At 38.7% G+C, this 144179-nt stretch overlaps 2 protein-coding genes across 2 annotated transcripts; one reads left to right on the top strand and one right to left on the bottom strand.

Moving 5' to 3' along the window:
- Positions 1 to 51193: 51193 nt before the first annotated feature.
- Tra2b (transformer 2 beta homolog) lies at positions 51194 to 71339 on the bottom strand. Its single transcript, XM_046462511.2, has 9 exons — positions 71132 to 71339; positions 60011 to 60144; positions 58859 to 59021; positions 57036 to 57224; positions 55499 to 55614; positions 54410 to 54493; positions 52950 to 53009; positions 52213 to 52286; positions 51194 to 51599 (listed from the first exon to the last, which is right to left on the bottom strand). Exons 1-9 carry the CDS (start codon positions 71165 to 71167, stop codon positions 51589 to 51591), a joined length of 867 nt encoding a protein of 288 aa, XP_046318467.1. The 5' UTR covers positions 71168 to 71339; the 3' UTR covers positions 51194 to 51588.
- A 22667-nt stretch (positions 71340 to 94006) lies between these two features.
- On the top strand, positions 94007 to 125773 carry LOC124105372 (nmrA-like family domain-containing protein 1). Its single transcript, XM_046462510.2, has 5 exons — positions 94007 to 94186; positions 117086 to 117324; positions 119675 to 119924; positions 120973 to 121163; positions 124914 to 125773. The coding sequence occupies exons 1-5, from the start codon at positions 94147 to 94149 to the stop codon at positions 125091 to 125093; spliced, it is 900 nt and encodes a 299-aa protein (XP_046318466.1). The 5' UTR covers positions 94007 to 94146; the 3' UTR covers positions 125094 to 125773.
- The last annotated feature ends 18406 nt before the right edge of the window (positions 125774 to 144179 follow it).

The following is a 144179-nucleotide window of genomic DNA, read 5'->3' as shown; positions in this document are numbered from 1 at the left end:
TAAAGCACCCTTCGGTTCAGTCCCCAGCACCAAAAATAAATACATACATAAATAAAATTTTTAAAAATCTTAAGATTAAGAACTAACTAGCACATGGATATTCATTATGTATTTTCACTACTCCCCTTTATATGCTTGAAATATTGCTAAAAATAAGAAAAAAAAATAAGGGTGAATAGGGAGGTGAGGAAGAAGGCAAAGCTCTTGGCTCTGAAGTCCAAGAAAGAGGAAGGTAGCTAGAAAAGGAAGAAGGTCCAAGACTCCTAAATAGAACCACATTTTTGAAATGCTGACAGGTCAAAGGTCACGCCATGCCTTTTCACTCTCATTATCCCTCTCCAGTGTGACAAATAATGCTTGGCAAATAAGTAAGCGCTCTGTGAGTTTTGTAAATGGATGAATGGAATTAATAGCCAGAATTGCTTCCACAGAAACAGTTGGCATCAACAAGACATATAGTTGAACATTCCTTTTTAACAAAGTTGCTCAGAATTTCCTGAATAGATTCCTTGGAGACAATTCCTCTCCTCTCTCTCTCTCTTTTTTTTTTTTTTAAGCCATATCCTCTGCTTAAATGGAGATTTGTGCCAGGCTTGCTATCTCTGATTATAAATCAGCATCCTTTTTTATTACAACTCTGATTAGGTATCTATTTAAAAGTAATCTGCATACAATAAAATCTAACCATTGTAAGTGATTCAATAATTTGAATTACTTTGTAACTTTAACTGATACATAAAATTATACATATTTATGGGGTACTATGTTTCAGTACATACATATTGTGTAATGTTCAAATAAAAAAAACCATATATCTCCTCAAAAATTCATCATATCTGTAAGGTGGAAACATTCAAAATCCTTTCTTCTAGCTTTAAAATATATGTGTGTGTGTGTGTGTGTGTGTGTGTGTATAGACACATACGGTATACTATTGTTATACTGTATAGTTACCCTGCTGTGTAATAGCACAACAAAACTTTTGCTTTTATTTAACTTAGTTCCCCATCTCTTCCTCCCCACCACTCTCCCCAGCTTTGGTAACCACCATTCCACCCTCAGTTTTGATAAGATCAACTCTTTTATATTCTGCTTATTAGTGAGATCATACAGTACTTGCCTTCCTCTGCCTGGTTTGTTTCGATTGACATAATGATTTCCAGTTCCATCCATGTCATCCCAAATGACAGAATTTCAATGTTTTTATAGCTGAACAGTATTCTATTTTGTGTATGTACCATATTTTCTTTTTCAACTGACAGTCACCCAGGTCGTTTCTACTTCTTGCCTATTGTGAATAGAGCTGAAGTGAACGTGGGAGGGCAGAAGTCTCTTTGATAGACGAATTTCATCTCCTTTGAAAATCTCCCAGGTAGTGGGATTGCTGGGTCACATGATAATTTCATTTTTAATTTTTTGAGGAACTTCACACTGTTTTCCACAGCGACTCTCCTAAAGGATTTACATTCCTACCAACGGTACAAGTGTTCTCTTTTGTCCCCACCCTCTACAGCATTTCTTCTTCTCTTTCATCTTTTTGGTAATAACTATTCTAACTGAAGTAAGTTGACATCTCATGGTGGTTCTGATTTGCACTTCCCTGATGATTAGTGATGCTGAACATTTTTTTCATATACCCGATGTCCATTTGTATGTATTCCTCTGGAAAAAAAATGTCTTTTTAGATCACTTGCCCACTTTTAAATGGGGTTGTTTGGGGGATTTTTGTTTGTTTGTTTGTTTTGCTATTGAGTTTTTTTTTAGTTTGTTGTATATTTTGGTTACTAACCCCTTGTCAGTTGTACAGTTCGCAAATTTTCTCCCATCCTGTGGGCTGTCTATTAGTTGATTGTTTCTGTTGCTGTATGAAAGATTTTAGTTCAATGTAATCTTATTTGTCTGCTTTTGCTTTTGTTTCTTATACTTTGGGGTCTTGTCCAAAAAATCTCTTTGTCCATTCTAATGCCCTGTATCATTTCCCCTGTGTTTTCTTCTAGTATTTTCATAGTTTTACATCTTACATTCAATGGTTTTTCAATATATGCATAATATTGTTATGACTATCATCATGGTCCAGTTTAGAACCTTCACATCACTTCAAAAAGTAACCTCACATCTATTTGCAGATAGTCCTTCTCAGCATCCCAACCCCTGGCTAACACCCAACCACTTATTTGCTATCTGTTTCTAAACAGATATCTGGATACTTCATATAAACGGAATCCTATAAAATGTGCTTATGCCAGGATTCTTTCACTTAGCAGAATGTTTTTGTTTGGTTGGTTGGTAGGGGGTGTTTTTGTTTGTTTGTTTGTTTGGGACCAGGAACTAAACTACTGAGCCACATCCCCAGTCCTTTTTTATTTATCTAATTTTTAAAAAAAAATTTTTAAATTGTAGTTGGACACAATACCATTATTTTACTTATTTATTTATATGTGGTGCTGAGGATCCAACCCAGGTCCCTACATGTGCTAGGCAAGCAATCTACTGCTGAGCCACAACCCCAGCCCCTATCTAGTTTTTCTTTTTGAGACAGGATCTCTCTTAAGTTGCTTAAGGCCTCACTAAGTTGATTGCGTGAATATATTGTATTTTATTTATCCACTCCTCACATTATGGAACTTTCGGTTGTTTCTAGTTTGGGGCTATTATGAAGAATGTGGCTATGAACACCGGATTACATGTCTTTTTTGGCATCTGTTTTTGTTTCCCTTGTCTAGGTTCCTAGGAGTGAATGGCTGGGTTGTTTTTGAGTTGCTGGACCATGTTACATTCCTGCTAGCAACACTATCAGGTTCCACTTTCTCACCAACACTTGTTATTTTCTGTCTTTATAAAGACATTCTAGTTGGTTTGAAGCGATAACATAATTTTAATTTGTATTTCTATAATGACTAATGATGCTGAACATATTTTCATGGGTTTTTGGTGAAACGTCTATTTGAGTCTCTTGCTGTTTTTCAAATTGAGTGTTTTCTTCTCATCAAAGTGTAAGCACTTTAGATATTCTAGATAGAAATCCTTTATCAGATATATGATTTGTGATTTTTTTTTGGAAGTCAATCATTTGTTTTCCATTCAATGGTGTTTTGTTTTGTGGTATTAGAAATTGACCCCAAGCCTCATACATGCTGGACACATGCTCTGCCCCTGAGCTGAACCTCCAGCCCCTAGACATAGTATTCTGTCTTAAGGAATTTACATATATGGATATACCAGAATCACTGTGTAGAAAAGAATTAGCTTAGATGCCTGTCTTACATAATATAATGTAAAAAACCCAAGTGAATCTTACTTATTCATTCTATTCTGGTTATTTATTAGTATAAAGCATATCACCCCAAAACTTTGTGGTATAGAATAACAATAATTTATTTTGCTTAAGAATATGCAACTTGATTGGTGCAACCATTCTGGAGAGCAGTATAGAGATTCCTCAGAAAACCTGGAATGGAACCACCATTTGACCAGCTATCCCACTCTTATGTTTATACCCAAGGGACTTAGAATCAGCATACTATACTGAGGAGGTGGCCACAGCAATGTTTATAGCAGATCAATTCACAATAGCTAAGCTATGGAACCATCCTAGATGCCCTTCAACAGATGAATGGATTAAGAAAATGTAGTATACAATGGAATTATTAGTCAGAAAGAAGAATGAAATTTGGGTCTTTGCCAGTAAATGGATGGAACTGGAGAATTTCATGCTAAGTGAAATAAATCAATCCCCCCAAAACAAAGGCTAAATGTTCTCTCTGATAGGCAGATACTAACACGCAATAAGTGTGAGGGGGGGACCATAGAAATTCATTAGATTAGACAAAGGGGAATGAAGGGAAGAGAGAGGGATAGGAACAGGAAAGACAGGAGAATGAATTGGACATAACTTCCCTATGTTCATATATGAATTAATATCTCAGAAAGGACCAATGAATGTGAGTAGGAGAAGAATGGAAGTGTTCAGGAAAAGCTATAGAACAGGCAACAGAAAATCAAGTCTGGTGTCCAGAGAGCAACAAATTTGGATGGTCCAGGGGAAAGTACTACTAGATCTTGTTGATGAAGAGAGTGGGAAGTAGAAAAGAGAAAGAAGGCCATTGTCTAAAAATAAGTGGCCAGGAAGACAATATGGGGCAGAGGAACAGGAAGAGAGAAGACCCCAAACCACAGGTATTTTTTTCTTGTTTAACTCAGAGGAATATTTAAGTGTCCATATTTTCCAGTGTATTAAGATCAGTTTTGACTTTTGAAGTAGAGGATATGGAAGACATGGTGGACCACGATGAATATATAAACCAGAAAAGAAAAAAATGCCTTCTGGTGAATTAAGTGTGCCCTGCTCTTTGCAGTCTTTCCTGTTCCATTGCGAATGGGCCAAGACCCCACTAGGACAATGCCATGGTCCCAGGACATTATACTGAGAAAAATTTCCTCCTTGCTCCTCTCCAGAAATCAATTCTAGTTTCCTTCCTTCAGCTCATTTTTAACAAAAAGTTAACTCCTATGTCCGTTATCCTCCTGGACACTGAGGTGCTTAGATCATTTGCAAAATTCAAAAAATGAAAAATCCCCTAACTTCAAAAAATGAAAAATCCCCTATTTAAGAAATCTTTTAGACAAAATTCAGAATAAGCTTTCCAGAAATTATCAGAACTGTGGCTTATGTCTAAATGTCCCTAAGTAACTGAGATATCTCTATGGAATTCTGGGTGCAGTTTTTGTTGCTGCTTAAGGTTTTTTCAGCGCTGGGCATACAACCCAGGGCCTCGTGTGTGCTAGCCAAGTGCTCCACCATTGAGCTATATCCCCAGCGCCTTGTAGCTTTATAATAAGCTTAAACTTGTTTAAGCTAGCTGGATATGGTTTTGGTTAGTAGAAACAAGAGTGTTAACCAATAGACAATGGTTGAACTTGCTGAGACCTAGTCTTGACCATGGTAAGTCTCAGCACACCTATGACCCCATGTAAATATTTAGAATAGCTTGACTGTGGCTATTTCTCTGTGTTGACTTTTCAGATTTTTTTCTCTTTTAAAATAATAGGGTTGTTTTTTTTTTTTTGGTTGTTGTATGTTGTTTGTTTGATACTGGGAATTGAACTCAGGGGCACTCAACCACTGAGCCACATCCGCAGCCCTATTTTGTATTTTATTTAAAGACAGGGTCTCACTGAGTTGCTTAGGGCCTCCCATAGTTGCTGAGGCTGGCTTTGAACTCATGATCCTCCTGTCTCAGCCTCCCAAGCTGCTAGGATTACTGTAAAATAATAGCTTTATTGAGACATAATTCACATACCACACGGTTCATTTTTTTTTAAGTATAGTGGCTTTTAATATATTCACAAAATTGTGCCACCATCACCACAATCAATTTTAGACTATTTTCATCACCCCAGAGAGAAACCTCATATCCTCTATTTACAATCACCATCAATTCTGTCAGCTCTCCTGTCCTTAGGCAACCACTCATCTACTTTCTGTCACCATAGATTTGTGTCTTCCGGACGTTTGAAATCAGACAACATGGGGTCTTTTTTGTCTAACTTCTTCCACATAAAACTGTTTTCAAGGTTCGTCCATGTTGTAGCATGTATTAGTACTTCAGTTCTTTTTCTTGATGAATACTATTCCATTATATGGATATACATATAATCTATTGATTAGTTGGGGAATATTTGGGTTGTTTTGATTCAGGGGTTACTATAAATAATGGTGCCATGAAATTTTGTATGCAAGTTTTTGTTAGGAGGATGTTTTAAATTCTCACTTCTATAAACCCAAGAGTGGAATGGTTGGCTATCGAATTATTCTTGCCTTCTAGTGTAAGGGTCCGGCAAACGTTGGAGGAAGAGACCACCAAGAGACCGACTCATGCAACCGCAAAAGGGGGTTTATTGAAGAATCCAGTGCGCTGGGGCTCCGTGCTCACTCAACAAGGGAGAGCGGCCCAGAGCCCCGAGCAGGGGTTGAGCAGTGCTTAAGTACACTTTTTGGGGAGGGCGGGGACTTTACATACATCACAGTCTCCTTTAACAAATCACCATACACCACAGGAAAATCAAACAACAATTCTTAGACATGATTAGTACATTCATTGGCGGGAACAGGTCAAGCGGGAAGGGGGGGGGTACATTCAAACTGATTGGTTTGGGCCCTGAATGCCTACGTGTCAAACTGCACAGGGTCCAGGTTATTTATCTACTGGACAGTCCCGGGAATTGTTTTAACAGCTACAGGAATTTCAGGTTTGGGGTGTAGCATAGGAACTTAACAATACCTGGTCCTTTACATTTTAACTCAGGCTTTGCAGCTTAGAAACTTTACAATACCCGGTCTTTTACACTTTAACTTCAATTTCTTTTACTCTTATATTCCCCACTCCTTTTTCTGACTACTTTTAATCTTAAAAGTAATGAATCATAATTATTGAAGGGTTTCACATTTCATGAGTTATTTTGTGTTCCCTGGAATCATTTTCTGCATGGCCTCCATTTTAGATTTCACTCTGTATTAGACCCCGATTTATCTAACTACACTGACTACCTAACTTTAAATCTGGCTTCATTCCCCCCTCTAATTTGGGAACTCCTTACTGCTGTAAGGAAGGGGGGGCGAAGAGGATCTTTCTGGCTTCTTCAGGCTGAAAAGGGACGGTGTGGGGCAAACAGTTTGGAGTCCCCCTTTAAAATCGGGTCTATTGAGTGGTCCATGATAGAAGTCTGAGAAGTAATAGGCTGGAGGGCCATTTGAGTGATGGGTGGTCTATAAGAGAAACAAGAATTCATTAGTACTGGAACCATATTGATGCAGCAATAAATGCCATAGCACAGGAACATGCCAATGAGTATAATGGCAAAGACAAAGACTAACAATGTTTTCTACCAGGAAGTACCAAGAACCAGGAGCTAAGATATTGTTTCCATGACAAAGTTGCTGAGGACATGGCTTCATCTGAGCATGTAAATCTTTAAGGATGTTTGTCACCTTGCCAAAAATGTCAGGGATGTAAACACAACAATTAACATTTAGGTTTACAGATGTCCTTTCCCTTAAGATATAGTCTAATAATTTAATGTCATCTGATCTTGTAAAATCCTTTTACTAGTATGACCTGTGTCTAATAGAGAAACCTTTAATTCTGTTACTTAGGGCTGGATAACCATACTAGCAAACACCAAGCCTACCTGTGTAGGTTAGGAATCTCTGTGGGCCTTAAACTAAAAACTACTCTGGCAGTTCCTTTTAATAGTTATCAGGCATTCCTGTCTGAGAATCTCTTTTGTAGCCTCCAGTTTACTTATTTATGGAAGTTACATTTAACTATTATTATCATTTAAAATGCCCAGGAACAGCTATGCTTTGGCTTTGACTGTCTTTGCTAAGTGTTTAAGATGAAGCAAGTCAAACTGACTTTTGTTTCTATCTATTGTTAACAGTCAGCTGAGTTTCCCTGGGAGTCCTTGGGGAACTTACAGCAGCTTCTCAGTTCCACTAGTGCAATTTGCGCTGCTAGTACCATTTGCGCTAGGATGGGTCCAGGCCTTGCTTGACCATGTGGCTTCCCTCGGAAGCATCAGGGATGTCTCCCTTTTCTGATGACCCTCCTCTTCACAGCAAATGCACTGATTGGCTTTCTGTCCTCCACTGGTCTCATTAATCTCACTGATCGGGAAGTTATGTGGCCCAGAGTTGCAAAGCTCTTTGGAGAAGTCCCCTATTCCCTGACTCAGACTGACTCTGAGGGCAAGAGCCAAATATTGGTTTTCTTGGCCCTTTTAATTTAACTTTAATTTTAGAACTTAATCTTAAACATCCAGCAAATAAGCTAACAGCCTTATATTAAGAGCACTGGGCTTTAATGTCTATCTCTCTATCCTGTAGGTGATAACCCCTTATCTAAAATTAAACAAGGCCCTGGGTTCAATCCCCAGCACCACAAAAAAAATAAAATAAAATAAAATAAAATAAAATAAAATAAAAAATAAAATTAACCCAGGTTGTGAGTTCTTAAAGCAGTACCTCTTTAAAACATTAACAGGCAATCCTTAGACCATCTATAAGCAAACTACAAATTAAAATTAACTAGGGTAAAAACATATTTAGTTTATATAATAGCTACCTTGAATTTTGGCAGGGTTATACATTATAATCCCCTGGTTGAGATCCTAGTAATCTTGGCATAAACCAACTTTTGGACACAACTTTAAATGTACTGAAATCTGGCTTACTTCTTTCATAGTCTCTTTCACATGAGGTGGGACAGAGAGCCTTATCTCAAGTAAGGTGGGGCTCTTCATAAATCTTAAATACTATAGTTCTGTAGCTGATCTTTGCTTTTTAGACATCATTTTACAAAGCCTACATAAATTATTGCTCAAGTTTACATGAATATTAACTAACACAACATAATATCACGTCTAAAACATGAATTAAAGGCTGAAAACTTCTAACCTTTTATAGAAAAGTAGAAAAGTACTTTTGTGTTTTACAATAAAACCTTCACACAGATTAGGCTCTCGTTAACTTAAAAATACATTTAAATTGTGTCTTAGTGTAAAAAGTAACATAGAACTTTACATATCTTATTGATAACAAGTCCAGTTATAGAACACAAATGATATCAATAAATCTCCAACATGTTTTTTTTCTTAAGCCTTAAATTACCATACAACTTTAGAACACCAGCTTGATATAATGCTCTTTTGAAGCTTCTACCTTACAGACTTGTATACCTGGAAGATATGAACACATAAAAATTACCATAATTTCATTGATGCTTTTATATTAACCAAGTTTATCTTTTAAAGAAATAACATTACAATATTGAAAAATAACAGCTGTTGTTTAACCATAGTTGTATAATCTTTAATTTCTTTAAGATTATTTGTTCAAAAACTTACACATATAACCAACTTACAAAAACCTTTTTTATATCACTTACTTAAACCCTCTTAATTACTTAATCACATAGACTCTCTTATCCAGAAACACATTTTCCCTCTATTAAATCCACACCTAGAAACTTCTAGTTTTTCTTTTCCATCTGTTAACCTCTTTCTGTTCACATTTTGAAACAATACTTGTAAATTTCTGATTTAACATTTTATTAGGGCCTTTTTTGAACACCTAGAAAAACTTATAAGCTTAATTTTAAAGACATCTTTACTTTTATCTGTTTACCCAATTTAAATTGAACCATTTGAATCACGTGAATCAAAGATATTTGGATCCATTTTTTTTAACTTTTCATGGGCGCTCCTCATCTGTCAATTGTCATATCACTGCATGATATATGGACATACACACATACAGACATACTGACATACAACACATAACACAAGCGTGCACACATACACAAGGCCTTGTAGCTGTTTTTTTTTTTAGGTGAAATCTCCATTGCAATGTTTAAAAACTCCACAGTTGATCAAAAATAGAACTGATCAGAAAACACCAACCCATCTGCAGGATCAAAATCATGAGCTCAAAAAAATACAGAATCTAAGAAAAAGCAAGAGTCCTAAAAAAAGATGAAAAGATGACTGGCCAGTAATTAGTAAATACCATATAATTTACTTTTTGGTTGGGGTCTAGTTTGAGTTCAGGTAATAAGACACTTTTACTCTTTTTTTTCTCTTCTTTTTTTTTTTTTCTTGGGCCTTAGATCTGTCTCATACTGAGCTCCAGGCTTCTATTTGCATATCAACTTAAGTCCCGGCTGAGGTCTGGAAGGAACTGGGAAAACTGGAATTCTGAGCAGAAACCTCATGCCTAAGGCATTTTAACCATAAGTCACAATTTTTAGGTTTGGATGTTGAAAATTATGATACAAGTTTAAGATATAATTTATAAAATTTCATACCTTTACATTTTCCTACACTAGAAAAACTTGCTCACACAAAACTGAAAATAGGATCTCTACCATCAGAAGAAATTTCTTTAGGATCATTAAGCCACTTTCTTTGTTCTGAAGTTCCTAAAGTAGTATTAAGTTACATTAAATTACCTGAAAAATTTTAAAAAGAACCACACACTACCATGTGTATCCGAAATTAAGCTTTAAAAATTTTCAAGACTGTTGCTAATTAATGTCATTTTAATAAACCAGGCCAACGTCCCAGTCCAACACTTTCTTTTCCTGAATCTTACACACAGAGGGGAACAGATATCATATCATAATTTATTATCCTTGCCCAAGTTAATGCACTGGTATATCTAGTGAAATCTTCTCAGGCTACCTAGTTCAAAATTGAAACTCTTTAATTTTTGTATCCTAAGTATTTAAGTTTTCTAGCATGAACTATCTGAAATCAAACTAAACAATTGCTTAAACCCAACTTTTAACTGCAAGATAGTGCAATGCTTTAGAAACCCATTCAGATACCAGATTGTTACAATAAAAAAATCATCTTCTAGATACACATTCAGCCAAGATCATCCCCAAGAAACAATCTATAATATCAACACATTACTGCATTCATTGTCCCCCTTTTTTTTAAGTAGACAGAGGTGGAGTAATCCTTAAAGTGCAGGTAAGGAATGAGGGAGTTCCCCAAAGCAAAATGGCTCTGGCAGCTGCTGGGAGTCCCTTAGTCCCACCTTTTACTTACAGGATTAGTTCCTCTGGTTTGGTCTGACCCCAGGCACTAGGCACTCTCTATATCTCCTAACTTTTTCAGTAGTCAGCTCCCAAAAAGTTCATCCTCTGCTTGCAGTTGTTTCGAGTGCTAGGGGCTGGTCGTGGCGCACTGCCACGGTGGAAATGTGCCTGGCGGCGGTTGGTCGCCGGGCGGGGGGGGCAGTCCCCTGCCGACCCTACCCCCGACCCCGCCCACCCACCCCTCGCGCCCGATGGAGCGTCCCCCCCTCCAGAGAGGGGAGACGGCGACAGGGCGGAGAGGACAGACGGGTGGAGGGGCCGGGAGGAACAGGGGCAGGTAAGATTCTCCATACCGCCGGGTTAAATCCTCCAGGCGGACTGCGCAGACCCCACCCGTTTACCTCTTAACAGTTTCATGCCCTCTTGAACTCTCTTTTCAAAGTTCTGTAAAACACAGCTAAAGGGGTGTAAAAGGTGAGAACAGATTCTGGGCCCTTGAGCGGGATCAAGGGTCAGGGACAGAGGCGTGGAATGGCTTTGTCCCATAATGGGAGTTACTCGAACAGGGCCAGGGACAATACAAACGCGACACAGACAAGGACAAACAGTAAGCGTTAACACGAGTACCCTAAAGGCAGACAGTAAACTCAACACAAGACAATGAGTAGCTGGCAAGACCTGACGGGTTGACAGCAGAGTACACCTGATGAGGGCTCCTCCGTCCCTCCACCTGATGAGGGCTCCTCCGTCCCTCCGTTTCCCGAGTCCTCCAAGGCGTCCCTTGGAGACGTGGCCTGTGGCTTCAGGACACGTCTGTCCACCACCGCCGCCGGGGGGAGCTCATGCTCTCCGCCGGCAGCCACTCTGCCAACCCTTAAACCGAAAACTGAAACCAAACTGAGCTGAGCGATCGCAAGAAAAAAGAAAAAGGCGCCCTACTTACCCCTAGAGGAGTCCGTTGGGGTCTCCTTGTCCAGTGCTGCGGGATTCCCGACCAATGCACCAAATGTAAGGGTTCGGAGAACGTCGGAGGAAGAGACCACCAAGAGACCGACTCATGCAACCGCAAAAGGGGGTTTATTGAAGAATGCAGCGCACTGGGGCTCCGTGCTCACTCAACAAGGGAGAGCGGCCCAGAGCCCCGAGCAGGGGTTGAGCAGTGCTTAAGTACACTTTTTGGGGAGGGCGGGGACTTTACATACATCACAGTCTCCTTTAACAAATCACCATACACCACAGGAAAATCAAACAACAATTCTTAGACATGATTAGTACATTCATTGGCGGGAACAGGTCAGGCGGGAAGGTGGGGGTACATTCAAACTGATTGGTTTGGGCCCTGAATGCCTACGTGTCAAACTGCACAGGGTCCAGGTTATTTATCTACTGGACAGTCCCGGGAATTGTTTTAACAGCTACAGGAATTTCAGGTTTGGGGTGTAGCATAGGAACTTAACAATACCTGGTCCTTTACATTTTAACTCAGGCTTTGCAGCTTAGAAACTTTACAATACCCGGTCTTTTACACTTTAACTTCAATTTCTTTTACTCTTACACTAGGACTCTTTCCTCTGCTCTTACTCCACACCCCTGGCTTTGGTAATAGAGGTCATGCCTGAATTTTGACCCTGACCCATAGCCTGTAGTCTCTTCTAAAGTTTCCCTTTTCCTATAAAAGACATAGAATTTCTCAGTTGCTCTAGTTCCTATCCCTGAGTTACCTCCTCCACAGCTGGGCTCCTAACTACCCGAATGCACAGTCCTGCCCCGGCCCGGGCTCTGTCCCTGCCCAGTCCCAGCCCTGCCCCGGCCACACCTCAGAGGGCTGTCTGTAGGCTGACTGTTGTAGTGAGAGCATGGGCTTTGGAATAGCACACTCCTCAGTTTGAATACTGACTCAATCACTAACAGCTGTGTGGTAATCCTGTCATTTCTGGTGTTTTGTTTTGTTTGAATCCAGGGACCCTCTATCTACCATTGATTATCATCCCCAGTCCTTTTTACTTTTTCATTTTGAGACAGGGTCTTGCTCTGTTGCCCAGGCTGACCTCAAACTCGCCATCTTTCTACCTCATCCTCCCAAGTAGCTGGGATTGCAGGTGAGCACCACCGCCCCTGGCTTAGTCCTGCCATTCCTTGGGGACTTACCATCTGCGAGGCTCTAAGCCAGGTGCTTTACACAGATGATCTCACTTAATCCTACACACAGGTGTTCTGACTGTTACCATTATGCCTGTTTTTTGGATAAGTAAACTGAAACTCAAAGAGTTTAAGTAACCTGCCTAAGATCAAGCAGCCATAGCCTCCATTTGAGCTTGACCTTTACAGAGTTGGGATACTGCCTCATTTGGTTGCTATCAAAACTTGCTGCTCCTGCCATGAACTGCCCTATGTAAACCATTTTTCCATCAGCTTCTAGGCAAAGTGGACTTTGGACAAGACTCCTCCATCTTCTCCTTGAGCCAGCTTTCCAAATGAAGTCACTTTCCTTGTCTCAACACCTTGTCTCTCAATTTAACTGACCTGTCAGTGAGCTACTGAACTTGGGTTCAGTAACAGTAGTTCTGTCTTCAGTTTTTTTGAGGAACCTCTCTACTGTTGCCCATAATGTCTGAAAAATGACATTCCCAGCAATAGCGTGAAAGTTCTCTTTTCTCTACATCCTTACCAGCCCTTGTTATCTTTACTCTTTTCAATTACAGCCATTCTCCCTGGGGTGAGGTGATATCTCATCGTGGTTTTGACTTGTATTTTCCTGATGATTAATGATGTTGAGAATTTTTTTCTTAAATGTTCTGGTTGGCCATTTGTATGTCTTTCTTTGATAAATATTTATTTAGATGTTTTGCCCATTTTTTAAAAATCAGGAGATTTGGTTTTGTTGTTTAGTTTGGGGATTTCTTTATATATTCTGAATATCAACATCTTATAAGATGTATAATTTGTAAATATTTTTTTCTGGGTGTATAGGTTGTTTCTTCACTCTGTTGATTGTTTCCTTCACTGAGCAGAACTTTTTTTAGTGTGATGCAATTTTATTTGTCTATTTTTGCTTTTATTTCCTGTGACTTTTGGTTTTGTCCAAAGAATCTTTGTCCCCTCCAGTGTCCAGAAGTGTTTCCCTTTTCTCATTGGATCATTTCAGAGTTTCATGCCTTATATTTAAGTCTTTAATACATCTCATAAGAGATGGCTCTGGTTTTATTCTCCTGTGTGTGGATGTCTAATTTTTCAGCATCATTTTTCAGAGAGACCTCCCTTCTCCATGGAGTGTTCTTAGCACCTTTGTCAAAAATCACTTGGCTATAGATGTGTGGAAGTTCCATTGAATTTTTTTAAAAAATTTTAATTTCTTAGTTGAAAATGTAATGTCTAGGAATAATCAAGCTTGTATTATTATGGCTCTATCTCATAGTTCTACAGAAATAGTATTCTGTCAAAAAAAAAACTTGCTATTCCTATGACCAACAAATATAAATGAGAAACATTCAACAACACCAGTAATAAAATTGCAAATTTAAATACAAAGGAGATAGCATTTGCTTTCTAACGGACTGCTAAAGACTTCAAAGAATCTTTGGTGAGAATGAAAGGAAGCCAGACACTGGTGTACATGTATTTTGATAGCCCTTTTGGAGGTCAGTTGAGTGATGCGTTTTAAGAACCTTAATGAGGGGTTGGGCTGTAGCTCAGTGGTAGAGTGCTTGCTTCACTTGTTTGAGGCACTGGGTTCAATCCTCAGTGCCACATAAAAATAAATAAATAAATAAAATACTGGTATTGTGTCCATCTACATTAAAAAAATAATTTTAGGGGCTGGGATTTTGGCTCAGCAATAGAGCACTCACCTAGCATGGGTGAGGCCCTGGGTTCGATCCTCAGCACCGCATAAAAATAAATAAATAAAATAAAGGTATTGTATCCAACTACAACTAAAAAATAAACATTTAAAATAAATTAATTATAAAAAAGAACCTTAATGATATATTTATCTTTTGGTTCTGAAATTCCACATCAAAATTTATATTACAAAGAAATGTATGTGGACAAAGAACCAGTAATGTATCTTTTTTTGTTAAATATTTTTGAGATGTAGATGGATACAATACCTTTATTTTATTTATTTACTTATTTTATGTGGTGCTGAGGATCGAACCCACATGTGCTAGGCAAGCAACTCTACCACTGAGCCCCAACCCCAGCCCAATAATATACCTTTAAGTGTACAAAAATATATAGATAGCATGTTTGTATTTTTTAAAAATTAAAACAATATAATTAAATGCACACAAAAATACACAGTAAAACCTCTAGAAGAAAATATACCCCCCCAAAATTAACAATGGGCAGCTCTTAGGTAGATGCATTATTTGTTTCCTTTTGCTTCTCTAAGTTAAAATTTATAATTTAAACAACATACACAATTTGGGTTCTCTGCTTCCTGTCATGTCCTGAGTGCTTTCCTCCATTACACCCTTCTATTGAAGCCATATGCTGATTTTAAGTTCTTTGGGTATAAACCATGGAGTGGGATAGCTAGGTCAAATGGTGGTTCCATTCCCAGTTTTCATTTCCCAGTTTCATTTTCAGTTCCATTTCCCAGTTTTCTGGGGAATCTCCATACTGCTTTCCATACAGGTTGCACCATTTGCAGTTCCACCAGCAATGTATGAGTGTACCTTTCCCCCGACATCCTCGCCAACATTTATTACTTCCTGTATTCTTGATGATTGCCATTCTGACAGGAGTGAGATGAAATCTTAGAGTAGTTTTGATTTGCATTTCTCTAATTGCTAGAGATGTTGAACACTTTTTCATATATTTGTTGATCGATTGTATTTCATCTTCAGTGAAGTTTCTGTTCTGTTCCTTAGCCCATTTATTGATTGGGTTATTTGTTTTTTTGGTGTTAAGATTTTTGAGTTCTTTATATATCCTAGAGTTTAATGTTTTATCAGAGGTACATGTGGTAAAGATTTTCTCCCAATCTGTAGGCTCTCTCCTCATGTTATTAATAGTTTGCTGAGAAGAAGCTTTTTAACTTGAATCCATCCTATCTATCTAATTATCTATCTATCTATCTATTTATCTATCTATCTATTTATTTAGTGGTGTTGGGGATCAAACCCAGGGACTTGTGCATGCAAGGCAAGCATTATACCAACTGAGCTATATCCCCAGCCCTTCCCATTTATTGATTCTTGATTTTACTTCTTGTGCTTTAAGAGTCTTGTTAAGGAAGTCAGATCCTATGCCAACATGCTGAAGATTTGGGCCTATTTTTTCTTCTATTAGGCACAGGGTCTCTGTTCTACTGCCTAAGTCTTTGATCCACTTCTAGTTGATTTTTCTGCAGGACACATCTGAAATACAGAAGATAATTAGAACTATTTTGAAAATTTATACTTCAAAAAAATAGAAAAATTGAAGACACTGACAAATTTCTAGAGACATATGACCTACCCAAACTGAATGAGGAGGTTATACATGATTTAAACAGATCAATTTCAAGTAATAAAATAGAAAATGCCATCAAAAGCCTACCAACCAAGAAAAACCCAGGACCAGATGGATTCTCAGCTGAGTTCTACAAGACTTTCAAAGAAGAATTAACATTCCTCAATGGAATTATATTGAGGAATTAATATTCCTCAATGTATTACATGAAATAGAAAAGGAGGGAAGCCTTCCAAACTCATTCTATGAGGCTAATATCACCCTGATACCAAAACCAGACAAAGACACATCAAGGAAAGAAAACTTCAGACCAATATCCCTGATGAACATAGATGCAAAAATTATCAGTAAAATTCTGGCAAATCACATACAAAAACATATTAAAAAGATAGAGCATCACGAACAAGTGGCTTCATCCCAGGGATGCAGGGTTGGTTCAACATATGGAAATCAATAAATGTAATTTATCATATTAATAGACTTAAAAACAAGAATCATATGATCATCTCAATAGATACAGAAAAAGAATTTGACAAAATATATCACAATTTCATGTTCAAAACACTAGAAAAACTGGAGATAGTAGGAACATACTCCTACTGTCCATGCTAAGCCCAAGGCCAGCATCATTCTAAATTGAGAAAAATTAAAAGCATTCCCTCTAAAAACTGAAACAAGACAAGGATGTCCTCTTTCACCACTTATATTCAACATCATCCTTGAAACTCTAGCTACAGCAGTTAGACAAAAGAATAAATCTATATTTCAGATGTGTCCTGCACAAAAATCAACTCAAAAAGGTAAAAAACTCAAACTATCACTATTTGCTGATGACATGACTCTATATCTAGATTTTATATCTAGATCCAAAAAATTCCACCAGAAAACTTCTAGAACTAATAAATGAATTTAGCAAAGTAGCAGGATATATAATCAACACCCATAAATCAAACACATACCTATACATCAGCAATGAATTCACAGAAAGAGAAATTAGGAAAACTACCCCATTCACAATAGCTTCAAAAAATAAAATAAAGTACCTAGAAATCAATCTAACAAAAGAGGTGAAAGACCTCTACAATGAAAACTACAGAACACTAAAGAAAGAAAGTGAAGAAAACCTCAGAAGATGGAAAGATCTCCCATGCTCCTAAATAGGTAGAATTAATATTGTCAAAATGGCCATATTACCAAAAGTGTTATACAGATTTAATTAAATTCCTATTAAAATCTCAATGACATTCTTCATAGAAATAGAAAAAGCAATCATTAAATTACCTTGGAAAAATAAAAGACCCAGAATAGCTAAAGCAATCCTTAACAAGAAAAGTGAAGCAGTAGGCATCACAATACCAGACCTTAATCTATACTACAGAGCTATAGTAATAAAAATGGCATGGTATTGGCACCAACATAGACTTGTAAACCAATGGTACAGAATAGAGGACACAGAGACAAACCCACATAAATACAGTTATGTCATATTAGACAAAGGTGTCAAAAACTTTCACTGGAAAAAAAGATAGCCTATTCAACAAATGGTGCTGGCAAAACTGGAAATCCATATGTAGCAAAATGAAATTAAACCTGTCTCTCACATTGCACAAAAATCAACTCAAAGTGGATAAAAATATTTAAAAAAAAATAAAATAAAATAAAGAGCTAGGATGTATTCCAGTGGTATAGCTCCCTGCGTTTCACCTCCAGTATCGCAAAACAAAAACAAGAAAAAGTGTGTGTGTATAAGAGAGAGACTCAGTCTCACATACAAACATGCATTGCTGAGAGCCATAGCCAAGTAGGAATGACGCATGGCAATTTCCTTGTCAGCCTACCCAATGTTGCTTAGAGGGAGGACTCTCCATTGTGGAAATGGGCTTGCCTTGGACCCAGGTCATTTGCAGTGACATTGCATGAATGTTTGAGAAAGGTGACCCTGCTCAAGGACCAGGGTGGACCTGGGTTTAGGGTGGATCTGGGTTTAGGGTGGATCCTGCTGGGGATAGGGCGGTTCCAGGTTTAAGGTGGATCCTGCTGGGAATAGGGCATATCCTGCTGCCTCAGGCGCCTGCTCCTTGAGTTCCTGTGGAGTTCTCGCGGGGTTCTGAGAGTATTTCGAACGCAGAGCCCGGTGGAGGGTGGATTTTCCCAGAACGTGCGTGTAGAGTGCGGGCGAGAGTTCGGGTGAGAGTTCGAGGAATAAAGAATTGCTGTTTGAATCTACAAGGCGGTGTGGTGGCCCCGTTATTTTGTGCCCAGCCAGACTGCGGCAATGCATACAGACAATTTTTGGGGAAATACAATGCTATGGAGATACATATATCCTCTTTGCAGATGAAACAAGAATTCCTTTGAACAGAGAGGTCTTATTCTATTGACAGATAAGAGAAACACTGACTGGTCTTCCTGAAACACTACCCTGAAGTAGACAGGTTGGAAGTTGTCAGGGAATCGAAGAAACCAAGCACAACCAGCTACTGAAGTGGGACCAGGAAGGGTGAAGTCTGGGAGAAGCTTCCACTGCATCTGTGTGCCTGCAGTATGCATCTAATGACAGGCCTGGCCTGTTGTTGGTCAGCAAGGGAGCTTTTGAAAAATGAGCAGGACATGGAGGGGAGAGGAGTAAGGACAAGCAGGCACTTCTGCATCTGTTCTTCACTCTCTCTAACCTCTGTGTCTCATCAGCAATAAATGGCTGCCAATTTACCTCCACCACCTTGACAGTTACGTATTTAACATAAATTTTTTTGTCTAAATGTTTAAGAACTCCTATTAATTAATAAGAACACAATACATGCTGTTTGAAAAATGTGTGAAACAGCAAAATAGGTTCCTCTCAAAAGAAGATATCCAAATGGCCAAGAAGTACCAGGGAAATGCAAACTAAATGACCAATAAGTGTCCGAGAAATGCAAATTAAAACCACAATGGTAACCGCTACACATTCACCATAATACCAAATGTTGGTGAAAATAGGGAGCGGCTAGAACTCTTACAATTGCTGATGGGAGTTCAATGCCTTGGAAAGCGGTTTTGAAAGATTTACTAAGGCCATATAGAGTTCATATAATCCAGTGATTCCATTCCTAATTATATACCCAAGTGAAGAAAAGTGCATATGTCCATCAAAAAAATCTTTAAAAATATTTTTTAAAAAGTTTATAGCAACCTCATTCACAATAGCTTCAAATTGGTAATAGCCCACATATTCATCAAAAGCAGAACAAACATGTTGTGGTGTACACATAAAATGGACGGCTATATAGTAATGAAAAACAGTCAAGTACAGAAAACAGCAGAATGTCACAGATAAATCAAGCAAAAACAACAAAAAAAGGCAGATATGGAGTATAAAAATAAGTAAACTAATCTGTAGTGATAAGTCAGGCTGGTGCACTGGCACATGCCTGTAATCCCGGTGACAGGAGGCTGAGGCAGGAGAATCACAAGTTTGAAGCCAGCCTGAGCAACTTAGCAAGTCCTAGTCTCAAAAATAAATAAAAAGAGCAGGGGATGTAGCAAGTTGTAAAGTGAGTTCAATCCACAGTGCCCCCACACACACACACACAAAAACATTATAATAGTGGTGGTCCCTCATATTGACTAGTGAGAACTGGGGAATCTTCTGTAATGTGGAAATTCTCTACACTGACCTGGGCAATAGTCACATGGGTCTGTACACATGCACACATTCATTGAACTATATGCACTTAAGGTAAATGCACTTTATATACTCTACTATATGTATTTTATATTCCAATTAGAAATAAAACAAGGACTATTTATCAGTAGAACATTCTAGGCAGAAAATACAATTGGAACTGTCATCCAAGCCTAAGTTGGATTGTGGCCATAGGAGGAAGCTAGACATCCATTACGGTTTTGTATTAGGATGGTGTGTAGGGTAGTAGCACACAGAGCAAGAGAACTTTCAAATGCTAGCAAATGCCACAGAGGTTATTGTGTTGAGTGTGTGTCCAGTGGCTGTCCCCATATCCCACAGTCAGGGTTTGGATGGTCTGAAGCATCTACTTGAGTAACGCAGTGGTCAAAGTCAATAATTCTGGTGGGGAGCAGGATACTCCAGACCTTGGTACCTTTAGGAGCAGGCTCTGGGTAGCTCTGGACCTTAGCAGTTGCACCTCCATCTAGATGTCTAAAGGTTGCACTTTCTGGACTGTTCTAGAAAGATACAGCTGAAGGAAGATGGCTACAAAATTCCTGTGCAATAGGATACTTGAGCAAGGTCTTCTTTGCTGTCCAACATTCTAACATAGTCTCAAAGGATGGCAGCCCTGAGGGTAGTTGCTGCCTGATATATGAAAGATGTAGAAGCAACCTTGTCAAAGAAAAGGCCTACACGGGCTGCCGAGTTGAGACCTCTAAGTGTGTTCCCTCTGTTCCAGGGAGCAATATCCAGCCCAGGCACAGCGCTGGGCTCCTAGGTATCTTCTACACCTGGGAGGCAGCTTGATAATCAGCAAATACTGTTTCTTCCTAGGGCAAGTGACTTCAACTAAACCTGAAAAGAAGCACAGGAGTAAGGTGCCCAGAGTGGGATCCTTTCCTGCAGGTTAACCTTCAGTATTAATAGCATCAGTTACCCTCAGGGAGGCTTATTAGGCTTAGGTTGAACAAAGATCCAGGAGGTAGTAAATTGATTTGTTGTTTGTTTTGATTTTTAAAACACCAAGGCTAATGTTAGATAAATGTGTTTCTTCCCCTGAAGAAAAGTCAGTTATAAGTGGCCAAGTTAGTAAAATATTGGTAAAACAGTCAGTCATAAAAACGTTGGGCATACTCTATTTATGGATTTGTACATTGAATTAAACTGAATTTTCTTTTTCCAAATCAGAGTCTTACTATGTTGCTCAGCCTGGTCTTGAATTCCTAGAATTCAAGCAATCCTCCTGCCTCAGCCTCCTGGGTAGCTGGGACTTTCAGATGCATGCCACTTTGCACAGAGTGTATATTGCATTTTCCACTTTACGGAATGTTGCAAACATTTTTAATATTCTTCAAAAAATTACTGATAAGCATCCATCATGATTGAATGCATTTCAATGATAGAATTTATTTTAACATTCTTCTATTATTGGATATTTCTATTGTTCCAAGTATTTTTGCAATTATAAATAACTCAGTAAGGAAAACCTCTGATTTGGTAAAGGCAAATCTATTTATCTTTGGGATTGATTCCTAAGGCTGAAATGACCACATGGAGGAGTATGAACATTTAAAATTTCTTGAGGAACAAGAGAACTATTCTCTTGCAACTTCTTCTGTCCACACCTGGTATACATCTGGGATTTGGACTGCCTTTCAATTCAGGCTGGAAGGTACAAGAGTAGAAAAATCAGAATATTTATTGCTGAATTAATAGTACATCGAGTTATGGTTTCTTTTCCAATTTGCGTGATATCATTTGCATTTTAGAGTCCTCAAAGAGTTACTTCATGAATTCCCTCTAGGATTCTTAGTTGCAATCAGGGAAGAGCTGAGGGAGTAGGCTTACTCCACTTAACCAGAATCCCAAATTTTGTGGTTTCTTCCAGAAGCTCTTTAATTTTATGTTTTACATTTAAATATATTATCCCTTTTGAATAAGTTTTTTTTTTGTATTAGGTAAATCTCAAGATTTGTTTTTCATATATAGGTAGCCAATTGTCCCAATACCATTTGTTGAAAAGACTTAATCTCCTCATTAAACTCCTTTGATAGCTTGATAAAAATAAAGTCAATCATATAAGAGTGGTTTATTTCTGAAATATGTCCCCCTCCATGGACTTTTTTTTAAATATCAGTACACATCGTCAATAACTATTGCAGCTTTGTAATATATCATGAAATCAGGAAATATAAATCTACCTTTGTTCCTCTTTATCAAAATTATATTGGCTATTTTCTATTCTAGGTCGTTTATATTTTTATATACATTTCAGGATCAAGTTTTCAATTTCAACAAAAACAAGCAAACAAAAAACCTGTGCTTACCAATCTTGACTCTTCCAATCCATAACATCATATACCTTGTGTTTATTTAGGTCCTCTTTGAATTCTCTCAGAATAGTTTTGTAGATGTCAATGTAAAGGTCTTGGCAGATTTAGTTAGACTTATTCCTGTATATTTTTTTCCGGTTTGGATGCTGTTGTAAATGAGTATTTCTAAAATATCATTTTCCAATTATTCATTGCTACTATATAAAAATGCAATTATTTTCATATATTGATCTTATTTCCTTGAACTTGTTAAATTCACTTATAAAATCTCATAGTTTTTCTTTGTAGGTTCATTAAAATTTTCTATTATTATAATAAGGTAATCTGTGAGTGAGATTTTTGCCTCTTTCTAATATGTATGCTTATCTTTCTCTTTTACTCATACATTGATTAGAACCTTCAGTAAAGTGTTAAATATAGAAACAGTAAGTGGAAGGCCTTGCCTTGATCTCGATATTAGAGGAAAAGCATTCAGTTTTTCACTTTAAAATATGATGTTAGCAGTAGGTTTTCATAGGTACCCTTTATGACGTTGAAGAATTTTCTTAGGGCTGGGGATGTGGCCCAGTGGTTGAGTGCCTCTGGGTTCAATCCCCAGTACCAAATAAATAAATAAATAATACCAGAAGTGTTCCCTTCTCTATTTTCTGAAAAAGTTCATATAAAATTGGTATTCTTTCTTCCCTATATATATTATAGAATTCAATAGTAAAGTCTTGTAAGTCTGTAGGGTTTTTTAAAATATTTTTTTTGGTTGTAGTTGGTACAATATCTTTATTTATTTATTTCTATGTGGTGCTGAGGATAGAACCCAGTACCTCACACATGCAAGGCAAGTGCTCTACCGCTGAGCTACAGCCCAAGCCCCACATCTGTAGCTTTTTTAATGGAAATATTTTAAATTACAAATTCAATTTCTTTAGTAGTGTTTTTTAAATAATTGGCCCATTTCATCTAGATATTCAAATTTCATGACATAAAATTATTGAAAACATTTCTTTACTAATCTTTTAATGTTTGTAGGCACCATAGTTATATTTCTTTATTTATTTGTGATTGTAGGTAGGGTATAGCTATTTAATTAATCTTTACACAAAAACAGACTTTTATCTTGATTTATTTTTTCTATTATCTGAGTTTTGATTTGTTGATTTCTGGTCTTTATTTTTTTCTTCCTTCTACTTGAGTTTAGTTTGCACAGTTTTTTTTCTCCTAACTTCCTTTTATTATTTTTTATTTGTTTTAATTAGTTACACATGACAGTAAAATGCACTTATGCACTTTGATATACATAGATAGGGTATAATTTCTCATTTTTCTGAATGTACAAGTTGCAGAACCATATTGGTCATGTAGTCACATATATACATACAGTAATAATGTCTGTTTCATTCTACTATCTTTCCTATCCCCACATCTCCTCCCCTCCCCTCCCATCACTTCACTCTACCTAATCTAAAGTAACGTTATTCTTCCCTAGTGCCCCCCACCTTACTGTGAATTAGCATCCGAATATTAGAGAAAACATTTGGCCTTTGGTTTTGCGGGATTGGCTTATTTTGCTTAGCATGATATTCTCCAACCCCAACCATTTACTGGCAAATGCCATAATTTCACTATTCTTTAAAGCTGAGTGATATTCCATTGAGGATATATACCACATTTTCTTTATCCATTCACCTATTGAGGAACACCTAGGTTGGTTCCATAGTCTAGCAATTATGAATTGAGCTGCTGTAAATATTAATGTGACTGTGTTACTATAGTATGCTGATTTTAAGTCCTTTGGATATAAACCAAGGAACAGGATAGCTGGGTCAAACGGTTGTTCCATTCCCAATTTTCTGAGGAATCTCCATAGTGCTTTCCATAGAGGTTGCACCAATTTGCAGTCCCATCAGCAATGCATGAGTATACCTTTTCTACCACATCCTCGTTAACATTTATTTTTGCCTGGATTCTTGATGATTGCCATTCTGACAGGAGTCAGATGAAATCTTAGTGTAGTATTGATTTGCATTTCTCTAATTGCTGGAGATATTGAACACTTTTTCATATATTTGTTGATTGATTATATTTCTTCTGTGAAGCAACTATTCAGTTCCTTAGCCCACTTATTGATTGGTTTATTTGTTTTTTTGTTTTTTAGTGTTAAGTTTTTTTTAGCTCTTTATATATCCTAGAGATTAATGCTTTATTGGAGGTGCATGTGGTAAAGATTTTCTCCCAATCTGTAGACTCTCTCCTCATGTTATTAATTGTTTCCTATGCTGATAAGAAGCTTTTTAATTTGAATCCATCCCATTTATTGATTCTTGATTTTACTTCTTGCACTTTAGGAGTCTTTTTAAGGAAGTCAGATCCTAGGCTGACATGGTGAAGATTTGGGCCTATTTTTTCTTTTCTATTAGGTGCAGGGTCTCTGTTCTAGCGCCTAAATTTTTTATCCACTTTGAATGGATTTTTGTTCAGGGTGAGAGATAGAGGTTTAATTTCATTTTGGTGCATATGGATTTCCAGTTTTGCCAGCACCATTTGTTGAATAAGGCTATCTTTTCTCCAGTGAATGTTTTTGGCATCCTTGCCTAGTATGAGATAACCATATTTATGTGGGTTTGGTTCTGTGTCCTCTATTCTGTACAAGTGAAAGTTTGAGTTTATATATATATATATATATATATATATATATATATATATATATATATATATATATATAGTCGTAGGTGGACACAGCACCTTTATTTTATTTATTTATACGTGGTTCTGAGGATCGAACCCAGGGCCTCACTCATGCTAGGCGAGCCCCCCCCCCCCGCCCACCGCCGAGCCACAACCACAGTCCATGAAAGTTTGAATTCTTGATTTTAAACCTTTCTTCTTTTTAGTATAAATCATTAAGATTTATAACTTTCTTCCCAATCACTTCTTTAGCTCAATCACCCAAATTTTGATATCAGATCATCTCCATTTGGCTATTACATCCAGTTTTGATTTTTAAAAATTTTGATTATTTAAAAATTTTCAGTTCTAAAATTTTCATTGATTTACTTTCATTTTTACTTATTTTTTCAGTGCTGAAGGTTGAACTCAGGGTCCCAAGCATGCTGAGCACATGCTGTACTACTGGTTAAATTCCTGGTTCCATTGGGTTATTTTTTTTTAATAGCATCTATTTCTCTGCTGAGATTTTCCATCTTTGGAAAATGTTACTATTGCTCAATCTGAGATATTTTCAAATTTCCCTTGTAACTTCTTTGATCCATGGGCTAATTAAGTATGTTGTTTAATTTCCAAATACTTGGGGGTTTTCCAGATATTTTTCTGTTATTGAATTCAGTTTTGGTTAAATTGTACTCAGAGAACGTTCACCATATGCATGTTCCGTGTGCACATGAATACAATATGTTTTCTGCAGTTTTTCAACCTCATATCCTATAAATGTCAAAAGATTGAGTTGGTTGATAATATTATTCAAAATTTCTGTGGCCTTATTGATTTTTTACTTGTTTATTAACTATTGGGGTAAGTGTTGAAATTTCCAACTATAAACATGGACTTCTATTTCTTCTTCCACTTCTGCCAGTTTTGTTTTATGTGTGTGGAAGCTCTGTAACTTAGTACATACACACTCAGGATTAGATGTCTTGTTGATGAACTGACCTTTTTTTTTAATCATTATAAAATGTCCCTCTTTTATCTATGGTAATCTCCTTGTCCTGAAGCCTGCTGTTTGAAATTAAATTTAGGACTCAGGCCGGGGCTGTAGCGCAGTGGTAAAGTACTCTCCTATCATTTGCAAGGCCCTGGGTTTGATACCCAGCACGGCAAAAAAAATATGGATCATGTCTTAATCTGTTTGATTTTAAGTTTATCATGTTCTTCCATGTTAAGATTATACTACAAATAAGGCTAATTTTCAAAATGACTGCATGAGTTTTTGTAAGATTAGTGTTTGCATGGTTTATCTTTTTCTATTTTTTTTATCTTTGTTTTATTTATTTATTTTATGTGGTGCTGAGGATCGAACCAAGTGCCTCACACATGCACGGCAAACGTTCAACCACTAACCTACAACCCCAGCCCCTCTTTTTCCATTTCTGTGCTTTTAATCTCTCTGTGTCATTTACTTAATGGGCATCTCTTAAGCAGTGTATAATTAATTGAGTCTTTCTTTTTAAGAAATGCAGTTTGACAACCTCTGTTTTTTAAACTAGAATACCTAATTAATTTACATTTAATATAACTTTAATAGTTTTAAATCTACTATCTTGCTTTATTACTTTCATGTGTTTTTTATTCTTTCTTCTTCCTTGCCTTCTTTTGGGTTATTTGACTATTTTTCAGTATTCAAGTTGGCTTATTAGCGATATGCATTGTTGGCTTTATGCTGATAGTGATTGCCCAGGAGCTACAATGTTCAATGTTCATCTTTAACTTATCTTTTTTTTTTTTTTAGAGACAGAGAGAGAGAGAGAGAGAGAGAGAGAGAGAGAATATCTTTTTTTGTAGATGGACACAACACAATGCCTTTATTTTTATGTGGTGCTGAGAATCGAACCCGGGTCCCGCTGAGCCACAATCCCAGGCCAAACTTACCTTTATTCTACCTTTATATGATACAAATTCACATATAATTTAAGAAACATGCAATGGTATATTTTAATTTTGCCCATTCTTTGTGCTTTTGTTTATGTGTATTTTACCTTGTGTTCACTAAAAATCTTGCAATATATATATTTTTTTCCTTTAATTGTCTTCTAAAGAAACTCAGAAATGAGGAAAACAGCTCTCCCTCTCTGTTTCTTCTTGGCCATGTCATGAGCTGCTTTCCTCCACCCATGTTCTGCCTCCCCTCAGGCCCCAAGGAACAGAGCCAACTGTCTATGGACTGAGACTCTGAAATGAGGCCACATTTTGAAAAGCAAGTTGTCTGAAGATAATTCAAGATTATGAAGAAGGAAAGTTTGTTAGACTTCATATTCTCCAAGGAAAGCAATTTGGAAGTTGCTGCTTAGGTACTGTGTATTCGCTAAATACTCTGGAATGAGATCACAATGACCAAATCAATGCTCAAGCCTCACACTTCCTTAAAAGGTGTGTTAAAAATGTCACATTTTCTCCATTTGTCATCATACCAAGGATAAGCAACCCCCACCCCATGGATGAACTTACAGGGGCTAAATCAATAGTCACATCCTGTTCCCCAGGAAGCTTTTCTAACCATCAACCAATGAATCTTTATTAACAAATGCCCACACACCATCATGCTAGCTTAGCTTCCAAAAAGTCCCAGAACATTAGTGGGTTTCAGAAAAGATAAAAGAACAGTACTCAATGATATCGACTTTGCATTTGGACATTCTAATTTATTGCTGTCATATTATTTAACGTTGATGAGCACAAAACACCTCATAAAAGAAAAGACATGTGCCTAGCACATCTGTGGAATGAATGAATGAATGAATCCACAGGCTGGTGAGTTATTTGCACAGGATGCACACACCAAATTCTGTGATCACAAAGGGGCCAGAGCATGGGCTCTGTGGTACATTTGTTCCTAATCAAGTGGGAACCGCAAAAAAAAAAAAAGGAGGAAAAAAGCTTTTTACATTTACATTCATATTTACCTCTTATAGTACTTGATAATTTATTCCTCTGTGCATATATTCATATTTCACCTAACATAATTTTCTTTCATCATGAAGAAAATTTTTTTTAACATTTCCTATAGAACATATGTAATGAATTCTCTGGGCTAAGTGCTTGGTGAAAATGCCTTGATTTTACCTTAATTTTTGAAGGAAAATCTTCTTAATGTAGATTCTAATTGGACAGGTTTTTTTTTTCTTTTGTCACTTTAAATGGTTGCTACATTGTGTCCTGACTTGTATTATTTTTGATGAGCAGTCAGAAGTTTTTCTTATCATTGATTCCCTATGTAATGCATAATTTTTCCTTTAGCTGTTTTTAAGTTGTTCTCTTAGTTTTCAAAAATTTAACGATGATGTTCCTTGACATCTTTTGATTTATTTCTAGCCTATAATATTGGGATTCTATGGAGCTTCATGGATCTATGGGTTTATATTTTGGAAATTTTGGAAAAAGAAATTTGACTATTGTTCAAACGTTGAATTGTTTATAATCATTATTCAAATACTTTTCTGCTAGAATCTCATCTCTTTTCGTGTTTGAGTTTCACATATAGATGGCTTCATGTTGTCCAGTTGCTTAGGTTTGTTAACAATTTTCCAGGCCCTTTTCTCTGTGTCCCATGTGTGTACACTTTCTGTTGCCACATGTTCAAGTTCACTGATCTTTCTTCTATGTCTCCAGTGTGGTTTTAAACCTATCCAGTGAAATTTTTAATGCATGTTTTATTTTTTGATTCTAGAATTTTCATTTCTTTTTTGCCCTTTCCATTTTTAACTGGTATTTTTCAATTTTCCCTCATTGTGTTCACCTTTTTAAAATAGTTGAAGTTTTTATTACACTGGTATGAAGTTCTTATTGATAATAACATCATTTTCATCACTTGGGGGTACACATTGGGGTAACTCTTCTCCTGGTTATTGATCATACTTCCCTGCTTGTTCTTATATCCAGTAATTTTTAAATTATATGTTAGACATGGTGGGTGCTACTTTGTTGAATATCTACAGTTTTTTTTTTTTAATTTTCTTATTTTGAGGTAGAGTCTCTCTGTTGTCCAGACTGGCCTCAAACCCCTGGGCTCAAATGATCCTCCTACCCTGGTCTTCCAAGGGTCTGAGACTACAGGTGTACACCTTACCAGGCTTTTCCTTTTTTGAGTTTTGGATCTTGTTCTATCAGGGAGTTAGTTCATTTGGGAATTACCCTTTTGAAACTTATTTTTAAGCTTTTTTAGTGTGAGTCTAGAGATATCTTTAACTCTAGGGCTCGATCAGTCTTTCTTCTAATAGAGGGTCTTTCAGAGGCATCTAGCAAGGCCTCATATTTTTCTTTGGCTGGGTGAAACTTGAACATCTCCCAGCCCTGAATGAGACTGAGTAGTTTCTTAGCTCACAGCTAAAATTGATATTTGTTCTTTTTTTAATATTTATTTTTTAGTTGTAGTTGGACACCTTTATTATATTATTTATTGTTATGTGGTGCTGAGGATCAAACCCAGGGCCTCACATGTGCTAGGCAAGGGCTCTACCACTGAGCCATAACCCCAGCCCGATATTTGTTCTTTTCCAGCTAATTGTTATCAGTCCAGCCTCTTGGAGTCTTGTCCTGTGCATGTACAGTTTAGTATTCAGCCAGACTCAAGAGGGGCTCTAAGCAGATTTCTGGAGCTTCTCCTTGGCATTGCTCCTATCTCTTTGGTAATTTGCCCAACAAATTCCAGACAACTAGCCAGGTGCAGTGTCGCAGGCCGGTAATCCCAGCAATAGGCAGGAGGATTCTAAGTTCGAGGCCAGCCCCAGCAACTTAGTGAAACCTTGTGTCAAAATAAAAAATAAAAAGTATTGGGGATGTAGCTCAATGGTAAAGCACTCCTGGGTTCAATTTCTGGTATCCAGAAAAAAAAAAAAAATCCAGACAACTTAGTAGCCCTGAGTTCTGAGCTTTGTCTCCTTGAGTCAGGGAGTTGGCTGAGCTCTAAGGGTGAGCCTCCTGACACCACAGTCCAGAAACTGAATCCAGCTAGAAAGCAAGGATAGGGCTCACCTTGTCGACTCTCTTTTCTCAAGGCTCACAATCTTGTATTGCCTGTAGAACAACAGTTACTTAATGTATTTTGTCCAGTTCGATAGTTGCTTACTGTGACAGAACTAGTTGAGCGTAAATTTCTGTCAAGGCTAGAAGTATAAAGATCTTTTAGGTGATTTTTTATGTTTTTAATTTTAGGGGGTGGTAGAAATTCTCTAAATAAATTTTAGAGTTGGTTACATTACATTTTAGACTGTTTACTTGTCACAACTCATCTGTACTTTGTGTGTGTGTGTGTGTGTGTGCACGCGTGCGCGTGTTGCTGGATATCAAATCTAGGACCTTGCACATGCCACGCAAGGACTCTACCACTGAGCCACATCACCAGCCCCAAATTGGTACATTTTATTGTGTGTAAATTAAACCTTGTAAAAAGGTGAAATAAATACTTTTCGGAACAAAGCAACATTATTAAATATTAGGCATGCAAAACATACGGAGAATAATACAGGAAATGCCTGTCTGATTATCACTCAGACTACAAAATAAAACAAAACAAATACAACCAGAAGCTCCCTGGGTATGCCTCCCTCCCCTGCAGACGTAACCACTATCTTGAACTTTGTATTTATTATCCTCATGCTTGTTTCTATCATCTGACTTCATACATATGTATCATCTTACTTTATATGTGTCTTAACAAATATGGTATTTCTTTCCCTGTTTTTAAAGTTTACATAAACGTTTCATCCGTCGAGCTGTTTTTAAATGATGTGATAATAAATAGGCAAACCCACAAACATAATTATATTTACACAGCTTCTAGCCTTGGGGCTGTACAGAAATGCAAAGTTTACCAGACTCTCAACGTTTTGAACTAACTAGACTTCCCACAGGAGGGAATGCCAAGGAAATCACTGTCATTTATTCCTCTGCCCAGGGGAAAAAAAATTAGTGAACACTCACTCTTGGCAAGTGGCACGAAAGGCAATTTGCAAGCCTGGCCCTGCTCCAACAGCTACAGTTAAGACTCCTGCACTGAGGGGTGACAAGGGTTTGGAGGCTCCCATCAGCCTGAGTCAGCAGGTCTATCAGCGCCTGGTGTCAGCAGTTTCCTGTCAGAGAGTAACTCGCTGGACACCCTCTACCTTCTGGATGGAAATGTCTTAAGGAAATTGATTCCAGCCCCTCAGATTCAGGGTGGACCATTAACTCTGTACATCTTATTAATCCCATAGGAAGAGTCTAGAAACATCTTTTTTCCCTTTCCCTTTCCTATGGGGCTCCTTTTTATTGAGTGCAGCCCATCTGCTATGCCCATCCTCCAAGGCACAGAACATGTCCCTCCTCCTTCCTGACACTGGCCCTGATTCCCCTAATTCAACATGATGGCTGCTGCTTCTTTTGGCTTTTATCTGTACCTCTTTTATCATTTCTTGTTCTGTGCTATCCTTAATGTAGCACCTGACTTGTTTCCTCTATTAGATAGAATAAGTGCCTTTAAAGTTAGGGACCTATAGGTGCCAATTTCTTTTTGGGTTCTTCTGTCTCAACTTCTTACCCTCAATCCAGGTGCCTAGCGAAATGTCTACACAGGGGCGGGAGCTGTGGCTCAGTGGTAGAACTCTGGGAGGCATTGGGTTCAATTCTCAGCACCATATTAAAAAAATAAATAAATAAAATAAAGGTACTGGGTCCATCTACAACTAAAAAATATTTTTAAATGTCTACACATAACTGCGTATTGAATAAATGAATGAATGATTGATATGAAAGATATTTTTTCACCAAATTTAAAACAACGGAAACACTTTGATCATACAAATAATACGAAAACAACAAAAAATTTGTATTCTCGTGTTTTACAATCTCATGTTTTTTTTAAAAAATGCATATATATATATATATATATATATATATATATATATATATATATAATTGAATCCAGGGACAATTTACCATTGAGCTACATTCCCAGCCCTGCTGTTCTTATTTATTTATTTTTTAAAAATTTTTTTGAGTCAGTGTCTTGCTAAGTTGCAGAAGTCAGCCTTGAACTTGGATCCCCTTGCCTCAGCCTCCCAAGCTGCTGGGATTCCAGGCATGTGCCACCACGCCTGGCTTACCATTCCACACTTTAGTTTGCAACTTTTGGTTCATGTAAATCTTGGAAAACAAGCCAAATCATTGCAATCACTAGCAAGACCTCAGCTCATAAACAGAGCTGGATCCTTCAGAATGAATTTTATTTTCTCAGATCCTTTGCTTACTCTTAAGTATGAGTTTCGTTTTCTTTTCCATTGTTCTTTTAAGCTATAATAAGCCCCTCCTCCATCTATTTCTTGATTTCCCAATAGGTCACTTTTGATCACTTTAAGGTAAATTTCCTGAAATGCAATGTGTCTGAGTCAAAAGGCACATAAAGTTTTCAGCAGAAACAAGAGGGACATCAAACAGCAGAGATTGTTTTTCAAAGTTTCCAGATAATATGAAATAGAGAACTAACTCCTCAGTTTTGTTTGCAGTGCTATGCCCCACCCATGCTAGGCAAGCACTTAACCACTGTGCGACATCCCCAGTCCCTTAACTCCTTTGAGGTTTAGAGAAAAATTTAATGCAGAAAAAGTGATGAAAAGCATACCAACGTCAGCACACATTCACGCACACTTTTCTGCAAGTTTATTTTTCTTTTTACTTCAAGTCAAACATAATAAATTTTTATTTTTCAGTGAAATCCATTCCTTTTGTTGGAACTTGTGGCATTCCCATTAACAAGCAAAGAAGAGACCAGGACTAATTTGTTTATACTTTATTTTGTAAAAAATATTTTAATCAAGCCGACCATGGTGCCTGTAGTCCAGTTACTCAGAAGGCTGAGGCAAGAAAATCACTTGAATCTAGGAGTTCAAGGTCAGCTAGAGTGACATATTGAGACTCTGTCTCAAATAAAAAATAAATTTTAAAATGTTTTAACTAGCTGGGCATTGTGGTGCACTCCTGTAATCCCAGCTACTCAGGAAGCTGAGGCAGGAGGATTATAAGTTCCTGGCCAACCTGGACAACTCAGTGAGACCCTGTCTCAATTTTTAAAAGAAATTTTAAAAAGACCTAGGGATGTAGCTCAGTAGTAGAGCACTGTGAATTCAATTCCTGGTACAGAAAGAAAGAAAAAAGAAAACAGAAAGAAAAAATTTCCAATCGAAGTAATTTTTAAAAACTGTATTAAAAAAAACAATAAATTAAAACAAACAAACAAACAACAACAACAAAAAAAACACAACAGGAGCATTCTTCCTCTCCCAGGTTTTTTTTTTTTTTTTTTTCCGTCTGAGACAACGACCAACACCTATTCTAGCTTTTCATCTAGGGTTTACCTCCATGTCTAAATATTATACTGTCACTTTTTCCTTTAGTGTTAGACGTGACCCATTTCCTGTTATGGAAGTCGAGGACTGATAATCCTTCTCCTATTGACCCAGCTTTCTCCTCCTCCCATCCTCTTCCTAGAGGGATATGGCCATTTTCAGTGTTAACAGGCAGTGTTTGCCTTATTCTGACTACCTCGGTGTGGTTCATTTCTGAGTCAAGGACTGTCTTACAGCATAAATGGCTTTCTCACCTCCTATAAATTTGAATTTTTATATTAGAGTTGAAACTTATTTCATCTTTTCATTTTCTACATTTTAAAGTATAGATACCAATTTTTCTCCAATGACTTCAACAAATCTGTGAGGGCCTCTCAGTATTGCTTCTGAATTAAACACAGTTCTATTTCCCCAGAGAGACCTCCCTCCAGTATGGACTTGGGTATCTCTAGGGTGGGCTCACAACAGTCACCCCAGCTATTAGGTTTTTACAGTTTTTTGGTTTGTTTGTTTGTTAAGATGAAGCAACAGTTAGAGCTTGTGGCTATTTAAAAAAAAATGGGATGGATATTTATTCTTAAGAACAAATTGCCTCATGACATATTGGTTTAAAACATCAACATAGGTTCATTCTCACAGCTGGGGGGCGGTCAGGAATTCTGGACTGGCTTAGCTGTGTGGTTCTGCTTGGGATCTCTTATGATGTTGCAGCCAAGAGGTTCAATGAAGCTGCAGTCATGTACAGGCTTGAAGGGGTTGAAAGATGCACTTCCAGGATGGAACCTCACACACAAGCTAGGCTGTTGTCAGGAGGCCAATTCCTTTCCACACGGACTCTGCATAAGATGGCTCGACTTTCCTCACGTCATGGCAGGCCTCCCCAAAGGCAAGTGACCTAGGAGGGAACAGTGCCGAAGTTGTAATGTCTTTTCTGACCTGTCTTTGTCGATTGAACTTTGTCATTTCTATGATCCATAAGACAAACTATTCAAAACGAGGAGAACTAACTCAACAAGGGTATAAATACCAGGAGGCAAGGATCAATTTTGGAGGCTGGCTACCATGGGTGATCTGTCATCTTTACATACATTCTGGTTAGAAATTCTTTCGATGTGATATTTGTCAGACCGACTTGCCTTTTCACACCTTTAATAGCGTCTTTTAATGACTGAAAATTCTTAACAACTACATGAAGATAAAATTCACCTATTTAAAGTATACAATTCAATAGCAGTTAGTATGTTTATGAAGTTATAGGACCACTAGTTTTAGAGTATTTTCATTACCCCCACAGGAAACCTCGGACCTATCAGCAGTGACTTCCCCTCTTGCAAACTATCATCCCTAGGAAACTACTAATCTACTTTCCCTGTATGTAAATCTGCCTGTTCTGCATATTTCATAAGTGTCTATGTTTTTTTTTCAGGATATCATGGATGTTGAACATACTTCATATACATTAAATCATATCACATATGATCTTTTGTGATTGACTTCTTCCTGTTAAAATGTATTGAAGTTTCATCTATGTTATAGCATTTGTCAGAACTTCATTCCAGAATGCATTACTCCATTATATTGGATGTATCACATCTTATTTATCAGTTTATCAATACAAGGGATATTGGGTTATTCTCCCTTTTTGGCCATTATGAATAGCCATGAACATTCAGAAACAATCTATTTGAATATATATTTTCAATTCCATTTGCTAAGGAGTTGCTGAGTTGTAAGGTAACTCTACGTTTAACTTCTTTTTTTTTTTTTTTTTTTTTTGGTACCGGGAATTCAACCCATCCACAGCCTATTTTTATATTTTATTTAGAGACGTGGGTCTCACTGAGTTGCTTAGTATCTTGCCTTTGCTGAGGCTGGCTTTGAACTTGCAATCCTCCTGCCTCAGCCTTCCGAGGTATCTTTTGAGGAATCAACAATTTTGCTTTCATAGCAGCTACACCATTTCACATTCCCACCAGCATGGTGCAAAGCTTCCAATTTCTCTACATCTTCATCAACACTTGTTATTTTCTGTCTCTTATTTTTTATTTTTTTTTCATTATAGCTATCCTAGTTGATGTGAAGTGATGACTAATTGGTGATTTGAGTTGAATTTCTCTAATGACTAATGTTGAACATCTTTTTATGAGCTTACTGGCCACTTGTAAATATTCTTTGGAGAAATGTCTATTCAGATTCTTGCCCATTTTTTTGTCTTTTTATTATTGAGTTAGAAGAGTTCTTTATATGTATATCACACCTTATATATAAGATAAATGTTATGTATCTTTTTAAAAAATTTTTTATACCTTTATTTTATTTATTTATTTTTATGTGGTGCTGAGGATCAAACCCAGGGTCTCGCACATGTGAGGCGAGTGCTCTGCTGCAGAGCCACAATCCCAGCCCTGTTATGTATCTTATATGGTTTTTTTTTTTTGAGAATTTTAATATTTATTTATTTTAATTTTTGGCAACACAACATCTTTGTATGTGGTGCTGAGGATCGAACCTGGGCCGCACGCATGCCAGACAAGCACACTACCGCTTGAGCCACATCCCCAGCCCCCCTTATATGTTATCTTTAAAAATTTAATGAAGTTCAATTTATCAACTTTTTGGGGGGGCACAATACCTTTGTTTTATCTATTTATTTTTATGTGGTGCTAAGGATGGAACCCAGGGCCTCGCACATGCTAGGCGAGCACTCTACTGCTGAGCCACAACCCCAGCCCCAATTTATCAACTTTTTACAGTTAATATCTTTGGGGTTTTGTTTAACTTCCTAATTCTCTTTTCCAATTATATGTTTAGGTTTCTGTTTTTCCTCTTGGAGGCTTTAAATCCTAGTGGTCCTTGACTGCCCCTCTCTCTCTCTCTCTCTCTCTCTCTCCACACACACACACACATATACATACATATATATATTTTTTTAATTCTAATTTTTATATGACAGCAGAATGCATTACAATTCATATTACACGTATACAGCACAATTTTTCATATCTCTGGTTGTACACAAAGTAGAGTCACACCATTCGTGTCTCCATACATGTACTTAGGGTAATGATGTCCATCTCATTCCACCATTTCCTACCCCATGCCTCCTCACTTCCCCTCCCTCCCCTTTGCCCTATTTAGAGTTCCTCTAATCCTTCCAAGATTCCCCCTAACCACATTATAAATCAGCATCCTTAAATCAGAGAAAACATCAGCATTTGTTTTTTTGGGATTGGCTAATTTACCATTATATTCTCCAACTCCATCCATTTACCTGCAAATACCATGATTTTATTTTCTTTTAATGCTGAATAATTGCCTCTTTATATTTGAGAAAAACAATACAGTTCTGATGGGAAGTTCATAAGTTAGTACATTTCACTGGAGGGCAGAACTTCCCCATGTTGTGAATGAAGGCCTGCACAGAAAATGACAACAGTTAGCCAGGTGTGGTGGTGCAGGCCTGTAATCCCCACAGCATGGGAAACTGAAGCAGGAGGATCATGAGTTCAAAGCCAGTCTCAACAATTTAGTGAGGCCCTAAGCAATTCAGCGAGACTCTCTAAATAAAATACACAAAGGGTTGGGGATGTGGTCAATAGTTAAGAGCCCCCTGGGTTTAATCCCCGGTAACACCACAAAATGACAAAGTGGTGCAGTACACTGTGGGGAAACTGGTAGAGATTAGGGGTATGTGTCATGGTTAAAAAAAGTTACATTTTTTTCATGAAATAATTATGATAAGGTAAATAAAAATCAAACTATTAGTAAGGATATTGAATATTTTTTTTAATTTTTATTATTGGTTGTTCAAAACATTACATAGTTCTTGACATATCATATTTCATACATTTGATTCAAGTGGGTGATATTCAATATTTAATTAAATAAATTCTTTGAGTTCTTCCAAAAAAAATCTTTTAAAAAGTTTTTATGAGAAACTTGAGCTTTATCCCACCAACCTAACAGGTATAATAGTTAAACTCATTATACGCAATTTGAAGAGATGATCTCTTTGAATTCTTTAAACTTTGTTTGCATACACAGGAAATAGAAAATATCAGAAGAGATTCCTCACTTTTTCTAACAGAGACTCTTCCATTTATCATAATTCAGATAATTGGATCTATTAAAATTGTGTGTCAAGTATACAATCACTCTTTAAATCTGAGTTCTTCCTTCATTTATTGACAAATACAATGATGACTTTTCTTGTGATGATACAAATGGATTTTTAATCCAATCCATCATTTTCATGACAAATATTTCCAAAATCTTATGAAGCTTTTCTGAACATATCTACAAATGTTGCCATCAGTCTTTAAAAAATCTTTAATATTAAAACTGTAATACTGATTTAACATCCTATTAAAACATTTAAACTTTTTTGTTGTTGTTGTTGTTGTTTTCTTTGAATACAAAACAATTGTCAGTCAGCATTAACATACGTCATTACATCCTTAACAATTTTCTACTGAGTTCATTCTAGTGGTCAAAATGTCTGTTATTCTGGCACAGTGACACACATCTGTAATCCCAGTGATTCCAGAGGCTGAAGCAGGAGGATCACAAGTTCAAGGACAGCCTTCAGCAATTTAGCAAAACCCTATCTCAAAATAAAATAAAAAGGGCTGGGGTTGGGGCTCAGTGGTAGAGTGCTCACTTAGCACGCATGGGGCACTGGGTTCAATCCTCAGCATCATATAAAAATGAAATAAGATATTTTGTCCACCTAAAACTAAAAAGTAAATATTAAAAAAAATTTCATGCACCACTTCAAGTATTTCATTATTCGTTACTTGTTTTGATAATTTGTCAAAGAAAAGTGCTTTCTAGTTTTATCAGGGATTCTAATAATGACATTAAATAATCCTAGATCTCATCAGTTTGTAAAGGAAAAAGTTGAATTTAATAATCTGTATTTGTACTCTCTCTTTGTTATTTGGCAGTTCAAAGCATCTGTTTTCCTACTTACACTGCAGCAGAATGCTTCCTAGTATCTTCATTTCATTGACCTATGCACTGAGCGGCAATTTCCATAAAAGCTTGTAAAATGAGCAAGTCTGCAATTATGCGAGATATTTAAGCTTTAGTAATTAATTACAAGACCTCATAACCATATTTGAACTCTAATATTATTATACATAATCCATAAAATAACTCAGAGTGCTTGCAACAGTGTGGTATGGGCAAAAGAATAGACAAATAATAGAATATAATAAAAGGAGTCTAGCATAAACCCACACTTGTGTCAAATTATTTTCAACCTGAGAGCAATACAAATACAAGGGATAAGGACAGACTCTTGAACAAATAGTGTTGGAGCAATTAGATATGCACATAGATGATGGCAAAGAATTTTGACTTCTTTTTTTGGTACTAAGGATTAAACCCAAGGGCACTTAACCACTGAGCCATATCCCCAGACCTTTTATATTTTATTTTGAGAAAGGGTCTCAGTTGCTTAGGGCCTCACTAAGTTGCTGAGGCTGGCTTTAAACTTGAAATCTGCCTGCCCCAGCTTCATGAGCCGCTGGGATTACAGGCAGAATTTTTACTTCTATTTTATACCATGCATATAAATTAATTCAACATGGACCCTAAGCCTAAACATAAAAGTTAAAATGATAAAACTTCTTGGAAAAAAGTATAGAATAGTTTTTGCAGCCATAGGTACACAAAGGTGTCAAAATACAGAAAGCACTAACCATAAAAAATTAAGTTAGCCAATAGGATTTTGTCAAAGTTAAAAAATTCTTTTGTAAATATACCAATTAGAAAATGAAAACAACCTATAGACTGGGAGAAATTATTTGTAATACATGTATATAATAAAGAACCTAATATGCAATTAAGTAATAAAAATAACTTGCAATGGTTAATTTTGTGTCAACTTGACTGGGCTACAGGATGCCCAGACATCTGGTTAAACATTATTTCTGGATGTGTCTGTAAGAACACTTCAAGAAAAGATTAGCCTTTGAATTTGTGAACTGAGTTGCCTCACAGCTCTCTCCAGTGTGAGTGGGCATCATTCAATCCATTAAGGACCTGAAAAGAACAAAAAGGTAATGGAGGAAGGTTGAATTCTCTTTTCCTATTGTGTTGAGACATCAGTCTTCCTTCCTGAAGCAGTCTGGTTCTCAGGCATTCAAAATCAGTATGGATCTACATCATTGGCTCTTAGGCCTTCAGATGCTATCAACAGTTTTCCTGGATCTCCAGTTTGCAGACAATAGACATGTTATTTCTTAGACTGCACAACTGAATTTGTCAATACCTCAAAATCTCATTCTAGAAATATACATGTGCATGTGTGTGTGCTATTAACAGGAGGTATATTGGTTCAGTTCTTTGGAGAATCCATCTTTTTGCAGTGCTGGGACTTGAACCCAGGGCTTTGCACATGGTAGGCAAGTGTTATACCCCTGAGCTACAACCTCAGCCTACACTAATTTTTAAAATGAGCAAAGGACTTGAACAGACATTTTTAAAAAGGACAACAATGGGGTTTGGGCTGTAGCTCAGTGGTAGAGCACTTGCCTAGCACAGGGGAGGCACCAGATAAAAACAAATAAATAAAATAAATGTATTGTGTCCATCTACAACTAATATAAACATTTAAATGAAAAAGACCAACAAGCACATGAAAATATTTGCAACATCAACAGTCATCAGCAATGAAAATCAAAGTCATGAGATACCAATATCACTTCCCAACAGAATGACTAAAATTAAATGAAAAAGACTGACAATACTAAACAAGGAACAACAGGAATTCTTGTACATTGGCAGTGAAAATATAAAATTAATCACTTTCGAAAACTATTAATTTCTTTAAAAGTTAAAAATAGTTTTACTTTGTGACCCAGCAATTCTATTGCTATGAATTTATTCAAGAGAAATAAAAACATATATCCACAAAAAGACCTGCATAAGAATATTTATAGCAAAGTTACTCATCATGCCTAAAATCTACAAATAGGTGTCCATTAGCAGAATAGTTAAAAATGCCATGATATATTCATACAATGGGTATTATTTGGCAATAAAAATGGATATTGTTTGGCAACAAAAAGGAACAAACCACTTATATATACAACTGTATAAACAAATCACAAAAACACACTGATTGAAAAGAAGCCAGATACCAAAGAATACATAACAGATGATTTTGTTTGTATGAAGATTTAGCATAGGCAAAGCTATCTTTTTTGTATTATAAAATAAACAACTTGTGGTGAAAAAAAATGCTTGCAATCAAGAAGTTCAAACCCCCCGTTTTTTGTTTTGTTTTTTTTTAATAATGGGGATTGAACCCAGGGGCACTTTACCACTGAGTTACATCCCAGTCCTTCTTTTCCTTTTTGAGATGGGATCTTGCTCAGTTGTTGAAGATCTTGCTTAATTGCTGAGGCTGGCTTCACACTTGAGATCCTCCTGCTTTAGCCTCCCCATTCACTGGGATTACAAGTATGTATGTACCACTGGGCCTGGTTCAATAGTTTCATTTTATTTTATTTTATTTTATTTTTACCTAGATGGATGTTGGTTGTATAATGCCAGCAATTGATTGCCATTATGGCTTCATTTCACTTAAGACTTATGCAGAGGATTATAATATAGAAATAGTTATAAAATAATCTTCTTTCTATGGATTAATGAGGCAATCTCAGAGGAAGAATAAATATAGTATTTGTTTATGAATATGGTAACTTTTTAGCTATAATTAAATTTACTATTTAAGTAACATAAGTAATTGAGGAGACTATAAGCCTTTATAGCTTCAGGACCTCAAGTTGAAAAGCTGAAGAAGCTCCTGTTTCCAGTAATCAAAAGTCAGTTGCAAGGTGAGGTTATAAAGAGGTGTGGCTGGGAGGTGGGTTAGACAATGAAGGTCCTTGCAGACCACTAAAGAGTTTTGAGTTGTATGTAAATGCAAGAGAAAACCACTGAAGGATTTTAAAGCAAACAACAATGTGATATAAGTTCTTTTAAGACATCTACTTCCACTAAAAGGAGAATTGGGATTGGAGAGGACATGAAGACCAGACAAATGGCTACCAATCAGGCTTCATGAGCAATAAAGAATCTTTTATCAATTAGGATTCCTGGTTATAAACAATAAAAAAAACAATTCCAGCTCATTAAACAGAAAGGTTATATTTTAGGACATGGGGTAGTTTGAAGACAACAGGAATAGGGTAGACCCAGGCTTGAAAATAGACTAGGAAGGAATTTTAACAGCTATAGTTACAAGTGAGGTCACTGCTACAGCAAAATCCTGAATGCCACAGCTTGCACCTCAGCTGCCACTGGCACCAGGCAAGGAATGTGGCCACTAGAGTTAGGACCCCCACCCCATCCTTATATTGCCATCCCTGAAACACCATTATCAACCATTCTTTCTACTATTTCTATTTCTTGGAGTCACTGGTTACGAATTTAGTTTGATATACCCGATTGACCAAGGCTTAGTCACATGCAAATACTCTAGGTATAAGGTTAGGCACAGAAATACCAGGGGCTTTCAGCTTCTGTAGTATTAGGTGGCTCCTCTAAAAGGAATTTCCTAAACAAAAGCAGGTCTTGATGTAAGGCAGCTGAACTGAAAAGATGACACGTCTCCACTACCAGGATGCAAAAAGTGGTCTGCTAGATTGAGTTATTGACGCCCCTCTCTATCCATGCCCTTTGCAATGTAACTTTGCAATCTCCTTCACTGAAAGTACTGCATTTCCTTGTTCTTTGACTTATGCATTGGCCATGTAACTTACTTTTCCCAAGAGAAATTAGTAGATATAATTGCAAGCAGAAGCTTAAAATGCACATGGGTGGATAGACTTAGTGTTGTGTTTCTATCATTGCTGTGACAGGAACATGTGGTAGCTCACCCACTCATTCAAAGACGCTGAGACAGGTGGAGCAGTCTTACACACCTGCAGTGTGAAACAGACCTGTCTCTACCACCACAATGTTGATCATCAGCCAATCTCCGAGCTGTGCTGCAGTTGAATAAGAGTCTTGCTAAGAGCAGCAAGGCCACCCAAACTGAGTCCTATGAGCTAAATAATGCTTAATGATGTATGCTGGAGAGTTTATGGTTAGTTATTATGCAGTTAATAGGCTATGATAACTGACTAGATACATTCAGATGATATTCAGAGAAGCACCACAAAGGTGATCAAAAGTTGGCACATAAGGTTTAATTATGGAAACAAGGAGTCTGGATGATGAATCTGAAGGAACCTTTTTGTACCAAATTCTACCAAGACCATTTGGCTTCCACATGCATGGATATTTTCAAAATTCTCTTTACATTTATATATTGTCTCATGACTTACAAAGCACTTTCAAACACCTAATCATGCATCCAGTAGTTTTGCTGTCATCTCATCCAAAAAGCTTTGCCCAGGGCCCTTCCTCTGGGATCTCACTATACTCTATGACTTTCTTCTTCACAGATTTTACTCCTATGAGAATAAAAGCATCTCTGCATGTGGTCATCTTTCCCACCAGACTGAAAGCTCATTCTTACACATTGCTTGGCTCAATAGCTGAGCCTCCTCTATGTCAGATCTTTCCAAAATCTCCAACAGTTCCCCCATTCCACCATGAGTAGATCACATTGTCCCTGATCGTACCTCCTACTGCTGTTTTTGCTCACACTGGCCTCCCTGGTATGCCTTATATTTAAAAAGTCCAAAAAGTATTCCTTGTCTAGAATACTTTTTTTTTTTTTTGTATTGAGGATTGAATCCAGGGTGCTTAAACACCAAGCCACATCCCCAGCTTTTATATACTTAATTTTGAGATAGGGTCTCACAAATTTGCTTAGGGCCTTGCCAAATTGCTGAGGCTGGCTTTGAACTTGCAATCCTCCTGCCTCTGGGATTACAGGTGGATGCCACCACTCCTGACTCTTTTCTAGAATATTCTTGCTGTAAAAATCTTCAGGGCTTACTCTTTCCAATCTCTGCTCAAGTGTCACATTAAATGCAGCCTTCCCTGACCAACCTATTTTAAAAATACTATTTTGTCTTATTTTCCTCCATTGCATGTGTCAGTATATGACATATGTTTCATTTATCCGTCTTCCTGACAAAATGAGGAAGAGAATTGTTTGTTGACTATTTTATCCCCAGGACCTACGATAATTTCTATAACATAGCTAATAAATGTTGAGTGTTGAGATGAAAGTTTCTTAAGTTAAATGTGAAGTTAAAATGGATGACATATATGTGGACTGACTAGAGCTCCAGTTAAACTCCCATTCCAATAACTTAGTTTCCTTATGAAATGCCAAAGTATATAATTCCATCATCCCATTTTATAGAGAGGGGAGTTATGCAGAAATGAATGGGATGGAGAATGGAAGACAGTTGTGCTCAATTCCCAGTATGTTTACTGTCACTGAAGGAATGAAAGCAAACTTTAAAGGGACAAATACAAAAGCATAATCATACTAAGACAGATTTTCTTAAGAAGCAAAGTGCTTTCACCTATCAACTTTGAAAAGAGTCTACAATGTTTATGCTTAATTGTGGTTGGTAGGGCTATAAGGATTTAGGGACTTTAATACCTTCTAGAAGGATAGATTGTAGTGTCTTTCTCCCGGAGAATAGTTTAGTCATATGTATTGGTATACTCAAGAGCCTTAAAAATGTTCACTTTATGACTCAGTTATTAATATTTGAAAATGGAGAAGATAAATTAAGAGATTATTTATAATCTTACTTATAAAAATTTATTAGAATAAATCAAAAAGTAAAAGGTGGACATTTTCTTTTTTATAAAGACATGGGGCCTTGCTATGTTACTTAGGTTGGCCTCAAACTCTGGAAGTATCTGGGACTACAGGTGTGCACCACTACACCCATCTGATAGTTTTTTAGATGTTTTCAAGACATCAGAAATTCTCATTGTGTTTTCCAAAATATTTTAAAAACATGTAAAATGTTCATACTATGAACCTAGTGTATATATGCATATAGTTGATAATATCACCATAAAACAGGAATACTTAAAATTACATATCCACCTCCTAACCTATATTTCTCTAGAGAACCCTGACTGATACAGAAATCAAGGTGTGTGGAGCCAGGCATGGTGGTACACACCTGTAATCCCAGCAACTCTGGAGGCTGAAGGCAGGAGGATTCCAAGTTCAAAGCCAGCCTCAGCAATTTAGCAAGACCCTTTCTCAAAATGAAAAATAAAAAGGACTAAGGATATGGTTCAGTGGTTAAGCACCCCTGGGTTCAATCCCCAGTATCCAAAACAACAAAAACCCCAAACTAAGCTGTGTGGTACAGCATGTATAAGTCATGTACAGGAATGACAAGCAAAAATAAAGCAAATCCAGATTCAGATTCTATTTCCATTGAGGACAAACTACTTCTCTCTTTAGAATGGAAGCTCAACATATTCTCATCAACACATTGAAATTCAGGGCTGGTCATTATTACGGGCATGCTAGGCTTTCAGTTATGATAGTAATGTTTCAGCCTAGTAAATATATATTCCTTGCCTTTACTTTCTTGTTACCAGTCTTCCTGTCCTGCTACTCCTGAGCCTTTAAATACATACATAATGAGATCATTTCACTGTCTAGAAGATAACCATAAACTCAGGACATATACTGGTTTTAGTTTATAATGGTAAGATATATTTTCTGCTATTAGGGTTACTGGAGTCTTTCAACATTTAAATAGTCTGATTCTGGCTGATGCTGCCATATTGGGGAAAGAGCTATCTATAAACCAGGCTCAGGTAGAATGGGAATTCAGGGACATGTGTACCAGATTAAACAGATCTAGATTTTTTCCAAAAACACCCTTTTGGTTTTGCATGCACCATACGGTCTCTGTCAAAACTACTTATTACTGCCTTTATGAAGTAGAAAGTCTACACAATATATTAGTGAATGGGCACAATTATGTCTTTAAAAAAAAATCAAACATAAGGGGCTGGGGCTGTGACTCAGCAGTAGTGCACTTGCATGGCATGTGAGGCACTGGGTTCGATTCTCAGCACCACATATAAATACATAAATAAAATAAAGGTTTATAAAACAAACAACAACAAAAAGACACAGGCCAGATGTGGTCGATAAGAGTATCACTTGGTAATGTGGAATGGTGAACTGTTATCTTTTCCCAGATTAATGCATATTGTTTCGGATGTTAGTCAAAAAGGTGAAAATAGCTCTAGACTATCAGGCACATGTCAAATGCTAGGGACCATATTTGTCCCAATAAGGTAATATGATCTGAATCATTGCCCATGTTTAAATTCACTACTTAGAATATCCATGAGTTTTATGCATTGACCAAACTGGTGAGTTTAATGCAAAGAAATCATTGTGCCTTCATCTTCCAGGTATTTACTGGAACTACTACTAAATTATTGACAATCCCCTGGGGACATAATACTTTAGATCCTATGATTTATACAGGTTTATGTCCTGATAAGTCTATCATAAAGTGCAAGTATCATTAAGTCAAAAATGTATTTAATACACCTAACCTACCAAACAGCATAACTGAGAGTATTGGTTATTCATTCTTTTCACTGGCTGACTGGCAGTCCTGGTACACTGTTGCTGCTGGGGGACAGCACTGTTCAGAGTATCATATGGCATATTGATACTGAATGCATTCAACTCTCACACCATTAAAAACCATGTAAATTGAGGATTGCATTTTACCAGGAGCCCCTAGGGGCCTGAATAATTTCTATTTGGCCCGTATCCCAAGGTTACTAGGATTCACCTAGTTGTTGAACATACTCAGAACTTGAACGTCAAGTGAAATGAATGTGTCACTTGAATGTCAAGTGAAATGAATGTGTCAAAGTGTTATTCATCTAGTCCCCATGAACACCACTGACTTTTGACAGTGATGTTCCTGATTCCCATAAATTTATTTAACTACAAGCCAATATTCAATATTTCTTTTTTTGTTTTTGGTGGACACAACATCTTTGTATGTGGTGCTGAGGATTGAACCCAGGCCACACAAATGCCAGGCGAGCGCGCTACCGCTTGAGCCACATCCCCAGCCCAATATTCAATATTGCTGGTAAGTTTGGATGTCTTTCTCCCAACACTGAGGTAGGTAGATGGCTGCAGAATGCTTTGGCAAAGCTAGGAAGATTCTTATTACATGTGGTCCTTTTAGGTCTGGCTTTCTTCAATCAATAGGCTTACGCCTAGAAATCTCTACTGTGTCAGGCCTATGTTCACATTTTTTTGATATATAATTAAGATCTATTAACTTTATTCTGTGAAGCTAGTATCCAACAGCTTTAAATATTTGTTACCAGACCACTTCACACACTAATTGTAATCAACACACACCGACCACCCTGCTGCTTTTATTAACTTGCCTACATTGGCTTCCTAGAGTTTAAGTCATCACCTGACCTGCAATAACCTGATACCTCATTTCACTTTCATCTCTTAGTAAAGAAGAAATACTTTGGGTACTGTTAAGGTAAAGGCAGTGAGTAGAATGTATAGGGAACCAATCCAGCAATCTCATTCCTCTACATCATCTCAAATGCATTCTACCTTTTGATGTCATTTGGCAGACTCAATCATTAAGTCCAGGCTTAGAAGTTGAAAACCACGTGGCCTGAAGCAAAATTGGTGTGCATGGTAAAACCAATAAACCTGAATCCATCTTCCTAATTCACCCCCCGGAAATTTATAATTTTAACAATGTAAATAAAACAACTACTTCTGAAATTTTGTCCTATTCAAAACCTACAATTCTTCCCCTGGGCAACAGAGCTAAAATCCTCGTAATGAAAAGTGAGGGCTGAGAATTGTTTACCTGATTGAAGCACACATTTCTTATTATAAAGAAAACTTTAAAGATCATACCAGAGGGCTTGGGGGTTCCTTAATTTTTTAGTTTTAGATGGACACAATATATTTTATGTGGTGCTAAGGATCGAACCCAGTGCCTCACGCATGCCAGGCAAGCGCGCTACCATGGAGGAACATCCCAGTGCCTCACGCATGCCAGGCAAGCACACTACCACATGAGCCACATCCCGAGGCCCATGTACTGGGGATTTAACCCAGGGGTGCTTTACCATTGAGTCACATTCCCAGCCTTTTGAGCCGGGGTTCTCACTAAGTTGTTGAGAGCCTTATTAAGTTGCCAAGTCTGGCTTTGAACTTGTGATCCTCTGTCTCCAAAGCCACTGGGATCACAGGTGTGTGCCATCATGCCCTGCTAAGAGACCCTAGTGATTACAAAGTATTTTAATTCAGCAACCCTCCAATCAACTATATTTGGTTTTAGTAGTCTCAGTCCTGCAGCTTTAAAAGCAACACATTGCTGGCCCTGCTGTATGAAAGCCCCGAGTTCCTTTACTTCCAGGCAAGACTTCATGCTAGGCATGGTGGTACATGCCTGTAATCCCAGTGATTTGGGAGGCTGAGTCAGGAGGATCAAAAGTCCAAAGCCAGTGGTGGGGTGTCCCTGAGTTCAATCCCCAATATGCGCTGCACCACCAAAAAAGTCCAAAAGCTAGCCTCAGCTGTGGGAAGCCATTCTCACACGATTGGGCAACTCCCGGATTGGGTGTGAGGCGCTCTGGCTAAACTGTGTCGGAGCTTTCCCGACCCTCTCCTGGTGCGAGAGCCTGTCCGTGTGGGGGTGTGACTGACCACTGACCCTGACCTTGGAGTGCTGCCCCCCTCAACCTTCATTGGATGTTATGTGAGAAAATTCAGCTTTAACTGGCTTTAAAAAGATCCTTAATTGGCAGATAACAGGGAAGCTCACAGAACAGAGTTACTAAAGCCAAGAATGGTGGCACATGCCTGTGATGCATGTCTAGCAGTGGAGATGTAACTCAGTGGTTAAGTGTCCTTGAGTTCAATCCCCAGTACTCTCCCCTGCACCATCAACCCCAAAATTAAATCAGAGCTAAAAAAAATCTGGTTTAAGGTAGGAATCCAGGTTGTTAAAAATGTGTTCTTAATAGCTAGAATTCCCACACCATTACCATTAACCTTCCTACTTATTTCCTATTCAATACTCCATGTAATGTCCCAAATACACTGTTTCCTTTGGGTGATGTGGCAATTTTTTTTAAAGAGAGAATTTTTTTAATATTTAATTTTTAGTTTTCGGCGGACACATCTTTGTTTGTATGTGGTGCTGAGGATCGAACCCGGGCCGCACGCATGCCAGGCGAGCGTGCTACCACTTGAGCCACATCCCCAGACCCCTGATGTGGCAATTTTTGTGTATAGGTTGGTTAGGGAAAAAAGCAGATTGGGAATAGTAGGCAGATGCAGAATGTCATTACATAACGCTACTCCAGAATGCTGTTTTGGCAGGGGTGGAGGGATGCAGTACCGGGGACTGAACTCAGGGGCAGTTGACCACAGAGCCACACCCCCAGCCCTATTTTGTATTATTTAGAAATGGGGTCTCAATTTAGTTGCTTTGCATCTCACTTGTTGAGGCTGGGCTTTGAACTCTGATCCTCCTGCCTCAGCTCCTGAGCTACTGGGATTACAGGTGCACCACCATAGCCCGCAGTTCAGAAGTTAACAAATTATAGTACTGTTGGAGACAGGCTTGTAATACGAATTTGCAACTAGATATTCAAACCACTCTATCCAACTTTATCAACTCCATAGTAAATCCATAGGGATCCCATATATCCTTGTAATCTGGGTGAAAAGGTTATTCAATCTTTTAAACTTAACAGATGAAGCCAATTGAGAAACTCAAAATTAGTAGATATCTTTTTGTGGAGGTGGTGGTGGTGGGCAGTACTGGGGATTGAACGCTGGGGCTTGGAACCATTGAGCCACATCCCCATCCCTATTTCTTATGTTATTTGGAGTAAGGGTCTGAGTTGCTTAGTGCCTAGCTTTCTTACTGAGGCTGGCTTTGAACTTGGGATCCTTCTGCCTCAGCTCCTGAGCAGCTGGGATAGGCATGTACCACTGCACCCAGCTAGTAGAAATATATCAAAGGAATCCTATTATTCTACCTGGACTGGAAATACTTCCCATAACTTTCAATAAATTCAGATGTTGACATTTGCATGAACGTGTCACTATTACACTTGCAGCTGGGCATTACTTATGCCTAGTTCATGTGTATTTCTATGTGCAGATATACACCAGCATCACGAAATCTAAACCCCCAATATTCTATAATCAGAACCACCAATTAAAACATCCTCAGGGTGAAAAATGTCACATGCTCACAAGATTTTGCCTTTAAGGAAGCAGGCAGATTTAGGGTATGGAGTGATAGCAAGTTGGTGTACTATAATGGGTAAAAGCACTGGCTTTACAGGTTGGTCCAAGGTCAACAACTTTCCTGAAACAAACAACTTTGAGAGCCTTGATTTTGGTTTTTGATGTAATTCTTGCTCCACGTGCAGGGTAGGCTCAAATTCACAAGTATCCCACCTCAGCATACAGAGTAACTGGGATTTTAGGCATGCACCACTGTGCCTGGCTCATTTTAAAATATGAACCTTCAGGGTGATATTGTAATTTAGTGTTAAAAGCACTTCATACTATGTGTGAGGCACTGGGTTCAATTTTTAGCACCACATATAGATAAGTAAGTTAAAGGTCCATCAACAACTAAAAAAATATTAAGAGAAAACATGAACCTCTGAGTGTGGTGGAGCATGCTTGTAATCTCAGTTAAGACTGAAGCAAGGTTCCAAGAGGGCAGTTTCAGTAACTTAGTGAGACCCTGCCATAAAACTTAAGGGCCATAGTAGAGTGCTCCTGGGCTCTTCAGTACAAAAACCAAACAAAACCAAGAATGAACCTTTCCATGCGACAGACCAAGAACAAAGTTGGAAGATAGGAGTGAAAATCCATCTTAAAAACAGATGGTATAAATGGGATTTGTATTATTAACAGATCAACCCAAATACTTTTGTAGGATACATCAATGAGACATGGTTATTCCCAAGGATGCTGTATACCCTAGGCCAATAAATAGGCTGGGAAATTTTTTTGTCCTACCAACAAAAAACAAACAACAAAAAAAGAAGAGCTGGATTGAGACCACCTAGGCCCAAATGCCACCTTAGCAGCCTTTTGATCTATGTCACTTTACATCATGATTGTTAAGTGAAATTAATGCAAAACACATACATACTGGGACATACTGAATTATATCTAAGTGCTATAAAAGCCAGTAGCATAACACCATTACCTATGACATTCTCAGAATTGGTTGTAAGAATAAATTAAATGTAAAAGAACTGATACCAAGGTATTCTAGGTAACCCTCAGGATGTGCGTGGAGGGTAAAGTTATATAACTTCACCCCCAAATCTACTTATCCACTCTAAATGTACTTCTGAGAAACAATCTTAAAACAACAAAAAAACGAAGTATAAATCTCAGCCCAAGAAGCATACCACATCAGGGCCTAAACAACTAACCTAATTACCACAAGATCAAAAGAAAACCAACACTTCTTTGTAAACTGAGTTGCACCAGTATTTTTGTCTCTTCATTTGCATTTATTTAACACAGTTCTCAAAACATTTGAGTGAAATTGGGCCTCCTTTGGTAAGCAAAGGACCTGAAAATATTTAAAAAATGAACAGGCAATGTCTTCAGTTCATCCATGACACAGGTGTAGTGTTCCCTTCTCTTACCCCACATTCTGAAGCACCCAGTTTTCTCATATAGTCTAAAAACTATAACAAGAGTACATATGTGGTGGAATGTATTGTTACTTGCTGATAACTAGATGAAATACCATTATCCCCTTGTAACAGCTTTCAAGAAACAGCCTTAAGGGATACAATGTGTAACTCTTCTTATTCCTCTGCTATGATACAGATTACATAAAAGCTGACAAATCCACATTTATAAGCATTAAGCGCTTGCTGTATTGAAAGATTTTTAGTTCTAATACTAGCAGTACAGAGTTACAGAGCATATTTTTAACATTTATTTGCAAGTATATTAAATATGGTTTATGTTTCATGGACTGGAGTAAAATGGGCAGTTTTGTCTTTAAATTTACTACTGACAAATTGGAATAGTTCTAAGCACTGATATGTTAGAAAGAAAAGTAAAAATCAAATTGTTTATTGTTGCTTTTTGCCATTTGGTAGCATTTTACACACAGGCTTCGATCTTCAGAATACCCTGGATTCAGTAGAAAAACCTTTTAAATGAAGTTTTGTACAATAGAAACTTCTCAGCAGTCAAAATTTGGACTGTAAAAAAATACATGCAAAACATACTTTTCTGAAAACACTTAACTTTGAACAAAGCACCGAACTACACAAATGCAGAATGAAAACAGCATTTCAACTCCACCAAAAGTAGTCATCATAAAAGGTGTAAAAGTCACCTAACTTCACTAGGCACTGTTCACTTTTTAAACATCAGACAATAAAAAATATTGTCCACAAACAATATCCCAGCTCTATGGCAGGTTTCAGAAAATCTTCAACTTCATGCTTTAATAGCGACCTGGAAAGAAAATGAAAAATAAACATGCTTTAATGCTAAGGGAGCAGTATATCAAGCTTATTTGAATGCTAAGAACTTTATTAGACTATTCTACGAGTAGGAAATTTCTAGCAGATTCCCTTTGTGGGAATAACAGGCATGTGTGTACAAAAAATAGAAATGAGATGTTAAATACTAGATGAGAGATAAGAGTCTAAAAACCCGAACTGGGAGGGAGGGGATAAGTGTTGGGGAATGATACTGGCCAACTTATGTTGTCATACTACATACATGACTATGTAACAATGAATCCCATCATTAGGCACAGCTATGAGGTACCCATAAAAAAATGTGGAAAGCAAAAAAGTAGATGCAAGAACATATAAAGGACACAATTCCAGTTGTACAAAATTTGTAATAGTTCCCAAAGCAGAAAAAACAAAATGGTGACAGATTATGTTAGGCTTATTTAACAAATAAATGGATCCTAACGTGGATATAATAGATATACAATGATAATACGTGGATCAACCCATTATTTGCAAAACGATCACTCAACTAGCTGTAGATGCCAAGTCAGAACAAGTCATAATATTATAATATATAAACAATATCATAAAGATAAAAAACTTACGAGGTGAGTAGGATCGAGATCTGGAACGTGACCTGTATCCTCCACGACTGTAGTAAGGAGAAGGTGACCGCCTTCTGTAAACAAATGTCAAGGATGTCTAAGTCTCTACAAATTACGATTATACAAAAAAAAAAACTAGAAGGACCTAATAAACCTCTAATTTTTTTCATTAGGCTTCAAAGGCTAAATTTTCAGAATGAACATCATACTGGGCCCTAGTGTACTGGAATCCATAAGCATCTCCAAAAAACTATCAGGTCAAATACTCCTTGTTATATTCCATCAATAAACAATGTGCTTAGTCTTGAATATAATTATTAATTAATTATAATTAATTATTAATTATACCATTAATTACAACCACTTTTATGGAATAACACCATAAACAAAATTGACTGGTGTTTCAAGTAGGTTGTACTTATTTAAAAAAGAAAAACTGAGAAATTAAGAGTACAAGAACACAGCAGTCATAAGCAAATGACTACAAATCTGCATCCATATCCATGACTTAATTGCTTCCCTCATTATTTATGAAATGACACCAATTACTTATTATAAGTCAAATTAACTTTTATGAACACTACAAAGCCCTTTTTATTGTTAAAGAGTATTTTAAAACTAAAAGAAATCCAATTTTGTGAATCCACTTAAAACTACCTATATATATCACTATCTATATAGCAAACATCTTTAATGTTTTCTGTTTTTGTCCAGATTTAAATTCTTTCCTGACATACCTGTAAATCTGATCCCTGTCTTGAGCAGCTCTCCATCCACCTCCTCCTCCACCTCCTCCTCTGTGAAGACAGAAAAGCAACATTTAGTTTTAAGGTAAAACGAAAACGAAGTGCAGCAGTTCACATCTCTAATCTCAGTGTTTCAAGGGGCTGAGGCATGATGGCAAATTTATAAGGCCAGCCCCAGCAACTTAGGAGGGATCCCCTCCCCCCAAAAAAGAAAAAAAGTGTTTGTGTGGGGTCAGGTGTGGCTCCACAATCCCCAGTACCCCACAAAAAAACTCATGAACCTTGAGTGAAACTAGTTGGGGGTGGGGGCACAATACTGGAAATAGAACCCAGAAGTATTCAACCACTGTGAGCTATATTCCTAGCTCTTTTTACTTTTTGAGTAAAGTCTTGCTAAGTTCTCCTGGTTGGCCTTGAAATTTGAAATTCTGCCTTAGCCTGAGTCACGAGGGATTACAGGTGTTTGGCACTGTGCCCAGTGAATACTAGTGTTGTATAATAAATAGTCCATTTTGCCATCCTTTTTAGAAAATTGCACAGTGCTCTCTCTGGTGGCTAAAAGGAGTATTAACACTACAGAACATTTCCAAGTAAATGCTACCAAGTGAATGAAAAATGAAGACTATAATCTTAGCCTCTACTTTTAAGTGTTATTTAACATGTATTTCTTGCTTAGAAAGAACAAATTTTTTTTTTTTGAGTTTGTGTGGGTTAAATGTTGGCAATGTCAAAAGCATACTTAAACTCACTCCTACAGACAGCGATATATAAACAATTTAATCGATTTTTCTTTTTTGGGTACTGGGGATTGAACTCAGAGTTAAATCCCAAGACAGGTCTCAATCTGTGAACTCTGCCATCTTCTGAATCACTGGGATTACAGGAATGTGCAAATAAACCTGGCTAGGACAACTTCCAATTTCTTAAAATTTATCAAAGTACCATGCAAAAAGACATCCATACCTCAAAGCCACAAACCCATCAAGGTTAACTGTTATAGTTCATATCTAATCATCACATAAATTTACACTTTTTACTTGATAGCTAAATTACCCAACCACTGCCAAAATGGAAACACATGCCAACTTTCAGGGAATTCAGCTGATTCATATACAATGTTTAAAATAAAGTTTTATTATTATTTTTATTATTTTATTTATTATTTATTAACTCTTGGTAAAGCTCCCTTTAATATTTTAGAATAATCATTCAACAAAAATGCAAATACAGATACCAAATTAAAGACACATAATCCTAAAATTTGATTTAAACTCCAGCTTTTATTTCTTTTTGGCACTGAGGTCAAAATCAAGACCGTGAGCACGCAAGCACTCTAACACCGAGATATGGCCCCAACAGTAAAGCCTTTACTAAAAACTAAGCTTTGTGTTGCTTTAAATAATACCTTACAATTGAGACTCAGAAGGGTAATGGCCTTCCATATAACATACCTGTATGATCTGCTATAGTAGTCCCGATCATCATAGCCTCGATCATATCCTCTGTCATAATAATCCCGACGGCGTGAGCTGCCACTGTGATGATAATAATACACGTTTTAAAAAATTCAAGTAGTCTTTTCTATCTTCCCAGATAAGACTTATGCTATTAAAAATCAGTACACATATATAGCAAAATACTATGCAGTGTTCTGGGTTTTTTAGTCAAGATCTATGTACACAACTGGATCTTTTTCTCCTGTACAAAAATAGTGGCATCTACAATATGTAGGTCTTCTCTGATGTTAAAATATAAAATGAATTTTATTATAATCCTCACCAATATCTGCCTTTCCCTTTTCTCATCCCTTGTAACAATATTTCATCTCTTTTGGTTAAGGAGGCTCACAGGTCCTAATCACTCATTTATTAAGCCAACTCATTGGGCTGGAGTTATGGCTCAGTACTCAGTGGTAGAGCGCTCGCCTGGTATATGTGAGGCACTGGGTTTGATCCTTAGCATCACATAAAAAAATGAACAAAATAAAGGTATTGTGCCCATCTACAACTAAAAAATACTTTATAAAGTTAATTCACTAGTTCACATTTCTAAGGAAAAATAAAATTTTATTTTTCTGAGTAGGCTAAGGTTTAGCTGGTCAGGAGAATATGGCAACCATGGAACATAGTCATAATTCTCTATTATATGGAACATTATATTTAGACTTAAATGAATAAGTTTTCTGTCAATATGGTACACAGCTGGGGAGTCATGATAAGAAGTATTTTATACTTCAGTGCAGTAACTGGAGCCCATGTATTATATTCTAAAAAAAAAAAAACAACAATAAACTTGATTTTATCTACAACGGTTTGAGATTCCTATTATAGGAAATGATTTAATGATGGCAAACAAAATTTGTGATACAAATAGAATGTTTCCATCACATACAATCTACCTAGTTTTAGCTAGCTAAGAGATAAGAAAAATGATTTACGAGGTCACAGGATTTTATGTAGGTGTCACTTCATCAAGTGTTTTCAGGAAGAAATTAACAAACTTCACTGTCAATCACACTTTTATCTTCAAAGTAAACTTACTAGGTTGGTCTCCCCATGTAAATTCCTGGTGTTGGGGTATGTGGTCTTTTTGTTATAGAGAAATCAACTCTGATTCTACGTCCATCAAGCTCCATTCCATTGGCACGTTCTTTAGCCTTCAAAAGATAAATAAATTGGTGTATGCATTTTAGACAAAAATACTAAATTATCCTATAGCCTTAAAAATAATAACCTAGTGGACGCTTTCAGTTAGTGTCATCAAACATTTAACATAGGCTAGAACATGAAATCTTAAAACTTAAAAATGAATCATTTCATTTGGGAAAGCTGGTCGTAGAAACTTTTACTACAATTTAACAATATTTCCAGCTCTAAAGTGATGCATGGTTGATAAACTACATTATCTGAGAGCCAAATATGGCCAGATGCCTGACTCTTAATGATCCATAAACTAACAATCTAAGTGGCTAGGAATCAAATGAAATCCATAAATGACTGAACACAGTGCCACACTTTCCTTTACATATGGATGCTTTTGGTTGTAAAAGCAGAACTGAGATCCTATGATTTTACAAAGTTTTATTCACATATCCTCCTATCCAGAGTATACACCAACTGAAAAACTCTGCATTTAAAAACAAAAATACCCCATTTCAAAGTCTTAGAAGTTTGATAATTTGAGGAAACAGCCTTTAACCTAAGCAGAATTTAAGTTTCTAGTTCCAATGTTACTACTTTAGCACAGATTTTCAAGCCAGTGTTCATATAGCTGTAGCAAGTGAATCAGAAAATTCAGAAGCCTACTACACTGTCAGTGAGATTGGGCCAAATTGTGTAACTTTTGGCACCTACAACTAAAATAAATAAAAAACATTAACCAGTAGGTTTGTATTGCTTCTGATTTTCTTGTTCCTTCCCCCTTAAGATGATGTCACAGCTACCACACCTTTTCATCTAAAGTCTGAAATGTAAATGCTGTTTGAATCTCACACATGAAAGTTCCACTACATCCTGCCTCAAGTCAAATAAAAATCCAAATACACCACTCACTTGCCAATATACTTCTAAAAAATTAAAACATTAAGTTATAACCATCACTTCAGATTATTTTCCACCTTAGAAAACAGCTCAATGTAAACACTGATACTCTAAATCACAGAATTATTAATATTCCTGTATTTTACTTATACATGCCAAAACAGTAATACGTATTTACAGAAATAACAGTGACATGTTGCAATCATCTCAAAATTATATGGAAAGAACAGATTTGCAGCACAGCTAGCCATAGCTGAGAACTATTCAAACTAGGTGATAGAACCAAATGTCTTAAATCATTTTTCAGTTAATCCACATGGATTTGAAATTTCCCCACAATGAAAGTTTGAAAAAAGAATTCAATGTATAATTTGATATCTGAGGCTAGAAGGATTTACCTAAAACTGTAGTTACATATCTCCTATTTATACCATAAATAGCAAAAACTGTCCTTGTCTAAGCACTTGTCCATTAGTACTTGGGAGTTAAACAGAAATCCTTTTTTTTTTTTTTAATACAAAGGTAAATGTTTACTTACTTCCTTGGCATCATCTACATTTTCAAAATACACAAAGGCAAATCCTCTTGAACGTCTAGACTGCTGGTCATATACAATAGACACATCAGCAATGGGGCCATATTTAGAGAATACTTCTCTCAGATCTCTTTCTGTGGTATATAAGCTCAACCCAAATACTCCAAGACAACAGTTGGGGTCAGGATTTGCCTAGAAATAGAAAAAAGGGTATTAAACTTTGAAAACCTCTTTAGAAATAATGTGAAGGAACCTGTAAGATATATAATTAGACCAAATATCATTTAAAAATTACAAAGCACTGCAAATATTTTAAAGAATGGGCACAAAGACCACAGAAGAAATTGTTGAGACCCTGTTTCAAAAGGGAGGAAAAAAGAAAAAACAAAAAAACAGGGCTGTAACTTAGTGGTAATGCAACCTGGATTTAATTCTCTAACAAAAACCAAAAAAGTAAAAAACATTCAGGCTTTCACAAGAACACACATACCCAATGCTATAGTTATCACTTTGTCCATAGGCATTATTTCTATTGGCCCTGCCCAGATACTAAAGTTGGATGTTCAAATTGCTAGCACATATTGCTCCTACAATGAAAAACTGTTTGCACATAACCTTCTTGTATACTTTAAATCATTACTACAAGGGCTGGGGCTCAATTCCCAGCACCAAAAACAATATCAAAAAACACCACTATATTTCTTAATTGCCTACTAAAATGTAAATGTCATGATGAAAAAATGGCACTAAAAAAAATTAGAAGTCAGCCCTCATTCATCGGTAGGTAAAAATTACAACTGTAGGGCCAGGGTGGTTGGTGGCTCAGTGGTAGAGTGCTTGCCTCACAAGTGTTAAGCACTGGGCTCAATCCTCAACACCACATAAAAATAAAGTTTTGTGTTCATCTTCAACTTAAAAAAAAAAAAAAAAAAAAAAACAGCTTTTTTTTTAAATTACACCTGTACTAAAACAGACTTTTCTATTATTATACCTTAAACAATTCGGTTATGTACCTATGAAAAAACTTGACTTACAAAATAGGCACAGTAACAGTAATTATATGAATATGGTCTCAGCTGCTTTCAGATGGCTAAGTGAGTAATGGTGGGGGTAGCATATGCGGTATAAACATGTTATACAAAGGGATGGCTCATGCCTTGCCTAGGAAACGGCACAGCACCTGATTTCATCATACTAGTGATGGAGTGGAAAGTTATTATGTCCAGACTTTCCATTTAGTATTTTCTGGAAATCAGCAAATAAATGCAACCCAAGAAGATGTATACCAAACCATTTTTAACACCTATTAAGCAGTCAGCATTGATACAACAAAAGGACCATGTTATTAACTTTCCAGTTTCCACAATGAAGTTACCAGGTTTCACTTTTATATCACAATTTACTAGGGAAATTACATTCCATTTTAAAAACAAACTCCTTATACCAAAAATAAGTTTAAAGTAAGTTTGAAAAAACTTAGGAGAGCACCTTTTAAAATTTATAAACCCCGCCCCAGAATTATGAGTAACATCAGTATGGAGCTGTATGTTATACTGCTAATAGCTCCACTGTCCTGTTAGTTTTTTTATTGGGCAGTGATAAGGTACTGGGGACTGAACCCAAGAGTACTTTTACTAGAGTACTTGTTTTTATTGAGACAGGTTGGCCTTAAACCTGGGGATCCTCCCGCCTCATCTCAAAGTCATTGGGATTATGATTATAGGCAGGTGTCACAGGCCAGCTATAAAAACCAGTTCTTGGTTGGGGGAGGGAATGAGATGGGAATAAATTTAGGCAGTACTGCTTAAAAAAGTTTTTCATCTTACCCGATTGCCAACATGGCGCCTTCGAGTAGACATGGGAGAATGACTGTGGCTGTGTCGTCTGCGATAATCTCTACTGTAAGACCTGCTACGGGAACGTCTATGGGAGCGGGAGCGGGATCGGGACCTTGTATAATGCCTCCGAGAGCTTCTTCTGGATCTAGACCTGTTAAGACAAAGGCTTAAAGGTTATAATAAATAACTGAAATAGATGACTTTCAATGCTTTTATTATTGGAGGTTAAACTCCCAAAGAGGGATACAATCTAGATATGTTAACATGATCACCAATTTAAGCGGAGTCCATTTTTTCTTCTCTCATTTCAACTTTGCTAGAAGTGTTGTCAAAACCACAAGCTATACCAACATTTCTTCAAATTAACAAAAGATGAAATCAAATTTATACTCATCTTCTGAAAAATCAAGGCATGCAGCACTTTACTAGCTTAGTTTATGCACATCTTTTGCTTTTAATACCACTATTTCTGTCTCCCACTACTCATTTTAACACAATTATAAAATCAACACCACAGGCAGTTTTTTCACCGGTAGTTTATTTTTTAAAAGATCAATAAGTGGCTCTCGACTAGCATTACCACTCGATCCAGGACACATTTGAGAGAAGAGGTGCTGTTAATTATGTCTGAAGAGGCATTAATAACTTGCGACTGTTCCAAGCAAAGCAGGATGCACAGCCTTCTCTTAACACACACAAAAAAGCTCCCAAACCCCTCCAACACTGTGGTAAGTTTTTTAATCCACACTGGACTACACCTATTTAAAAGAACTGCAATTAATGAAAACTAATGTTTTAATATTTGCCAAACTAACAAACAGTTTGCTTATAGTGAATCCTCACAACTTCAAAAAAACTAATATAACTTGCCTTTTATAGATAATAAGCTAACGTTGAAAAGGTTAAGTAAGTAATCTGCCTAAGCCAGCAAAAATAGAGGTAAGATTTGAACCCTGACTCCAAAAGCCCAGGCTCTTAACCACTTAAAAGTCTCTCTTCCACAACCTAGGTTCGTTTCTAGTACCAATATTAAATAAGCCAACAAAAATCTAACCCTCTCTATCTTCCTAGTTTAACAAAGCACACACCAATTTCAGAGCTAAGAGAAACAGAAGAAAATCTCAAGATTGTCTTTCTTACCTAGATTCAGATCTGGACCTGGACTTTGATCTGGAACGCCTGGAATCTTCCTTGGAGCGAGACCTTGCAGGGGTATGCCTTGCAGATTTCCCAGATCCGTGAGCACTTCCACTTCTGGAAGCAGAACGGGATTCCTACACGTAGATGTCAAAAGTTTAATTTGTATACTTTCTGGGCAACTTCAAAAACAAACAAGCTGCTGTGAGGTAAATGGTGAGGAGAGCAATCCTCTTCCAAAGATAAGAAAACATAGGTAAGGGCAGGAATTGCATATACCTGGTATAATAGTTTCATTCCTCCAACTGACATAAGTCAATTAATTTGTCCTTTCTTCGACCTTTCTGGAGCAGGGATAAGAGTTACCTGATCCCACTCCCTGAAGAAAGGGTGGTTAAGGGAACTGTCCAAGGATTGTATTTTGGGAATGTTACTCCATAAAGACCAGGGTGAGAAAGAATCTTATTAACTATGAAATCTATAACTTATAACTTTCATTTAAGTTACAATCAATTTAAAAACCCTACAAAATTTGCAAAACTTACTTTTAGAATACTTTTGATAGTTTTCATTAAGACTTCAAATTTTCAAGACTTGTATTTATTGTTGAATGCGGAAAGAGACAAGGACAATGATCTCATTTAAGTCCTAAAGGTGGAAACCTAGTGGAAAGCAAGGACCAGCCATATAGACATTAAATAAATTCTATAAGACCCTAGGGTTCATATAATGGTGGGAGGCTCCTAAGAAATTCAACGTAATCAGATGGAGCTTAAGTAGAAAGGCAATGACCTGTTAAGACCTAGATTTCTCAGCTACATGGAGACAGGTCAGGGTAAACTTATAAGAAACTGAGAATAAATAAACTAGAAATGTTATATAAAAAATACATATTAAAACCAAGACAGATTAAATCATCAACTACTAATCTAGGGTCCAGGAAGGAAAGGTGATCAGGAACTACAAGCAAAAACTGAAGTCTAGATTATCTGTGTACTCTAAGCTTTCTCAATCAAAATTCAAGTAGCTGGCAGGCTAGCACAAAAAAGATCTCAAAAAGAAACCAGCAAAGGATAACGTCTCAATAGGATATTTAATTCAATGAGTTAACGACACATGTCAAACAGCAGAAGAGGCATGTGCAATATAGCTAGTAACAGAATTAGGGAAAAGTTCTGCAAATGGTACCAAGAAGATAAGAGACTCCAAGTCTTTGATAACTAAGCTCTCACCAAGCAAGACAGCATTCATTGTAGGTTTTCCAATTTAAGACCTAGAAATCCAAAATGAAACTCTGAGACACAGCACAAATGGCCAGGTTGAAAATGAAGCAATTTTACAGTATCAAGTCACTGTAAAGTCTGAATCCAAATATAAGTTATCACAAGAGATCGCCCCTCTGCCAAACTTCAGAATATTCTGGCATCTCTAAAAGGCTTTAATTACAGTTTAAAAACCTTTTAGAATACAAACTTTTTTTTACAGGATAGTGGAAAACACTCAGAAGATCCTTTCTATGATGTCTTGGGGGAGGGGGGAATCAGGGGGTAAGGGGTGTAGATAGCACCAAACAGATAAGATCAAGTTTAAGTTCAAAAATAGGGAAGAAAAGTCTAACAAAGAAAATGAATTTGGGTCTCTATACCACAAACAACTTTTTGAAATGCTACACAGGCTTTCCTGTCTACCAATCCTCCTCTTCAATAAATGACTGCAAAGACAAGAAAAAAGAACCTCAGATTGTTTTTGAGAAATAGATACCCTCAACAGAAGGAATGGTTTAAAGATGTATTGCTATACTGGAAACCACAATTTACAAGCCCTTAGATTTCTGTATTCAATGTTCCAACAAACATTTAGAAAGACACTTTATCTCTACTCTCAATACTCCTCAAAAATATGAGTGCAAATTTTACCATCTTCACTACAAGCAAAAGCTAATCTAGAAGATAAATGAGGAACAAGTTATCTAAATGCTTCTATTCCAGTGCTAGAAATATAACTTAATGGAATAATTATAAGCTTTAATAGAAACCAAATAGAACTACTTGCTCATGAAGGAGAGCAGAACACCAATGCCTTACAGTTAACAGTTAAAATCTCTAATGTTATAGCTAACAAATTTTTAACACTGGAACTTGAATATAAAGGAAGATCAGGTATAGAGGCAAGAACCCTTTTCACAAATTTCTTGGCTTCAATCAACAGAAAAGCTTTATTCCAAGCTGAGATGCTTTAGTCTGTTTCACAAGCACTAGTCTAGGAAATAAGTCTTTATTTATTTATTCATGAAATCAGAGCAGACCAAGAGCCAGACAGTGTATTTATAAAATCAGAGTTCACTCAGCCTCAGAATCTAACAGGCTATGCAAAATTTCATAATAATTTCTTATACCAAGAATAAGGGGAATACCCTGTCTACTGCCATCTGGTTAACACCTAAATAGTACCTCTACTTTCTTTCCTATGAGGGATATTTTCTTAGGAAAATTAAAGCCTTCTGCCACTTAGCTGGTTGGGAAGATATATGTAAGGAATTTAGTTTGCTTAAAAGAAATGAGACCTAAAAGATTAGCCAAATCCAAAGCATAAATTAAGTCTTAATACACAGGCAAATCTATAAAACCAGTTGGGGAAAAGCCCCTACACAGGATACTTCAAATTCCACACCCAGGGCAGACAAAGTAATAGTAATAGTAAAACCCTACCAAAAAGAACTGCTAAGGACACATGCCTTTAGCATCAATACAATAAAGCCAAAAATTCCCTGAAAAATGCTCAGAGAATCCTGGTTCTTATTGATTGGCTCTTAGTCATATGTTAATATACAACCTACAAGGAATACAAATTTAAAAAAAAAAAATTAAAAAAATAAGCCTTCCAACAAAATATGATGACATCTCCCTATTGAGAACAGTGATAATCTCAGAAATTATTTGAAAGAGATGATAAAAGCAGAAATAACCATCCAATCCCTATATTATTGAAAAAACTAGATGCAGTATATTAGAACAGAGGTATCCACTAAACCTCTTTAATACTTAGTAAGTCTGGAGTTGGGCACCCACTCATTAACTTAAAATCAAAGTACACTTGAGTATGATGCTAGATTAGTCTTACTGACTCAATTTCAGAAGTTATAAGCTTTCTATTTGATCCCCCCGCCCTCCTGGAACCATGTTTCTATCCATCCCTAACATTTATCAACACTCCTGATTATTTTTGTCTTCCTTATACTGCCTGTCCCAGGACAAAGGCCTGTAACTTCCCTTGTCTCCCCAATGGCCCAGGGAGAAGCCACCCTAATACCCAAAGATGACTTGGCCAAGAAGGAATGGATGTTGACAATCCACCAGCATTCAGCGTCAACATTTTTACCTTAAGTCTTTCCAGTTTGGGCCACATAATTAAATTTCATACTGGTTCCGATAGATTATGGGGCTAAAAGGCCCTTTTCTCTAGACCTTTCAGGTCTCTTGATAAAAGAATCCAGGGGCTTGAACAGAAATATTCATAATTTTTACCTCTGCTATGTGCAAAATCAGCACTATTCATGTCGTTATACTGGTTTATTTATAGCAAGTTTTACAAAGCAACAATTAAGGCAAAATGAATACAAAAACTTTATAAATGGGAATATTTTTCTTCTGTTTACAAAATGCAATAATAATATAAAAAGTACAACTTTCACACTGTGATAATAGGCCCCCAAGTATCAAAAAATGGATCCTGTAAGTTTCAGGGGTAAATTACTTTCTCCAAGAGCTTTAAGACCTACACCTGAGAGAAAGTTTTAAAGCTGCCTTCAGTTTACAAAAAAAAAAAGTGTATTAAGATGATACCCTTGGCATTCTAAATTGTGTAGAAGACAACTGTTGGGGGTTACTAATTATTTTGATATGTGTACTTGTCCCATCCAACCAGGGGCAACAACATCACACCATCATCTGACTCTTCTTGGCTACAATGAAACACAGAAAGAGAAAAGACAGAACTTTGAGTTGGTGTCCTCAGGAAGTGATAGAGATAGCAGTCTAGAAAAAAACTATTTTAGAATCTGTCTTTAATATCATAATAGCTAAACATTGATAACAGAAAATGGAACAAAGCACCTATTACTACTATTACATTTTGAATTAGCTATCCTGTTTCACTTGTATGACCCACCTCTTCCAAGGAAAGGTATTATATTTTAGCGGAAACCTTAGTCATTTGGCTGGAACAAGCATTAAACAAAATTTGAAGAATCGTTCCTATTTGGCACATATGCATCTGAATATTAGGGCCTAAATGGTTGCAGCTTTCCACTAACACCATTTGGGAAAAAACTAATGCTTTCATTCCAAAATTTAACTATCCTGGTTCAATGCTTTGCTTGGATTTTGGGGGTTTGGCTTCATAACCATCTTGGTGACATTCTTTTGAAAACTTCCAACAGAAAAACATTATAATCATATATTATTTAGTACTGAAGGATAAAGGTCAGTGCATTAAGAGTTGGGAGGATGGAGGTGGCATATACCACCAGCAGTTCCAACCTCAGAAGGTACTCACTCATGTCCCAGAACAAGCTTAGTTAGATGAAAAATGTAAGGGACAACAGGAGGCCAACTGTTACCCATGCTGGAGAGCTTATCACTGCCTGGTATTTGACTACAAAGGGTTATTTTTAAAGAATTGCATTTCAATCATTTGACTAAGCAGTTAAAATTAGAATTACCTAATTTATACGTTTCCCTTGGAAGGCACTTCGTTACCCTGTATATATTTTCTTCTATTAAACAAATAATGCATGCATGTTTAGCAAAATATACAGGGACACATAAACAGACTAGTAATTACTTAGCGTAGTGCTTTCTGATTCCAGATTACTTCTTATCTTAACTTCATTTTTATTTCTTTTCTTCATTCTTCCGTTTCAAATTCTGACTTCTTTCATCTTCCCCACTTCACACAAATTGCTCAATATTCTACAAGTGGGACTTCTGGTCTGATAATTAGCATGCATTCTTTCTTTTATTTTTTCAAATTTCAGCTTCACTTATTCCTGAGCTTCAAATACTCATTTATAAAACTTGTCAAATGACGACTTCCGCATTTTCCTTCTTCAACATTAACCTTAATAGAAAAAGAACAGGATGAAGAATATTTTAAAACTCCGGGATAAAATCCAGTGCCAAAACTGAAACTAGAAAAAAAAAATCCCTTGTCGTTTTGGATTAAAAAAAAAAAAACTAGAATATGCAGTTCAAAAATCAGAAACTACAGTTTTCTGTTGTTTCTAGTATATGATAATCTCATGTCTACTCCAAATAGACTTATCATGCGTTTTAAGTTGAATGTGAAGTGCGCCACTGAACATTTACTGTTCATTTAACATTTTAGAACTGTTAATTACATTTCACACTTCTTAAGATTGTATTCATCAAGAGAAAATCTTAAGTGTCAAAAGCACATCTCTAGTCAAAAAGTGACACATTAATACAAAAGTGCAAGAAAGGAAAGCACGGACAATTCATTTGTACAATGATGACAAAGGCTCAGGGTTGAAGAGGTTTACAACATTGTGACTTGTCTAGATAGGATAAAGAAACGTATCTTATGTCACACATTTTTGTACTGTATATTTTAAAGAGCACTGTTAGACAATGTCAGGGAACCTGACAATTTGGAACTATAGTGTTCAACCCACCCCTGGGAAAGCTGCTCTATTGAAGTTTTATAGTATGAATGGTGTAATTACTAAACTTAGAACTAAAATCAGCAAAAATTAAGTCAACCTACTACTATATGCCAGTAGCTATGAAGGAAAAGAGCAAACCTGAGTCCAACAGTAGTATTTTCAAAGATTTTTCTGGTAATGTTTTCCCCTTGATGAACAAAGTATTAAAGTTTGGAAATCACAGGGAGCAAAATTCTACTTTATAAGGTGGCAATATAGAAAACTATAGCTCACCTCCACAGATAATGATTTAAAAGACTCAACTTAGCAGATTAGTGTAAACAAAATACTAATACTGCCTGCATGAAACATTCTGCATTATCATATAATCTTTCATTTAATGCCATTCATTTCCTCTCCTATATTTTCCTTTTGGAAAAAAATTCTTAAAAGAAAAAAAAATTATAAGTAAGTCTTTACACCTATCTGGGTATAAAGATAACCATGGCTATCCTGGGAAGTATTTTCTAAAAAAGTAAAAACAATTTCCAGTCTAGTTTTACAGTCAATTATTGTTTATTTAATCTGGGAAAAGACTTAAATAGCTTTTTATTTAAGGGAATCATACTAATTGGTTTTCTTTTAATATCCATCACTAAAATGTAGTGGGAAATGTTTGCTGGTAACACAAATGTAATCGTGGAATCAGAATGCCCAAGCAGGTTTCCTTAGGGCCTCCTAAAGCTTATGTACAGATACAGGGCTTAGATGCTGAAAATACTGGAACAGAGGCCAAAGATCGAGGTAACACAACTGTTTACAATACAGGGACACCTGGCTCTTATTTCATTACCCCTTTCCAATTTTCCTCCTTCTATATTTTAAGAAACCAGACTAAATAACATAAATATTATGCTTATTTCAACTCAGTTTCTAAGTTCAAGTGGCCACTTTATAAGCCTCCGGAGGGCAACAATTAGGCTAATGTTATATATTTGGTTAAGAGACCCTACTTAGAAAATAAACTTGTCCCATCAGCAATACAATTTGTTACAAAGTTTCTAGAGACTACAAACTGGAGTCCATTTAACATTACACATGCACAAACTCAGCAAGCTGACAAGGTTATATTTTATAATATTTTAATAACTGGAAAGGGCATTGGCAAAGAAAATCTAGGATCTTGCTAAAAAAATAAAAATAAAGACTTGCCTGAATCTTTTAGAAAATTTCTTGCAAAAACAGACAACCCTTAAATTTACATTCATTAAAGTACATTCAGCACAAGCAAATACAAGTATGCTTTTTGTTGTTTTATCTACAAGCACAAAAATTTTAATGCAAAAGAGCCTCATCCAAGCTGCAGTATGTGACAATTTAGACTGACAAAAGTAACAATCTGAAAATAATTAACCTCCAAAACCCAATTCAAAGCAAAGATTTTTGGGGACTTTGAAGACTACAGTTTGCTATGGTGAATTTTTTTTTTGCCTTACAGTTTAAACCAATAAAAATTGATAATATCTAATTCTATGACATACCCAGAATACTAACCTGGGTAAACACTTAAAATTCCTGAACATCAATCACCATACTTTGTAAGAAAATAATAGTTATGTATAAGCTCTTGTCAACATTTACAAATTATTTCTAAGGCTCAGATGTACACAACTGTAGCTCTCTCCTTGTCTTGGGTAAAATATGAACAACTATAAAAGCATTAATGTTTAGGTTTGGGGTCTCAATAAAGGGGAAATGCTGTATAAACAAAGCAAATACCATTAAAACTTCTCTCATCATCTGAATTCCTCTTCACTTTTCACAAAACCAGCAGTACTTACCTTGTAAAATCACTTGTAATTTCAGTTTGAAAATGTCACCTTCTAGATCCAGACATTATTCACTCTATTAAAAACATTCTTATTTAAACCAAGGGAAAAGATTTCAACCTGGTTTCAACAGACATATCTAACCAGTCACAGTGATACAAAACAATGCAAACTATTTCCTCACACTTATTTTTAATTCAATCTTTTTTTTTAAAAAAATTATTTTTTAGGACACAATACCTTTATTTTATTTATTTATTTTTATGTGGTGCTGAGGACTGAACCCAGGGTCTCACATGCGCTAGGTCACAACCCCAGCCCCTTAATTAAACCTTAAGTAAAAGGAGTTTGGTGTGAGGACTTTAGACTAAAGAGTCTTCAGGAGATGTTTCAGTTTTGAAAATTAAAATTTAGAGCCACAGGTTAAAAAATAAGGAACAAATATATCCCAAGATTAAACAGAAAAACTGTAGAATTTGAAAAGCAATGTGATGGGATAGAATCCAAACTATTCATCTCTTCACAGAGTTAAGTGGATGTCTCAAATACATTGCTTCTAACAAAGTAAATATTCCATCAAATTATTTGTTGGGCCAAAACATTAAAGAGACTGGTTTGGCAAAAACTTAAAATACCCAGTCTACAAATAGGATACACTCCTTAGTTTCTGTATCCTTGATGTAAAGTTTCAAACTAGCCAAAATCCCAAAGAGGGGAGAATACTATACTGTGTTGCTACCAAACATGCAAACATGATACTGTGATCATTTCTAGATTTTAAACTTACACCTCTAAACTTAATAACAACTCAAGTGTTCTTATATTCAGAATTATGAAGGGATGTAAATGTTAGGCTTGCCTTTTTAAAATGTAAGCCATTTTTAATAAATTCTGGAAGAAACTTATCTGGAGATGAAAACAAGATTTTACTTTTTCTTATGGTCTGGCCAGATCAGAGGTCACATGATTTCATTATAAATCAACTTTTGAGATGCATTAAAAAAAAATTTCCAAAGTAGGGATATGGGATACACTGAGCCACAGTTCTAAGCGTAAATACATTCACCCATTCAATATCTGTGACCAAATGGGAGAATAATTTACTCCAAACACAAACCTTAAATCTTTAGGAAAAGAAGAGCTTCTAAAGTCTAAAGAGGGTGGAGGAAAAACAGTACTAGGGAGGTTGGGGTGTTGAACATAGGAGTGGCTGGATGAGACAAAAAAGAGAAAAGATTCCAGCTGATTTGAAGAGATTGGTGTTATTTACATTAGTTTACAATGTTTAACAGCCAAAACCAGAGGTCAATGAAAAAATGAGGCCATTTTTCCCCCAAGGCTTCAGAGATGTCATTTATACTGAACATATCCAAGATTAACCCTGAACATGTTTTTCACTGCTCACTTCCAAAAGGAAAGGCTAGTCAGACTTGACCACTATTGCTTTGCATCACACAAATACGTATATACTACCTACGTGCCGTGCCCACTGACTGGGGCTTGAACAATCAAGTATTACTTTTATATTATGCCATTGAATTTTATAGTTTTGCTAAGCTTATCTTGGCGCTCCAAATGTGTTCCAGGCTTCCAATCATTTAAAGGTTCTAATTGGAAAGGAAACACAAACATACAACAATGTGGAAGTATTTTTTAAATTTCAAAACTTAGAAAATCTATTTTAAAAAGCAAAGGCTCTTATGTAAAAGAGGTACCAATTAACACAACCTTTTTCTACCCTTCTTCATTGTATCAAATACTCATTCGGGTTTGTGAGAAACACCAGAAAGTAAAACTTTCAAATCAAGAGGCACAGTTTCATTTGAGCCGGCTCCGTTTCAAACTGGGACTGATTTCTTCCTTAAATCATTTCCTTCTCCATATATTTACTAGTTAATTCTTTGAACAATTTTTCCCACCTCAGGAGAACGCTATATTTAACTTCTTCAAATATTTTCAACTGGGAACTCTCATCAGAAATAAATCATTTGGTACTCCCTGAAGAGTACAAAGTATCCAGTAATTGGTGTTAATAACTTAACACTTTAAAATCATTTGCTCTTCAGGCCAAGCACCAGGAAGAGTATATCCAAACAGTGTATTCTGGTTGGCAGCAACCACACATAGTCACAAGCCACACTGAAGACTTGTGGGTTAAAATCAAACTTTCTTAGCCCAAGGAAGAGCTTTAAAACAAAAACGCCCTGGTGACGTTAGTCAACAATGTTTTGGGGAAACATCAAAATCTAAAAACCTAATATTTATTTATCTATATGTATAAGCAAGGTCTCATTAGTTCAAACCAAATTAATCAGATTTGGTTTCAAGTTCACTGTCATACAGCAGTTCTCTAAAAATAGTTTCTACTAAACCACCTAAGAAAATCTTTTAAATGTTAAAGAGTTTAATAAGATGTTTAAATAGGATTTACTTGACCAATGGTATTCAGACTTTAAGGCAGCTTTACAAAAAAAAAAAAAATTAACAGTAACAAAGTGTACTAGAAAAACAAATACCAATTCATAACCAACCAACAAAAAAAGCCTGCTCAACTTATCCCTGTAAGTCTCAAAAGATGATTTCTATGATACTTATTACCTTTCTTTCAACAAGTTTTCCTTAAGCTCCAAACGTTTTAGCAAGCCCTCCCCTTTACCGCCATTCGGTGGTTTCCGAATCTCACATCCAAAGCCCCACAGCTAAGCGATGCTGTTTAAGCTTAGAAACCATCTCATTCTCCCAATCTAGGAACGTAATCAACGCCCACCTTTAGGAGATGTAAACAAAGAGTACCAACACGTGGTGGTTCTCGGGATCAGAACGTCCCAAAACAAAGGAAACAACGGCGCCATAAATTGTTGCCTGCCAATTTCTCCTTCACAATCCCATGGGAAAAAAAATCTCCATAAAACAATCTTGGCGAGCTTAAGGTTCCGTTGACTAGGACACCGACGACGGTTTTTGCCCGGAACGCCCCTTCGATACAAGAGCGGCATTCCTTTTAGGCCAAACACAAAGCCCGCACGCCGTCCGCCCAAAACTAACGGGCCCAGCATTTACGTCAGATTGTTTCCAGCTTAAACGAGGCCAAGTACACCCTAGATACTGTGCTTTCCATTGCCATAAAAAAAGACCTTCGCTGACCTAAACACTGGGCTAAAGGCCCTCAAAACGTCTCCCCGCGCCCCACGCGGCTCTCCGAGGCGCGGCCCGCGGTAGGCCTTGCCAGCATCGGAGCGCCGCTCCTCCGCCATTTTGTGCCTCTGGCTGCTCGCCCGGACCGCCAGCCCAAGATGGCTGCGGCGAGGCTTCGCAGGGAGCAACGGCGAAATAGGATACCGCTCCCCTCCCCCAACACCGAGGGGACACCGCGGCCATTTTTAATCTCTCTCCCCCCTCCTTATAACGGAAAAAACGGCCGTCTCGGGAACGGAGCCGCATAACCGGTTGGCGGCTTCCTTTTCGACCAAAGACACGTATACACAAAGGCTTTTTAAACGTTGTCACCTATCCCTCCTGGCTTCAGGCTTCGGGGCCTAATACGCCTCCGACTCCAGGCCGAGGCCGATGGGCCTAGAAAGAGATGCAAGAAGCTGGGACCACACAGCCACCCCCTACACCACCTATACGTACCCGCTCGCCGTAATTCTGCTCGCCGCTGTCGCTCATGACTCCTAGCTGACGTCGCTGCTCGCTGGGCTTCAGTCGAAGCTGCCAACCTCTTGCGCCTTCTCGATAGAGGCTCCGCCGCAGCCTCGCAGGACGCACGGGTTGCCGAGGCGCTCAGAGCCGAAACGCTCCGTACCACCTCCGCTCGGGCTCTAGCTCTGCCGGACGTGACGCGGCACTCCTTAACCCGGCTCCTCCCTCTCAAGAACGCGCGCTTTCTCGGCCCCGCCCCTCCGCGCCAGGCCCTCACAGCTCAGCGGAGGCGGGTTCCGAGCCGGATGTGACGTCGGCCCCGCCCTCTCGTGCTGCTCCACCCCTGTCTCTCCGCCTCTGTTGGGCGGGAAAGTGAGTGTGTCTCAAGGCCTCAGGGGTTGTAGCCTCGGGACACAGTGATGTCACCAGCCAGATCTGAATCGCTTCTGAAACTCTCCCAGGAGAACACTGAAGGTGGGAGTTGGGAGGAGAGAGTCACCATTTACCCCGCCCTTTATTCCTTTCTTCCGCCTGGTTTCCTGTCTCATTTTGTGTTTGCCATCATTGAAAGAGGCGGGAATCCATGCACTAGTTTCCTACTTTACTTTGAATGTAGCCCTTAGCAATTGGTTTTTCCTTCCTGAATAAACTTTTTTTAAAAACCTAATCTTTATACACAGGAATTAAACAAAGTCTCTGTTCTGAAAATAACAGTCGTCTAAAAAGGGAGAACACAATATTCACAAACTATCATTTTAAGTGCTAGAGCCAAGTACGACTACAATGGTGTCACAAGGTGGGAGAGTTAATTTTGCGTTGTGGTGAGCAGACCTTGACCTCCTTTGGGTTACTCTTTGGTGCGTAGCACAGTCGTTTTCAGGCTGTGCCTAAAACCTGAGTTTGCCATTAACTACTCCATTTACAGATTAGGTGCCGAGTGGAAATGACTAACCTTGTTTTTACAAGAAAACAACCACCCTTAAGGCACAAGTTGTTAAGTAATTATCACGCTAATAATAATGACCATCTGTGAACATCAAGTTAATCAGAAGCTTATAGATGCATAGGTGTATCAAACCCATATCTGGAGGAACAGACCCAGCTGGGGGATGGTGGGGCAACTCAGGAGGCTGAGGCAGGAGGATTGAGGCCAGTCTTAGCAATTTAGTGAGGTCCTAAGCAACTTAGTGAGATCGTGTATCCAAAAAAAAAAAAAGAGGCTGGGGATGAAAAGTGCCCCTGGGTTAAATCCCCAGTACAAACAAAAAGAAGAAAAGAAAAAACTAAAACCATAAGTTTATTAAACACACCAGACACCAAATGATACAAACCCCTCACTCAAGACCTGTAAAAGGAGGAGCGCCCCAAGAATGGACATGGTGGCACCTTGACCCTGTCACATGGTCATTCATCATATCTTGCCTAGGAAAATTGCCAGAGCAACAAACCTCTGAATCTCTGTTTTCAGGCTTTAGAAGAGTATGTTTTTTTCTTGCCTGTGACAACCATATAAGTCCCACTCCAAGCTGATATCTCAAGCTGACACTGTGAAACTATTGTCCTTCCAGAACTTCCAGACTAGAATAAGTTCCTGTGCTTTGACAGCTCTGCTCCCTGAACAAGCTCTTTGGTTGGTAATCTTATTTGACCATTTATAGTGACTTTTTAAAAATGTTTTAGTTATAGATGGACACAATATCTTTATTTTACTTATATGTGGTAATTGAGGATCCAACCCAGTGCCTCACACAAGCTAGGCAAGTGCTCTACCTCTGAGCTACAACCCCTGCCCCTGACCACTTATAGTGACTTTTTACATTTGTATCTGTTCTCTGCCTTTGCTCTCAGGTCAGCCTCCTGAACCCCTATAGCTGCCCTAACCCTTTCATAGCTTTTCTGTAATATATGTGTAATATATGTCTCTCTATATGCAATATATATACACATATGCATACATATATATAACTATGTAAAGTATGATATGTGACTTGAGTGTTATAAATATTAGAAATTCATTGGCTATGACTACCAGGTGATCCACAAGCATTCAGTGAACTGCCACAGATAAAAGTGGTGTAGCCTGTAAATTTATTGCTATTCAATACATTCTGACATCAAGACACAAGGTGTTTGGTCTATGTTAATGACATAGCACACCCAGTACAGCCATTGCCCCAAAGCATATATTGGGTTTAGTGGGAAGAGCCCAGTTTTGGAAGTAGGTACCTGATCTCAGCTTCTGCACTTTAGTGATCCCCATCCATTAAAAGAAAAGAAAAGAAAAAAGGCTGATAAGGTACTTTAATACTTATTTGTAAAGAGCATTTGAACTTGTAAGAAGAAAAGCAAAAATTTATTAAGATATAACTCACACAAAGAAACAAAAAAAATTAAGAAAGATGTAACTTACCATGCAATTCCCCCCATTTAAAGTCTATAGATCATGGTTTTTAGTATATTACAGAATTGTACAACCATCATCAAAATCAATTTTACAATAGTCTCAAACACTGAAGTCTGTACTCAAGTAGTCATTTTCTATCCCCCTCAATACTTACATCCCTGGGGAAACTTCTCTGTAGATTTTCTTTTTTTATTTTTATTGTTTCTTTTAATTATACATAACAGCAGAATTCATTTTGATATGATTGTACAAGCATGAGTTTTATTGTATGCAGTTAGGACCCCATTCTTATGAATGTAAGTGATGATGGGATTCACTATAGTATATTCATATAAGTACATAGAAAAATTATTTTGGATTAATTTCACTGTCTTTCCTTTTCCTATTCCCTTCATTTCCCTTTGCCTAGTCTACTGAATATCTATTTTCTCCCCTTTTTGTGTGTTAGCTTCCACATATCAGATAAAATTTGACCTTTGGTGTTCTAGGGATTGGCTTATCTCATTTAGCATGGTAGTTTCCAGGACCATCCATGTACTTGCAAATGTCTTTATGGCTGAGCAATATTCCATTCTATATATGTATCACAATTTCTTCATCCATTCATCTATTGAAAGGCATCTAGGGTTGGTTCCATAGCTTAGCTATTGTGTATTGAGCTGATATAAACATTGATGTGGCTGTGTCACTGTAGTATGCTGAATTTAAATCATTTGGATATAATGAGGAGTGGGATAGTTGGGTCAAATGGTGGTTCCATTCCTAGTTTTTTGAGGAATCTCTATACTGCTTTCCAGAGTGGTTTTCTCAATTTGCAGTCCCACTAGCAGTGTTTATATAGATTTTCTCTATAGATTTACCTATTCTAGACATTTCCTATAAATGGCAATTTGAGTTCCTTGTAACTGGCTTTATTGACTCAGTATGTTTTCAAGATTCATCCATATTGTAGAATGTGCCAGTAAGTCATTCCTTTTTATTCTTGAATTATATTCCGTTATGTGAATATGTTCCATTTTATTTATTCATTCATCTTTTAATAGACTTTTGGATAGTTTCCACTTGTTAGCTAGTATAAATAATGCTGCTATGAACATTCATGTATAAGTTTTTGTATGAGCATGTTTTCACTCTGGAGTATACATCTAGCAGTGGAATTGTTAGTGTAACCAAACACAATAGTTTTACCCCTTGGTGAGTGCAAAGGAACTGCTAAACTGTTTTCCACAGAAGTTATCATTCATTTTTCATTTTACCCTGCAGTGTATGAAGCTTCCAACTTCTTCAAGTCTCACCAGTACTAGTTGTTTTGCACTTTATAATTTATATGTATATATTTGTACATATATATCCATACATACACACACACATCCCTATCTCCATCCTAATGAATGTGAAATGCTATCTCATTGTGGTTTTCATTTGCATTTCTCTAATAACAATAATGATTATCTTTTCATGTGTTTATTGGCTATTTGTAAATCTTCTTTGGAGAAATGTCTATTCTGATACTTGCCTAATTTTAAATGGGTTACTTATCTTTTTATTATTGAGTTATAAAAGTTGACAACTTGATTCTGGCTTGGTCATCTGGAACAGTATCAGTATTTAAGGTATATGAGAACCAGAGATTTTGTGATGACTCAAGGTGACAGTTGTCCTCTCTTCTTACATATTTTACAGAGCACACCTTATCTACTTTCAGTTTTAATTAGGGACCTATTTCCTTTGGTTTATATTTATATTTACAACTTTGAACACCCTCCTCAAATTCATGCTTAATTCCAGTTGTCACCGAGCATGGTGGCACACACCTTTAATCCCAGCAACTCAGGAGGCTAAGACAGGAAGATCACAAGTTCTAGGTAAACCTGGGCAACTTAATGAGTCCCTGTCTCAAAGTAAAAAGTTTTTAAAAAGGCTGTACATAGTAGTAGAACACTCACCTAGAATGCACAGACCATAGATTCAATCCCTGGTACCAAAAGAAAGAAAGAAAGAAAAAAAAAATCCTGTTACCTGTTGGAATATTTACCTGGACATTTTAGAGGCTTCTAAAAATTAACTTGTTCAAAATTAAACTCTTTTTCCCCCTCTGATACTGAGGATTGAACCCAGGTTTCATTAACTACCAACTATAGAGTCACATCTCCAACCCTATTTATTTATTTAGCAGCAAGGTTTCGCTGAGTTGCTCATGGCCTTGCTAAATTGCTGAGGCTGGCTTTGAACTCATGATCCTCCTGCCTCAGCCTCCCAAGCAGCTGAGATTACAGGTGTGTGTCACCGTGCCTGGCTCAGCACTTTTTTGTTGTTGTTGTTAGTTTGTTTTATTTAATTTTTATTTTGTTGATACAGAGGATTGAACCCAGCTTTACCACTAAGCCACATCCCCAGCCCTATTTATTTTTATTTGGAGACAGAGTCTCACTAAGTCCTTAGGACCTGACTAAGTTGCTGAGGCTGGTCTCAAATTTATGAATCTCCTGCCTCAGCCTTCTTAGTTGCTGGGATTACAGGCCAGCTCCTTGTTTTGGTTCTTTGAAATAGGGTCTCCCTAAATTGCCCAGAATGGTCTGGAACTTGTGATTCTGTTGTCTCAGATTGGCAGGGATTGTAGATCTTTACCCTGCAGCGCAGTCCAGAAAATTCATGGTTTTAAATTTACTCCACCTGTGCCCTCCAAAAGTCTCTGCTTGAAACATTCTTCAACATTCCCTTCCTTATCTAATTGGTTAACACAGGTCATGTTTTTAAAATTTGGGTTTCCCTCTTCCATCTCTCATTTATCTGTGGTATTGCAAGTTCTTGCATTGTTTGGGGGTTTTTTGGTGGGGTATGTACAGGGATTGAACTCAGGGGCACTTTATAACCAAATTACATCCTCAGTCCTTTTTATTTTTATTTTTTCAATATTATTTTTAGTCATAGTTGGATATAATACCTTTATTTTATCTACTTTTATGTGGTGCTGAGGATCAAACCCAGGTCCTTGGACATGCTAGGCAAGCACTCTACCCCTGAGCCACAACCCCAGTCCCCTTTTTATTTTTTGACACTAAGTTTTTATTTATTTATTTTTCTAAGTTCCTGAGGGCCTTGCTAAATTGCTGAGGCTGGCCTGGAACTCTCAATCCTCCTGTCTTAGCCTCCTGAGTCACAGGGATTACAGGCTTACACCACCACAACTGACTGCAAAGTAACTCAGAAACTAAATTAGTGTTTGTAGAGTTTTTACAACTTGAAGCACTTTATTTAAAATTCTAATAAGAGAAAATAGGGTTATTAAAAGATTCAAACCATTACTTTAGAGATGGAATCATAATTCACAAAGGTGAAATGGGAAATAGGGTGTGTCTGAGAAAAGAATTCTGGAACCCTTTTCTTACAGTTGTGTTTGGAATTTTGCAGCAATCCCTTGTGCTTCCCTGCATTTATGCTTTCCTAATCTTTATATTAGCTAGGCTGTACCATCTCTAAAATTTTTTGTATTCTCCCTGAGAAGAAAAGATTATATTTCCCCCTTTTTAATGCCTAGACAAATGTCATTGTGATCTAATTTAAAAATTAAGTCAGGAGCAAAATGTTAATTGTAGAATCTAAAAGATTTTAGAACATCTGTGTTCATTGTTTGCCTCTCTCCACGGGGCTTGAATATTTTCTTGATGTTGATAGAAAAAAATGTAAGTCAGGTCATGGTACCACATGCCTTGAAATCAACAATGGAATGGCTTTCCCTAATTTTTAGGACAAAGACTAAATGGACAGGCCTTACAGGATGAAAGGATTTACTTCCTGGTTCTAGTGTGTATCTTCCAGGGGTCTGCAGCAAAGAGGCTTCCCCAAACTCCAGCACCAGCAGTGAGCACTTCTCTCTACAGACCTGAGCTTCTAAGGTCTGCTGACAGTGTCTCCGGGTTCCCACTCACTCCTGCAGCACCTGCGGCCAGTAGCACCTAGCTCCCAGCAGCTTCCTCCAGATCAGCCATCCTCACTCCCAGCCAGGTTTTGTAGTAGAAGCCTCTGGCTCCTGCAGCATTCACAGCTTCTCCATCGTCCAGCTCCTACAGTATGCAGCAAGTACAAGCACCTAGTGGCACCCAGCAGTGCCCGGTGCAGGGGCAGCAGCACCAGCAGCAGGCAGCTTCTCCTGGAACTACAGCACATGGCTTTGAAGCTGCCCCATGAATAGCTCTCCCTGGCACCCTGGAGGAAAAATTTCTGGAAAACTCCAAGGGGCTGATTCAGTTCTGTCAGAGTGTAACCGGAGCAATTTCTCAATGTTCCAGTAAGCCAGGGCCGTGCTCTCTCCAACAGGGTCTGGATTTCATATCTGGAGGAGAAAGGAGGTCCTCCTTCAAACACTAAATCTCAAAGCCAGGGGAAGGGCTCCTCCTTATATCCACTACTCCCACATTGTTTTGCCTTCTCTTTACTTCTCACTAGTTCCTTATTACCTCTACCCCAGTTATAGTTAGTGATTATTTATATCAGACTTTCCCTGTTCAAATTATTGTGTAGCTGATCTCTCTTGACTGGACTGCTGCTAGAAATGATCCCTCTAGATACTAGCTAGGATGTGGAGGTGAAGGAGAGAGAGGAGCTGGAGCAACTTCCAGGTTCTGGCTTGGAGGAACAAGGGTGTCATTATCTAGCAAGGGAAGTGAAGGCAGGTGGGACAGAATGAGGAGTTCAGTTTGGGGCCCACAGAATTTGATGTGTGATGGAACATCCAGAGTAGTGGTTATGGCTCTCTCAGGAGAAAGCTGGATGGAATATACAGATCTGGAGTGGCCAGTATAGAGATTGTCAAGAAAGGCTTATTTTGAATAAGTGGGATCTTCAAGGCAGTGGTGGTGAGGGGTGTCTTCAGAGAACAAATAGCACAACCTTTCTGTACATAAAGTGTACACTTTATGTCCACTCACCAGTTGGAATTATGAAGGTGGAAGTTAAAACTTGGAGACTTAGTTAAGGCAGATGTTCATGAGATATTTTAGGATTGAGAGGAAATGAAGAAAACATTTAGTCTGATGACTATGGCTGGATAGTGTAATTAGGTTAAAATAATCAATCACCTTGGAATGTCCCAGCACTTCAGAAAAACTCAGCTTAAAAAAAAGAATTTTACTGTGTCAAAATGCATCCTATAACTAATGTATAACTAATGTACATATAATGTATAACTAATTAAACATGTATAACTAATTAGAACAAATAAAAAAAGTATTTTTAAAGAAAGAGAAGTAAATTGAATGTATCTAGAGATATCTATGAAAGAGATGAAGATAGCAAAAATTAGAATATCAAAGTCATAAAACTTAGAGCTCAAGCATTTAACACAGACCAAAAATACTTTATCTTAGAATTATTATTATATTACTTATATCAACTGTGGATTAAAAATTCAGACAATAAGAAATGTGAAAAGCAAAAAGTGAAAAAAAAAAATCCTATTTCATACCCTTCTTTTTTTTCCCGTCTCATTTCTTAGAGGTCACTCAAATTAAAAATGTTGTATAACCTTTTAAACCTTTGATAGATCTACAAATTAAATTATTTTCACAAACAGAATCATTCTATACATATTTATCTATCTATCTATCTATCTATCTATCTATCTATCTATCTATCTATCTATATATACCAGGGATTAAACCCAGGGGCAATTAACCACTGAGCCAAGTCCACAGCCCTTTTTTTGTATTTTATTTAGAGACAGGGTTTTGCTGAGTTGCTAAGTACCTTTCTAAGTTGCTGAGGCTCACTTTGAACTTGTGATCCTCCTGCCTCAACCTCTCAAGCCGCTGGGATTATAGGTGCACACCACCACACCTGGCTATACATATTGATTTTAATACCTTATTCTGCAACTTGCTTTCTTTGCTCAGCAATCTAAAATATGCAAAATGAGGGATGGGGGATGTGGCTCAGGTAGAGCATTTGCTTGGTATGTATGAGACCCTGGGTTCAATGCACAGCACCACAAAAAAAGCAAAATTTAAAAAAATGTGCTAAATATCTTTGTATATCAGTGCACATAGATGCATCTTAGTTTTTAAAACAGTTGCATGGTATTCCACTGTAAAAATGTACCAAGACCTATTTTACCATTTCTTATTTATGAAGAAAGACATGGAAAGTAAGATGAAACCAGTCCTTTAAAGAGCACAGAACACCCATGTTCTGGGCATGGGATCAGTGGGATCACAAAGGCACTGAAATGAGAATGTATGGCAGGTTCTATAGTGGCAACCCCCTCCATGCCAGAAAATCTTAATTAAACTTCTCCAGAGACCCTCACCATAATTGCTCTTAGACTATCAGCAAAAATTTCTACAAAGAGTTTTTAGGCAGGAAATATGCTTGCAGAAACAGAGTATGATATAAAAGACTAACCCAAGTCCTGCACAAAGGCATTTTATTTCAAAGGACAGTAGATAGGTCCTTGAAGACAAGTTAGCAGGCAAAGGGGAGGGGAACTCTCCCTTTTCCAGGCACTGCTTTTCACAGAGAGTGTCCTTGATTTATTTTTTTTATCCAGGCTTGGGTTGTTTGCCTAGTACAAAAAAACAACAAAAAAAAACTACTTCTGAAGATTGTGAGCCTGTGAGGTCCCTTCCCCCCTCCCTCCCCACCATACACTGGGTTAAAGTTCTAAACACTTCTGAACTCAGGGTTTAGAAGAAGAATTTTTAGGTGAGAGCCACCTCTGAACCTGGCTGCAGCCAATAAACGTGTACCCTGCTAATCTCTCAATGTCCAGCCTCATCTGACCCTACCACATTTTCAGAAGTGAGCCCAGATGCTGAGATTCTAGTGGCACAGCTGGTTTATTAGAAGGGATTATAGTGCAGACAATAGGGCCTGATCTGCCTTGTTGTGGAATCCTGCCTCCTGGGGTTTGAGAGACCTGGGCCAGCTTAAGCTCTATGTCTCAGTGGTCTCCTTTATAAAATAGGAATAATAATAACACCTACTTCCAGGATTCAAAGAATTAGTAAATATAAAACACTGAGAACCAATCCCTAAAAAACAAATGCAGAATGTCTTCTTTGATATAAGGGGGGGGGGTGAATCAAAACAGAGCAGGGAGTAAGAGCATGAGAAGAAGATTACCATTAAATAGGAATGGGAGAGAGAAGGGGAATTGCACGGAAGATGGTAGGAGACCCTCATTGTTATGCAAAATTACATATAAGAGGGTGTGAGGGGGAAGAAAAAAGAGAGAGAGAGAAACGTGTCACAGTAGATTGGGTAGAAAGAGGGGAGGGGAGGGGAGGGGGGATAGGAAGGGCAGCACAATACAATAGACACTAGTATGGCCCTATGTATAAATGTGGCTGTATAACCAATGTGATCCTGCAATCTGTACACGTGGAAAAATAAGATTAAGATTACGTACCCCATTTGAATCAAATGTATGATATGTCAAGATCATTGTAATGTTTTGAGCAACTAATAAAAAAATTTAAAAATAAATAAATAAATAAAACACTGAGAGCATGATCTTGCCCATAATTAGTTAGCAATCATTTTGTGGATCTTAGAAAGGATGTCACATGTTATTTAAATGTAGTGAGAATCTCTTGAAATGTTTTTGTTAGGGAAAGTAGTGGACTCATTTTGATTTGTGTACCGAGTATTCTCCAGTGGGTTGGGAGGAAGTAGAAGTCAGGAGCAGTTAGGAAGGTGTTGTGTTGATCCAAGGAAAGACCATTACCCTATGGTAAGACAAAGGAGATGAAGAAAATGGACAGATTGTAGATCCATTTGGAGACAGGAATTGGGCAGTTTTCATCATGACAACACAGAAAACAGGGTTTGGTTCAGGGACAAATTTTCTGAAGTGGACAGGAGATAAAGAGAACGTGGAAAATCTGTTGAGAGATTTTCTTTTGCTGATTTGCTATATGTAAATGGAATGTTTTAATGTTAATATTGTACTTTTCAGAATATTTATAGGACTAATATCATTAAAAGAAGTCTCAAAGAGATGGACTGAGTTAACAAAAAAAAAACCAAGGTAACAAAATCTCAGATCACATCTTCATGGCAATGTAAGAGGTCCCATTATCAATCTCAAAACAATTTTTGATATACAAGCAGCTAACACCCTCCCTCCCATCTCCTCAATTCCCCTGCTTAGTCCAGGAAGTTCCTAGGAAGGTGTCACTTAGTTTGTTTCCTCCTTATAACACTTCCCCACCATTCCCAGCCAGGGTCACAGGAATTGGGGGCTGTGATTTAGACTTGCCCCCCAGCCTCTCATTTTCTGATGCAGACCCCAAAACACTTCTTTTATTTCCTTTCTATAAGACCTTAAACTGACTGTCAGTGGACTGAGAGATCTTGTTAATGAAGTCATTACTTATGCATAAATTACAAATATATTCTATAGTTTCTTCTACTTGCTATTTCATCTATCACATTCAGGATAAGTTTTACCTAAAGTGATTTTGTGTGTGTGATTTGAGATAGGGATCATTTTATTTTTCTCCATGTATATATCTGTTTTCTCAACATTGGATAGTAAATAACTTGTGTTTTCTTTTGTGATTCCACTTTTATTGTGTATTAAGATTTTTTTTCTTAGAGAAGAGAGAGAGAGAATTTTTTAATATTTATTTTTCAGTTTTCGGTGGGCACAACATCTTTATTTTATTTTTTATGTGGTGCTAAGGATTGAACCCAGTGCCTAGTGCATGCCAGGCGAGCGTGTTACTGCTTGAGCCACATCCCCAGCCCTGTGTATTAAGATTTTTAAAGGCTGGGGCTGTGGCTCAGTGATAAAGCACTCGCCTAGCATGTGTGAGGCACTGGGTTCGATCCTCATAATATAAAATATAAAATAAAGACATTGTGTCTGCCTATAACTAAAAAATAAATATAAAAAAAGGAAAAAAAAAGATTTTTATATATTTAAGATATGCACAGTTCTATCTCTGATTTTTCTTGTTCTGTGTATCTTAGTAACCTTCCAACAATGTTGCTTGAAATACTTTTATTAATAAGGGTTTATGGGTCTTTATAAATGGAAGGAGAACCTGAGCATGGTATTGCATACCTTAATCCTGGCTACTCAGGAGGGTGAGGCAGGAGAGGGAGGGTGAGGCAGGAGAGGAAGGGTGAGGCAGGAGAGGAAGGGTGAGGCAGGAGGCAGGAGGCAGGAGAGGGAGGGTGAGGTAGGAGCCAGAAGTCAGGAGCATCATAAATTCAAGGCCAACCTGGGTGACTAAATTTCTTACAGTATATTTCCTTCCAGTTCTGTTTCTCTAGTTTGATACTGACTGATACAGTGTTCTTTAAAAAAAAAAAAAGATTGAATTATTTGTGAAACTTTAATTGTTTATAATTCTAAAAATAAATAAATAAATAAGTAAAAGCAAAGTCGGTATGATGGCATACACACCAGTAATCCCAGAAACTTGGGAGGTGGAGACAGGAGGGTCTCAAGTTCAAGGCCAGCCATAGCAATTTAGTGAGAGCCTAAGCAACTTAGCAAGATCCTGTCTTAAAATAAAAATAAATAAATAAATAAAAAGAACTGGGAATTTAGGTCAGTGGTAAAGCACCCCTGGGCTCAATCCCCAATATAAAAAAATGAAATTTACTTTTAATTGCATCAAATTTATAGGTAACCCTAACTTGGGGAGAATTGAGATCCTTATAATCTATGCCCTCTATTCCAAGAGCATAGCTGTTTCTGCATTTATTTGGATCATCTTCCATGCCCTTCATCAATGTCTTTTAACATTGAGGATTCAGGGATGCTTTTCCAGGACTCTATCCCTGATCCTTTTAAAATTTTGAGACATGGTCTTGCTAAGTTGCCAAGGGTCTTGCTAAGTTGTTGAAGCTGGCCATGAACTTGTGATCCTCCTACCTTAGCCTTCAAAATCACTTGAATACTTTACGTTTTTTATTTTATTGAGAAATAGTATTTTGTTTTGAATTATAGTTTTTAGTTGGCTATTGATACAAGAAATTGGTTTTTGTAGCTTGATTTTGTATGCAACAAAACTTATTGAACTGTCTTGTTGGTTCTAATAGTTTATCTTGCTTTTTCTAAAAAGATAAGAATTTTCTTTGTGAATAATGATAGTTTTATCAATAATTAGCTATCAATTTTTGGACCTCTTATGTCTTGTCATTACTTGATACAAGTAAAAAAAGGAATCTAAAATTTTGCAGAAATGAGAACATTGTAGTATGTTTCTCTTTCACAGTCTCTTGCCTGTTATCTACTATGGACTAGAAGAATCCAGAAGACAATTCTCTGATAAAAGCACTGAGAAATATCTTCATGAAATGAGTACCAGTTTTTAAAAATGGAGCTCTAGTGACTGTTCTTTGTCAATAAAAAGCTTCTGTGGATACTACTGTTCTTTGTCAATAAAAAGCTTCTATGGATACTGTGTGGTAGAGTATAACACATTGTTCCTGGTTTGGGCCAATAAAATAATTGATCAAGATTAAGAAATTACTGGAATTAGTGAGTCGTTCTGGGTGTCCCAGCCATCCCTGGAACTCCTGTCAACGTTTAAACCAGAACAGGTTGTTTCCACCAGGTGGTGCTGAAACTCAATCTGAGCAGATGGGCTTGGAAAGTGCCCTGTCTGGATCTATAAAACTACACCCGCTCAGCTCACCCCAGTCATTTTATGAGTTTCTTAATAAAATGTTCTTGCATTTTTGGCAGTTGATATTTGGGAATCCATTTATTGCTGGGGTTTTACTGTTGGAATTTTACCATATTTAGCAAGTTAGCACTGAAGTCAGTATTGGCTTCCCGACCTATAGATTAAGGGTTATTATAGCTGGAGCCCCTGGAACTTTCCCTTCATATAAAAACAGTGGAATTTTATTAAATTTAATTAATTTTTTTTGTGATACTAGGGATTGTATCCAGGGGCACTCTATTACTAAGCTACAATCCCCAGTCCTTCATCCCCCCAAGTTTTTATTGATGCAGTATAGTTGTACATCCTAAAGGAATTTTTTGTTACATATTTGTACCCAGTTCTTTTTTTTTTTTTTTTTGAGACAAGGTCTGACTAAATAGTGGAGGCTGACCTGAATGTGTGATCCTCCTCCTCAGCCTCCTGAGTAGCTGGGATTGAAAGCACAATCCACCACACCCAACTAAAACAGTGAAAAAAAAATTTTTTTTTTAAAGAGAGAGTGAGAGAGAGAGAAGAGAGAGAGAATTTTAATATTTATTTTTTAGCGGACACAACATCTTTGTTTGTATGTGGTGCTGAGGATTGAACCCGGGCAGCAGGCATGCCAGGCGAGCGCGCTACCGCTTGAGCCACATCCCCAGCCCAAAACAGTGAAATTTTAAACACTCAGATAGTGCCAATATCAAACCTTTTGAATATGCAAAGATGGCGATTCCCCTTTAAGGTTCATTTGACTCACCAGTTGGATATAATAAGACAAATAAGTTTTAGAGAATGACAGTGGGTTATCTTAATTAGATGACAAGCCTGATTACATTTGTTATTCCATATGGTGTCTTTTATTTGGGGGAAATCAACCTAAGTCCCAGTAACTGGAATGTACTTATTGATCTAGCAAATTATATATATTCTTGATTTTAATAAACTGAGAACTTTTTTTTTCAGTACTGAATAGTGAGCTTAAGTTATACATCCAGCACTATCTAAGCTATACATCCAGCACTTTAATTTTCTGTTTTGAGACAGGATCCCACTAAGTTGCCCAGGCTGGTCTTAAACTTGGGATCCTTCTGCCTCAAACTTCCAAGTAGCTGGAATTTACAGGTGCGTACTGTTGGGAAAACATATAATGGCAGCAGTACCCCAGAGAAAAACCCCAGCATGGTGTCTAACGACCCTTTTTCTCCTCTTTGTTTCTTTCACTGGCGCCAAACGTTCTCACCAGCGCCAATGTTCAAACCCTGCTGGTGGGAAGCCTTAGCCCCAATTAGAATTAACTTCTTGGGCTCCAGAACTGACATATGGAAGAGCTTGCCAATAAACGGGCGACCTGTTATCTACCTCAGCCCTGCGACCTCTCCTTAGACCTATATAAACACACAGCCATTTGTAATAAAGTGGAAACCTCTTTGGTGATCTGTGTCGTGTGGTGCGGCGTTTTCCAGTCTTACACGTACCTCTGGGCACATGAAGACATCTTTATTGTAGATGAGATAGCAACACTCTTCATTATCTCCCATCAAGGTTAAATCTCTGGTTCTATGTAACAGGAACTTTTATTCTTTATTTTTTTTCCTTTTTCCCTATTTTTGGTACTGGGGATTTAACCCAGGGGTGCTTTACCATTTAACCCCAGCCCTTTTTATTTCATTTTTATTTTTAAAATTTTTTGGTAGTGAGCATTGGACCCAGGAGTGCTTAAGAACTGAGCCACATCCTCAGCACTTTTATTTAGAGACAGGATCTTTCTAAGCTGCTTAGGGCCTCTTTAAGTTGCTGAGGCTGGCTTTGAACTCACAATCCTCTTGCCTCATCCTCCTTAGCTACTGGGATTACAGGCATGCGCCACCCTGCCCGGCTCTTGGTGGTTTGTTACACAAATAAGGACAATATTATCATTCATGTATTTATGTATTTGAGACTAATTTTTATTTTTGTTTTTTTCTTTCCCTCTATATTTTATGTGGAACAAGATGCTTGTTAATTTTATAATTTATGAATAATGGACACATTTTCAAGATGAAATTTAAGAAAACTAAGGGGGGGATGAAAATCGTGAGATTCTGGATCCTAGATTCAATAATGAATGAGATTTAGATTTAGCCATCATGGGGAGATGTTAAGGATATAAGACATAGTTGTATTATGTTAGATGTTACTGTTTTAAAATAGTGTAAAAAAGAAAAATGTATTAAGTATGGGAAGAAAAGTGTATGTTAATTTGGGGAAGCCAACAGGAAAGGCTCTGAGGAAGTTTGTCCATCCTTATGGTCACTTAGCTTCTGAACTCCTTCCCTGTATTTGAGGGAGTGTCTACTTGTAGAAGGCCTGCTTTCCATTCTAGAAAGCCATGGATCCTAGGAACTTGTTTTCCCAGCTTTGCCTGAAGCGAGGTGATATCCCAGTCTCAGAATGAGAAGTTAATGTTTCAAGGAAACCAAGATTGCACAGAATACAGTCTGGAAATGCGTAGTGGTTGCAGCAGTGGCTACATGCAGTTACCAGAGGCAGCAGGGCAGTAGTTTCAGCTGCAGTTGCAGATCTCCAGGATCAGTGGTGCTGAGGTCCTGTTCAATAACAGCAGCCATGGTGTCTTTGCCAGAGAAGTTCTATGGGGTCATTTTTAAGCCTCCTGGCTGTGAGGTCTCTGAGCTTTGTTTGCATTTCTAAAGATCTTAAAATGACCCATATCTCTGAATAATTTCCATAATCAGAGTCTAGTGTTTCAAATCATTCTGACAAATAAAACCTTGAACATACTAATATGTTTTTATTTTCAGTTTTATTCATCTTTATTTGTGTTTGTTTTTAATTTACTTCTCCATAGATATGAAGTTGTACATAAACAATAATCTTAATTATCTTTACAAAGTGAAAAAATAGGGGCTGGAGTTGTGGCTCAGCGGTTGAGCACTTGTCTAACATGGGCAAGGCCCAGGGTTTGATCCTCAGCACCACATAAAAATAAGATAGAGGTATTGTGTCCAACTATGACTAAAATCAAATATTAAAAAAATAAAGTTAAAAAATAAAATATATAAGACCCACTATGTTAAGTGTTCCTTCAGGGTGGGGACGTTATAATGAAAATGGTCCTAAAACTTCACACTTGATAGAATTTTCCTTCATTGATTAACAAGAAAAATCAAAATGAAAATCTGAGAAACAAAAGCGAAGAACTTTAAGTAGTGTTTTTTAGAGGGTTTTTTTTTGTTTTGTTTTGATGCTCAAAACAGGCAGGAGGATTGCAAGTTTGAGGGCAGCCTCAGCAATTTAGCAAGACCCCGTCTTAAAATTTAAAAAATAAAAATAAAAAGGACTGGGGAATTAGCTGAATAGTAGAGCACCCCTGGTGTCAATTCCCAGTACCAAAAATAAAATTAAAAAATTAGTAAATATTTCCTTTGTCAGGAATATCTTTTATTATTCTTCTCTACATGCTTATTTCCTAATGAAACTAGAATGCTAGGGCTTTTCTGAGCATTTCCCTCTGGGTTCTCTCTCTGTGATAAGTGATTTTCCCTTTTTCTAGACATCAATAGTTTTGCTAAATTTACTATAATATTGAGAAATTATTGAACAGTTACCATGTTCCTTTTATAATAGAGAAGGCAAGAAAAGAGTATGGGGATTTGCAGCTAGGTAGAAGAAACTAGGTTGTGATTCTTGTTTGTCACTTACTATTTGTGTAGATTTAGATAAGTCCATGTAATCTCTCTGAAAATGTTTCCTCATTTGAAGAATGGGGGCAATAATATCTAAATTACAGGGTTATTGTAAGGATTAGAGATTTTGACTAGCTATTAGTTACCTAATAAAATGACTGGTACAAAGTAGGCATTAAATATGTGACAATTTCAGGTTGATAGACTTAATAAGTCCACTATCTCAGCTGAGTGGATCAAGGATGGGTACTTTACCCAGGGTAGGCCAATTGAATTCTCTCTCCTGAGAATTGTCCCCTGCATATATGCTCCTATACATGCACTCACCCCTCTCTGCACCTGTTCTGAAAATGGCAGGTATATCAAGACCCAGTCTGCTCCAAAGGCAATAAGGATGAAGGATTCCTGGGCCAGGCTCCTGCAGAAAGGGTATCATCTAGTTGTTATGGTTTGGATGTGAGTTGTCTCCCATAAGCTCATGAGTGAGACAGTGCAAGAAGGTTCAGAGAAGAAGTGATTGGTTTACAAGAGCCTTAACCCAATCAGTGAGTTAATCCCCTGATGGGATTAACAGAGTGGTAACTAAAGGCAGACTTTGGGCATATATTTGTATCTAGCGAATAGAGATCTTTCTCTCTCTCTCTGCTTCCTGATAATCATATGGGCTGCTTCCCTCTGCCACACTCTTTCACCATGGTGTCCTGCCTCATTTCAAGCCCTTAGGAAAGGAGCCAGCCTTCTATGGACTAAGACCTCTGAAATAGTGAGCCCTCAAATAAACTTTTCCTCCTGTACAATTGTTCTGGTCAGATCTTTTAGACACAGTGGCAAAAAAGCTGACTAAAACACTACTTAAAAACACTGGCTAAATTACACACATGCATTTACTATATCTGAGAATCCAACAATCTCAGGAATAAGAAACTTAGTCTCATTTATTTCACCCTAATCCTGGCCTTTAAGGATACTGTCTTTATTTAGAATTATTATATATTATATATACAGGGCCACCACTCCCAACTAAAATTGTGATTTTTTTTTTTGTACTAGGGATTCAACCCAGGGAGCTTAAACACTGAGCCATATCCCCAGACCTTTTTACTTTTAATTTTGAGACAAGGTCTTGCTAAGTTGCTTAGGGTCTCTCTAAGTTGCAGAGGCTGACTTTGAACTTGTGATCCTCCTGCCTCAGCCTTCTGAGTCACAGGCATCACAGTTGTATGCCACAATGCCCAGCAAGATACATTTCATCATGGATATTTGAGCATTAATTTTTATTTTTTAGAATAATGCATTAAAATATTTGTCTTGCTGGCTGTGGTGGCACACACATATAGTTCCAGCTACTCAGGAGACTGAAGCAGGAGGATTACAACTTTGAGGTCAGTCTTAGCAATTTAGGAAGACTCCACGTCAAAATTTAAAAAATAAAGAAAAGAACTGGACTAAGACCTCTGAAACCATGAGCCCTCAAATAAACCATAGTTTAATGGTAGAGCACCTCTGGGTTCAACCCCTAGTACTGCAATAAATAAATAAGTAAATTAAAAAATTAATTTTTTTAATCTTGATGATTGAGTTCTTGGTCATCCTTTAAATTGTGCTACAAGGTGAGTGACTCACTTGCTCTCTCTGAGTTCTGCAGGACAGCCTCTCCAGATCTCAATGTTTCTCTGATTTCTTGGATGTTGCTATTGAGACTTGAATCAAAAGGTAGAGCCAAGGTGATATTCATCCTGTAAGGGTGATTGCAGTGTAGGGTGAGAGCGTGTGAATACCTAGTCTGGATAGCCCCAGATCCCTTCCTTTACCATTGGAGTCTGCTGTGTCTCCTCCCCTGGCTGAGTCATTCTCTTCTTTCTTTCTTTCTTTCTTTCTTTCTTTCTTTCTTTCTTTCTTTCTTTCTTTCTTTCTTTCTTTCTTTCTTTCTTTCTTTCTTTCTTTCTTTCTCCCTCCCTCCCTCCCTCCTTCCCTCCCTTTCTTCTTCTTCTTCTTCTTCTTCTTCTTCTTCTTCTTCTTCTTCTTCTTCTTCTTCTTTTAACTAAACCAATCGCTTTTCTCTGAGTACCTATTAGTTTAGTGGAGTGGGAGAAAAAGTGTGAGAGGCTGGTTAGGAGAAGAAACAAGGTTGGTAGTTAAAAAAAAAGCATTGAAAATAACAACTGTTAATTTCTTCTAAATGTTCCATAAAAACTAAATTATTTAATCCTTTCTATAACTATATGAGGTAGATACTATTATTACTCCCATTTTATAGGTAAGGAAACAGAAGCTTGGAGGAATTTTAAAATTTGCCCAAGGTTTTGCCTAAAAAGTGGCAGATGTGGGTGTTAAACCCAGGACTGTGTTATTTCAGATTTTTTTTTTTTTGGTGTTGGGACTCAAACCCAGGGCCTTCCACATCCTAGGCAAGTTCTGCCTCTGAGCTGCATCCCAAGCTTGAATCATTATGTTCTACAGCTTGTTAGATTTCTAGTGGAAAATGGAAGAATGGATTGGGTTGAGCCAAATACACCCACAAATAAGAGGAAAGATCATACAATGGGATGTGGGGAGCTAAAAATCCTGCTCATTCTCTTCACTACGTGGACCCAAAAAACAGACTCCTTTTATCAAAGGGACCTTAAAAAAGTGGTTTGACATTAGCCTAAGATGTCTTCTCTTCCAACTAAAAAAAAAAAAAAAAAAAAAAAGTCAACATTAACAGTTCTCTGTGAACCCATAGGTTTTTTATTGTTTTGGGTTCCTGTTTTTTGTTTTTCTATAGTACTAGGGATGAAACTCAGGACTTCACAGTGTTAGGCAAACAAACAATATTCTAAATGGGTTGCTACTTTTCCTGTAGGGATTAAACTAGTTAAAATAAAGTCACAGCCTTTTGCTTCCACCCAATATAAATATTTGCAGGCTGGTGCCTGCCCATTTTTCCTTTATAGATTCAGTCACTTACACTTTTAATTTTTTCCTTAAAATTTATCTTTAAACATTTTATATAAGTTTAAGATACATATAAAGAAATAGCGACACATACTAACTGTAGAGCTTGATACATTTTTTAAAAATCACTCACACCTGCAATCAAGACCAGGTCAAGGGTGGGGGGGGCAGTGGTGCAGGTCTGTAATTCCAGTGACTCAGGAAGCTAAATGCAGGAGGATTGAAAGTTTGAGGCCAGCCTCAGTAATTTCAAAAGACTCTTCTTGAAAAATAAAAAATAAAATAAATAAAAAATTATAAAAATAAAATAAAAGAAAGGAGATGCTACTCAGTGGTAAAGTGCCCCTGGGTTCAAACCCAGGTATCAAATAAATAAGAAAAAAGAAAGATCAAGAACTAGAACATCATCAGCTCCTCAGAAGCCCTCTTTAAATTCCTCCAATTAAAAACAGTTTACTTCTGGCTTGGACTGAGGATATAGCTCAGTTGGTAGAGTGCTTGCCTCAAATGCACAAGGCCTTAACCACACACACACACACACACACACACACACAAATTTACTTCTGACTAAAAAAAAATCCTTCTTACAAATTGCACAGTATTTCTTTTGTTGTACTTTATATTTTGTTTACAATAAGGAATTTCTTTGGGTGTAAAAAATAAAAATAAAATTAACTCCTCCAATCACTACCCACCAAAGTAACCACTATAGTAATGTTGATTGCCATAGATTAGTTTTTCCTACTTTCGAGTTTTGTATTAATTAAGTTATGTAGTAGATATTCCTTTACTCTATTTTTGTTTTTAACCCAGGACTTCACATATGCTAGGAAAGTGCTCTACCATTGAACTACATTCCCAGTCCTTTTGTTTTATTTTGAAACAGGGTCTTGCTAAGTTGCTGAGGCTGATCTTGAACTTGTGATACTCCTGCCTTAGCCCCCAGAGTAGCTGAAATTACAGACCTGCACCATTTTACCCGGCCAGAATCATATTTTTAGTGCTTTCTCTTCTTTACTGTCCCTGGGCCTACATCCAATAAATCACAAAGATCTTCTTAATGTGCTACTGAAATATCTTTAACTTCATCCCCACTGTTGCTGGCTGTATTTGATTGTGAAGGTTGCCATAACAAACTACCTCTAGAAAGTGGGTAGATTGAACAACAGGAATTTGGTATCTCACAATTCTGGAGGCCAGATGACCAGTTATCAAGGTGATGGCAGGGTTGGTTCTTTCTGAGGCCGTGAGCGAAGGATATGTTCTTCTTGGCTTATAAATGGCCATCTTCATGTTCATATGCTGTCCTCTCTGGATCTTCACATTGTCTTCCCTCTAGTTGTCAGCGTGCAAATTTCTGCCCTTTTTTTTTTTTTTTTAAGACACCTATTGTGGTCTGGGGTTGTGGCTCAGCGGTAGAGAGCTTGCCTAGTAGTGCGAGGCCCTGGGTTCCATCCTCAGCACCACATAAAAATAAATAAATAAAGGTATTGTGTCCAACTACAACTAAAAACAAATATAGTGGATTGGATTGGGAAGCATTATAACAGCCTTACCTTAACTTGATTACCTCTGTAATGACCCTATCTCCAAATGAGGTCTCATTCTGAGGAACAGGGGGCTAGGACTTCAAGATGAGTTTTCTTGGGAAACACAATTGAACCCGTCACATCACCTCTGTTCAGGCCTTTAGATTTCTCACAAATGTCATTGCTGTATCTTCTTAGGCATGTCCCTGCTTCCAGCATTGTCTTGTTTTAACCCAGTCACTCCCTGCTGCCAGAAGAACACATAAAACCTGCTGTGGCATTGGTTTAAACCAAGTCCCTTGTCGTGCCTAAGCCCTTTTTGTTGTGGCCTCTGTCATCCTTCCCAGGTTTGTTTCTGTTGCTCACATAACCTTGCCATAGCCTCAGGAGTCTTGTAGCATGATCAACGTGCCTTTGAGCTGAATAACTCCTGGGGTCTTCAGGCCAGCTGTTGTATTATCTCATCTGAAAAACCTTTCCTAATGTTAGCCTGTTAACATAACTATGCATTAATTTAGAAGTTAAGTCAAGCTGACCCCATTTCTGCCCAGACACCTTTCTCTGCTTCCCCTTCCTTCCCCCTCCTGTAAGAACCCACCCACCCAGAGGCTGGCACCTTTACCCATCTGCACCCTGACCACCGTGCTCACAGACTTTCTCAGTACTACAGGGGCCTGCCAGTTCCAGAAGCTAATGGCAATGTACTCGCTTCTCCTGCCCCCTCCCCTTTGTGGTTCTTGAAGTTTTGAAGCTTGTTTCCACCTGCAATAGCAAGGGCTAAGCCCACCCCCAATGCATAACCCCGGCTCTGATTTATAAAAGTTTACTTCAGAGGAAGTCTGTTGCTGTTCTCTCTGCGCAGATACAGCCTTGTCAGATTTCCTGACAATAAACTTGCTTCCGCTTAGCTTTGGTGTGTTCAAGTGATTTAGTCCTGCACCACTTTCCTAACACCTAACATACCTGGTCTGTTTTTTTTTTTTTTTTTTTTTTTTGTGTGTGTGTGTGTGTGTGGTGCTGGGGATTGAACCCAGGGTCTTGTGCATGCTAGGCAAGCACTCTACCAACTGAGCTATATCCCCAGGCCCCTGGTCTGGGTTTTGTGCCACTCCTCCATGACTAGATTCCCTCGGGTGTCCTCTGCCATTCCTCTGTACTATAAGTTTATTTATTTATGGGTTTAGCCTCTTTATAACATCTGGATTCTGGGGATTTCTAATTCAATGGCTCATGTTTCAAAAACACTTATTACACCTTTGCTTAATGAATGAGTGAGTGAAGGAATCAATCTTCATTTGGAAAACTGCAACATCACAATGAGTAAATGAGTTGATGTAACATGGAAAACCGTTCCAAGGAGGGGGCAGCATATGGGGTGTGGTAATCAAATGTAGTGTGTAATTCTCACGCAAACATTCCCTATTAGTGTGCAAAACTAATGTACTCTAATTAAAAAAATAGAGGGTTGGAAAAAATTGCAGTGTCAGAGTGAGTAAGTCAGTGGGTTAACAAGGACAGGGAGGGGCAGCATAAGGGGTGTGGTCATGGTGTATAAAACTTTCACGCAAGGAAACCTCATTAGTATACAAAACCAATGTGCTCTAATTGAAAAGATAGGGGCTTAGAAAAAATTGCAGTGTCAGAGTGGGGTGTAACAGGAAAAGGAGGAGCAACAGAAGGGGTGTGGCAATTAGCTGTGGTCTAAATTCTCACACAAGGAACAAAAGTGTGTGTGCTCCAGAAGAAAGCTCTGCTACTCCATCAGTTCTTTTCTTTGCCCAGGAACATGGCCAACAGGAAAGTAATTGCAGTGTTCGGAGCAACAGGTAAAGAAAAAGTTCTTCTGTTTAAGTGCATGCTGATTTTGCTCAATCTCTCTGATTTTAACTTCAGAGCCTGTAAGTGTGGGTTGAACAATGAGCCTTTGGAGAAAATTAAGAAAGACATCCTATTGCTTGTGCTGTTGTGTGTGTGTGTGTGTGTGTGTGTGTAACTGGGGATTGAACCTAGGGCATTGCTCCTTGTTTTGTGTTTTTGATGTGGGAGGGGGCAGATTGATTTAACTTGATTTGTAAAGCATGACTTCTGTGGGACAATGGCAACTGACATAGTCTCCAGATGTCAAATGACATCTTCTCTATCTGGGGCTATCCTCTGGAATTCTTTCTCCACTCAATTCCTGATAAATGGCAAGAGCAAGTGTGAGAGGCCTGTGGGTGTGTAGACCAATACTCCATGGGTTCTGAAAGGGTAGAGGGGTTGGGAGCATGCCAGAAGCTTGATGCCAGAAAGCTCAGTTCTTATCTTCGTTGCCTAACCAATAATGAGGACAAGGATTTGAGAAAAAGCAAAAAGTTTTATTGATTTGCAAGCAGAGGAGAAACATGGGACTCCTGTCCCAGAGGCTGTGATTCTCTCTGCCAAGGGGAATACAGGGCTTTTAAAAGAGGGATACAAGGGCTGGGATTCAAATATTATCAGTACATATAATTAATTAGAGTCCATCGGGTGTCCTTGAGAGAGCCATTCCTCTAGCTTCCAGGCCTAGCATTTCTTTACTATTGTGGGCAGTGATGTTCTTCTGGGTAGTAAAGGACATGGTAGCTTTTCTGGGACAGGAAAAATGTTAGTTTTGTTTCCCCTACATTTAGGGAGGAAGAGAGGGTGAAGAAGAAGAAGAAGAAAAAAATGTATCAGGGCTAGGGATGAGCTCAGTGGTAGAGTACTTACCTGGCATGTGCAAGGACCAGGGTCCAATCCTCAGCACCAAAAAATAAAATAAAATAAAATAAAAATTCAGTTTTAAAATAAGTCACCTAAGGTCAAGTGGCAAGGGTTGTATTCAAAGCATAAAGTGGAACCCTATTGCATACATGAGGGACCTCTCTCACCTGGGAAGATATTGAATTAGCCTCCCTAATCCTATTCTGGTCTCCCTTAAAGTCTGTTCCCTAATGGAGTCATCTTTGCAAAAATGTTAATCAAACCAGATAATTCCCCTTCTATTCTCATTTTAGCCTCCTGATGATCCATTCAAAATCCTTGGATAATGCATGTCCTGTCCCTGCTCAAAAATCTCTCATCACCTGCTGCCTCTCTCCAAGGAAAATGCATTCCTGCTAATGGCATGCAATACCCACATCAGTGGGCCGCCTATTCCTCTATCCTCCTCCTTCTGCTCCAGTTACTCTGGTTTTCTTGCTGTTCCTCAAGGTGTTCCCACCTCAGAGCCTTTGTGCTGGCTGCTCCCTCACTGAGGATGATCTTTCCCAGGTACCCATACTGTTTTATTTCTCCCATCATTCAAAGCCCTATCAATGTCACTTTCTGGGGCCAGGTGCAGTGGCACACGCCAGTGACTCAGAGACTGAGGCAGGAGGATCACAAGTTTGAGGCCAGCCTTGGAAACTTAGAGCTGGGGATCTAGCTCAGGGTTAGCCCCCCCCCCCCTTGGGTTCAATTCTCAGTTCCACAGAGAGGAATAAAAGATGTCACTGTGAGGAGTTTCCAGACTTTCATTTTAAAAGTTTCAATGCTATTCTCATCTGGTCACCATCTGGTTCCCTTCCCTGCATGATTTATTCTATTACTATCTGCCTCTCCACATTAGTAAACAAGTTCAATGTGGACAGAGATTTTTGTCTGGAGGAGGGCAAGCACTAAAGCAGAGAGAAAGGTGAAATAGGTCCTCAAAACCAACAGCCAGGGTGGGGGCCCACTGGCAAACACCAGTAATCTCAGCTACATGGGAGGCCAAGCAGGAGGATTTCAAGTTCAAGGCCAGCTTCAGCAGCTTAGCAAAACCCTGTCTCAAAAAAGAGACACATAGTGGGCTGGGGTTGAAGCTCAGTGGTAGAATGCTTACCTAGCATGAGTGAGACACTGGGTTCTATTCTTGGCACTGTATATAAATAAACAAAATAAAGGTCCAAAAAACAAATAAAATTTAAAAACACCAACTTTGTGGAAGCCACAGTTTTTTTTTTTTGTTTGTTTGTTTTTTGTTTTTGTTGTTTGTTTGTTTTGTGGTGCTGGGGATTGAACCCAGGGCCTCGTGCATGCGAAGCAAGCACTCTAGCAACTGAGCTATATCCCCAGCCCCTTGAAGCCACAGTTATTTAAAAGAGAGAGAGAGAGAGAGAGAGAGAGAGAGAGAGAGAGAGAGAGAGAGAGAGAGATAAAGAAAACTAACAAAAAAGCCCCAGCAGTCAGGCAAGTTATTGATGTTAAAAGGAAAAGAACAAAAGTCAAGGGGTTGGGGTTGTGACTCAGCTGTAGAGCACTTGCCTAGCACTGTGAGGCTCTGAGTTTGATCCTCAGTACCATATAAAAATAAATAAAATGAAGGTATTGTGTCCTACTGCAACTAAAAAAAAAAAAAAAAAGGCAAGAAGTTGGGAGAATAACTGTATTAGACTTTCCAGTGATGGCAAAGATTTCCATCTTCCTTGAAAGAGAAACCATTGAATTCTGAGCAGAGTAATGACATGAGTTCAGTATTGAAAGGATCATTTGAGCTTCTGTTTTGTGAAGAGACTCTAGGGAGCAAATGCAGGAGCAGAGAGACCTGCTAGGAGGTTGTTCTCATAAACCAGGCAAGATGACAGTGGCTTAGAACACAAGCAGTCATGGGGTAGTGGGGAGTGGTTAGAATCTGGACAGGTTTGGATATACCAAATGTCAAGAGTAAGAAAAGAGGAATGGAGGATATCTTCAAAGTTTTCTGGCTTGAGCAACTAGAAGAAGAAAACTGAGATTTACTTTAAGTGTGGAAGACAGCGGGGAGGTGCATTTCAAGGAAATCCAGCAGCTCAGTTTTAGTGTCCTTAAACTTGTTCAAACAGGCTTGTTTGCACAAGCAGTTGGCTAAGGTCCTTGGCTTTGGCTACTAAAGGAATCAGGTTAGATGTATCAGAATTGAAGTTTGATTTCTAGTTAGTGAAGGAATGGGCTGCTTACCTTCTAACCCAGTTCTTGTCCTTAGTTGTAAATTCTGGACTCTGGGTGTGTTTATATATTTGAGATTGCTAGATTTTGCAGATAAAAAACATAAGATGCCCAGTCAAGCTTGAATTTTAGATAAACAATGAATCAATTTTTTTTATAAAGAATATCCAAATATTGCATGAGACATACACTGAATTTCTTTACTGTTGATTTGAAATTCAAATTTAACTGCGTGTTCTGCATTTTATCTGCTAACCCTAGTGTCAAGCCTTTCTGTGCCAGACTTGAGAGTGGCTAGGTTCAGGCGCAGTGGCGGCTGCTGTTGCTGGTTTCTAGAAGATTAGGAACTTCCAAAGCTTTGGTGCAGATTTAGGAAGTCTGTTCTATACTTGTTCCTAATCAAGGGCTCTGCCCAAACCTATGGGCCAAGCTGTGATAAAAAGCATTCCTTCAAGGTACCAGGCCCTGAGCTACACTTATTTCACTAATAAAAACTCCCCATGGGAATTACTGGCCTCACCTTATGGATAAGGATAAACGTATCCAAGGTCATGCAGTTGGTAAAAGCCTTCCAGTCAAACCCCAGTGGTTTTATCTTTTCCACCACTTAGTTTATACGTTACCTTAGGCAAGTTACTTAATTTCTCTGAACCTTAACTTTCTATTTATAAATTGGAAATTGTCATACAGTTTTTTTTGTTGTTGTTGGTTAATGGGGATTGAATCCAGGGGTGCTTTATCATTGAGCTACAATCCCAACCCTTTTAAAAATTTTAAATTTTGAGACAGGGTCTTGCTAAGTTGCTTAGGACCTCACTAAGTTGCTGAGGCTGGTCTCAAACTTGAGATTCTCTTGCTTCAGCCTCCCAAGTCTCTGGGATTACATATGTGCCTCAGCACACTGAGCAGAAATTGTAATTCTGTCTTAAAGGCTCACTGTGAGAATTGAGATGAAGTATGTTAAGTGATCTGTCCAATGCCCATTATTTGCTAAGAACTCAAAACCAAAACAAACTTAGGATCTATCCATCTCTAAAACATGTATTTGAAAAATAATATCTTTCTGTGGTTTCTGAAGATCAAATGGAAATGACATTTAAGGGAAAAAGTTGAAGTACCCATTTAATGCACATAAAGCCTCTACTCCAGACCTTGGGACTTGTGCAAAAGAAAAAAATAATAAATAAATGAGGGATGGGGCTGTAGCTCAATGGCAGAGTGCTTGCCTCACATGTGTGAGGCACTGGGTTCAATCCTTAGCACCACATAAAAATAAACAAGTAAAATAAAGGCATGCTTTCCATCTACAACTATAAAAAAATTTAAAAATAAATGAAAGAAAAGTCCTCTTTCAAAAGGAGGTAGTGACATCAGAGATGCAAGGATACTGCACAGGCTAGGGAAGCTGGGGAACCTGAAGGGCCTGCTCTCCCTTACCTGGGCTCTCATCTCAATCACTTACTTTTTCTTTTTCTTTTCTTTCTTTCTTTTTCTTTTCCTTTCTTTTCTTTCTTTTTTTTGGTGATGGTACTGGGATTGTATTCAGGGGCACTCTGCCTCTGAGTTACAACCCAAGTCGTCCTTTTTAAATTTTTTTTTTTTTTTTTTAATTTTGAGACAAGGCCTCACTAAGTTGCCAAGGCTGGCCTCAAACTTATGATCCTCCTGCCTCAGCATCTTGAGTGGCTGTGATTACAGGCATATGTCACCATACCTGGCCATCTCAGATACTTTCTGCCAAAGTAAGGGATATATGTTTGTACTCAACTATCTGGAAGCTCCCCATTTTGCAGATGTGGAACATTCTTACCATACTCAGCGTAGGTGTTAAACCTATAGCGTATGCACTTGAACATCACACTCTTAGCAGTATCTCTAGTGCCTGCCAGCCAAATGCTACTCTCAACATGAAATCATCTGGGAAGGAACTGGATTCAACAGGCCACAATCCAAAACAAGCAAGTGGGACATGGGACAATTTTGTCTGACATGCATTTGTACTGTGGAGGCAGCTTTTTCAGACCAACAATCTTATTGGTATATTCTGTTGGGTTAGAGAATGGGGTAAAGTAGATGAATTTCTCTCACATTTTGCTTATTGAAACATGAAGGTATGAGTGGTTAGGAGAGCCTTGCTCCAGCTCTTCTTATTTTTACCTCTTGGTCTATCTTATTGGCTTCTCCATCTCATGCTGGTCCAGATAGGATTGCCCACCACCAAAGCTGAGCATTGAGAGGATAGAGGTTTCAATCTTTCCACTAGATTCATTCATTTAGTGAGTAGTATTGAGACCTTATGATGGACCAGTCTCAGCACTTAGCTGGGAAGCAGGGATAAAGAATGAACAGTTTTGGGGCTGGGGTTGTGGCTCAGTGGTAGAGTGTTTACCTAGCAGTGGTAAGGCACTGGGTTCTATCCTCAGCACCACATAAAAATAAAGGCATTATGTCCATCAACAACTAAAAAATATTTTTTAAAAAAAGAATAAACAGTTTTTATCATAAAGGATAGCCTGGTTTACTAGGAGGGATGTAAGGAAATAATTATACTGGTCAATGTTAGGAGCTGATTTGTGCCATTCTTTCCCTCCAAATTCATATGATGGAATCCTAACCCCCAATACTTCAGAATGTGACTGCATTTGGAGAAAAGAACGCTTAAAGAGATAATAAAGTGAAACCATTAGGGTAGAGTCTAATCCAGTCTGATTGGTATTCTTGTAAGATGAGAAAATTTGGGCCTAGATATCAGGAATGCTTATGGAAAGAAAAGACCATGTGAGGATCAGTGACAGTCATCTACCAGTCAAGGAGATAGGGTTCGGGAGAAACCAACTGGAATTAAACCTTGATCTTAGACTGCTGCCCTTCAGAACTGTGAGAAATTTCTGTTATTTATGCCATCCAGTCCATTATGGCAGCCCTAGAAAACTAGGGAAGTGCAGTGGATGAATGGATAAAAAAATGTGCCGCAGTCTGGCTGGGCACAATCAGGAGCCACTTGTCAAAAGAAACTAACTTTATTTTTAGAACCACACACAACAAACAAAATAGTCTCTCAGGAAAAACCCTCAGAGCCTCAACTGCCACCACCGGCTTTCCACAAGCCTCTCTCTCCCACCCAAGCTTCTCCCCACCTCCCACAATCCTCCTGCTCTTGAGGCCGATTGGCTGGGTCACGTGGGCGGAGCCAAAAAAGTCCCCCAATGAGCAGCTCCGTGGTCTGAAAGGGCAGGGAAACAGTCCAATGAGCATCACCGCAGAGGAGCCAATCAGCTAGATGTTGCTGGGGCCGAGGAGCCAATCAGCTAGATGTTGCTGGGGCTGCTGTGAGCCAATCATCAGCCGGCAGCTGGAAGTTTGCTGGCAGCTGGAAGTTTGCTGGGGCCCCTCAGGCTGTGGCTCTCAACATCTCCCCCTCTCTGTTTAAACAACAAGCATGTGGCTTAGGGACCGTGCCTGTTAGGCAGTCCAATTCAACATATGGTCCTTACCCGTCATCGGATGAACTGACCTCTAGGCGTCAGCCTCCTGTCTTAGGTTGGTACCACTGCAATTGGATCATACCCGTCACTGACTACCGGTCCAGCATACAGCCATACTTGTGGATAGGCCTTTGCACCTGTGGGGGGGTGAGGTTCTTTGCCTCACCTCTGTTGGCCCCCAAATTTTAGACCATCACTAGTAGAGGAGGATGCAAAATGCCATGACATTAAGCCAATTGAGGGCTCCTTTGAAAAATTGTACCACCGGTGACATCATCAGCAAAAATACCCCAACACTACCATAAGTCGCTGCACCAACAGATAGTTCACAATGCATACAGGTGAGCTCACAATGTGTCCAGGCAAGTTCTGCAAGCAGTTCAGTGATGGCTATTGTAGAAGCTGTAGATTGGTTTTATCTTTGACTTCACCAGCACTGGGATGAAGATAGGAATTCTGGCAATAATGGCTAAAGAAAAAATTATGTAACATTCCAGAAGGCACTAAAAGAAAACAATTTTCTTAACAATTTACATTGTCTTCACCGGCACTGGGATGAAGATAGGAATTCTGGCAATAATGGCTAAAGAAAAAATTATGTAACACTACAGAAGGCACTAAAAGAAAACAATTTTCTTAACAATTTACATTGTCTTCACCGGCACTGGGATGAAGATAGGAATTCTGGCAATAATGGCTAAAGAAAAAATTATGTAACATTACAGAAGGCACTAAAAGAAAACAATTTTCTTAACAATTTACATTGTCTTTAAGAGAATTATTAAATATAATGAAAAGGAAAGGTGAAAGTAAACAAACAGATCTGTTAACCTTCTTTTTTGTTTACATATTAAAACAATCCTCAACAGTTGTTTACCCAATTTAAATTAAACCATATAAATCACGTGAAAAAAAATATTTGGATCCATTTTATCATGAGCGCTCATCATATATGATATATGGACATACGTACATTCAAACATATAACACAAAACACAAGTGTGCACACATAATATAATACATACAACACATAACATTATAGTAAAGGCCTTATAACTTTTTACAGGTGAAATCTCCATTGCAATGTTTAAAAACTCTATAGTCAAAAAATAGAACTGATCATCAAAACATTAACCTAGGTCTGTATGAGCTCAAAAAACAAAATAGAACTTCATGATATGGCAAAGGGCAATAATAAAATAGATATTGAAAAAAGCATCCTGGTTCTGTTGCAGATGTAAGAATAGCCAAACTGGAGTTTTGGATATCAGTTGTTATGGATTTGAGCCAAATCATCTTCTTTTTGGTCTGTAGAAATCGCTTTAGTTAATCTTTCTGGAATCCAAATCGGCTGCTGTTCTCCCTGTGGAAACACATAAACAGACCCTCGACTCCAGACAATTACTGGGTCAGGACCTTGGTTAATCTCTCTGGAATCCAAATCGGCTGCTGTTCTCCCTGTGGAAACACACAAACAGACCCTCGACTCCAGACAATTACTGGGTCAGGACCTTTCCATTGTCCTGTTAGAATATCCTTCCAAAGTACCTTGGGCTTATGTACATTTTTTGGACACATATGCCTTTCCGCAGCACTAAGTCCTGATGAATCCAAATTTAAAAAGTTTAGAGTAAAAAGGGTTATTTTAAGTTTATCTTTGGGGAATATATACCCCTTCCCAATTCCTTCTTTTTGCTTTAATAAGTACATTTTAATAGTTTGATGAGCTCTTTCAACTATGCCTTGTCCCTGTGGATTGTATGGGATTCCTGTTATATGAGTAATGCCAAATGTTGAGCAAAATTGTTTAAAAGAGGTAGAAGTATAACCAGGGGCATTATCTGTTTTTAACTGTTTTGGAACACCCACAGTGGCAAAATTTTGTAAGCAATGAGCTATAACATCTTTAGTTTTTTCTCCGGCATGAAGGGAGCCCATCAAAAATCCAGAAGAAGTATCAACTGTAACATGCAAATATTTTAATTTTCCAAATTCTGGCAAGTGTGTGACGTCCATCTGCCAAATATGGTTAGGTATCAATCCTTTAGGATTGACTCCAAGATTAACTTGTGGTAAAAAGGTCACACAATTTTGACATTGTTTTATTATTTGTCTAGCTTGTTCCTTAGTTATTTTAAAGTGCTTTTGTAAAGTATTAGCATTGACATGGAACTTTTTATGAAAATTTATAGCTTCTTCTAGTGTAGAGAAAATATGTATGTCATGTGTAGTTTTATCTGCTAAATCATTGCCCAAACTAAGGGCTCCAGGCAATCCTGTATGTGCCCTGATATGTCCTATAAAGAATGGATCTTTTCTGTCCCAGATTAGACTTTGTATAGTGGAAAGCAAAGAGAAAACAGTAGAAGAAGGGGAAATCCTACCAGCATCTTCAAGAGATACTATAGCATTAACTACATACTGACTATCAGAAAATAAATTAAATACAGAATCTTTAAACATCACAAAAGCTTGTAAAACTGCATTAAGCTCTACGCAGCTGGAAGTTTGCTGGGGCCCCTCAGGCTGTGGCTCTCAACAAAAATGAGGCATTTATACACAATGGAATATTACTCAGCAATAAAAAGAACAAGATCATGGCATTTGCAGGGAAATGGATGGCATTAGAGAAGATTATGCTAAGTGAAGTTAGCCAATCCCAAAAAAACAAATGCCGAATGTCTTTTCTGATGTAAGGGGGATGACTCAAAATGGGGTTGGGAGGGAGAGCAAGGGAGGAAGATTACCTAGATAGGGAATAGGAGTGGGAGGGAAAGGGAGGGAGAAAGGGTATAGCATGGATGGTGAAAGGAAACCCTCATCATTATACAAATTACATGTATGAAGATGTGAATTTGGTGTCAACATACCTTATATATAATCAGAGATATGATAAATTATTGTAGAATGGTGTATTAATAATTGTAATGCAAAAATAAATAAATAAATAGAAAGTAGAAAACAACAACAACAAAATTAATGGAAGTGCATAATCTTAGTTTTTAAAAAGTCACTAGTCCTTCAAAGCTTACAAAGAAAATCAGCACACCCAGCCCTAACCCTGTCCACATTTGACTCTTCTGTTTATACTGGTATTTGTCCCATCTCCATATTTCAAATTAATAATACAAATTGATAATATTGTTATTCATTTTTTACTTTTAGATTGTATCCATTGTCTTTAGCTCTGCTTCCAAGCACATGCTTTCTTTTCTCCATCCTGCCCACAAAGTTTATAACAATTTGTGTATATATATATATATATATATATATATATATCATAGACTATTATTATTACTACTGGTGCTAGGGATGGAACCTAGGGCCTCACGCATACTAAATACATACTATAGGCCAGGCATGGTGGCGTATGCTTATAAATCTATCTACTCAGGAGGCTGAGAGGCAGGATAATCTCAAGTTTGAGACCAGCCTCCACAACTTAGCAAGAACCTATCTCAGAATAAAAAATAAAATGGCTGGGAAAGTGCCCCTGGGTTTAATCCCCAGCACCAAATAAATAAATAAATAAATATTATATATATAAAATATTTATTTATATATACTATTTATTTATTTATATATACTATTTATATAATCTATATAATATATAGATTGTATAAATATTACATATTTATATAATCTACATAATATTTATTTTTTAGTTGTAGCTGGACACAATACCTTTATTTTTTTATTTTTATGTGGTGCTGAGGATTGAACCCAGGCCTTCACATGTGCTAGGTGAGCACTCTACCACTGAGCCACAACCCCAGCCCCTGAAGTATATATATTTTACCACTGAGTTAAATGCCACAGTCTGGCTGGGCACAAATGCCGCAGTCTGGCTGGGCACACAATCACGAGCCACCACACAGCTTGTAGATTCAAACAGCAACTCTTTATTCCCGAACTCACACCAGCCATCTACAATCACATTCTGGGGAAATCCACGTTCTCTGCCCAAATCCACGTTCTCTGCCCAAATCCACGTTCTCTGCCCAAAATCACCTCCACTGGGCTTCTATCTCCAAAATATACTGTCTGAATCCCGTGAGAACTCAAGGGGAACTCAGGCAGCAGGATACGCCCTATTCCCAGCAGGAATAATCTTAAACCTTAAACCTGGAACCTAAACTGGGAACGCCCTAAACAAGATTATCTTAAAACCGGGAACACCCTAATCTGCCTTGGTCCTTGAGCAAGGTCAAGTACATTCAATGTCACTGCAACATGGGGTACGCTGGCAAGGAAATTGTCATACTTACTTGGCTAATGGCTCCCAGCATCTCCCCCCTTCTGATTAATTAAACAACAAGCAATGTGGCTTAAGGACCGTGCCTGGTAGGTTGTCCAATTCAACATATGGTTCTTACCCGTCATCGGAAAACTGACCTTTAGGCGTCAGCCTCCTGTCTTAGGTTGATACCACTGCAATTGAATCATACCCGTCACTGACTACCGGTCCAGCATACAGCCATACTTGTGGATTGGTCTATGCACCAGTGGGGGGGTGAGGTTCTTTGCCTCACCTCTGTTGGCCCCCAAATTTGGCCTTGGTGCCAGTGGGGGAGTGAGGTTAATGTGGCTTATGGACCGTGCCTGGTAGGTTGTCCAATTCAACATATGGTTCTTACCCGTCATCGGAAAACTGACCTTTAGGCGTCAGCCTCCTGTCTTAGGTTGATACCACTGCAATTGGATCATACCCGTCACTGACTACCGGTCCAGCATAAGCCATTGGCCCCCAAATTTTAGACCATCACTAGCAGAAGGGAGGAGGATACAGAAATGCCACGACACCAAGCCAATTGACGGCTCCTTGGGAAAAATTGCATCACTGGTGACACCATCAGCAAAGATATGTCAGCACTACCACAATTAACATGGGGTGCGCTGGCAAGGAAATAAAAATTGCATCACTAGTGACACCATCAAACGATAGTTACATAGTCCAGGCAAGTTCTGCAAGAAGTTCAAAGCAGAGGAATCTATCAATATGTCCATTTCCTCCCAAAATCCGTTTCCTCCCAAAGTAAGTTGACTCTTTGATTGAGCATTACTAATGCCACAGTCTGGCTGGGCACAAATGCCGCAGTCTGGCTGGGCACACAATCACGAGCCACCACACAGCTTGTAGATTCAAACAGCAACTCTTTATTCCCGAACTCACACCAGCCGTCTACAATCACGTTCTGGGGAAATCCACGTTCTCTTCCCAAATCCACGTTCTCTGCCCAAATCCACCTCCACTGGGCTTCTATCTCCAAAATATACTGTCTGAATCCCGTGAGAACTCAAGGGGAACTCAGGCAGCAGGATACGCCCTATTCCCAGCAGGAATAATCTTAAACCTTAAACCTGGAACCTAAACTGGGAACGCCCTAAACAAGATTATCTTAAAACCGGGAACACCCTAATCTGCCTTGGTCCTTGAGCAAGGTTAAGTACATTCAATGTCACTGCAACATGGGGTACGCTGGCAAGGAAATTGTCATACTTACTTGGCTAATGGCTCCCAGCATCTCCCCCCTTCTGATTAATTAAACAACAAGCAATGTGGCTTAAGGACCGTGCCTGGTAGGTTGTCCAATTCAACATATGGTTCTTACCCGTCATAGGAAAACTGACCTTTAGGCGTCAGCCTCCTGTCTTAGGTTGATACCACTGCAATTGAATCATACCCGTCACTGACTACCGGTCCAGCATACAGCCATACTTGTGGATAGGTCTATGCACCAGTGGGGGGGTGAGGTTCTTTGCCTCACCTCTGTTGGCCCCCAAATTTGGCCTTGGTGCCAGTGGGGGAGTGAGGTTAATGTGGCTTATGGACCGTGCCTGGTAGGTTGTCCAATTCAACATATGGTTCTTACCCGTCATCGGAAAACTGACCTTTAGGCGTCAGCCTCCTGTCTTAGGTTGATACCACTGCAATTGGATCATACCCGTCACTGACTACCGGTCCAGCATAAGCCATTGGCCCCCAAATTTTAGACCATCACTAGCAGAAGGGAGGAGGATACAGAAATGCCACGACACCAAGCCAATTGACGGCTCCTTGGGAAAAATTGCATCACTGGTGACACCATCAGCAAAGATATGTCAGCAATACCACAATTCGCTGCACCACAACAAACGATAGTTACATAGTCCAGGCAAGTTCTGCAAGCAGTTCAAAGCAGAGGAATCTATCAATATGTCCATTTCCTCCCAAAATCCGTTTCCTCCCAAAGTAAGTTGACTCTTTGATTGAGCATTACTTGTTGAGTTCTTCACCAGCACTGAGATGGAGATAGGAATTCTGGCAATGATGCTAAAGAGACATTATCCTGAAAAGAATTATTAAATATAATGAAAAGGAAAGGTGAAAGTAAACAAACAGATCTGTTAACCTACTTTAGAAACAATCCTTAACAGCTTTTTACCTAATTTAAATTAGTAAACAAACAGATCTGTTAACCACCTTTAAAAACAATCCTTAACAGCTGTTTACCTAATTTAAATTAAACCATTTAAATCACGTGAATAAAAAAAATAATAATAATTCGGATCCATTTTTTCATGAGCGCTCCTCATACAAGAAATATGGACATACGCACATACAGACATACAACACAAAACACAAGAGTGTACACAAACGTACAACACATAAGAAAATAGTAAAGGCCTTGTAGCTTTACCTAGGTGAAATCTCCATTGCAATGTTTAAAAACTCCACAGTCAAAAAATAAAACTGATCAGAAAAACATTAACCTAGGTTTGTATGAGCTCAAAAAATAAAAATAGAACCTTATGATGTGGAAAAATGCAATAATAAAATAGCTATTGAAAAAAGCATCCTGGTTAATCACTGTCGCAGATGTAAGAATGGCCAAGCTGGAGTTCTGGATATCAACTGTTATGGATTTGAGTCAAATCATCTTCTTTTCGATCTGTAGAAACTGTTTTAGTTAATCTCTCTGGAATCCAAATGGGCTGCTGTTCTCCCTGTGGAAAAACACAAACAGACCCCCGACTCCAAACAATCACTGGGTCAGGACCTTTCCATTGTCCTGTTAGAATATCTTTCCAAAGTACTTTAGGCTTATGTACATTTTTTGGATACATATGCCTTTCCGCAGCACTAAGTCCTGATGAATCCAAATTTAAAAAGTTTAGAGTAAAAAGCGTTATTTTAAGTTTATCTTTGGGGGATATATACCCCCTTCCAATTCCCTCTTTTTGCTTTAATAAGTATGTTTTAATAGTTTGATGAGCTCTTTCAACTATGCCTTGTCCCTGTGGATTGTATGGGATTCCTGTTACATGAGTAATACCAAATGATGAGCAAAATTGTTTAAAAGAGGTAGAGGTATAGCCAGGACCATTATCGGTTTTTAACTGTTTAGGAACGCCCACAGTGGCAAAATTTTGTAAGCAATGAGCTATAACATCTTTAGTTTTTTCTCCGGCATGAAGGGAGCCCATCAAAAATCCAGAAGAAGTATCGACTGTAACATGTAAATATTTTAATTTTCCAAATTCTGGCAAGTGTGTGACGTCCATCTGCCAAATATGGTTAGGTATCAGTCCTCTAGGATTGACTCCAAGATTAACTTGTGGTAAAAATGTCACACAATTTTGACATTGTTTTATTATATGTCTGGCTTGTTCCTTAGTTATTTTAAAACGCTTTTGTAAAGTATTAGCATTAACATGAAACCTTTTATGAAAATTTGTAGCTTCTTCAAATGTAGAGAAAATATGTATGTCATGTGTAGTTTTATCTGCTAAATCATTGCCTAAACTAAGGGCTCCAGGCAATCCTGTATGTGCCCTAATATGTCCTATAAAGAATGGATCTTTTCTGTCCCAGATTAGACTTTGTATAGTGGAAAACAAAGAGAAAACAGTAGAAGAAGGGGAAATCCTACCGGCATCTTCAAGAGATACTATAGCATTAACTACATACTGACTATCAGAAAATAAATTAAATACAGAATCTTTAAACATCACAAAAGCTTGTAAAACTGCATTAAGCTCTACCTTTTGAGCTGATTGTTTGGGTACTAAAAATGTAAAAGTTTGATCAGGGGTAACTACTGCTGCTGTACCATTATTTGACCCATCAGTGAATATATTTGGAGCATTCATGATAGGTGTTTTTCTTGTCATTTTAGGAAAAACTACAGGATGCTTAGACCAAAAAGACAACAAAGGATTAGATGGTAAATGATTATCAAATGAAACATTAGATTTACACATGATTATTGCCCAAGTATTTAACTCATTAGCTAACTCATCAATTTGATCCATAGTATATGGAGTAATAATTTTATTGGGAGAAATTCCAAACACTCCCTTCGCTGCTTTTATTCCTTTGAGTATTAATTGTCCTACAGCCTCAGGATACCTAGTAAGAATAGTGTTAGGAGAATAAGATAAATGTATCCACAATAATGGACCTTCTTGCCAAAATACTCCTGTAGGAATATTTTTTGTTGGTAGTACAATAAATAATAAAGGCAAACTTATATCAATTCTATCCAAATGTATGTTTTCCATATATGTTTCAATAATTTTTAATGCCTTTCTTGCTTTAGGAGTTAACATGCGGGGTGAATTTGGATCTGATGGACCTTTTAGAATATCAAATAAAGGTCCCAACTCTCCTGTTGGTATACCTAGATAAGGCCTTATCCAATTTATGTCTCCCAATAACTTTTGAAAGTCGTTAAGTGATTTGAGTTGATCTACTCGTATTTGAATTTTTGGTGGACGGACCATGGTTGAGGATAATAGAACTCCTAAATAATTAATTGGAAAATTTAATTGTACTTTATCTATTGCTATCTCTAGATTATAATTTTTTAATAAGTTTGTAAGTGTGGCATAACATTCCAGCAATATGTTTTTATCTTTATGTGCCAATAATACATCATCCATATAGTGAAATATTTGTAGTTCAGGATTTTGATTTCTAAGTGGCTGGATTGCTTTGTTAACATATATTTGACACATAGTTGGACTGTTAGCCATCCCTTGAGGGAGTACTTTCCATTCATATCTCTGATCAGGACCTTCATGATTTAATGCAGGGATAGTAAATGCAAAACGTGGACTATCCTCGGGATGAATTGGAATTGAAAAAAAACAATCTTTAATATCTATAGCTAAAACATGCCAGGTTTTTGGCAAAGCAGACAATTGAGGAATCCCTGATTGAGCAGGTCCCATAACAACCATCTCATTATTAATGGCTCTTAAATCTTGCAATAATCTCCATTTACCAGATTTCTTTTTGATGACAAAAATGGGAGTATTATGGGGAGATATGGAAGGTTGTATATGTCCTTCCGCTAATTGTTGTTTGACCAGATCATGGGCTACTTGTATCTTTTCTTTAGTCAGGGGCCACTGAGGAACCCACACTGGTCTTTCTGATTTCCAAGTAATTTTGATTGTCTCAGTGGCCCTTTCTGAAAATCCAACCCATGTCTGTCTGTTCCTTGATCTATTTGTACTGGTGCTGCTATACCTTGCCCTTGTTTTCCTAATCTTTTTTCTTTCCTAAAGCCTTGTCTAGCTCTAGTAGTGGGCACATTAGGATTGATATTATTTGTTAACGTCAAACCTAATTGATCTAGGACATCTCGTCCCCATAAATTTATAGGAAGATGATCCAATACATATGGCTGTATAGTTCCTTCACATCCTTCAGGATCCTTCCAATCTAATATCATAGAACTTCTATGGGGATTAGTCGCCACTCCTAGGCCTCGAAGCGTTTGAGTGGCTTGTTGTAATGGCCAATGTTTTGGCCATTCTTGACGAGATATGATGCTAAGGTCAGCTCCTGTGTCCAGTAGCCCATTAAACTCATGACCTTGAATATTTAGTTTTAGCATTGGGCGAGAATCTAAATTTAAAGACAACATAGCCCAATCTACACCTGTGGAGCCTAATCCCCTGGAACCTCTTTCTACACTATGACTAGGAAATTTATTATGTAGGCTGGGTATTATTAACAACTGTGCTATTCTATCTCCAGGTGAAATTACTGATATACCTCTTGGAGAACTAGCTATAATTTTTATTTCACCTACATAATCGGGATCAATTACCCCAGGACTTATCATAAGTCCTTTTAATGTAGATGAACTACGTCCCAATAATAAGCCTACTGTTCCTTGGGGAAGAGGTCCTTTTACTCCTGTGGGAATGATTTGAACTCCCATCTCTGGAGTTAATACTGCTCTGGCAGAGGCACAGATGTCCAACCCTGCGCTCCCTCGGGTTTGTCTGATGAGGGATTTAATGGACAATGTGTCCTGGGCACTACCCTGATGGTGTTGCTGGGATCCTCCACTGCCCCGTATATTTGTGGTTGTGGGCCCCGGAGCATTGGGCCCCCCTGTCCGTTTTTTGGCAATGGAGCCTGATGCCTTTCTCCACGATATCTTGGATAAATACCTGGTCTTTGTCCGTTTTTTGATAAGGGAGTACCTTCTATGGTGGTTTGAGAACGGCATTCATTAGCCCAATGTCTCCCTCTACGGCATCGTGGGCAAATACCTGGTATTCTATTCCTTTGATACCTACTTTTGTTAAACCCTCCTCCTATGGGGCAATTCCTTTTAAAATGTCCTGTTTGTTCACAATCATAGCATGTTTTTGGCCTGGCATCTAAAGCCTGTTGTACTGCAGCTGCCAAGACTTGCCCTTGTTCATTAATATCTCTACATAATTTAATATATGTGTTTAAATCTTCATGTCTCCATGGTCTAATAACCTCTCTGCAGCAACGATTTGCTTGGTCATAAGCCAGTTGTTTTATTAATGGCATTGCTTGTTCTGTATCCCCAAAAATTTTGGCAGCCGTTTGAATTAGCCTATCTACAAAGTCAGCGTAAGGTTCATTAGCTCTCTGTATTACCTTAGATAGCTGACCTTGTAAATCTCCATGTCCTTGTAAAGTCTTCCATGCCCTAACTGCGTCTGCAGCAATTTGTGCATATATAGCAGGATCATATTCAATTTGTTGCCGTTGACCCTCATAAGGTCCTTTTCCTAACAACATATCTAGATTTCTTTGAGGATAACCGGCTGCTGCATTTCGCCTAGCTGTCTCCGTGCAAAATTCCTCATTGGCAACCTTCCATAACAAATATTGTCCTCCATTTAGTACAGATTTACACATGCTAGCCCAATCTGCTGGCGTCATGTCCAAGTTAGTAATGGACTCGACCATGCTTACCGTGAAGGGAGCTTGTGGCCCGTAGGTTGTTACAGCCTCCTTTAATTGCTTCACTGTTTTAAAATCTAAAGCACGGTGAATTCGCTGCCCTCCTGCCTGTTCAAGTACAGGGCATGCTAATCTTTGAGGTCCTGTCTCAGGATCCCATTTATCAACTACGGGGTTTGAGGGCCACTCAGCTGTCTCCATCGGTGGGGCTGTTGGTTGAATTACGCCCTCTTGTGATAAAATGGAGTTAGTAACAGCCTCCTGTTGTGGCCTTTTTCCTAACAACCCCTTTTCCTTTAAATTTTCTTCCTCTGTCTGACTAGCTCGAGAGACCTTCTCTTTTGCTTGATCTAAAATGTCTTTCTCCATGGTCTGAACCTCTAACAATTTACTTAACATCTTTTCGGTTTGTTTTTTACTAATTTCTAATCTACTATAAAGATAACGCAACCCAATAAGATAGCATAAAACAAAACCGAAACTGAATGAAACAAAAACGGAATAAAAAATCGTTGTATCAATTTTCTCTTCCTCAGGGCCGACAAACTTCAAACCTTTAGTCAACCATTTTTTCCAGTTTGCCTGAGAAATTTCTAGGGATAGGCAGCTTGAAACAAAAACAAGATAAATCAAAACAATAACACATTGTTTTTTGAGTTGGTCACCCATTCTTTCGCTCTTCCTCAGGGGCGAGCAATTTCACTTACCTCCAAGCTTCAGAAGTTCCCCGTACGAGCCACCAAATGCCGCAGTCTGGCTGGGCACAAATGCCGCAGTCTGGCTGGGCACACAATCACGAGCCACCACACAGCTTGTAGATTCAAACAGCAACTCTTTATTCCCGAACTCACACCAGCCGTCTACAATCACGTTCTGGGGAAATCCACGTTCTCTTCCCAAATCCTCCTTCTCTCCCAAATTCACCTCCACTGGGCTTCTATCTCCAAAATATACTGTCTGAATCCCGTGAGAACTCAAGGGGAACTCAGGCAGCAGGATACGCCCTATTCCCAGCAGGAATAATCTTAAACCTTAAACCTGGAACCTAAACTGGGAACGCCCTAAACAAGATTATCTTAAAACCGGGAACACCCTAATCTGCCTTGGTCCTTGAGCAAGGTTAAGTACATTCAATGTCACTGCAACATGGGGTACGCTGGCAAGGAAATTGTCATACTTACTTGGCTAATGGCTCCCAGCAGTTAAACCCCTAATTTTTATTCATACTTGAGCCAAATGTACACTACTTTACTTCTTACACAATTTGTTTTCTCTTAAATTAATTGCCGTTATTTCTATTTGCTTAATTTTCTTTACATGTACCATTTTTCTCTTATCTCTTTAAAACTGGAAGATTTCTCTGAAAATGATCAAGCACATCATTAATCTGTTGGTTCTGTTTCTCCCAGCAACACTGTGGAGATCTCCTTCCTTAAGTGCTCATTTTTCTGTTTCGGTCTTTCTGTCTTCCTGTCTTCCTTTCTTCATTATTCTAATAATTCTCTTTTTCTTTCTCCTGAGTTTGGTTCCTGGATACTTTTTTTCTTTCTCAGTATTGGGAACTGAACTCAGAGCCTCCTGCATGATGGGCAAGTGCTCTACCACCAAGGCAAACCCCTAGCCTTCTTGGTTTCTTCAGCTTGCTTTACTTTCTCATCTTGGGCAATCTCTGGCAACTTACGTACCTTATACAGAGTGCATGGGAGGGCTGGGGTTATAGCTTAGTGGTAGAGTGCTTGCCTAGCACGGGGTTCCATCCTCAGCACCACATAAAAATAAATAAAGGTATTGTGTCCATCTACAATTAAAAAAATTTTTTTGAAATGCATGGGAGTTAAAAATTTGAGGATGTGTCTGAAATGTCTTCATATAAAATTTTTAGAATTGATCTTTTGTCTAGGCTTAGAATTCTAGATAGAAATTTATTTTCCCCCCTGAATAGCCTTGCTTTGGCTCCTGCTCTCTCAGTCCCGCACCACCACCGCTGCTGATGGTCTGGGGTTTGAGAGCTGATCTCCAGAGCTCACCATTGGCTCATGTAAAACACAAGAAAGGAGTCAAGACTGAGAACACCATTTTATTCATTAGAAGGTTTGTGGGGCAGTTTAAGATTAACCGCACACTCCATCCACTAAGTAACTAAAGAAAGCTTATTGTGAACCACAGATTCCAAATCAGATTCAGATTTGACAGGGATCCATGAAACACACACTCCAGAACTCTGTTCTTATGATGTTAATTAGAAAACTGCAATTTGGTTCTATCACCTCCTGACTACTCCAGTAAAAAATTCTCTCTTCTTTCATTTTCCTCTTCCCCATTCCTCTATTGGTACATGAATGATTGGTATATGTGCACAAGCCTATTGTGCACCTATTACCTGCCTGCTAATGGGTAATCCTCAGAGTTGCTTTACCATTGAGCTATATCCCCAGTCTAATTTTTTTTTTTTAAACCAGTCTTGTTAAATTGCCCAGGCTGGCCTTGAACTTGAGATTTTCCTGCCTCAGCCTCCAGAGTCACTGGGATACAAGCATGCACCACACCTGCCAGCGTGTGTGTGTAAAATATATGTATTCCAAATAGCCAGTGGTATGGGTTGTTTGTTGACTGTGCTGGAAATGAAACCCAGGGCCTTGGGAATGCTAGGCAAGCACTCTATCACTGAGCTTCGTCCCCAGGCTTGCCAGTGGTATGTGTTGGTCAACATCAAATGCAGATAACAAAAGAAAAATATCAGTACTGTGAAAATACCTTTTTGCCCATAGTGCCATGATCATTCAGCACTCATCTTTATAATCCAGTAAGTTATTTTGTTCTTATTGTTTTAATAACATAAAAATTACTCATATACCTTGTTCTACTGGAGAATATTAATTCTTTTTACTTCTCATGTAAAACCAAGAATAATTTTATAACTTTTGTATGTAACTGTTACTTGTAGGACAATCTGTCATTAAGTAGGAATAAATTACTCTAAAAAAGAATCCAAGTTAGTTTTCCCTTCAATTTAACCATGTTGTTGTTTCAGTAAACTTGTTTAAAACAAACAAATCCGTAAATCTGATGCTGTTTTTATCCCATGTTTTAGAGTTGATTTTCCTTTCCCCAGAAATCAACATCTTTTTATCTCCAGGGTTCTGAAATTTCACATTAAGGGATAGTGATGTAGGTCAGCGGTAGAGCACTTGCCCAGCATGTGTGAAACCCTGGGTTCAATTTCCAGTACCGTGAAATAGAAGAGTAAATAAAAATTTGAACCAGAAATCTCACTGTAATGGGGACATTGTCATTGTATTTGGCCCTCACTGACCCCTCAATCTGGGAGCTCAGCCCATCTCCTTGGACTCTGAGATATTATCTCTGATTAATTATCAAATAATTATCAAATAAATTCCACACTTCCATTTTCTCTATTATTTCATTTTGGAATTCCCTTGGCTTGATCTTCTAATTATTTTCTCTCTCTTATTTTCTATTTCTTTGCTTGTTTCTTCTAATCCTTGTAGAGTTCCCAGACTTTTTCTATTGAAATTTTATTTCTGCTCTAATATTTTAAATTCCTCAGAGCTTCATCTTGTGAATGCTTTTTCTCTTTGCCTTTTTTTCCCTACTAATTCTTTCCCCCTTTTGCAGATGTAGTGTTTGGAATGCAAAATCTTCATCAACCTTGGAGAATAGTAATTATTTTTATTTTTCCCCCCTATGCTTTGCACTGTTTCCTTTTATCGGTTTGTTTATTTTGGTTTTGCCTTTAATGTGGAGGCTTTCCTTACACATTTGGTGAACTTTATGGTACCTGTTAATACTTACCACTGAGCAATTTGCTACTTTCATTGATTGAAGCTCTTGGTGCAAAGGGAGAACACATGAATGGTAGACCTTATTTTAGAGTTATCAAGCATGTATCAACTGGCATTTCATAAGAAACAGGTGCCACATATTCAGAGAAATTGCAAAAAAATTAATAAAGTTTTACAGGGAAGAGAACAATAAGGAGTATGTAAGCAACAGAAGGAGGGAGAAAAGGATAAAAGAGATGACCAGAACCTGAGACAATAGTGATATGAAGATGGTCAACTTTACCTTGCCCTTGGGTCTTCTGCTGACCCTTCCCATTGCTCAAACCCAACATGAGGTCAAGAGAACCTATTGATGGAGTCTATCAAGATGAACCTCCCAGGGCACTAAACAGGATGGAGAAAGTCAATGTAGATTTAAAAACACAAAAATCATCTAGGACAGATCTGGCCAATCTGATGGAGAAACTCGAATCTCAGTAACCCAGCAGAGCACCTGGCATATATCAGAGGGCTTTCGGTAAGCATGTCCAGAGTAGATCAACTAGACAAGTGACGATCATATGATCATATTGTGATTGGTTTTGAATGTGATAAAAAGAAATGTGCAAGTTTTCAAAATGTTTACAAAATATAGACTAAGCTAATCATGTAGCTTAGTGGAAGAGCTTGCTTAGCATGTGCAAGGCCCTGCATTTGATACCTAGTCTTCCCGAAAAAAAAAAAAAGTGTGCATACTAGGAAGCTTTTTTTTTTTTTTTAAATAAAATTGTCTGAGGAACCCCCATATAAAATGTATAACTGAATTATATTATAATTGCCCTTGTTGATTCTGGGATAGAGAGGCAAGCACCCTGTTCACCTGGACTTCTTGTTGTCTCAAGCCTTTCCCAATCCTGTTCTCCCCTTGGCTTCTGCAAAGGCACCTCTGAAGTGCTCAAAGAAACTCAGTTGGGGGCTGGGGCTGGGGCTGGGGCTGGGGCTCAGCGGCAGAGCGCCTGCCTCGCACATGTGAGGCACTGGGTTCGATCCTCAGCACCATATAAAAATAAATAAACAAAATAAAGATATAACATTCATCTATAACTAAAAAAATATTTAAAAAGAAACAAAGATACTCAGTTGGGAACTACTGGGGATATCTCAAGTATCATGTGGGTCCCCAAAGTAGGTTCTACAGCAAGCCTACACTGAACAATGAAACTTCCTGACCATTCCTGAACATTCTTCCTGATCTTTCCTGTGTTTCCTCTTCCCCTGACTCTACAGGATCTCAGGGTGGCTCTGTGGCCAAGGCCCTTTTGGAGAGCAAACATTTTGCAGTGAGAGCACTGACGAGGGACGTGACTCGACCAAATGCCCTAGCGCTCCAGAAGCTTGGCGCTGAGGTAGTAAAAGGTGACCTGAATGACAAAGCGTCAGTGGAAGCTGCCTTAAAAGGAGCCTATGGGGCCTTCGTGGTGACCAACTTCTGGGAGCATTTCAGCAAAGACAAGGAAGTGTGTCAGGTGGGAACCAAACTCTTTCTTCTGTCCCCTTTGAGTCTTTTCCCTTTCCCTCCCTACCTATTTCTGTCCTCCCTGGCAGGGAGAAGGACTTCAGTCTGGGCAAAATTATAAGCTTCACTCTACAACATCCCTCTGACATTTATGGAATACATGTACTTTAGGTACTTGCTCAGGGAGTCTTTGATTATGAAATTAATGTTATGTGCACCTAGGTGAGATCTTATATATTTGAGAGTGACTTTAATATAGTCAGTCAGTCATTTGATTCCCTGCTTCTCACCATTTGTTTCTAGATGGCATGTGGGGTGACAGCAAGTTTCCCCACGTAACTTCCACTCAGAGAGCCAAACGGGGAGAATAAAGTATAAAAGAGCATATTTACACTTCAGGCAGAGAATTGGGGATGAATTAGCAATGGGCATGTAAAAAAGAGACTAGCAAGCAAATAATCCCACAATAGTAACTTCAGGAAAAAGAGTGTGTAGAAATAGTAAGGATAGAGATGATCCCAAGGCTCCGCTTAGCTGTGTGTAAGCATGGCACATTGATCTGCCAGAAACTTTTTATTGGGATGATGAAATAAAGGGAATTGTGTAGATGTATGATGTTGGTAGTGGAAAAGGACTGAGAGGGAGAACGCATCATGGATATGCACTGAATTCTCATCTTAGTAGGAGTTTAGTGGGTATAGCAAACTGGAAAAACCCAATTAGTGGCATAAACATGTTTTTTAGAAGTAAGGAGATAACTAAAAAGGATTAAAACAGTTACTTCTAGAGAGCAGTAATCAGCGTGAGAGCACAGGAAACTGTTTTTATATTATAAGATCTACCCCCTATGACAGTACTATTTGGGAATTTAAAACATGTATATGTATGAGTTTGGGAGAAAAATGAAGATTAGATTTAAAGAATATGATGGATGGTATCAGCCACTTACAGATATGGCACAATTCTAAAGCTTAAGAGCAGGATGGAACTGTTTCAGGAATGTCTATTGAATTGATATTTATAGATAGCCTTTTATTTTTATCTATTTATATCAGCACATCTTTTAGTGTTAAAATCTGGAGGGGTTTATTTTAAGAATTCTGGGTTCTAATGCTGGTATTCACTCTCTATGGAACCTGAAGGTAGAAGTCATTTCTCTGCTTCACTTTCTTCTATCTGCTAAACCAAATTATGTCTTCTCTGCCTGCTGTATGAGGAAAATGAGACAGTGAAAAGAAGAAAAGGAAAACAGAAAGGGGTGGGGAAGGAGGGAGAGCCATATGAAGGTACTTTGGAACTGAAAACAAAGAAGAGAATATAATACATTTGTGTTGGTGTGTATGTATGTGCCCATCTCTCATACCGTAATATCCAAATGATGTGCATATATAATCCATTATCAGAAAAATTTATATAATTCTGGGTTTCTGTTCACGACTAAAACACTCAGGGGTTACTCCAGTTGAACTGGGCTGACTGAGCTGCGAGAAATAACCACACAAGAGACAGATATACCTTTTTCATTTCAGGTCTCTGTGACGGCTCCTCTGACCTTAAGGGTCCACAGGAAGAGAGATAGAGAGAACATGTGCTGACCCCTTTTACTGAGGAGAAGGTATTCAAATGAGGCAAGGAGTCAGGTTTCAGGGAGCTGAGTCTATCTTCATGATGTCCACTGTCAGCAGGTTGACTGACATCTAGGTAAGCCACACCCACGGGCACAGTAAGAGAAGGGGACACACACAAGGCACTTCCATGGAACATTCTATTCTAAACAGGGCCAGGGGTAATATTACAAAGGAACAGGTGAGCATAGCTCCACCCATGGGGGCTGTAGCAAGACACACCCATGCAGAGACACCGACCCTCGGACCTAGGAAGGGTGGGGAAAGCTCTGCCATTTCTGCGACTGAGCGCCTCAGCACCCAGCTGGGGAGTGTGACTCAGTCACGTGCAAGGTTGTTCTCCCACAATATAATATATACAGATGTAGAAATTGATCACAAAGATACTGAGGGCCCAGAGGAAGAGGGCGACTGTTCCTTGGCTATTGCGTCTCAGCTTCATTCGGGTCCCTGGCATTCGCTTCTCTGCTGCCCTCCTCTCTTTCCTGTTCTACTCCCCCATGCCCTGGGTCCCTGCCCTTGCAGCCCCAGGGGGAGCAGGCTGAGGGTTCAGCATCTTGGAGGGGAGTCTCTGCTTGCCAATGCTGATGGCCCCTCACTTCATAACTGATGCAGAAATGTCCTCTTCACAGTGAAGACAATAAGTACAGAGGGAGTGGAGGAGACCCAGCACCTTCCCTTTAGTCTATAGGCAGAAACAGTGGTCCACATAAAGGATTTACTATCTTCCCTCAGGGAAAGATGGTGGCAGATACTGCCAAGCACCTGGGGCTGAAGCACGTGGTATACAGCGGCCTGGAGAACGTGGAGCGGCTGAGTGGGGGCAAGTTGAAGGTGCCCCACTTCGATGGGAAGGGAGAGGTGGAGGAGTATTTCTGGTCCATTGGCGTTCCCATGACTAGCGTGCGCTTGGCAGCTTATTTTGAAAACTTTCTCACCACTTGGAAGCCGTGGAAAGCCCCTGATGGAGATTTCTACACCTTAGGTAAATGGAAGGCTGCGGTGAAAGGTAACCAGACACCTGGTTGCCTTCCTCTCTCTCTATCCCCACTTTCCTGCTCCTCGTCAGTGGACCCATCATTTAAGCACCTACTGTACTAAGAGGGATATCAAATTGTCCTAAATTTACTTGCAGCAGTTACACTATAGAGGGAAGAGAACTGGATCTGAGACCAGAAGCAGAAAGGGTTGTCTTAGCATGCTGACCCTTCTTATGGAAGTAGTTAGCTCTGTGGCTTCAAGCTTCAGATTCCTCCTGTCTAATGGGAAAGTTGGACATGATGTCTGCTAAGGGCCCTTCTAGCTCATCCATCTGACCTTCTGTGACAACAGGGGAGGACCTGGATTTTATGGTCAGTATTAGAATCTCAAGGGACCAAGACTCCAGGATACAGCCTCCCAGGTCCTCCCTACACAGAATCAGTAGAGCCTATAATCTATGGATTAACTAGTTCTGGGTGAAGAGGTGATACCTTCATTTTCTCTTGGTACCTAGAGCCATCTGGGACCCACAAATCTGGAAAACCAGGCCTTGAGTACCGTGAATGTCATTCTCCACTACAGGAACAGCTAATTTTTACTAAGCGACCACTAGGTTGCAGTGTGGGCTGAGTGGGGCCAGCCTTGTTCCCCACCACCCAGCAGCATCCATTTTCAGGGCTAGTTGATTCAGCAGATGAGTTATTTATTACACACTCCTTAGTGATTCTGACTTACATGGCTACTGTCCTGCTCAGTCTCGTTCTTTTTATAACAACCCTAGGAGAACTAACCTGGGGTCCCACAAGAAAGATCTTAATTCCTTCCAAAGGCATTGGCTTCAGTGATCTCTGGCTAGGCTCCACATCTTAAATGCCACCTCTTAACATTGCCACACTGGGAAACAGAATCCAACACAAGGACCATTGGGGGACAGACACATGGCAACTGCCTTTCTACTCCTTTTGTTTAAGTGGTTCATTTGTCTTGGTGGATCTATGAAGGAAGTGATAAAATGAGCTATCTTTATTTTATTTTATTTTTTTTAAATCTAGCACTGCCCATGGGGGATGTACCAATGGATGGTATCTCTGTTGCTGATGTTGGAGCAGTTGTTTCTAGCATTTTTAATTCTCCAGAGGAGTTTATAGGCAAAGCTGTGGGCCTCAGTGCAGAAGCACTAACAACACAGCAATATGCTGATGTTTTCTCCAAGAGTCTGGGCAAAGAAGTCCGAGATGCAAAGGTGAGTTCTTAGGATTACGAGGGGCTACCTTGGTTAACATACTATTAACTCACCAATTCACTAGACTTTCAGTGGATTTAGGTGGGGTTTAAGAAATTGAAGAGGACTGTGATCACATGAACCTATCTTCATTGATTAATGTGGTTGAATCCTTCCCATAATGGCTTTATTTCTTTGACTCAAGATTAATCAGCTTGTTAAAGTAAAATTACTTTTGGGTGGAAGGAACTTAGAATCTGAAGACTGAGGTACAAATTTTCTCTCACACACCATCCTGACTCCTCTCCTCAGCTCTCACTGCTAAATGCATCAGAAAAGGCTGATGGGGACAAGGCTCTTAGTCCCCCACTAAGCCTCAATTTCCTCATTTTTTGAAGTCAAGTGTCTACCTTAAAGTGCTCTTGTGAAATCAGGATATATTTAGGACCTACCTTGGTGTTTGACATGTAGTAGCTTTGTATCAAGAACTTATTATGTACCAGGCTAAAAATGTTGATGCACATAAAGAAAGTCACCGTGAGCATCTCAAAGCGTAACACGGGTGCTTAATTGTGTTGTCCAGACTATCTGGACAGAGGACAGTAGGAGAAGACTTCAGGAGAGAAGGGGGCTTCAAAAGAGGTCCTTGAGGAGGACAAGATTTTGTACAGGTAGAGGGTAGCAATAGGGCTGACATGTTAAATTCTGCAATAACGGTCAAGAAGCCAGTGGCTGTTGGGGAAATTGACTTGTTCTAACTCTGTGTGTCTGTGTGTGGAATCTCTGCACCTTACCCTCTCTCAGTCTCAGTTTCTGGGTGTTTAAAAAATATTATTATACCTCCATTGTGGATTGTTGTGAGGATGAACTGAGATGTTATGGCATGTGCTTGACACTGGCTATGATGCTTAGTAAACCCTCAATAACTAAGGTGCTATAAATCATAGAGGAAGGATTGTTATATGGAGAGGACAGATCTTTTATAGCCAAGTGAAAAGGATTGGTGATATTGAGCACTACAGCTATTTCCCCAAGCAGGTTGTTGATAAGAGGAGAAAGAATGAGCTGTTTTGATGATACACTGAGACTATATGGCCCACAAAACTTAAATTATTTATATCTAGCCCTTAACAAAAAGGGTGTGGATCCCTATTCTAGGATGCTTCCTGAAGTTAGGGGTGGAAGCTTGGTTCTTGTTTACATAAGCAGCTCTTGGTCCAGTGAATCTTGAGGGGATGTCTAGATTCCCAATTCAGCCTCAGGTATTGGGGTTTGAAGAGACTGAGACTGGTAAAAAATATTGTAGGTGTCAATCTAGCCACAAAATAACATCTGAGTATTTCATTGAAACCATATAAAATTTCCTAGAGAAAAGTTATCCCCAAACTCATGAAGGTCACTCACTCAACCATGGACTCACAGAAAGTCTGCTCAGTTTCTTGTCGCTGAGTGTAGATTGTCTTCTTGGTGATCCCTCTCCTGGAACATTTGCATTTAATTCTTATATTCATTTTGTCTTGTGGGATTTGAACTTTTTAAGAAAGAAGGAAAGTGGGCTGGGGATATTGCTCAGTTGGTAGAGTGCTTGCTTAGCCTGCATAAGGCCCTGGGTTCAATCCCCAGCACCACAGAGGGGTGAGGGGGGAGGAGTAAAGGGGAAGGAGTGTGGGCATTCTATTCTTGGAACATTATGTTGTTTCCTAATTCAGCTAATGCTTCTCTGGCACCAAAAGTTCTAGGGCAGTAGAGGCACAGATTTCTATGGAGTGGTTAATGCTGTTATTAGTAACTAGTCTCACTTGAAGACAACACCATCTATGTGTGGACTGGGAAAATGCTTGGACATTATCATTTTTCTGGGGAAGGTACATGTGGCCACAAGGTGGCAATCCAGTCTTCCTTGTCTGACACCACTACACAACCTGTCCCAGCCCCTCCACCCACTCAAGTCTGGCCAAAGGAGGCTGTTGAGGTGTTTTGGTGAATGCAGGCTCCAGATCAAACTCCTACCAGAAGTTCTGGATTGGCTGAAACTATCTAATCCCCAGAGGAAACATGGTTGTCTTACAAAGTGAGACATAACAGAAAAAATCTCAAAAGATTCTTCAAAAATCTACAGTAAAAAATTCCTTATTTTATTGAGGCATGTTAGTCGTCAGAGTTACAGCAGAAGAAAATGACTTGAGGTGACAGATTTTAAGCTATCTCCCATGTTTCTTACATAGAGCCTTCTTTTTCAAAGTTTTTAGTTTTATTCTGATTTCTAAAATAATGAATTCTTATTGTAAAAAAAACTCCAGAAATTATGAAAAAGAATATAAAAATCGCACACAGTTAAATTTCTCAGAGATAGTTACTATTCAGATTTGGTTGATTTTCTTTCTATCTTTTCCAGTATATATAATAAGTATATGCACATATACTTAATAAAATTAAAATAACATTAAGTGTGCCATTTTGTATCTGGCCTTTGAACTTGACATTAAATTAAGAACATTTTTCTATTTTGCTAAATTCCTTCAAAACAAATTTTAATATTCTTAGAGTAGATATACCATAATTTATTCTACTATTCTTTTATTGCTGGACATATAGGTTGTTCTTGAATTTTCATTATTGTAAGAGGCATGTGAAAATCATGGTTTTACATAAGTTGTTATGTCTGTCACATTTAAAATTTTTTTCATTTAATTTTATTATTTGGTACTGGAGATTGAATCCAGGCATGCTTGAGTTATATTCCCAGTTCTTTAAATTTTTTCTTTAATTTATATTTTGAGACAAGGTTTTGCTAATTTGCTCAGGGCCTCACTGTGTTGCTGAGGCTGGCCTCAAACTTGCGATCTTCCTGCCTCAAACTCCTGAGTTGCTGGGATTATGGGTGTGCGCCAGGCTTGTCAATTTTTTTTTAAAGGCCAAGTGCAATTGTAAGGTCAAAGTTCATCTCTGGAGTCTAAAGACAGATTATACTGGATCAGATAGTTAGAAATGAGCTTTGCTTATTCAGTGGGAACAATTATTGATCTAGTTAGTGTCAGAAATGATTGGAGAAATGAATTTCACTGAAGGCAGTTCAGTAGGTATAGGATGGGCTCTACTTCTATTCAGGCCTGTGTGGTTCTGGCAGAGGCTATGATGATTGAAGGAAAAATGCAAATGTCTAACCAAGAATGGAGAAAAGATGAATGGGACATCAGCCATCTTTAAGGAGAAAGCAGGTTCAGCGTTAGGGACCTTGACTTTTACACGGAGTCCCAGGTGGGTGGAGTATACCAGAGACCAGCTGGGGAATCCCATGAGGAAATTCAGACAAAAGCACTATGAAATGCCACTCAAGTGAAGGGTGGTATAGATATCTAGCACCTTATCCAAGGTACTTGGGTCCTAAAACAACGTGGCTTTCAGAATCCTTCAGCTTTTATATGGGGTATGGTCTACATATATCATGTAATATCACCAGCAGGGGCTGGGGCAGGAAATTGTAATAAAATATACCAGTATCACTGTGGTAAAGTATTGGAATGTTTCAACTAAATGGGATAACTAAAGACTATAAATAGTTTTTACATAGTTCAGATCAGATTTGTCACTAAATTAGTTCAGCAAAGTCAGTTTCTTGCCTAATTACATGTGAAACACATTTAAGTTTCTTGGATTTGGGAGTTGAGCTAAAAAATTGTGGACTTAGATCATCATTACGGTGAATATCATCTTTTTATCTTACTTTAAATGGGTTATAAGAGTTTCTCCTTTTTTACTTGTTCTTAAAAGATCACCCCGGAAGCTTATGAAAAGTTGGGATTCCCTGCAGCAAAGGAATTGGCTGATATGTGTCGCTTTTATCAAATGAAGCCAGACCGTGATGTCAAACTCACCCACCGTCTAAATCCCAAAGTCAGAAGCTTCAGCCAGTTTATCTCGGAGAACCTAGGAGCCCTTAAAGACTTATAGAAAAATCAGCTGTTCAGACAGGCTTCGACCTCACAGCCTCTGTAATCCTGTTCCTATCTGTAGCACAACATCCACATTTATTGAACAGATATGTTAGAATGCAGTTATTTGCAGACCCCTTTAAATCCTCTTTTTAGTAGGAAACATTGCTTTAGTGATTTGGCACAGTATTGGATTCACATAAAATTTTACAGCTTGTGATTAAGGTGGTCCAACTATTTGGTTAAATGAAAGCCCTTTCTTTCTTCCTTCCCACTGGGAATGGAACCCAGTTCCTTGTGCATGCTCAGCATACATTCTACCACTGAACTATCCCTCCTGCCCCCATATCACCTTCTGTAGCTTTCTCTTTCCAACAACCAAGTCACCTCAAAAAGCTCTGGCCTGATGAACTTGGAGCATCATGAATGGGAGGCCACTCAGCTTTCCCCTAGGATGAGTGATCTCAAGGGTCAGTTCTGAAATTCCCCTAGGTGGCTCCACCTTCTCAAGTGTATCACAAAATTTTCTGTGAACTTTGAAGTAACTTGAATTTTGAAACCAACATCTTTGTAGAGAGTCTTCTGGGGAACATGGTGTTTCATGAACAAGCACAAGCTTTGGAAACTGAAATTCAGTGTTGCTTCAGGGTTGGGAGTTTATTCTCTGATTCACTCATTAAAGCCTCTATTGCATCATCACTCAATTGTTTGTCTATTCATTCATCTATCCTTCATTTATCCATCCCACAACAGTTTGTTTTTAAACCTCCAGAACTGGTGGGATGTTTGCGGACTTCTCTCCCAGCCTCTGTGTTTTCTTATTGGTGTTGTCTACTTGCCAAGGATGCTGTGGTTCCTTCCCAGTTCATGGCTGGGTTTGTGTCATGCCAGAGCTAGAGGAACCCTGCAAATGAATTTACTGCAAATGAAATGCAGAGGATCTGCAGTGGGTGAAGGGCAGGAAGCTGGACTCAAGGCCTAGGAAGGGCATGGAAGTGGAAAGATGATGTGACAGAAGGGCTCCCGGAGTACCTTTGTGTATCACTGGATTAACATTTTCTACGCCGTATTGTAATTGCTAGTCTTCTTCCTGGCTATGAGTGATTTGTATTCCTCTTTATCCCAGTGCCTTCTATGTAATAGGTGACTAATAAATATTGATTGACTAAATGAATGAATAAGTTAATTGACCATATAATTACAAGAAAAGAGAAATAAACAGGCACATAGGTTGGAGGGGTGGTAAGAATTTGCAACAGTTACTTTGCAGCCTAGGGGACCACTATCCTGAGGCAGACATTGCAACTGAGTAAGGACTGAGCGGTGGTGCGTGTATGAGAGGATATCATGGCCTGGGATCTGACTTTGGAGACAGTCTTTGTGGTGCCAAACAGTTTTTTTTTTTTTTTTTTAAGGCATTAAACGGTGTTTGTTGAATAAATTATGTTGATGTTATGTAGACAATTTTCTATTATTGGGGCAAAATCACAAAGTACATTTGAGGACAACTGTCCTTTTCAATGCAGCCTTTCATGCTCAGCCCTAGAAAATGGGCCTGGATAAATTGCTAAAAAGAAAAGATAAAGAAAAACCCTTGCTGGGTGTGGTGATGCACACCTGTAATCCCAGCGGCTTGGGAGGCTGAGACAGGAGGATTGCAAGTTCAAAGCCAGCCTCACCAAAAGTGAGGTTCTAAGTAATTCAGTGAGATTCTGTATCTAAATAAAATACAAACTAGGGCTAGGGATATGGCTTATTGGTTGAGTGCCCTTGAGTTCAACCCCTGGTACAAAACAAAACAAAAATTCCTTTAAACTAAATATAGGTGGTTTCAGGACCAGATGGCTTCTCAGCTGAATTCTACAAGATCATCAAAGAATAACATATACCAATAGTCCTCAAATTATTCTATGAAATAGAAAAGGAGGGAACCCTTCCAAACTCATTCTATAAAGCTAATACCTTGATACCCAAAGATGAAGACATATCAAGGAAAAGAATTTAGACCAATATCCCTGATGAACATAGATGCAAAAATTCTTAATAAAACATTGGCAAATCACATACAAAAACATATTAAAAAGATAGTGCATCATGATCAAGTAGGGTTAATACCAGGAATGCAAGGCTGGTTCAATATATGGATATCAATAAATATAATTCATCACATCAATAGATTTAAGGACAAGAATCACATGATTATCTCAATAGATGTAGAAAAAGCATTTGACAAAATTCAGCATCCATTTATGCTCAAAACACTAGAAAAACTAGAGATAGTAGGAATACACCTAAACATTGTAAAAGCTATACATGCTGAACCCAAGGCCAACATCATTCTAAATAAAGAAAAACTGAAAGCATTCCCTCTAAAAAATGGAATAAGACAGGGATTCTCTCTTTCACCACCTTATTCAACATAGTCTTGGAAACCCTAGCTAGAGCAATTAGACAAAAGAAAGTAACTAAAGGGATACAAATAGAAAAAGAAGAGCTCAGACTATCCCTATTTACCAATGACATGATTCTATATTTAGAAGACCCAAAAAACTCCACCAGAAAGCTTCTAGAACTCATAAATCAATTCAGCAAAGTAGTGGGATGTAAAACTAACACCCATATATCATTTGCATTCTTATATACCAATGACAAATGAGCTGAAAGAGAAATCAGGAAAACTATCCCACTCACAATAACTATCCCATTCGAAAAAATAAAATATTTGGGAATCAATCTAACAAAAGAGGTGAAAGACCTCTACAATGAAAACTACAGAACACTAAAGAAAGAAATTGAAGAACACCTTAGAAGATGGAAATATCTCCCATGTTCTTGGATAGGCAGAATTAATATTGTCAAAATGGCCATACTACCAAAAGCACTATACACATTTAATTCAATTCCTATTAAAAGTCCAATGATATTCTTTATAGAAATAGAAAAAGCAGTCGTGAAATTCACTTGGAAAAATAAGAGGCCCAGAATAGCCAAAGCAATACTTAGAAAATTGATGCAAGAGGCATCACAATACCAGATCTTAAATTAGACTGCAGAGCTATAGTAACAAACACAGCATGGCATTGGCACAAAAACAGACATGAAGATGAATGGACAAATTAGAAGACACAGAGTCATACCCACATAAAGACTAGACAAAGGAGCCAAAAACATACATTGGAGAAGAGATAGCCTCTTCAACAAATTGTGCTGAGAAAACTGGAAATCCATATATAGCAAAATGAAAGTAGACCCCTATCTCTCACCCTGCACAAAAATCAACTCAAAGTGAATCGAGGACCTAGGCATTACACCAGAGATCCTGTGCCTACTAGAAGAAAAAGTATTTCCAAATCTCCATCATGTCAGCTTAGGAACCAGCTTCCTCAATAAGTCATCTAAAGCACAAGAAATAAAATAAAAAATCAATAAATGGGACAGTATCAAACTAAAAAGTTTTATAGTGAAGGAAACAATCAAGAACATGAACAGAGAGCCTACAGAATGGGAGAACATATTTACTACCAGCACCTTAGAGCATTAATCCACAAGATATACAAAGAACTCAAAAACTTAACACCCCAAAAACAAATAACCCAATCAATAAATGGGCTAAGGAACTGAACAGGCACTTCACAGAAGAAATATGAATGGTCAAAAAATATATAAAAAATGTTCGACATTTCTAGCAATTAGAGAAATGCAAATTAAAACTACACTGAGATTCTATCTCATTCCAGACAGAATGGCAATTATCAAGAATACAAGTAACAATAAATGTTTGTGAGTATGTCCAGAAAGAGTTTCATTTATACATTGCTGGTGGGACTGCAAATTGGTGCAACCACTCTGAAAAACAGTACGGAGATTCCTTAGAAAATTGGAAATGGAACCACCATTTGACTCTGTTACCCCACTCCTCGGTTTATACCCAAAGGACTTTAAATCAGCATTTTACAGTGATGCAACCACATCAATGTTTATAGAAGCTCAATTCACAATAGCCAAGCTATGTAACCAATCTAGATGCCCTTCAACAGATGGATGGATAAAGAAAATGTGGTCTATATACACAATGGAATATTACTCAGCCATAAAGAAGAATAAAATTATGTTATTTGCCAGTAAAGGAATAGAACTTGAGAATATCTTGCTAAGTGAAATAAGCCAGTCATACACACAAACCCCACGCCCCCCAAAAGGCAGAATGTTCTCTCTGATAAGTGGATACTAACCCACAGAAGGTAGGGAAAGATTAGAAGTTTATTGGATTAGACCAAGGGGATGATAATAGGAAAGATAGTAGAATGAATCAGATACATCTTTCCTATCCTGATATATGATCAATGTAACTCCACATCTTGTACAACCACAATAATGGGATTCTAATTGGAATAAGTTATAATTCTTCTATGTATATATAATTCAAAATATACTCTACTGTCATATGAAAATAAATAATTTTTTATATTTTAAATCATAAAAAAAATCCAACAGGAAGAATGGCTGCTATTTTCTAGATAAACTTCAGGGTTCCAAAATGGACACGGGCTATAGACAGAGGGTCTCTTGGTCCAGTTGTGTGTTTGCTGGGGTGGCAGTTGATTATTTCTGTCCAGAACAAGGGTGGAGTAGCCCTGGGCTAACTTCAACCTTTGTTCCTAGAAAGCCTGAGAAATCCTTTCAGGATTTAGAATAAAACATTACAGTGGCTGATCTGAAGTGACCCAGTGCATTTTAGAGACCTCGCTCTTACACAACCAAGGAGGTAAAAAGAACTTCAGAAGTTAGTCCAAGAGAGTTTGATATTTGTTGACAGTGGACAGGGATTGCACCACCACTCCTCTACCTGCCCTCCGCCCCCCGCACTGTAACCTCCAGGACAAGGGAGAGCAAAGCTTCCCCTTGGTTAGAAACCTGGGGTCTCAAGAGAGGAACTGAAGGAGAGGAACTGAAGTCGAGCTGTGCACCCCAGTGAATGAAGCCATCCTCTGTGATTTGAGAGTGGGGGGGGGTGGGTGGGTTAGTGGTGGTGGTGGAATGGAAGGGACATGGAAGGAGATTTATATCCATCATTCTAGAACTTTCTCTAGAAACCTGGGCTATGAAGTCAGGTAATGCTGGATTTCATTATCTCTGCCACAGACTAGTTGAACTTGGCCAGGTTATTTGACCCCTGGGCTTTGGTTTCCCCATTCCCACCAGGATTGCTGGGAGGAAGAAAGAGGAAAGGCCCTTGGCACCTTCTTTCACACAGGAAGTGCTCATGAAACAGCTGTTACTTATTCTTGAGAGTAGTTCCTGCCCTGGCCTCCAGCATGTTGCTCCTAAGTTCTGAGGGGCCCCCTAGACTGCTCTTGGTGACCCCTGACCTGTCTCCTGAGCCCTGGCCCCCCTGACAGTCCCTTCATCACTTACTAACCACCCACCACCCAAGGTGCTGTCCCTTCCATCTTCTTCTGCCTGCCACTAGATGGCAGAATAAGCCTAGCATGAGAAAGGGTGGCGCCAGCCTCACCCCAGGTGGATTTTTCTTGGGGCTCTTTTGGGGACAGAGACAAAGGAGATAGTTATAGGGTGTATATTACAGCCATTTGGCCTCTTGCTTTCAGCCTGTCAGTCACCTTCCATAGTCATTTCAACAGACATGCGCTGGGTACCGTCTCTGGGCCTGGTGCTGGGATTAGGTACCTTCTCTGTCCCTTATTTGGGGTTAGGCAGAGGAAAGAAGGAGCCAGGGCATTACCCAAAGGCTTCATCCAGACTCCCTCCACACCTACAGAGAGAGCCCTTCCGGCCAAGGTGAGCTTACTAGGTAGAGGGCTCCCAGGCCTTGCCCCAGGAATGCAGAACACAAGGGCCTGCTGACCACCTGGGAGCTGTGGACCCTTATTCCTGCAGCTGCTATCTCTACCTGCTGTGCTTCTGTGATCCTCCTGTGATCCTTGCAACTTTGAGATCCCATCAAACTACCCAAGGGACAGAGACACACTACCCAAGGGAATCTGGAATGTGGTTAGGAAAAGGAAATGCAGTCTGGGCATGCCCACTCTCCAACACTGGCAAGGCAGTCAGGTCTCAGACCCCTCGCAGAAGTGAACAGGAAGGCAAAAACATGGGTTTTGAAACACTTTGGAGTTCTTACACTATGACTGAAGAACTCCCCAGCTGAGTGTTGCAAGATGATTAAAATTTTGCTCATCATTGCTGAGGATGTGGCTCAGTGGTTAGAGCACTTGTTTATCAATCACAAAGCCTTGAGTTCAATCCCCAGTTCTGGGCAGGGGGGTGGAGTGGGGCGGGGAGTGTGCAGTCTGTCCTTGGTTAATTCTCTAGAGAAACTGTCTTAAGTAAACAGCATAAATAGAGATAAAAGTGAAATTCCAAGGATTTAGATTGGAAGTGTTGTGTTTGAGAAAGATGACCACCACATAAACAGAAGTAAGCAAAATGTTCAGCATTGGAGGAATGGGCAGTTCATTTAAGTTTTTAAATTCCTTTCAATTTAAAACTCTTTAGAACTATCATTTGTGAAGGATTTTTCCTGAAAAATAATTAATAAAATTATAATGAGAAATACTGAATGTGAAATAACATTGTAGGTTGGGATGTGGCTCATTGCTGTCCTGGATTCAATCCTCAGCACCCAAGATAAATAAAGTAATAAGTAAGTAATAAATGTAAAAGTAATAAGTAAATATAAAATGGCATTGTATCTAGTCTAAACTCAATTGTGTAAATTACACACACATGGTAAGATTTTGAGAGGAATATACCAAAATGTTAATAGGGTTTTCATTTAAAAGCAGAATTGTGGTTAATTTCTATTTTCTTCTTTGAAGTTTTTCCTTTGCCTCAGTTTTTTTTTGTACTGGGAATTGAGCCCAGTGACGCTTTACCATGAAGCTGCATCTAGTCCTTTTTAGCTTTTGCTTTGAGACAGGGCTTTGCTAAATTGCTGAGACTGGCCTTGAACTTGCAATCCTCCTGCCTCAGCCTCCTAAGAAGCTAGGATTACAGGCACATATCACTGGACCTAGCTGCCTAGTTTTTTTATAATAAAAACATAGTACTTTTAGGTTGAACTTTTATATAAAGGAATTATTTTAAAATTATAACAAATATTATAAATTGTCCTAATTCTACCTTATGGCAAATGTAATAATTATGAATGTTTATGTTCCAGCTTCTATACTAAGAAATGGATATGCATACTTCCATTAAATCTGTGTGCAAATACTCCAAACAAGGTATCTCTTCATTTTACAGATAAAGAAGCATATTTCAGAGAGTTTAGATAACTTGCCCAAAGCCACACAGCTATTAAATAGCAGAGCCAGGATTTATATCTGTCTGCCTCCAGTCTGAACTTCTCTCCACATCAGAACTTTGATCAATAAGTTCTCTAGGTATGAAAGAATTGAGCCATCAGCTTTATCTGGAATTCACTTGTGTGGAATTTGAACATATTTTTCTTAGGAACACTGTATAAATATTCACCTGCAATACTATATAAAGGTCACCCCTCCAAAAGCTGCTGAAGCCATGTCTACTTATAGGCTGTTAGCTACAACTTTCAATAGGATGTTGCTTGTGCTTGTTAACTCTGTCTCCCAGACGAACACACAGAGAATAATGAAACCAATGCTGGGCTAAGCACTTAGGGGATGGAAGTATCACAGAATTCCTGTGTGTGATTTAGACAATGGTGTGGACCTGTAGTCCCAGGTACTTGGGAAACTGAAGTGAGAGGATGGCTTGAACCTAGAAGTTGGGGAGCAGCCTAGGCAATAACACCACAGACCTTGTGTTAAAAAACAAAAACAACCAGACGTGGTGGTTCACACCCGTAATCACAGCTGCTTGGGAGTTTGAGGCAGGAATGTTGCAAGTTCAAAGCCAATGTCAGCAACCTAGTGAGACCCTGTCTCACAAGAAAACATATAAGGGGTTGGGGATGTGTTTCAGTGGTAAAGTGGCCCTGAGTTCAATCCCTGGTACCAAAGATAACAACAACAACACAAATACCCTCAAAATACAAAAAGTTCATGTATGTGTATAAAAAGAGAAAGCAGAGAGCAGAGGTAGGTCTCAAGGTATAGGCAGGAGGGCCAAATGGTTGTTCAGTGGACAAGACAGGTCCCAGGGTTGAGTGTGGAAGCCCAACATGGAAATCTAGAGAGCCCCCAGGAGGCCTTGCAAGTATCAAACCCAAATGCTTCCAAGTGCCAGGCTGTTAAATGAAGGAGCAGGCCAGATATCAGACAGCAAGGAGTGGCAGGGATTAAGCCAACGGGAACTGGCAACACACCTGTGAGAGGCATGAACAATAAATTTTAATAGAAACAGGGACAACAAAAGGCAACTTGTGCCAGCTGTTCCTAACATGATGGCTTCCTGGCTTAGGCTTCGCACCTGAGCCTTCTGATTTTGCGGCTTGGTGAAGTGGTAGGGAGAGTAGAAGAATGCCTCTATCACAAGGAAAGGAACCTGAACAGTACTCCAGGGTCCACCCCGCTTTGGTGATGGGAAAACCAGGGGCAGTGACTGTGGGGGTGTAGGAGCTTGTTGGCAGTCATTGCTCCTATTTGTGTGTTATCAGAAATGATATGCTCCCTCATTGCTTCTAGCAAATGTTTGGCCACAGGAAAAGAGAAAGAAGAAAGGAACCAACATTTTTTTGAAAACTGCACTTTTCATGAAATGGTCACCATTTCACGTAAGCCTATCTCCCTGTAACGCTGGTGTCCGTGACAAAGCCTAGCTAGATGTTTACCGAACCTGCTTCCTCGACTTCCTTGGCACACAGCTGGGCCTCATTTCCCAGTGTTTTCTTGCAATTAATTGCAGCCGTGTGACTGAGTTACAGACACTAGCGTGGGAGTGGAAGTGATGTGTGACACTTCTAGGGCTGCCTTACAGCTCTTCCCCTTGCTGAAATCCTCCATCATCTTCCCTCTGCACGTGTGATTCATGTGCACAAGCCACATGACCTTGAAAGCCACATTTAGGGAAGAGCGTTTAGGAAAGCCCAGCCACCTAAATTCCATCTTAAAGGAGAGTGGCCCACAGATGAGGAACACCTGTTTTGGACTTTATGCAACCCAGAAATAAATTTCCATAGTGTTAGAGGCAACAACATAGGTTAAGGCAATAATTGCTACACTGTGTGTGTGTGTGTTTATTGTAGCAGTTATTGCCTTAACCAACACAAGTATTTTATGCCTATTTTATAAAGAAGCAAACTGAGGATCAGACAGACCAAGTCATTTGCCCAAGGTTATGCAAGTGAAAGTAATGTATTTACATCCAAGCCGTCTCTATAACGACATACTGATGCCAATGTAACCAATAAATTCTATAATGCTTATTTTGTGATTTCTCTTCCTATTGTAACCACACCCCATTTGATGGGAATCTCCAAAATGTAAGCAAGGGGGAGGCAAGAGTTGGAGTCATGAACTGAATCACAAAAAGTCTCCCTCTGATATGAAGTTGTTTGGGGGAAATCCACAGGCAATTCTCAGGTCCTTCTCCTGAGAGTCAGTTGGGGCTGCTGACAGAAAAGAACTGGGTCAGCAGCACCCAGTCCCCAGTCTGCCACCAGGAGCCTGAAATCCTGGGTGAGCTTCCCATTCCCAGTGCACTCTTGCTGGTCCTCTTGTTCATTAACATCTGTGTCCCTCCAATTTGGGCTCTGGCTTGAACTCTGTGAACTGCTCAAAACGAGGCCCTTGCTACCTCTTTGTTCAAACAGACAATAGCTGCATTAACAAAGGAAAATCAGATGCAGGTGAAAGTTTATTTTTAACATTTCCAAGGCCAAATGGGGATTTAACATGAAAATAGAGCCATCACTTCCTGCCTGCTCTCTCCCAAAGCGGTTGGGTGCTTTGGGCTGGCCAGGACTCCAACATGCTTGGATCCCATCCAAGCAAGTGTCCCACTTGATGAGGTAGATAGTTCAGTATTTCTAGGACCCCCTTTTGGCAAGAAATAGACACTTTGTTTGGAAATGGGGTCAAATTTGTGCCAATTGCATTTGATTGGCCTAGGGAGCCAGGCTGCTCTGGGCACCCCAAATATGAGAAGTTTCTTTACATCTTCATCAAATCAGACTGAAACCTGAGCAAATGTATGATAAAGCACCATCTCTGAAGCCATTAGACTGAAATCCCTGTTGGGGGTAAACTCCCTAGCTGATCCTTCCCTTGAGGTGCCCCTAGAGGTCTGCAGATAGCAGAGGTCTGGAGGTTCATGAACCAGCAGAGACTCCTGAGAGTTGCTATGTGTGGCACACTATATTGTGCAAAGAACTTAGCCCCCTCATCTCACCACCACAACTGTCTCTTGAGGCAAGAGTCCAGTATCAGCTCTTTTGGATCAGGCAGAGAGCTGGCTCAGAAAGGTAATGAGTTGCCCGTTAGTTGCAGAGCACACCTAAGATTATTTGGCTCCAAAAGTGATTTTCTTCCCCTTCTACCATAGTGTGGAAGGGCTTTGATTTTCTTTTCACTGATTTTCCACTTGCCAGGGGGAGGCAGAAGTGTGCAAATAATGATGTGTTTGCTTTCTCCTGAGAACTCCAGCAGGGGTGCTTTTCCTGTAGAAATCCAGAAATGAGAAGTTAGACTGGCGCAGTGGCACCCACCTGTAATTCCAGTGTCTCAGGAAGCTGAGACAGGAAGATTGCTAGTTCAAAGACAGCCTCAGCAATTTAGTGAGGCTCTTAGCAACCCAGTCTCAAAATTAAACAACAAAAAGGGGGGGGGGCAGTGCTGGGGATGTGGCCCAGTGGTTGAACACCCCTGGTTCACTCTCTGATACAAAAAAAAAAAGAAAAGAAAAAGAAAAGAAATGAGACGTTATGGGTTCTTAATAGCTGCAGTTATAATAAATGTTTCAAGAAACCAGAACAAATAATTAAAAAGTAAAATGGCTTGCTCTTCTTTTGGCTTTACTTTAAGCTAAATTGGTGTGTTCTGATATAAAGCGGTTTTCCTCTTCATTTCAATTCCTCCATCGGCACATCTTGGACAAAGTGTGGCTTGAGAAAGGAAGACAAGGGGAGCAAGTGGTTCCAAGAGCTAAAAGCCACATTTCTTCTTTCAACACACCTAGTAAATGCGCTTGCTTGTATTTTATGTCTTTCTTATGAAGTAGAGAAAAAAATGGGAGCACTGAAGGGAAGGGAAGAGAAGGGAAGGGAAGAGCAGCGAAGGGCAGGGTGAGGAGGTGGTGTGCAAGAGGATATCTGGGCCCAGGCACGGTGATACACACCTGTAATCCCAGTTTGGGAGACTGAGGCAGGAGGATCATGAGTTCAAAGCCAGCCTCAGCGACAGCAAGGCACTAAGCAATTCAGTGAGACCCTGTCTCTAAATAAAATACAAAAAAAAAAGGATGGGGTATATGGCTCAGTGGTTGAGTGTCCCTGGGAGTTTAATCTCTGGTACCCACCACAAAAAGAGGATATCTCGGGGTTGGGATATAGCTCAGTGGTAGAGTACTTGCCTAGCATATGTGAGGCCCTGGGTTCCATCCTCAGCAACACACACACACACACACACACACACACACACGATACCAGGGCAGGGCTAAAGGTGGGCTTTATTTATTTATTTATTTATTTTTAATTGATTCTTTTGTTTAAAAAAATAAATGACAGCAGAATTCATTATAATTCTTATTACACGTATACAGCACAATTTTTCATATCTCTGATTGTATATAAAATATGTTGACACCAATTCGTGTCTTCATACATGCACTTTGGATAATGATGTCTATCCCATTCCACTATCCTTGCTAATCCCCTGCCCCTCCCTTCCCCACCCACCCCTCTGCACTATCTAGAATTCATCTACTCCTCCCATGCTCCTCCTCTCTACTCCACTATGAGTCAGCCTCCTTATATCAGAGAAAACATTTGGCATTTGGTTTTTTTGTGATTGGCTAACTTCACTTAGCATTATCTTCTCCAACGCCATCCATTTACCTGCAAATGCCATGATTTTATTCTCTTTTATTGCTGAGTAAAATTCCATTGTGTATATATACCACATTTTTTTTTTAATCCATTCATCCACTGAAGGGCATCTAGGTTGGCTCTCCAAGGTGGGCTTTAAAGCCAGCCCCACCAGCTGGGAAGGGCTGCCTGAGGCAAAACTGACAGGCTGGGAATTACAGTCCTTCTTGCCATCTGCCTGCTATTTCTCTGTCCTAAAGCTCCTCCACGATCTCTGACTGGCCAACCTCATCACTCTTCTGGAAGGTACTCTTTTCCCAGAAGAACTTGTTTCTTCTTGAATCTCCATCTCCAGCCAGTATCTCTCTTGCTCCACACTGCCCAATATCACCAGCAACTTCAACAAAGCTCAACAAGGGGAAAATGAAGGTCCTCCCGCAAACCAATTTCTTTCTTATTTTTTAACAAGGCCATTGCCAGTGTCCAGGAGCCCAGGCTTGGAGTCAACCCTGACTCCTCCTTTCCCATTAGCTCCAATATGTGTCATCATGAACTCCAGTTTGCCCTTTCTTCCAAACATCTCTTAGCTTTTCCTCACTCCCTCTGCCTCTGTCCTACCCCAGAGCCATGCGTCTGTCTCCTGGCTTGTTTCCCAGTAGACTCTTCCCCTTCTAAACTGTCACTCCACTCTTCCTCCAGACACTGCCCTAGACATCAGACGCACCGGGAACAGCCATGGTCCAGCTGGGGAGTCAGGTCATTGACAAGCAATTACAGAGCCCTGGGATAAAAATGGTGATGGAGGAAGCCCCCGGGTGGAGCCCTAACCACAAGGGGGAGGCATACGGGGAAGCCTATGTACTTCCGCCAGACCACTCATCCTAAAATGACACTTTTATCCTGTTTCAACTACAGTTGACCTTCTCTTACTTTTGTTCATTTGGGTTCTAACTTTGCAAACTGAGATTCTGAGGTTCCCTTCAGCTTCATCCTCAGGACTCTCCAGAGGAAGAAATAGTATTAGTGATAATAATTATGGTAATGAGGGTAAATCTTTATTAAGTTTATCTATGCCCCAGATTCTCTTGAAAGTTCTTTTCCTATGTTAACTCTTCACAACAGTCTGTGTGAAGGAAATGCTTATTTTTGTCATCTTTCATTTACAGAAGAAGGATCTGAGGCTAAAAGGTAGAGTCTGGGTTCAAATCTGGATGGTATGGCTCCAAGCCTGGCTCAGGTGACAAAATTGAATGTCAATATAATCCAGCTGTGTGGATCTTGGACTCTTTACCAGATGCTCTGAATCTTCCCAAGGCCCTTTTCTGGGGGAAATGCCCTTCTCTTTCTAATCAAGCCCCATGTCTTTTACAGAGCCTCCCTCTATGGAAAAATATGGGTCAAGACTCAGTTCTATGTTTCAAGTCTTAGTTTGCAACTGTCAAAATCTTTTCTTCTTCCTGCCTCTCAGTTTCCCAGCCTCTATAATAAGAGCATTACTATCCCTTCAGAGAGCCATTCTGAGAATCATGTGAGTATGCCTTGAGAACTCTGGAGTCTTATAAAGATGCAAAGAAATCAACATTATTTTTTCTTCTTGTTTCCTCAAAGTAAGAACACTTTTATACAGTCCACATTTCACTATAGCAAAGTTTATTTACACATTTCCTTGAATAGTTGCCTTTTAAAACCTTCCTCATCTGAGAAATGGACGTAATCCCATCTGCTCTTTTATAAGGCAGTCGTGGGGAATAAATGCAATACTATTGAAGAATTAGACATAGACCAGACATTCCAGAGTGTGTACTGTGTGTCCCTCCAACCCTTGACTTTTCTCTAGCTGCTGAGGATAAATCATTTTTGCCTCTTCTGGGAGAGGGGCAGAAATGCCTTCCTTCTTCTTCCATTTTCTTTCTTTCTTTCTTTCTTTTTTATGTGAATGAATGGCTTCTGTCTTCTTGGAGTTTCTGATTTCATTCAGTATTAGCACTACAGCATTTGTTTACCAAAGAAAAGCATTTGCATGTTCCTTTGTGTTGTTCACACTCACCTCCACCAGCAGCCCAAGCCAGTTGTGAAGTGGCAGAACATTTTGCGAGCTTAGCAGCACTCGGTGACCCTTGGAGTGCTTGTTCAGCTGAAATGACTTGTGTCTGGCACAGACCTTCTCTTTTGATTTTGGCAGAGCTTCAGGGAGTGAAAAAGCTGGGTTAGTGTTAGGGCTGGGATTAGAATTCGGGACTCAACAGATCATACTGTTAACACTTCTCTTCTTTGCTAACTTTATGAAGTTCAAGAAAAGCTTTCTGGGGAATGGTACCAATTTATTTGCCAAAAGCTGAGATGGGCCAAGGAAGATGTAGTCAGCATTTGGACTCTCCTTGCCTTAGAATTTAACAGCCAAGGAGGGAAGAAGGATCTGCTGGGGAGCTGGGGAGCGGGGGGCCATGTGGGTAATGTGTAAAAAGGATTTGGAAGGATTCAGGACACTGAACAGGCTTGGCTCCTTGTGCTTCCACCCCCGCAGTGTCTTTCAAGCCACCCCTTCCTCCCCTTCCCTAGCACAGCACCCTGTCCTGGCTCTCATCTTCACCCACCAGAGCGATAGTTTCTGATGCACCCTCTTGCCCCTCTTGTCTATCCTAAACACTGCTGCCAGTTTTTATTCCTGTGCTTAAAAACATTCAAGACTCCCTAATGCTTATTTAATAAAATAAAAAAAACCTCACCTTTTAGCAGAGTGCGCAAGCCCCCTGCAAGCCACGTGATCCTTCTGTCCTCATCTCATCCTTTATCTCCCACGAAGCCTTTAATGCCAGCCAGCTAGATGCGTGCTATCCAGACTTGCCACGTCCATTCCAGCCTGCGGATCTTTGCCCAGGCTGGTTCCTCTGTCTTGGTGGCTTCCCCCTCCTTCCCATCTTTGCCTGGCAGTTCCTTCATCGTCATCTTGGAGGACCCCGTTCAAGTATTACTCCTTCTGTGAAGCTTGCTCTAGTCCTCCAGACAAAGCTGATGCCTCCCCATTTCTACTCCATGAGACTTGTGTACTGCTCTCCTTTGCGTGTGCCACTAGGCGAACCTTTGGGACAGGACCGTGCCTTATTTATAATTATGTGCCGTGTCCTCCAAGCTGAGTGCCTCATTTTTAGCATATCTTGCTTTATTTGAATTTTTGCAAACTGATGGGACAAACTCTCATGATGCCAGGGAGGAGCCAGAGCAATAGACTGAGTTTTTTGCTGTGTCAGGCTCACTGATTCTGCCTTCCCTAATTTCAGAAAAATGCAGCATACTGGTAATGGGCACTGTGTAAATACCCCCCTTGTTTGTCATGGGTAACTGCTCCCTGTGAATGTGTCTGTCTCTGAGAAGGTGTCCCAATTGGCAGGCACTTCAGCTCAATTAAACTTACAATATTTATCCCCAGTGCACAGCAGACCCGGTGTTGGAGTCTGGGGATGTCAAGCATGACGCTGACTCTGTCCCTTCCACGTACATTCTCACAGTTTAATGGGGGAGGGACACACACAGAAATGAAGCTCAATGGGGTTCTCAGCCAAACATGGGAGCATCAGGGTAGGCTTCTTGCAAGAGGTGATAACTGAATCGAACATTAAAAGACACATAGGAATTATGCAAAGGCAGCACGTATAACCAGACAGATTCAAGCTACCATGAACATTCAGAACTGAAAGGTCATGGGTGAAATGGGGGAGAAAGAGGTATCAACAGAGAATATGATGGTATAGGAGCTGGGCTTTGAACATGAGAGAGGAATAAGATACAGGTTGGAGGATAATCTGGGCAGAGAGACAGTGTGGGAAAAGACATGGAAAAGTGGGTATCTGGCTTTGAGTGATCAACTCTTAAGATTATCACTGTAGTATTAGCTAAGAGATGGGTCATGGGAGAGATGGGACTGGAGAGAGGCAAGGGTCCAGGTCTGGGAGGTTCTAAATGTCTCCAGAGAGTAATTTGGAGTGACACGGTTAGACTTGTATTTTGGCCAGATTCCAATGATCTATTAACAATGGTGTCTGAAGATTTGGGTTAGTTAGTCTCCCTGCTACAGACAGGAGTCTGGGGCTTGGTCAGCTCTAGTATTAACCAGCAAAACATCAGCAGATCATTCACTTATTTTCTATCTTCTCTGTCCCCACATTGGTAGGATCAAGCTGACTCACCTCTTAGTGGCAGAGATAGGAATTAAAGCAACTCAGGGACCCAGAAAGCTGAGATGCTATTGAAGGACAAAGCATGCTTCTCTCTTTGGAAACACAATCAGGTTACACATTCCTCCCCTGAAAGAATAGCCTGAGCACTCCCATTCTGGATAGTGTGTTCTTAGATAGTGATGTTCTCTGCCTCTAGCATTTCTGTTGGGCCATGAAATGTGCTGGGAATTGAGAGGCCCCTATGCCCTGCAAACAGGCTGGAGAAGTCTCAGGTCAGAACCTGAAATAGAGGACTGTGAAATTGTCCATTAGCCTCCAAGGGAGGTCAGGTTGATCCAATAATTCTCTCTCTGCTCTTAGCCTCAGATTCTGCCAGAAATGAGCATCTGTTGGAATGTGAGATACTGACAGCTATGGTAAACAAGGGGCATGGCAGTCCTGGGTTCTTGACCTCAGATTTACTACTGGGCTCCTCCACAAAATATATAAGAAGGGCCTCTGCTTAGTTACAAAATAAACAGTTCTTGAGGAAACACCTGCAGTTCAAGGCCTAGTTGGGTGAGGGTGAACAATGGGATGAGTAAACCTGACCTCTGTCCTTATAACTGGAAACTTAAAGTTAACAGTTAGTCTTGAGCCACACTGCAGCTTCCCTTATGGCCAAAACCTGTGCATCTCTGCTGATGACCCAGGAAGGATCCTGGCCTTCTTTCAGTCACTGCCCAGAGAAGGGACAAAGGCTCTTTTAGCTACCCAGAGTTCTGGAATCTAATTAGAAATGTCTAGTGGAGGCAGCTTCAAGTCCATCCAAGAAACTTCTCTAGTACCATGTGCCATGCATGTGCCAGTGCTACAACCACTGGGGACACAACTGCAGATAAGACCCAGTCTCTGTTTTCAAAAATCACTCCGTAATCGCAGTAGGAGTTTGAGCGATAGGACCTAACATTTACTGCCCTTTTGTTTGATGACTTCAGCAAGGTAAGAGAATAGGCACAACAGGGGCCAGGAGCCCTCTTTGGGTTGACTCCATGTTCAGGCAGGCTTTTCCCTTGTGGTTGTAAGATGGTTCCCACATCTACTGGGATACCTATCAGGCTGATGTCTAATGGGAAATGGAGAATAGTTTTTTCCCTCCAGGATCATTAACAAAAGCCTCATAATGCATCACTGGCTTTAACCATTCCTCAACTAATCATTGATGTGATGCACAGGAGGAGATAATGCACTGATAAACTTGTATCCTAATCACATGCTCTTTGAACCAGGGGTAGGACCCAGCTGGACCCACAAGCTGAAGGTTGGGGAGAGGAGGAGGGTCGTGTTACCTGAAGAGTGAGTGGAAACTGTGACCAAAAAAAAAAAAAAAAAAAAGCTTCTCTAAGGTAGACTAAGGTAATAGGATTCCTAATGCAATCTACAGCAACCCAAAACAAGTGAAGCGTCAAGGAGGAAAGACACTGAGGTAAGGGTCACAGGACTGAATGAAGAGTGGAACAGCAGATTTCCTAGGACAGCTCTTGGATCCTGTGGAATCTCTGAGTGACTCATAACATAGCTTGAGGCTGTGTTGATTACGCTCATTGCCTTTACCTAACTCTTGTGCATCCTTTACTTTCTATTCCAGTGAACAGACAGAGCCAATCACGATGTCCAACCAGTAAGAGCAGAGAGAAAACAGGCCTTTGGTGAGACTGGTTAGCGCTGTGTCAGCCAGCCCAGGAGACCACCCTACCTGAGGTTATTGAAGACATTTAATTTAAACATTTTTTTTTCCATTTTGTTTATGGTTTGAGTTCAGTGTCTCCTACTTTCATGTGGAATCTAAATTGGTACAGGGTCAAACACACACCTTCAGATCCATGCCAGCTCCTTTCACTGCAGGAAGGCGCCTTCGTGGCAGGCTCTATGCATACATTTAATGCTGCTGAAAAATCATGGGGAAGGAGTCTGATTGGTCTGGCATGAATAGCTTGCCTGCCTTTTGCACCAATTATGTGCAAATGTGCATGGTGAATAGTACACTTTGGATTAATTATCTCTACTCTCAGATTAACTAGTCATGGGCAAGGGTTGATGGAAGAAGAGAATAGACATTGCACCTGAGGGTGAGTGTCTTACTGCATCTGTACCTGACACTACCGTGGTTTTCAGAGTATAGTCCCCAGGCTAGGAGTATCTGCGTCACTAGGGAAATTGTTAGCAGTGCAAATTCTCAGACCCCCACCAGATTTCCTGAATCAGAAACTTATGGGAATGAGGTACTGCCATTACCTCCACATGTCCTGATGCACACTAAAATTTGAGAACCATTGGGTCACAATCATATGAGAACCTAAACCAAATGCCACAGTGCAGGGCTGGGTTGTAGCTCAGTAGTAGAGTGCTTGCCTAGCATGTGTGAGGCACTGGGTTTGATTCTCAGCACCAAGTATAAATAAAATGTAATTGGGGTCCATCGACAACTAAAAAAAATATTAAAAAATAAAAGAAGAACCAACCATTTTTTTGTCTAAAGATGAGGAAAGTCTTAAGAAATGAGGATGTCTTTGTGAGGACTTTTGAAAATTGGGTAGATGGCTTGAATAGAATATAATTTCACAAATAACATGGTAATTACAGTGAAGAATTTTGAAAATTCTTCATCTAGACAAATCATCTATTTTCTTTTATCTATGATCTTTTTCATTCTTTGTCCATGAGTAAACAAACATATTTTTAATTAACACAGGTAAAATTATTTAATTTTTTAACATTTTTCTTTAACATTTAACATTTTTCTTCGTAATATGTTATGATTTTTATTGCATAAACATTTTGGCCATTTAAAATAACTTTAAGAGGAAAGGAAGGACAGCAGAATAAAATATACTTTATTATTGCTGTATGTATATATGTGACTGCATGACCAATGTGATTCTGCAACCTGTGCACTCAGAAAAATGAGAAATTATACCCCATCTGA

Source organism: Marmota monax, unplaced genomic scaffold (genome assembly GCF_021218885.2).
Source record: "Marmota monax isolate L192 unplaced genomic scaffold, Marmota_monax_Labrador192_F-V1.1 WCK01_AAM20220418_F8-fsc00100, whole genome shotgun sequence".
Lineage (NCBI taxonomy): Eukaryota > Metazoa > Chordata > Mammalia > Rodentia > Sciuridae > Marmota > Marmota monax.
This window is presented reverse-complemented; position numbering and strand designations above follow the sequence as displayed.

Coding starts and splice junctions, on each gene's coding strand:
- Tra2b (XM_046462511.2), bottom strand. CDS start 71,167: ATGAGCGACAGCGGCGAGCAGAATTACGGCGAGCGG. Junction 57,225..58,858: donor GGCGCCATGTTGGCAATCGG/GTAAGATGAAAA, acceptor TTCTATTTCTAG/GCAAATCCTGACCCCAACTG. Junction 53,010..54,409: donor TACTATAGCAGATCATACAG/GTATGTTATATG, acceptor CTGTCTTCACAG/AGGAGGAGGTGGAGGAGGAG.
- LOC124105372 (XM_046462510.2), top strand. CDS start 94,147: ATGGCCAACAGGAAAGTAATTGCAGTGTTCGGAGCAACAG. Junction 117,325..119,674: donor AAGACAAGGAAGTGTGTCAG/GTGGGAACCAAA, acceptor ATCTTCCCTCAG/GGAAAGATGGTGGCAGATAC. Junction 119,925..120,972: donor TGGAGATTTCTACACCTTAG/GTAAATGGAAGG, acceptor TTTTAAATCTAG/CACTGCCCATGGGGGATGTA.